The sequence below is a fragment of the Copadichromis virginalis genome, unplaced genomic scaffold, assembly GCF_057382275.1.
Source record: "Copadichromis virginalis isolate Kocher_CV1m ecotype Utaka unplaced genomic scaffold, C_Virginalis_male_GT1.1 unmapped_scaffold_1, whole genome shotgun sequence".
NCBI classification, from domain to species: domain Eukaryota; kingdom Metazoa; phylum Chordata; class Actinopteri; order Cichliformes; family Cichlidae; genus Copadichromis; species Copadichromis virginalis.
The window spans coordinates 5,781,353-5,925,531 of record NW_028188589.1 but is presented as its reverse complement, the minus strand read 5'-3'; the positions used below and the strand labels follow the sequence as shown (position 1 = coordinate 5,925,531).

General features: G+C 43.2%; 3 protein-coding genes across 3 annotated transcripts; 2 read left to right on the top strand and 1 right to left on the bottom strand.

Moving 5' to 3' along the window:
* The first annotated feature begins 43,696 nt into the window (after positions 1 to 43,696).
* On the top strand, positions 43,697 to 44,811 carry LOC146679657 (uncharacterized). Its single transcript, XM_085450101.1, has one exon. It carries the CDS (start codon positions 43,697 to 43,699, stop codon positions 44,783 to 44,785), a length of 1,089 nt encoding a protein of 362 aa, XP_085306227.1. The 3' UTR covers positions 44,786 to 44,811.
* An 18,716-nt stretch (positions 44,812 to 63,527) lies between these two features.
* LOC146679656 (phospholipase D1-like) lies at positions 63,528 to 66,201 on the top strand. Its single transcript, XM_085450119.1, has 3 exons — positions 63,528 to 63,943; positions 64,234 to 64,482; positions 64,900 to 66,201. The coding sequence occupies exons 1-3, from the start codon at positions 63,722 to 63,724 to the stop codon at positions 64,951 to 64,953; spliced, it is 525 nt and encodes a 174-aa protein (XP_085306245.1). The 5' UTR covers positions 63,528 to 63,721; the 3' UTR covers positions 64,954 to 66,201.
* Positions 66,202 to 74,451: 8,250 nt separating this feature from the next.
* Positions 74,452 to 135,103, bottom strand: LOC146679655 (protein NLRC3-like). Its single transcript, XM_085450407.1, has 8 exons — positions 134,899 to 135,103; positions 130,527 to 132,315; positions 96,331 to 96,504; positions 95,961 to 96,134; positions 90,672 to 90,803; positions 86,943 to 86,966; positions 75,183 to 75,229; positions 74,452 to 75,034 (listed from the first exon to the last, which is right to left on the bottom strand). Exons 1-8 carry the CDS (start codon positions 135,095 to 135,097, stop codon positions 74,508 to 74,510), a joined length of 3,066 nt encoding a protein of 1,021 aa, XP_085306533.1. The 5' UTR covers positions 135,098 to 135,103; the 3' UTR covers positions 74,452 to 74,507.
* Between the last annotated feature and the right edge of the window lie 9,076 nt (positions 135,104 to 144,179).

The window sequence follows — 144,179 nt, the reverse complement described above, 5'->3', positions numbered from 1 at the left end:
CTGTAATCATAAAGGTAAAAATTCCACCATCACAAAAAACATTAATTTTAATTGAAAAAAGATATTCCAGTCCAGAAGAGCATCAATGGTTTCTTTAAAATACCAATCTTTCTCTCATTTATACATAATGTTTTGAGAAGCAGCTCACATATGTTCTACACAAAGTAGAAAAAAAGTGGGGGAAAGGGTCCTAATTTTTGTTAGGACAATGTTGGAAAATTCACAATACATCACTTAATAAGACATACTCTGTTGAACAAACTTATCTCCTTGTAGATATCTGCTGTATTATTTGGGCTTAACCAATAGAATAGTCAAGTAAGTGACACTTCACCTAAAACAATGACTAAATGGAAAAATGATTTGGCATTTATGGGCACAGGTTCTTAAACCCACGTCTAAGGTGGCAGGATCCTTATTATAACTTGAGCGTGTGTCCTCAGCAAGAATTAAGGTATGGCACTGTGCTCCCAGCTTCTTAAACTCTGACGGTTACAGCCAGACTAATTAGCCACTGTAGCCATAACTAGCACGAGTAACACAAACACTATTGCGCTCTCTCAGTGACGTTTTAACTTGCTAAGCCATCAAAAAACGTCAGTGCTCTCTGTCACATGCATAAATTCCATATCTGACCGACAACAGCTGCTTTCTCCCGATTATGTGTAAATTGTTACCATTTTTCAGCTCTAGCCACAAAGCTAATACCAACTTTAGCTAGCACTGTAAAAACAACATGTAAATGCGTTACAGACTACTATTTATATAGCATGCACTACAACAATTCTGTGAAAATGTACCCAACTAAAACAAATGTATTTAAATTACTTACCTTCTCGGTAGGGTTGCCAACTCCCTGAAAAATAAATAAGGGACACCTCGTGGCCAGGGCCGGGCAACCCAGTTGTCTTCACCATTCCCAGTGTGGTGAATTTTCTAGCTCTTTTTTTGTGTGTGAAATTATTTTTTTTAACCATTTGACTTGAAGTTGATTTAAGTAGATGCATATTCTATTCTTTGTGATATGAACACATGTGAAACAAATGATCATTTAGCCATTTATTTTTAGCTCAAAATGACAACATTAACACAGTAAAACAGGTCTCTTTCTTAAACAGAAGCCTGTCATGCTTAACTTTTGAGAATATAAGTAAATCTTTCTTTAAAAGAACTCTGTCCTGCTTAACTTAAAATAATAGAAAACAATAGAAAGAAAAATATTCTTGTAACAGTGCACATATAGTGCATTTAGTACAATTGGCTTCAGTTGAGGTATTATTTCAGCTTTTCTAATGGTAATCAGCTGCTCCTGTTTGTAAACCCGCTTGTTCCCATGATTACGCATCTTAACTCATCATCATTATTCATCTATGTATTACTTTTATGTATTGATTACAACAAATAGATGACTATCTATCCTTGCAGTTGTTTATTACACAAAATAAATTATATTATCACACTTCTGGCCACATAGCGCTGATATTCACTGCACATGCCCATATTAACTTTTTCCAGCCAGGTGTTTTCCTTTTCCCATTCTTCCCTTTCTCTGAGGGGAACAAATATTGCTGCTCTAATGCTGGGCTCGCACTGTGCGATTTTTGGCCCATTTTGAGACGATTTTTGAGTCGTGCGACCGATTTGGTGATCAGCCCGATTTTGGCCTTCATCGTGCGTCGTGTAGTATACGTGGGGTAACGAGAAGCGATTAACACCTCACGACCAGCTCCCGATCATCAATCGCTCGTGAGGGTCTCACCACAGCCGCTCACACTGCTCGCGCGCAAACACGTAAACGTTGGTGTAAAAGATGGAGCAGCACGGCTGTGCAGCCTGTGATCTGGACACAAGCGATGGAGGCACAACTTGTAGAACTTTGGATAGCTCATCCGAGCCTTTTCGATGTGGCATCACAAAATGATCACGACCACAACAACCGTGAAAATAGTTGGATTTACACTGCTGCTCAATCACAGCTGCCTGATAAATGTTTTTCATTAGCAATTTAGCAAAGTTGGTGGTGGTGGTGTGTCTGTGTGAGTGAAAGACAGAGCGAGCGAGCGACAGATTTTCTGTTATAACCTTAATTTTATGGAGGCACAGTGTGAGCTCTCAGGTCGCATCAGAGCATCGGGTCGTATAGTGTAAGACCTGCATCATGACCTACCAACTTCTAACCCTGCGAGTCAATCGTGCAGTTTGAGCAGGAGCTGAATATCGTGACTGAAAAAATCGCACAGTGTTTGCCCAGCTTTAGGTGTACTGTCGTCCGAGACTTGCACCGCAGTGTCGGCGTTTGTTTCCCTGTTGGCCATGCTTCTTGTTGTGGTCATCTGTTGTCTTCCGGTATTTTCTCCGCAAGCGACCTTTCCTCGACCAATGAGATGAGCGGTAATCTGAATTGTCATACACTTATTGTCATAAGTGTGCTGTCAGCTCATTGGTCACAAAGCAGGAGAGGGGCTGGGAATTATGTTTTCAAACAAAGCATTAATTCCATTAAACGTTATAGGCCACTTTTGATTCTCACTGTATTACGGGACAAAGTGCGTCCCTTATTAGCTCAATACGGGACGTGTACTTTTGTTTCGAAATACGGGACGATTCCGTATTTTAAGGGACGGTTGGCAACCCTACTTCTCGGTATGCCTGACTCAGTGCCATGTGGTTGCATGTGGCTGAACAGTCTTCCAGAATCTGGCGGTCAATTGCGCTCTCCTTAAATTATGTTGTTGTCTTATTGGATAAGACTAGGTCTTATTATCCAATCATATTTAGTTGTTGTCTTTGAATATATTGCATCATTTCCGGTTGTGGTCAAACACGATTAAAATGGTTTTAGTATTCTAATTTAGTCACTTTAAATCAATGCAAGAAAAATGAGTAGTTTCAGTATTGTTTATAATCAAGTAAATAGTACTTTATTTAATCATGTAAATAAGAGAAACATGAAAGACTTGTGTAGCATTAACTAAATTCATTTGTGCAAATTCAAAAGCCTCCCAATTCCCATTTTTTCAGTGTAGCGCAGCAACTTCCAGCGGATTATAATGAAAAGCTGGCCATCTTCCGCTCCTACTGCAGCAAACACATCGGCGACAAAAACATCCAGCCACATCACAAACATGGACGAGGTGCCGCTCACTTTCGACATCCCAGTGAGTCACACTGTGGAGAAGAAGGGGACCAGCACGGTAGCGATACGCACAACGGGGTATGAAAAGTCTTCTTTCACTGTTGTGCTTGGCTGCCATGCTAATGGACAGAAACTGCCGCCTATGGTGATTTTTAAGCGAAAGACTTTGCCTAAAGAGAAGTTTCCAGCAGGAATCATAATTAAGGCAAATGAAAAGGGCTGGATGGATAAGGAAATGATGAAAGACTGGCTGAGGGAGGTGTATGTAAGGAGACCAGGTGGTTTTTTCCACGCATCACCATCGCTCTTAATCTGTGACTCTATGCGTGCCCACCTCACAGCCGATGTGAAAAAACTAGTGAAACAAATGAACTGTGAGCTTGCTGTCATTCCGGGAGGCCTGACGAAGGAACTCCAACCGCTGGACATCGGTGTGAACCGCCCGTTCAAAGTAAGGCTGCGAGCGGCCTGGGAGCGATGGATGACCGATGGAGACCACAGTTTCACCAAGAGTGGAAGGCAGCGCCGGGCGAGTTACGCCACAATTTGCCAATGGATTGTAGATGCTTGGGCTAACATGTCTGCTGGCACTGTTGTTCGAGCTTTCGCAAAAGCCGGCATCGTTTCCGAGGAGCCGCACGGCACGGAAAGTGACTCTGACAGTGAAGAAAGTGAACCTGGCATGTTTGATGGAGATTTAGCGCAGCTGTTCAATTCAGACACAGAGGATGAGGACTTCGATGGGTTTGATTGATGATAAAAGTGTGAGTACCAAACTTTGTTTTGCTCCTGCTTTATTTTTAAATACGCATACGGTACTTGTATGCGCCCTATGATCCAGTGCGCCTTATGTGTGTGTTAAATACAGTAAAGGCACACATAACTGAGACTGCGCCTTTTAGTACAGTGCGTCTTATGGTCGTGAAAATACGGTAAATCATGGATGATGGTCCTGACATGAAGGAAGAGAAAGTTACAGGTTGCATCCTTTGACTTTGTCTCCGTGCCTTTGGGCGATTTTCAGAAGGACAGATGTTTCTGTTCAATTCTTAAATCAATTTTTTCAAACACAAACACTATTTTAAAGCTTCTAGAGAGTAAAATATTAATGATAATTATAATAACAATAATAAAAACAAAAGCTCTCAGATCCATCAAACCAAGCAGCAGAAAGAACAATAACTGAAGAGAAAACTTTAACCTTGTAGACTTCATTATGTTCCAGCTGCTCTACAGACGCTGTGACCTCGAACTTAAGCAGGTCGTAAAGTATGTGCAGCTCAATAACTTCATAATCAGACCCTGTGGTATTTAGGCAGCAGAACAACTAACGGTGTGTTCACACCGAACGCGATGGACGCGAATAAAACGCCCCAAACGCCCCTAATTTGACGCGTGTACATTCGCGTCTCAACGCGTGTCCAAGAAAAATCCATCGCGCGTCAAAATATGATATTTTGACGCGCGTGAACCGGAAATGTGGGAGGAATGTGGGAGGGAGCTGTGCCAGACCGGTATCTTTGCAAGATGGCAGCTATCGAGCTAGCGCTTGAAGAGAGAGTCTCCCTTCTCTATGTACTGTGGAGAGCAGAGCAGCAGCGTAAAAGACGTCCTCGCCGTACCTGGGTCCATCAGGTCCTCCAGAGGCATGAGCAGTTTGGTGAGTTTCACCACTTGCTCCAGGAGCTGTGCGCCTTTTTCCCTCGCGGTGCAGGTGTCTATTTCCGAATGAGGCTCATAGTTATGGGTGTTTTTGTGCTGTTTTTTCTATTGGACGCGATGGTTATCAAAACCAAACGTGATAAATTTGGCAAGCGCAGGAGATTTGTCAATCAGGCTGCAGAATGCAATGCTGTACTGTGCAATAAAAAATCAGCGAAAAAGCAAAGCAGTGACGGATGAACAGCGGGACCACTGTGTGCTGTTTATTAATAGACAATAAAATATATTCCTAAATGACAACATGCATAAAAGCAGAACGGTATTTGTACGTCAGTGGGAAAATAGCGGTGGCTTGCTAGCTTTTGTGCGGCTTCCCTGGGTCAGTGAAAACTTTCAAAAGAGAAATGAATGAACTTACCAGGTTGCCCGATCTCTTCACATATCTTCCTCCAAGCTCGGTCCTTTTTATTCCTGTCTCGGTACTGAAAGCAGCTGGTGTTGTACAGCTCCGAGTTGTTTGCTACCGCATTGATTAGCCTTCCCCTCCATTGAAGTATGAAAGGCTTTGGCTGGATCTGCCCCTTTGACCTAGGTAACAGCCACGTCACCAGGCTCCTGATTGGTTGTCGCGGCGCGATTTGACGCTGGAGTTCAGATTTTTCCAACTCGAGCGGTAGACGCGAAACGCGCGTATGCACAAAATGCAACACAAAAACTCACGCGCGTGGTTTTATTCGCGAGTCAAACGCGCCAGACGCGCTACACTGACGCGTCAAAGTCTCTTCTTTCATCTTCTGTATCATTCAGTTTGCATTGGTAATGCCCATTATTGTAATGCTTTTTAAAGATGAGCAAAACTTTATTTCACTTTGGGTTAGCTGGGATAAGTGATGGATGGAGGGAATTTTACTTCAGCCACAGAAATCCTAAACAGGAAGGAGGAGCAGAGTTACAGTGGATCACTATCCAGCAGGGAAACAAGGTTTATTTCAATTTCTTGGCCATGAGTGAGATTTACTGAGTGGGCAAATTAGGGAGACGACACCATCAGATCCCGAGCCCTCCATGTGTTAATCAAGAGACGGCTGCTGTGCTACAACCATAAATAATGAATAAATTAGGAGCTAAAGCTGAAAGGACAGTTTATTTGTACCATCTTCACGTGAACACATTCAAGAACATCACAGATGAAGAAACATTAAAAACTTCCACACTACATAAAGCAAGAAAAATAGTTTTTCTTTCAGGTGGTTTCAGAAAAACAGAAACATCAAACATCTCCAAGACTCTCTTTGAAAGAACTAAAAACCTTTGTTCTCATGGTCCAATCATGAGTGAACTCCCCGATGAAGCCTTGTGTGCTAAAACATGTCAGAGTTTTAAAGGTTAAACATGAGTTTCCAAAACGTTTTGCTGGAGAACAATGAACTATTTGACTGAGTTTCAATCATTTACAGACGAGCAAAACCAGGACAGAGAAAAAAGGACAAAACTGACTCAGTAAAACAACAGAAAAGAAGATCCCATGTAGATCTGTATTATGTAGAAGTTCAGCCCAGCAACCAGTTCAGTTCAACACAAGTTTAAATGATTCTATCTGAACTCTGTGGAGCCTGATCTCAAGCTTTTTGAGTCTGACACAGAAACCAGAGGATCTTTCTGTGTCTTCAGATTCACTGTGATCCAGTGATGGGAGTGATTTCAGCCCTGAGTGATCGCGCTGATGTTTGCACAGAGCAGACAATGAGGTGAATGGTTGGGCACATTGGTAACAGTGAAACAGTTTATTAGTAACGTGGGATCGTTTGTGTGCAGAGTATGAACTGAGATTCCTGAAGCTCTTGTCACACTGGTCACAGCTGTAGTTTCCTTCTATGTGTGTTCGTTCATGAATGTTACGATGACCTGACCGTGAGAAGCTTCTCTCACAGTGTCTGCACTTGTGTGGTTTCTCTCCTGTGTGGACTCGTTTGTGTGATTTAAGCTTCCATGCAGTGGTGAAGGATGACCCACACTGATCACAGAGGTGCTTTTTAACCCCACTGTGAATCAGTTCATGTTGTTTTAAGTGATGTGATGTGGTGAAGCTTCTCCCACATTCTTTGCAGTATTTCAGTTTGTCTCCAGTGTGTCTACGTTGATGTGTTTTAAGGGCAGCTTGCCGACTGAAAGTTTTTCCACAGAGGTCACAATGAAAGTCTTTCCCACCACCACAGTGATGACAGGGTTGAGAACTGGATCCATCTGTGTCGCTCTGCTTCTAAACAAAGACACAAAGACAGTGTAAGTCAGTCCTTGTATCCTGAACGTCGCCTGAAATAAAGAGCATCTCTGCAGACGTCCAACTACATTTGACTGTTTCAGTTAACACACTCAGTTTACTGGGCTGCAATAACTACAATACTACCACCATAATACTACAGTAATACTAAAATCATAACTGAAAGGAAAATCTGAATAATCACTCAGAGCTGCTTTTCCATGCAGTAGAATTGCTAACATGCTAACACAGTTTAATGAGCAGAGTTGTTCCAAACAGTCAGGCTAAAATGACAAGATAACAATATAAATACATACCTCACAGTAGCTGCACTTGTAGAGTCTCTTTCTGGTGTGGATCTGTTGGTGTTGTCTCAGGTGATGTGGAGCTTTAAAAGTCTTCTCACACAGGTCACATTGATAAGGTCTCTCCTCAGTGTGGGTAAACATGTGTCGTTGTAAGTGTGCGTCTGTTGTAAACTGATTGCCACACTGTTCACAGCAGTACACATCATGTCTGGTGTGAATGCGTAGGTGTTTATTTCGGTTCCCTCTCTGGCTGAAAGTTTTTCCACAGATGTCACAGCTGTATGCCTTAATTCCAGAGTGGGTAACTAGATGACTCTGTAAGCTGCTACTGCGAGTAAAAGCTCTGCCACACTGATCACAGCTGTACGCTTTAACTCCACTGTGGATGAGTTGGTGTTTTTTTAGGGAACCCTTCAAGGAAAAAGACTTCCCACACAAGTCACAGCTGAACGGTCTCTCTCCAGTGTGGATGACCTGATGCTGTTTTAGTGAAGCCTTCAGAGTAAACTCCATCCCACACTCGTCACAGCTGTATGCCTTAATTCCAGAGTGGGTAACTAGATGACTCTGTAAGCCGCTACTGTGAGTAAAAGCTCTGCCACACTGATCACAGCTGTATGCCTTAATTCCAGAGTGGGTAACTAGATGACTCTGTAAGTGACTACTGCGAGTAAAAGCTCTGCCACACTGATCACAGCTGTACGCTTTAACTCCACTGTGGATGAGTTGGTGTTTTTTTAGGGAACCCTTCAAGGAAAAAGACTTCCCACACAAGTCACAGCTGAACGGTCTCTCTCCAGTGTGGATGACCTGATGCTGTTTTAGTGAAGCCTTCAGAGTAAACTCCATCCCACACTCGTCACAGCTGTATGCCTTAATTCCAGAGTGGGTAACTAGATGCTTCTGTAAGCTGCTACTGTGAGTAAAAGCTCTGCCACACTGATCACAGCTGTACGCTTTAACTCCACTGTGGATGAGTTGGTGTTTTTTTAGGGAACGCTTCAAGGAAAAAGACTTTCCACACAAGTCACAGCTGAACGGTCTCTCTCCAGTGTGGATGACCTGATGCTGTTTTAGTGAAGCCCTCACAGTAAAACCCTTCCCACACAAGTCACAGCTGAACGGTCTCTCTCCAGTGTGGATGACCTGATGCCGTTTTAGTGAAGCCCTCACAGTAAAACCCTTCCCACACTCGTCACAGGTGTGTTTTTTCTCTCCCTTTCTTCTGTGAGGTTTGTCGGCCTCCTGAGAGCGCTGACTTCTGGCTCCATGTTGGTCCTGCAGTGACAGAGATACAAACAGAGGCAGTGAGTGAAATGCAGTCGTGGAACAAACTCAACCTTCAAACTCCATTAACACTAGTTTTAAACCTGAAGGTGGAGCGTGGCACCAAACACCTTAAAGGTCTCTTATCCCCACCTGCTGGTAGTTCTAACACATTACATCCAACCTGCTGTTAAAGATAATTCTCTCACCCCCGTTCTCTGAGGCCTGCTGGAGCGGGGGGGCTAGGAGGAGTTGGCCGTCCGACTGCGGTCTGGAGTGTGGGGCCTCCCTGCTGCTGCGGAGTCGGGGCGGTCTGCCTCTCCCCACCGCAGGGAAAAGGGTAACACCACCTGGGTCTGGGTGCAGTTCCCCCCTCCAGGGGCAAGGGTACCTAGACCCGGTTTGTAGAGTACGCTTGGGGAGTGTGATCGCGTATACAGTGTCTCTTTATATTTGTCTCCACCTCGGTTGAGTGTGAAGTGCACATGAGAGCATGAGGGTGGGAATGGATGTTTGTGTCTGTGTGTGCCTGTATGTTTGTATTTATATGTCAGGTTGGGTATCAGACACCACCTCTCTGGGGACATCTCGGGCCTTCCAAGGTTTGGAGGCCTATCTCCACCCACCACCACTTCCCCTGCCGGTGGCGGACTCCCTCAGGTGTCGGTGCGTTGGTGGTTCTTTGTATCTGGGGGTGGGCGTCCGGGTGCACACCGGCTCACTCCTTGGCGGCTCGCTCGGGCCATTTCAGAGGTGACCGAGCCCCTGGCCTCTCGGCCTGGGGCTCGGTCACTCAGGCACAGCTGGCTGCCGGCGGAGCCCACGGGCGCATCACTGCAACTCCCCCTGGCTTCTGCTCCGCGGCTGCTGAATGAGCCCTCATCTGGGACTCTCCTCAGCTCTTACTGGGACAGTGGCGCAGCTGCCCCTCTGTGGGTCTTCCTTGGTCTCTTGTGTTCTGGGGGCCCCTGGATGTCTGGAGTTTTGATCTCCATACCCGCTTGATACCATAAAGGACAGGGCTGTGGCTCCCCACACTCCCTAGCAGATCATTACATGGAGAAACCTTTGGAATGCAAGCATGCTGATCCACACAGGTATGCACACAGGTGTACACATGGGTATTCACAGACGCGGACTAAAGCTTTCTTGGCTGCTGCCTCAAAGCACACTGTGCGCTGTCTATCTTGCGTGCTGAACAATATCGTCTATTATTTAATAATAACTATTGATATCTATGACTAGCTAGTTTATTGTGATGGTGCTTTTTTTTTCTATTATTATGTTGCTCTTTGTTGTTTGCTGTCTCCTCTGTTTGTTTTTTTGTTTTTTTTCTCCATACAGGTGACCCAGGAGTTTTTTTTGTTGTTTGTTTTTTTTTTCTCTCTTCCCCCCTTCTCACCGTCTCTTCTCCCCTTTGGTTTTCTTTCTTTCTCTCCCTCTCTTTCTTTCATTCTTTCCCCTGTCCTATTAAAAAAAAAAAAAAAGATGACAAAGGATGAACTGAAGCTCCGCCATCACGTGATGTCGCATACTGCTGTTTCTGATGTCACTTAAATAAAAAAAAAAAAAAAGATAATTCATGACTGTTCAAACACTAAAATCATGCCCATCCCTCCTGATTGTACACACACACACACACACACACACGCACACACACACACACACACACACACACACATTATTTTATAATTTAGATTATTTTGTTGTTTCCTATTACATATTTCTATAATTTGTATAGATTTATACAGAATTATTCAGTGATAATAAATCCTATGTTTGTTTATTCTAAAGGAACCCCGTTAGCTTCCACAACAGATGTTGCTCGTCTTCCGTCAAATACTCACATAAAATATTACACAATAAAGTGGATTCAAGATATCCACATAATTTCACTCTTACATCCACAGTGAGGTTTCACAATTGTTCAAATATAAGCAATCAATAATAATAATATCAATAACATTGAGGCACATTACACAAATTTCAAAAACAAATCATGTCTTACAATATTTACAACAACTAAAAGCTCTGTAAATCGGCTTTTAAGTGTTCATTGAAGTTTTGAATAATTCTCTAATTTTTTAAGGCAACTTATTCCACTTAAAAGTTGCTCTAAATGTAACAGTTTTACAAAACGTTACTTTTAACTCGAGCATTAACTAAATTGCAGCTTGTTGAAAACTGTGTAATATGATGATGTATTTCATCTGGATACTGCAGCTGAGCAGAATAAATGTGGTGTGTTTAACAGAATTGCTTTCTTTAGAACTACAAGTAAGCCATAGAATATTTTAGCCTGTACAGGAAGCCAAGAAAGGTTATTATGCATTTTATCAATATTAGTATAGTATGAACATCTTCACACTAATCTGGACGCCTTATTCTGGACTAACTGAAGTCTGTTAAGATCTGTCTTATTAGCTGCTGACCAAATGATTGAACAATACTCCAGATGAGACATTACTAGTGCATTAATGACATCTTTCATAATGAAGAAGTGATACACAAAGAGCATTTCATAGCCATAGCTATGCCTTGTCGGCAGAGTTATGTGACATTAGTGATGTTTGTACTTTCAGCGTTAACTTGGTTTTAAAGCCTTTAAAATATACGCCGTTCAATAGTCGACCTTCATCTGACAGAGAATGTGATGATTTTGTGGATAATTAAAGTCAGTCATATATCCACAAACACAACAAGCTGAAAGTCAGTGATGCTGCTCGGTTTGCAGTCCTGAACATCACGGCACAAGCAGGATTCACTGCACTGTTAATGTTAGCTGTGTTATATTGCTGCCTCTGCTCGGTGGTGTCGAGCCAAACGCACTTTAACGTGTGTTTGAACGAGCTGACGGTTCACTCGTTAAGCTGAAAGAAAGATGCTTTAATCACAGCAGTCACACATGTGTCCACTGCACCATCTGGAACTCTTCTTGTTTACACTCGTAATAACACAAACACTAAATCCTGCTTCTCTGGTGCTGTTGTGTAGCAGTGTGTACACCTGAGACTGTCACCTGTCTGTCTGTCCTGCACTCTCTCTCTGTTTCTTTCTCTCTGATTGTGGAATAAAAGTATGAACATGTGTTTATAAGTTACACTTGTGTTTGAATCCTGCAGCTTATCACACATTTGATTTCCATGTGTGACGACTGCAAGTGTCCAGAGTGAGGACAGACTGAGGGACCCACTGCTGCACATCATCTGTGAGGCTTTGCAGCCCTGATGATCCACCAGGACAAACTCAGCAGTGTGTGAGGAAGAGGAGGAGGAAGAGCCAGCAGCAGCTGACAGATGGAGAGAATAGACAGACTGTTCCCTGTTTGTGAAGGACTGCTAGGAAAGTTTAACATAACTGTCTGTGCTGAATCAGTCTTATTAGGTAATGTTCAAATAATGTGATCATCCCAGTGTTTTCAGTGTGGGAGAAAGTACTCAGGGCCTTCAAGTTACACACTATGAAAGGCAGCAACAAGTTTAATGTTCAGAAACCTAAAGTCTGTATCAGCAGCAGAATGGAGCTAAAAATAAATGTTGGTTTCAGTTCTATGAAGCTTTGAGTATTTTGGATCAGTAGCTGCTGTGTTTGTTGCATCATATTGCTGTAACTGTTTATATGCTTTATATATTCTGAGCTAAGTTGATCTATAGTGTTACATCATATTCTATAAGGATGTTATGTGTTTGTAGACGTTCTGCCCAGTTTGACCCATTTAGCAGACGTCAGCCTGTTTAAGGCTCTGATATCTATTCTGTGTGACTTAAAGCAGTTATGACATGGTCTGATTTTCTCACCCAATAAAGGAATATTTCATATATCAGTCTACTCTTCATTCTATCAGACACAGTTATCACAGCTCCTACATTTGCTTTTTACACATATATGTAAGCATTGAGCCACATTTAGTACCAACATATTAAAAGAACAATATTTGTCTCTTATATATGATACATCTGTATACACACTGTCACAGATACTTGTCTGTGAGTGAAGTGATTAATATAATAACTATAATATTGGCCATATTATATTTACATTACCACAGTGAGATGACTTTAGTCTCATGAACAACATCAGCTAATTGTTATTTACAGCTAATCTTAAACGACTGTTCAGCACAGAAATGAAGCCCAACAATCATGTTTCACAGTCCTGTGGTCTCAGCCTCAGATACTCATCAAATCACACAGAGCTCATGTAGAAACAAATGAACTAAATATGTTCTCCTTCATTTCTGTCAAACAAAGCTGTATGAAACGTTTCCAGCTGTTAGTATCATGGTTGCTAGGCAACCTGGGCAGCGCGACGGAGGCTAGACGTCCCATTTCACGAGCCTACGAGCCTCGCACTTCGGCCTTAGCGGTCTTTGAGTACGCGGCCCTTGAGGACTTTAAAGCTGCAGAACCTGAATCGGGATACAGCCATGATGATCTCCAGCCTCGTGCTCGCCAACATTCTCACCTGAGTTAAGAAGACGATCACTGAAATGGTCTCAGCAGGTCCTTTGATGACAGCAATGAAATGCAGCGGTAAGGCTTTTTGGGGATTAAGTTCGTTTTCATGGCAAAGAAGGACGATTCAGTTCATCTGATCACTCCTCATAACATTCTGGAGTGCAGGCAAAATGCTATTATAAAAACTTAAGCAGCAACTTCTCCAGGTTCCAATATTTATGCAATTCTCAAACCTTTTGGCCACGACTGTATAACCTCTTCTGAAGTTTAGTGGATATTATACATGGTTATGCTCAGGATGTGTCGGCCAGTTTCCACTGGAAACGCCTTTTGGTTAAACTGTCAGCGAGGAATTTGCATTTGCACTGTTACATTTTTATATAACTTTAATGCACATAAACAACAGCTGCTTGTTTCAGTGAAAATACATTGATGGCTTTTTAATAAAGTTGTGCAGCTGTAAAGTATTTTGTCTGCTGTCAATTCTATCGTCAGCTACATCGTTATGGCAAATGTTCAAATGTATATGGTGATAAATATCTTTGGTCATATGGTCCTGCTCTGTCTGTCACCTTCTGTGTTGAGCTCATTGTTTCCTCTGTAGTGGCTGAGCTGAGTCCAAGTAGCTGAAAATGTTCCTCTGCTGCTCCGTCAGACTCTCCTCCTCCTGCTGATCAGCTGGGACACAAAACAGATCTTTGTTAGGCTCCACACTGCACTGAAGAGTCACAGTGTCTCATATGTTCATCTGACAAGTAAAAGAACACATTTTTGTTTCCCGAGGTGGGCAACTTGTTGGAAACAAACACAAAAGGTTTGAGCACTGATACCTGCCATTGCTGGCATTGAAAGATGCAACGCCAGCAATGTGGATTGTCAAGACTCAAACCAATCATCAAGCAAAGACAACAGGGATCAAATGTACCGCATTTTGTTCCGGGACGTACTCTGCATGAAAACAAGCGCTCACTCTTCCTGCTCAACAAATGACACGGGCGGAGCCTTATACCACGTGATACAGAAGCTGTGCCGTGTGATGCTAAAATTAGCAGGGAAACAACAACGGAGAGCACGTCAGGGATGACGAGAAAGTGACAGGAGAAAATCCGTCCCGGTCAACCACCCAAACATCAATAACGGGAACCTTATACAGCGCTTCCCTATACACGTCGAACTCCCGCAGGCACAAAGACATTACGGAGGCTATCACTTATCACCTGACCAAAGATATGGCTCCATCAACACTGTGCAAAACGAGGGATTTAGGAAAACGATCAACACCCTAGACAAACGCTACACAGTGCCGTCCCGCAACTATTTTTCTATTGTTGCACTACCTGCTCTATACATGCAGCGTCGAGCAACGGTGGAGACGGAATTTCAAGCAGGACAACATTTTGCTGCAACAACAAAACGTCAGACATTTGTTGATTTATGTTTATTTATTGTTATGAGAGAATCATGATCTCAATTCTAAGCCAAAAAAATCGTGATTCTCATTTTATGCAAAATCGTGCAGCCCTAACATTAACACAAAACTATTGTTTCACCAGAGAAACACACATGAAGAGAGAGAGAGAGACAATAACAGCTACCAAACAGTCGTCATAATTCGTCACACAATGAGAAAAGGACAAATCAACAAGTAACAATGACTAATTAATATTAAAATCTGTAACATAATGTATTGTTTGGAGTTTAGTCTGATTGGTTCAGGATGAGCTGCCATTATCCAATCACACGTCTGCTTACCTGCATCTTTTCTCTTTTTTCTAACCTGAGCACCTGATGGCTTTGAACTTTTGTTGTCCATCTTCCATTGGATTGAATTTTGCGCTCCAGTACAAACGCAAATCCCCCAACCCGAGGATCAGCACAATTAACCTAACAGCAGGCACGTGCAGGGGGGGGGGGGGTTAGAGGGGCTTGAGCACCCGCCCCTTTCCTGATGGGTGCCCAAGGTGCCCTTTTGTTGAGGCAACTTTTTTTTTTTTAATTTTTTTTTTTTTTTTTAATGTGTGTGTGCGTGCGGAGTCCTGTCTGTGCCCCTCAACAATAATATTTAACTATTAATCACAGTTTCGCTAAATAAAAGGATCTGGCTTGCATCAGTCACATGATCACATTTAACCAATGATCACCCTTGACAGCAGAACGCGGTGGTTACGAGCCGGGAACGAGCTCACAAAGAGCACGCGCATTTGTTGCGGTCCGGAGCTGTAGGAGAAACACAAGTTAACTCAGAGACACAGACTGATGCGACAAAACCAGTAAGTAGGTGTACAGCGCACACTGTAGTGTGTAGCACACAGGAGTATTAGCTTATTACGTACACGTTGGTAAGCTGTCTTGTTGCTACTGACAAACTGAAACAAACGAGCGTGCTGTGTGTGCAACAGCGTGACAAACATTACCTGTCCTTTTATTAACTGCACAGGTTAATAACTCGTACAGCGTAACTAGCATGACGGAGTTTATATACTGCTGGGCGGGTGCTATGAAGTTACTGATAGTAAATTTTATTTTATGCTTAAGGTTAGTTTCTCAAACTTCTCAAAATCTTAACAAATTGTGCCAATCCTTACATGTTGCACCAGGCTGATTTATCATCAAAAGTGGAGAAGTCTGTGACAGAGGAGACAGAAGAGCAGGAGAGAGAGATGGAAGAGCAAGAGAGAGAGATGGAAGAGCAAGAGAGAGAGATGGAGCAAGAGAGAGAGATGGAAGAGCAAGAGAGAGAGATGGAAGAGCAGGAGAGAGAGATGGAAGAGCAAGAGAGAGAGATGGAAGAGCAAGAGAGAGAGAGATGGAAGAGCAAGAGAGAGAGAGATGGAAGAGCAAGAGAGAGAGATGGAAGAGCAAGAGAGAGAGATGGAGCAAGAGAGAGAGATGGAAGAGCAAGAGAGAGAGATGGAGCAAGAGAGAGAGATGGAAGAGCAAGAGAGAGAGATGGAAGAGCAGGAGAGAGAGATGGAAGAGCAAGAGAGAGAGATGGAAGAGCAAGAGAGAGAGATGGAAGAGCAAGAGAGAGAGATGGAAGAGCAAGAGAGAGAGATGGAAGAGCAAGAGAGAGAGAGATGGAAGAGCAAGAGAGAGAGATGGAGCAAGAGAGAGAGATGGAAGAGCAAGAGAGAGAGATGGAAGAGCAAGAGAGAGAGATGGAGCAAGAGAGTGAGATGGAAGAGCAGGAGAGAGAGATGGAAGAGCAAGAGAGAGAGATGGAGCAAGAGAGTGAGATGGAAGAGCAGGAGAGAGAGATGGAAGAGCAAGAGAGAGAGATGGAAGAGCAAGAGAGAGAGATGGAAGAGCAAGAGAGAGAGAGATGGAAGAGCAAGAGAGAGAGATGGAAGAGCAAGAGAGAGAGATGGAAGAGCAAGAGAGAGAGATGGAAGAGCAAGAGAGAGAGATGGAAGAGCAAGAGAGAGAGATGGAAGAGCAGGAGAGAGAGATGGAAGAGCAGGAGAGAGAGATGGAGCAAGAGAGAGAGATGGAGCAAGAGAGAGAGAGCCAGGGCATCGATTACTTTGCTCGCCCTGAACCTGCCATATTACAGGCCTTCTTAGATTACCACCCACAGCAGAACAGTAGCAGTGCAGTTGTGATGAGGGTGTTCAGCTGTAAAGATGGCACCAACAGGAAGTGGCTTACTTATTGCAAAGAACGCCATTTATTGTTCTGCTTTGTGTGTCTGGCATTTGCAAGGCTGACTGACACCAGCACATTTATAACAGGCACGAGTGACTGGCGACATATACATCTGCGCACAGAGGAGCATGAAAAGAGCAACACACACCAGACCTGTGCTGAAGCTTTTTTCTTAAGGTGCTCAAAAGGCAACATCAGGAGCTTGTTTGCTGGCAGTCAGTTGTCAGCTCACAGAGCACAAGTGAAAAAGAGACGGCAAGTTTTAGAGCATATGGTGGATGTGATCAAAGTACTTGGGAAGAGGGGACTCAGCTATAGGCATGTGGAGAATGAGGCTGCATACACTTTAGGTGATAACACCATCGATCATGGTAACTTTCTGGAACTGATTGTGTTATTAGGCAAGTATGATATGTGCCTTGGAGAACATTTGAATGACTGCATTGAAAAAAGCAAGAAGTTGCATCAGACCAGTGGATCAAGAGGTAGAGGATCTCTCATCACCCTACTCTCCAAAACAACTGTCAACTCAGTGATTGATGCACTTGGCCATCTCCTTCAAGAGAGCATCGCCAGTGATGTCCAGAAAGCTGGGATGTTTTCTGTTCAGCTAGACACAACCCAAGACATCACAGGTTATGATCAGTGTTCAGTAATCATCAGGTATGTTACTGAGTCTGTGCAGGAGAGGCTTGTCTCCATAGTGAGGTGCGAAGCATCCACGGGGCAGTACTTTGTAAACTTGCTTTCTGGAGTTTTAGAGCATCTGAATCTAGACAAGGCCATGTGCATTGGGAATGCAACAGATGGTGCTTCAAATATGCAGGGCCAGTACAAAGGCTTTTCAGCACTTATGACTGCCCAGTCTCCAACTCATGTGCATGTGTGGTGCTATGCACACATACTTAATCTTGTGATTGCTGACACAACACAAAGTGTCATTGAAAGTGGATCACTCTTTAATTTACTTAATGACATAGCTGTGTTCATCAAGGAGTCCTATCACAGGGTTAATCTGTGGGAGAAACAAACCGAAAACACAAGACACAGACGCCTCAGTCCAATAGGTGAGACACGGTGGTGGGCCAAGCATGATGCCCTCCAGAAAATCTTTGGACATTTTGGAAAACCAGATGATGGCCTCTTCGTTGATGTAGTGCTGACGATGGAAGCCATTGAAAAGAGGGAAAAAGAAAAGCCAGCTGTTCGTGCCAAAGCACGAGGCTTTAAAGAGTGTCTCTTGAAGCATGAAACTGTGTTAACAGCACAGATATTTCTTAGAGTGTTTGAGCAACAACTACTCTGTCAAAGTACCTCCAGTCAAAGGGGATGGACATTCTCTCTGCCCATCATATGGTGACTGCCACACAAGATGGCCTCAAAAGTATTGCCAGGGACTTTCCAACTGTGAAGACAGCTGCAGACACATTTGTGAAACAGACAAATCAAAAACTAGAGGAGAGGGAGAACAACACAGACATGGAAGTGGAGGCTGAACTACCTAAAAAGAGAGCCAAAAAGAGAAAAGGCATGGCCGGAGAGATGCCTGAAGATGAGTTGCAAATCAATGCTGAGAAATCATATGAGGTGAAAGTGCACAACATCATCCTGGACAGTTATTGAAGCAATCCACAGACGATTTGTCATACATGGCCCTCTTCTTGCCGATTTGGCATGGTTGGACCCCAGGAAGTTTAGCCAGGTCAGAACAGTTTCTCTTCCAAGTAATGCATTTCAGAACCTCAGCGCCTGTCTACTTAAATTTGACAGCAGGGCTACAGTTAATAACCTTCAGTCAGAACTGAAACGTTTTGCTGAACAGTGGGAAAGGCTTAAGACATCACATGTAGATGAGTACACGACCAGAACAGCAAAGGACAGATCTGAAGAATGGGACGAAGAAAGTGAAATTGTGACCGAAAGCTGTGGTTCTTGCAAAAATTGCCCACTGTGCTGCTATCAAATACTCAGGCGGTTCAACATGCTGTCTGATGCCTATCGTCTCCTTGGGCTGGCATACAAGTACCTGCTGACCCTCTCCCTCACTCAGGTTGCCTGTGAAAGAACGTTCTCTACACTCAACTTCATTAAAAGCAGACTCCGAAGCAGCCTGTCTGCAAACAAGCTGGAGATGTTTATGCTGATGGCCACTGAAAAGGACATTCTCATGTCATTGGACTCTGACATGGTCATTGACAGGGTAGCTGAGAAGAGTGACCTGCTGAGAAAGCTCCTTTTGTAACCTGGTGAGGTGAAATAAAAATGAGCAAAACATTCCTAATTATCTATTGTTAATATTAAATTCAGCTTTATTGTTATTGCCTAAACGAATACGTTTAGTATCTACCTTCACTTCAAACAAGTCAAGTGATTGGTAAATGCTTAGAATTTGTCCATCTTAATAGATAGAATAAATATGAGATTGGAGTATTAGGCATTTATAAACATATATTCTTACAGTCTTAATCTGTCATTGTTTCATTTCAGATGCTGTCAGTCATTTTAGGAGGACTGAAGTGTGTTCATTTTAAGTAAGTACTATATGGAATATGATTCAACCATTTTTCTAGAGTAAGCATACCAGTACTGTCATCGTCTGAAAAAATCTATTAAGTACAATTCTTTCTCAACCTTCACTGTCTGTCCTTTCACTTCATAAAGGTTTCCATGTCTTAAGATATGTTCAGTGTTGCTGCTGTGGAAGTGTTGTAGGTGACCTTTTATTGATGAGTGAATAGTCTTTGGTGATACAATTCAATCATAATCTGTCCTTTATAGATTTTAATATTCATCTAATCTTTATTCCTTTCTGTCCTGTTTGTCAGGGTCTGATCATACATTGTTTGTTTAAGAGGTTCGAGACCATTCAACTTTTTAAGTTCATCAACGTAAGTACTAGTGTATATGATTTCTCTAATTCCTTTCTGGAATAAAGATGCCAGTACTGTGATCATCTGAGCAAGTCCATCAATTGCCATTCACAGTTCTTTGTCCTTTCACTTGTGTCCTGTTTTTCAGGGTCCCATATAATTTCTTCAGAAGTAAGTACTGTATATGATGCCAGTATTTTCCCATATTTTCTAGATACTGTATTAGTACTGTGTGTAAAATGCCATCAAAAACTCAATTAAGTGTTATTCTTATTCTTCTTTCTCACCTTTCTTTCTCTGTCTCCTTTCATATTTAAAGGTTGCTGTGTTAGCAAAATATATTGTGCTACCATGCTGTTTTCTATTGTTTTGGTAAATAAATACTTTATGAAAATATCCCTAAATCTGTCATTTGTTAATTTTAATATTAATTAATGATCATGTCTCACCTCTAGTGTTCTTGGTCTTAATTTCAGGTTTCTACCATGTGTTGTAGATAGTTCAGGAGGTTAACTCTACCAAGCAGTCTTTTTGTTTCCGCTATGTACTGTTTAAAATCCCGAATAGGGAGAATGGTGTAGGTTTAACTTTATTAGATTGATACATATATACCAACAAGGCAGTGTACATCAAAGCAGTTGTTTTCATGCAAAGGCTTTATGGTTTTTCCTATAGCGATTGACAGACCACGTGACTTTGCGCATTGCATGCCGGGAACTCCTGGCAAAACAATCCAAGTACCGCATCAAATACAAGCATTTGCAATTGCAGCACCGCAAAACGTTCATTCTCCGGTTCCAATACCTTCTTGTTTTTTCTTTGCCGCACAAAAAAGGTATGTACAAAACGACGGAGAACAATGCCGGTCCGTACAAAGACAGACTCGACGAAAAGACAAAGAAAAGATACGAGGAAAAATCAAAGGAGTGAAAGGGTCAGACCCTTACGAGCACACAGAGGGACAAAAGACGTTAGCGTGCTGCCCAACTTTCACCACGCTCAGATTTATAATTATACGCTTCTTGGAGTGAGTGCATACACTCATGAAGTTTAGTAACTTCAGCTCACTGCAACAAGCCCAGGTACAGTTTACCGACGGATGGGTACAGGACCTTGAAATGCACCGAAAGACCATCGTACGAACAAAGGTAAGTTTACCTTTGTTCGTCTCACAAATCGTCGTCATAAATACACATTCGTTAACCGTGTATTAATATAACCTTTGAGCTCAACGGTAATTAATTAGTAGTTGAAAAATAATTGTAATATTTGAGCCATTTCTGCTGTCCAACTACTTCTTACAAAATACATTTTTAATGTTAATTAGATTTTTTTTACGGCATAAATAAAGGTTATATAAAAGTCACTGCCACAGACTGATTGCGGCTTCTACCTTGTTACACTAATGTTGTTTGTAGCTCAGTATGACTTTATGTCATCCATGAGGGATGCATTTGACATATGTTTCACATATTATAGCCCAACAAGTTACTTATAGCAATTTAAATACGAGCAATCAGTTTCTTTGCAAATACCGGAAATCAGTTTTTGGCAGACAATCACTTTTTGGCACAACACCGGCTATTGCAGTTAATAATACAGCAGCTTCTTGCCATTTTTTGTGTTTCTTTTTATCGCTGTGTAACTGAGTTCAATTGAAAGCCTGCATGCGCTAGTACCGCTTGCCAAAAGTTCCCAGAATCCTTTGCGGTTTTATCCATGAATGACGTCACATTTTTGGTGGGCCGGTCTCCAGTCAAAATGCCCGGGCCGATTTTTTGTCCCAGTCCAGCCCTGCCTGCCCTCCAGCACTATCTACAGCAACCCCTCAACAGCAACATTGTACCCATCAGGTAAAGCATCGGCTACGTTTGCTTTGCCTTGTTGCCCATATTAGACTCTTGATGAAAGTGTGTTGTTGTTATTCAGCCTGGTTCAATGTGCCCCTTTTTAACTTTGAGCACCCGCCCCTTTAAACCTCTCTGCACGGCCCTGCCTAACAGACCTACACCTTAGTTCACAGATTCACTTTGTCTAAGGTTGATTTCTGGGATTTCACACAACCCAGGATTCAGATCGTGAATCCATGATGGGCTTGGATTTACATCATTATAAATGAAATGTGCTCTACTTGGAAGCAGCCGGCCCCGCCCCTTTTGACGGGTTGTGTGAGACTTTAAATCATCAAACTGTAAATTATAAATTTAAATTGTTATTGATCCTTTACCCCGAGTCCTAAAGTGTAGATTTATTTTCTTACTCTTCTTATATTTATTGTTTGTTTACTTGCACCGCTGTAACTGCAGCCTCGTCGTCTCGTCTCTCTATATGCTGGACTGTCTGTAGCGGAGATGACAATAAAGTTTACTTTGACTTCAGCAGCGCGCAGGCGCACCGAGGGCTCTCGCGCTCACTTTATAGAATGTAGAAAAAACATGGGTGCAGATTATAAGTCTGTATCATAATATCTGTTTGTTGTTTTTATTTTGTTTTGCGAGTTGGTTATTAGATGCCGCTCCAGCCAGCCAGAGACTCCCCGCCGCCCCGCCCTCTCCTCCCTGTGCCGCCAGCAGCAGGCGCACCTCGCAAACGGAGGGCGCCCTTACTCCCAGCAAATGGCTGATAGAAAACCGATCGGTGCCTACGAATTTCCCAGTATGCGCTGGCATGACGTCGGGGAAGCATGGGTACGACCGATTATTTTATTTTTTTCTTGCCCGTGATGCCCCCCCCACCACGATGCATTCTATTGGTTTGCACACTTACACACACCCAGCTGTGGTTTCCTGTTTTGCTGGACTCTGGAGAGCCCCGCCTTTAACGCTCTTCTCTCACAGAGAGCAACAGAAAACTTGGAAAAACTCCAGATTGACTGAACTCAGTTCAAAGTTACCTTGACACCTTTAGATGTGAGACGTAGTGATGGTCCGCTTGAAGCTGACGCTCCGGTGCGTGTGTCAGAAAGATCAACGCGCTGCTTCAGAAGCACCGTGTCGAGGCTTGATTCGTTTGGCCAGAGTCACGTGATCAGTGACGTCTGAAGCTTCGTTTAGAACGTACCTTTTTTTAAATCGAACTTTATTGAAACACAATGAGTATACAACATACAAACAGATGAAGTTTACAAAAGAACAGAACATGAACATACAGAACCAGGAGTAAAAAAATGATGATATGAGTAGGCGAAAAAAATCAACATATAAATATTGTTCTGAGAGGCTTTTTGTTGGTTGAGTCTGAAATTGATTGTATGTACAATTCATATCCTTATAAAAAGGCAGAAATATGGTGTTTTATTAATAAACTTACATTTATGGATATAAAATAGCTAAAAGTATTAACAATTTTTTATAAAAAACATTTATCATTCTTCCTGGGGAACTTAAAGAAACAGAATAAAACATTTTCCATCGTAAAGAAAACTCCCTTAAAATATGGACAATAACAAAACTGCTAAATTCTTCCAGAATCTCTGTGTAGAGGAACCAAAAGAGATGTGCCACAGTTTCTGGATGATCCCCACAGAAAGTTCAATTAGTATTTATGTCTCTTTTAAATGTTACCATATAGTGACTGGCTGGGTAACATTTATGAAGAATTTTATATGAGATTTCCTTCACCTTGTTCACAATTAGATATTTATGGGACCATCCAGACTGTCTTCCAGGTGATATCTGGAACATGTCGGTTCCAGTAAGATATTCTATATATGGGAGAGACATGATATCTTCTTGGAATAAACTACGTATTCTCTTATTGCTGTTACCAAGTTCCTGTGAAAAGCAGATTTTTCCCACTGCTGACTCAGCTGGATCAGGGAGAGTGACTGAGGCAGATATTGAGCTGTCAGTGTTTTTATATAACATTAAAGTCCCTGAGGGTATGGCACCAAGCACCATTGAGAATTCCCCAACACTGACGGGAAAATGATATAGTGTAAGGAATTCATTGTAAGTAAGTAGTACTCCCTCGTTAAATTTTAAAACTTAGTAGCGGCCGCCATTGTTGGCAGCTGAAATTTGGCTGGGCCGCGCTATGAATTCTGGGATATGGTGGGCCACGAAGGACACACCCGACCCATCCTTCAAACTCGGGGGAATGAAGGACGCATTTGAAGGAGTCGAGGAATCGGGACAGCCTTCGTCGCCTGGCTGTGACGTCATCGGCCTTCAAATGCGGCCTCCGGAGGATGCAGCCGACGTTTTGGGACACAGCTTGTGTGTCTTTGTTGGTCATGTGACCTCCCAGGGACTACACATGGAAACGAGCAGTTTAGCTCAAATCTGGCAGGTTTCCATCGTCTGTTTTTGTCCTGATGTCCATGAACATGAACACTGTCCCTGTCAAACACGTCCAGATAATCTGATCCAGTGTTGTTCTTCTTCTGTGGTGTTTGTGATGGAGCTGCTGATCCTGATGTCCTCCACCAAGGGGGCAGCAAATTCAGCTGACTGTCATCATTTATTAAAAAGATGTAACAATGTGACATAATGCAATATAATAGTGTCAGTTACACATTGTGGGTTGCACTGTGGCCAGAATGGACATTACCTCCTGCCTAATGGAAGCTGTCAGCCATCCTGCAACCATGAATTAGATAAGCAGAAGTGAAGGGATTGTTAACAACAATTTAATAATAAAATGTAATGTGATAGTTGCACTTTATTAGCTCCCCACAATCGTATGAATAATAACCATGAATGCATTGCATGCTCATAGCAAGTTCTTTAGGTTTAAAGTGAGATCCTGCTTTAAAGGGCGCTTCATCTGCTGGGAATGACATGTTTCTTCTAGTATGTAAGGCTCAGCCCATCTTACTGGGACTTACTTTTGTAGATCCACATGCTCTAAACCTGCTGCTCCATGATTGGTGCAGAAGCTTTAAGCTACTATTAACAAATAATAACCATGGACTTAGTTGTTACTACAATAACTTATCATTGAGCAACTTTTAATTTTACTTGTAAAACTATGCAAGTAGAATTGAATGGGGCACAGTGAGCTGAGCACAGGCCCACTCTGTGACACTCAGAGGTTTGTGGATATCATACTGAGAGTATTGGACACAGTGCAGCCAGCCTGCAGCCACTTTCCCACCACTTTAGCACAATGTTTACATGAGACTCAGCCACGCTAATGTTCCTGGGCAGACATGTGGTGCAGCATGGCTGATGGCACTGTACCTGCAGCTGTCATGGACAAGAACCACTCAATACCTCACCCAAGCCAAGCCTGTGCTGATGTTGTGATCTGAGACCGAGACACTAACCCAGGATCATGATATGATGTTGTGAGAGTTTCACTAAGAATTAGCTCTGATTACAAGATTTCAATCTATCGTAACTCTAATTTGTATTTACTTCAGTTTGTTCATCTTGGAGCTGTGTGCAGCTGAGGACAGTCTTATTATTACCAGGTGAGGATATGTAACAGCCACAGTCTGTAGAGATGATGTCACCATGGAGTGGTGATGTCACTGGAGCTGCCAATATGTGCTCCAGCCAAAGCTACACCAGAGGGTTGTGCTGTGTAACAGGTTGGTGCAGGTGGTGTTATCTACATTTGAACATTAGGCAACAGTCTCATGAAGACACTTTCTATTGTTCACTAAAGACCAACAATAACAGAGACAAAGGGAGAGCAGCAGAACTAGTGCTAACAATTAGCACTGCTAGCCTGCCCACCAACACCAGCTAATGTTCTAAAAACGATGATCAATGATTTTGCTGTAACGGCTCCAGCTGTCTGTGTCAGGGACACGTTGGAGATGAAGTGAGTGATCCAGTGACAAAGGTTTGGAAAGCTGCAGTCAGCTGAGACTAAAGGAGTCACCTGACCGAGAGACCAAATGTTTCACTGAGAACGTCCAGATGAACAGAATCAACCTTTGGGATAATCTGTTCCACACATCCATGTTTCACTTACTGCATTATATTTCCTCATTGCTGTGCACACAGGCCTGTGGCTTATAACCAACTCCAAGTTCAGACTCAGAGGCTGCTGAAGCTGTTTTCTGGAACAGAGACGTGTTGGATATAAAAGCAACTCTTCTTTATGTGTCAGCACTGAGGAAAGGAGCAGCTTCGTTTCTAAGTGTATGAAGGACTGTAGCAGTGTGTGTGTGAGCTTTATTTCACAGACAGAACCATGTCAAAAACACAACTTCAGGTAAAAACAATACAAAATCAAAGAGTCTGATCAGAAGGATTAAACAGAGGAGTGTGGGACTGTTTTTAACAGACAGCAGGTTAAGCCAGGCTGGAGGAGTAAACTGAGCCTCGGTGTGAGCAGCAGTGTGTTTGACAGGAAGCTGAGATAAACAGTCTGGAGCCCATTTAGTGCTTCATATGAAAGTGTGAGGATTTGAAAGCAAATCTAAAATCAAGCAGGAGTCAGTGTGAGAATGATTTGTGCTTTTCCTCAGTCAGATGCTGGGAGTTTCAGTTCATCCATGTTCAGCGTGCTGTGCTTTGTGTAACAGGAGAATATGACAGTATAAATCAAGTCTTCATGTCACTGAAAGCCTCCACAGTCTGCTATGGAGGTGCATCAGTTTGGATTTACAAGAAGAACATTTCTTAAACCTGCCACAAGATGGCGCTCCAACAGAAGGGATGTCCACAGTGTAACACAGACACACACATACTGTGTGAATGTGTGAGTGAATGGGCTTTCAACACAAGGCTTCTGCTGCTACCTTTAATGACATAATTAGCTAACAAGAACAAACTGTTAATTACCACCAAAGAACGGCTCCAGATTTTAGCTGCTGACCATTTTGTGAAACGTTGATTACATCAGCTTATTGTTGATTTTTCAACCTTAATATCAGCTGCTTTAAAGGAGCCTCGTTCTCTGGCAGTAACACTTTTCTTCACTAGATGCAGTGCAGGCACAGTCTGTGTTTCTAAACTACACACTAATGTTCATTGTTGTGCAGCTAAATCCTCCCTCTGGATGGGAAGAATCCCTGTCAGGCTTCAAACACCTGGCTTGGTGTTCTGGAGCTAATGTGTCACCTGTGAGGACTCTGAGATGAACACACAGCAGACACTTCAGTTCTCCGTCTGTGTGTCCTCAGTTTCCCAGCATGCCTTGGCTGTGGTGGTGGAGGTGAATGAGGGGGAACATGCTGCTCTGTCAGCACTCAGGTTTCATACCTGGTGATCTCAGAGGACAAAGCGGCGTTACAGCAGCGCACGTTGATGAGACCTGATGCTCTGAACAGTTCAGACTTCAGCCTCACTCTGAGAAAACAAACGACTGACTGTCAGCAGCAACTACACCTGCTCCATCAGTGACGGAGAGAAGAACTGAGACTGAGAGACATACAGCTGCAGGTCAAAGGTCAGAAACGCCCGCTCTTTGTACGGGTCAGGAGTTAGTACTGCAGAGGTCAGAGGTCAGCTTGCTGACAAACCATTTGAAACAGTTTGGAGCTAAAAGCACAACAGCAGAGGAAAGAAGAGACACTGCAGAGATGATGCAAAATATTGTGTTTTGTTCTCAGCTGTCAAAAAGTGTAACACACGTGTTCCAGCACAGCCTTTGTGTACTTTCACTTCTCCATACTGTCCATTGGAAATCCTGTTTGTTACTTTTTGATTTCAGTCCATGTGTCCAAAGCAAACTTCTGTCCCACACTTTCTCTGCTGACTCTTCACCGATGCTCAGATGATCTCAGATGATTTCACCAGAACTCATCAAAATTCGGGCTCCACAGAAACCCAGACGTCACTAAACAAGCGTAACAAGCAAAGTGAAAACTGGTCGTTCAGCTTTATTGACCAAAGATAAGCTCACATGTCACCTCATGACACAGACACTTATTTCCACAGCATGCACGAGGACTGACAATAAGTGTCTATAAAGCCACTTCTATCTGCCACACCTGTGCTTCTGTCATGGTTGCTCTCCTCTCACTCTGTCATTTATCCACAGTCTGCCTCCCTCTGCTCCGTCAGCTGACGTCCTCTCTACACCACCTGCTGTGTTTTATCCTGCAAAAACACATTTAAGAAGCGTTGCACCGAGTAACGGGAGGAACTGCTATAAAATCCATTTAAAGGAGGTGGTGCTGAGTGCTGTGACTGGGGTCCCACCACTGACATCACGGGTGGAGGACATGTTGGAAAACTGCTACAAAGTGCTGTGCAGCCAGCAGAGCTTACAGTCTGTCCTGTGTGTCATACAGGCTCTCACACTTAGTGTTTCTGTGACACATTGAAGAGAAGTTTGTGTTGTTCACAGTTGTGCTTGTACTGAGTGACAGCTGACATGACCTAACAGGAATAATGTGTCTGTGCTGAATGAGAAGTAACACACAATGAAGTCTTGATGCATCTCAATCATCCAGGAAAGTGAGTCTGTTGCTTCTGTTCATCTGGACGCAGCGTTTTGTGGGAGAAACGTGTCGTCATCATCAGGTGACGTCTTCAGTCTCAGCTGCAGGTTTCAGTCTTACAAACAGGACATTTGCATAAAGACTGAAAGCAGCTGCAGGAACGATGGGCTGGGAGCTCCGTTCCTTCATCTTAATTATGCAGATTCTCAGGACCATTGATCAACAACCACTGATCCATGTCCATGAGTCCCATTCACAGAGATGTGGGAATGGCTGCAGTCACAGCATGTAAGATGGAAATAAATGAGAAGTATTTAGCTGAAGTGGATTTGATTTATGTTACTTCTTTTTTAACTTGTAGTTCTACATTGGAAGATTATTGTGATATTGAAATAGAAAAATACATTTATATTCTATTATTTTCTCAAAATAAGCGTCACACTCGTGGAAGCCGGTGTAGCCGCCGAAACGCCTGCATTTATGGAGACTTTCAGCCCCAGGTAGGCCAGTTATGGATCTTGGATCCACATTATGTCAGCAGCTGTTCTCCACCGTGAACTGTGTTCAAACAAACACGCTCACGCCTCACAGACGACAGCTTACAGTCCTGTAGAGATAAAGTGACTTCGTACAGCCCCGTCTTCAGTCTTGTGGAGATGATCTCGACGCTTTGGTGGATGTTACTAGCTCCTGTGCAGTATTTTGTAAAGACATGATTATACCCCGTAAGCGCGTTAAAATTTACGCTAACAATAAGCCATGGGTCACTAAAAGTGTCAAATCCTGTTTAAGGAAAAAGAGACAGGCCTTTAAAGAGGGGCTGTTACCGATTTTCAGACAGCTACCAAGGAAATGAAAATCGAGATGTTGAAAGCAAAACAGACAAAAACCTTCTTGAAAGCAAATTTGCTGCAAAAACTTTTGGGTCTGCCTGGACTTGTATGAAAACCATAGCAGGGTTTCAAAATCCCCAGAGCAGCAGTCAGGTCATTTTAGATGTTTTAATTCAGACAGAGATTTTCAAATGCTTTAAACATGTTTTATGCTCGTTTTAGTTCTTCTGATTTCAGCGAGGATATTTGGGAAGTGAAACAGAAACTGAGAGATACTCAGCACTTTATCATTGAACTCAGCGATGTTAAAAAGGCCTTTCATACAGTCAATGTGAACAAGAGCCAGGTCCTGATAATATTAGTGGCCGCCTAATTAAACCTTGTGCTGATGAACTCAGGCCTATATTTCAGGTTATTTTTAACAAATCCTTGCAAACACAACATGTGCCCTCTCTTTGCAAAGAAGCAGTCGTGGTTCCTGTCCCTAAATCTAAACGACTTCAGGCCTGTTGCCTCACTTCAGTTGTAATGAAAGTCTTTGAAAAAATCCTCAGAAATGTGATTATGAAGAGACTGAAGGTCAGCTGGATCCAATGCAGTTTGCATACAGGCCCAACAGAGGAGTGGAGGACGCACTTTTGACTTTACTAAATCTGATTCTTAAACATGTAGAGAGTAAAGGGACTTTTGCAAGACTTCTTTTCATTGATTTTTCTTCGGCTTTTAATACAACACAGCCCCATATTTTAATTAAGAGACTTTTAGAACAGTTTGAAATCAGGAAAAACCTGCTGGGCTGGATTTTAGATTTTCTAACTGACAGGTCACAAAGAGTGAGAATAAATGGGGTTCTGTCTGACCCAGTGTTCTCCTCCACAGGTTCTCCTCAAGGCTGCGTCCTATCGCCCTTATTATTCACTCTCTATACAAACATGTGTCAGGGCAGACATGAAAACAGGGTCATTGTTAAATATGCAGATGACTCTGTTATTGTCAGCTTACTGAAAGAGGGTGAAACTAACCACGGCCCAGTCATTGATGACTTTGTTCAGTGGTGGGAGGAGTCTTATCTCCAGCTGAACATATCTAAAACAAAAGACATGATTGTTGATTTTAGGAAACAACAAAATGGGCACGGAGTCACTTTAATTAAAGGTCAGAAAATAGAGCAAGTACAATCATATAAATATCTTGGGACCATAATCAATGAAAAACTGAACTTTGATCAAAATTGCAAATCAGTTTGTAAAAAGGGTCACCAGCACCTTTATTGCCTTAGGAAACTTGTTCATTTCCACATTGACCAAAAAATTTTATCTTTGTTTTATCGTTCTTTTATTGAGTCTGTTTTATCCTTTTGTTTGGTGGCATGGTTCGTCAGACCTCTGTCACAGAGAAAAACTCTCTGAATCAGATAGTGAGACGGTCCAGCCGTCTGATAGCTGAGCCACAGTCTTGTTTAGCCTCCCTGTACTCTGAGCAGGTACAGAGGATGGCTTTATCAATCCTTAAAAATGGTTCCCATCCTCTAAGGGGTGAATTTCAGCTTCTTCCCTCAGGACGGAGGTTTCTATTTCTGAGATGCAGGACAAAGCGTTATAAAAACAGCTTTGTCCCCGTTGCTGTCACTGAATTAAATAAGAACTGTTTTTGATTCGAAATATTAAAGTATGTGTCACAGTGAGTTTTATATATTTACTAGGTATGTGTGTTTTTAAAGGGATGTCAAATGCTGTCATTTGTCTGTAAAGCAAATTTACCTTGCCTTTGGGTATAAATAAAGTTACCTTACCTGCAGACGCTGTGCGCAGAGGTTCAGGAGCAGAAGTCCCGTTGTAAACATATCACGGCAGACCCGACGATGTTTGCATGAACGCGCTTTTTTTAAAAGTCAGGTCAAGGCTCCAAAAGCCCAAAGGCGATATAACAGTTTGTGTTTGCTACATGGATCATTGTAGTTCAGCTTTCCTTTGTTATATTTCTTTAAGAGCTCAAAATGTGTTCATTACATAAATCAAATGTAATTTTCTCTGTAGCACTTCATGGATTTCATAAGCAACACACTGTAGTTGTTCACACAAAGCATAAAGGTAAAAACAATATACACAGTGTTATCTTCATTTTAGATGTCACAAAGTATTTGCGGCTCCCAGTGTTTTCCCGAACCCTGACCCTTTGCGTGGAAACCGGGTCCAAAAGGCTCTTTGGGTGTTAAAGGTTGCTGACCCCTGCACTAGGCGCAACTGACACATATTTTTGATTCCAAATACAAAAAATAATGTGTAACCTGCTGGAAGAATGTAGGAGGTTGAGACAGGATCTCAACACTTGGTGTCTGCAACAAAAGACAACAATATGTGGGCCGATCGTGGCTCAAGAGTTGGCAGCTCGTCTTGTAATCGGAAGGTTGCCGGTTCGAGCCCTGGCTTGGACAGTCTCGGTCGTTGTGTCCTTGGGCAAAAAAGCACTTTGGGGTCCTTAGGGACGAGTAAAGCGCTCTACAAATACAGGCCATGTAATGGCAGAAACATTCTCTAGTGTAAATCCTGACTAGTTCATTAACTACAGATCAGTTTCAGTGAACATTATTCACAGAGGGATCTGAGTTCCTTATACCAGACTCTACAGAAACTGTAACACTGTACAGCTCTGCGACTCAACAATATGACAACAATGTAACACACACTAGAATCATCAAATAAAGCCCCACTAACCACTAGAACTAGCACTGGACACTTGCATATTAGAGATTTCTACCACCATAGGAGGCGAGATATCATCCTTGAACCAGAGCATCCAGCCCTCAATTTCGGACATAAAAAGCGACGTGGCCAGGCATGATAACACTTTGACTGAACTGCAGGACTGTGCCTCGAACCACTCTGACACCATCGCCACTCTCCAGGCCACTGTGGAGCGTTTGTCTGCGGAGGTAAAGAAGTTAGATGAGAGATGTGGAGCTCTTGAGGCACTCCAGGAGGAATAATTTAAGAACTGCAGGAATACCAGAAGGCACAGAGGGACCCAAGATGACTGAGTTGGTTCACACCTGTTGGCGGAGGCGCTATCTCTCGAGGAGAAGCCACTCATCGATCGAGCACATAGAGTGAATCGCCAGCGTCCCAAACAAAGTCATCTTCCTCGGCCCATCATCTTGAGATTGCACTACTACCACATTGGTGAGGAAATTCTGCTGAAAGCTGCAGAGAACAAGAACCTGATGTATAAGGGTTTTTAAAATAAACATCCTCCCAGATTTCCCTCCCTCTGTTGGAAACGCAGAGCCGCATTTGCAAATATGAGAGGAAGACTACGTGGGATGACCGGCGTCAGGTACAGACTGCTATACCCTGCAAAGCTGTTAGTGACCCATGGTGATGTGAGGAAAAGCTTTAGCGATCCCAAAGAGACCGTAGACTACGCAGAGAAGCACCTCTCCCACCCACCTTCAAATGTATTAAAAGCAAGGATATATCTATATGTCTAACGCTGACACAGCACTGTGTTTCTTCTTTTCCCTTTATATTCCATGTAAAGGTGAATATGGAGCGTTTATGGAGCTCGTTTATTGACCAGCTGTCAGTTAGAAGGTAAGAGTTACTAGGTTAACAGAGGTTAGCAGTAACAGTACGGGGAAGTATATTGTGTTGTTCTTTTGTTGGTTTTTATTTTATCCTACTTTACTTTGTTATTTTGATTTTACCTGTTGTGAGTGCTTCCCGTAATTCTCCTTTTTCTTGCGCCGCTGCGGCCAGAGTTCACAACATTACATATTTTTGTATCTATAAACAGGAAGCTGACACTCTCCAGACTTTATCAAAGGTGTGAGCGTCACAGCAGAGGCCTTTGTGTCAACGTAGCTGAAGACAAAACACAGAAACACATGAAGGAGATTTTCCTGGCCTGGATTTTATACAAATATTCTGCAGTACATCAAAAATGAAAGAAAACCATTAGTCAACATATGAACATCACCTCTGAAGTTACAGAGCTTTGATTGGAGACACAGCTGAGCGTTTTGCATTTTGCATAATTAATTACATAATTAATTATGTAACCATAATTAAATGGTTACATCATCTTTAAAGTCCCCAGAGATCAGGAAAAGGGCCTGAGGGTGCTGTGTTTGGAGTCTGCTGGTTACAGTGTGCAGGACCTCACAGGCTGCTGCAGCGTTAGCAGAGGGCGGGACATACACAGCTATCATAATCACGTGTGTAAACTCTCGTGGTAGATAGTACGGTCTCATGCTAACCGCTAGCAGCTCAATGTCCTTACAGCATAGCGTCTCTTTGATAGAGAAATGCCCAGAGTTACACCATCTATCGTTCACAAACACAGCCAGACCCCCTCCTCCCTTCTTACCACTCTCCGCTGTTCTGTCATAAGAGGCTCAGCAGCTAAAGCAGCACACCTGGGTCTCCCAGCCTATTAAAAGCAGCCCTTTGCTTCACCTGCTTCACTAAACATTATTATTTTAAGCAGAGTGGTGTGATTTATGTAGGCATTGCTGTGTGACAGGATGACTTTTCTTGCACACCCACCAAATGAGGGCGCACATGCTTCCACGCCCACTGGTGACTGCACACATCCTTTCAAGGAAGCATTTCATTCATCCCTAACAAATGGAACAAAACACTGTGCAGCGTGTTCAGGTTTGAACGTGGCCCTGGCCTCTCTCTGCATCCACCTGGCACATGCAACACACATCCACTCCCTGCTGAGCTGCTTGTATTTGATGTGTTGAAGTTTTGGTAAAGTTTGAATAAATTCCACTTTATTTATAGGAACATTTCATCTGTGGACTCCTGCTTCCCCTCTCCTTGAGCCAGTTTGTGACGGGAACATGACATAAGAAAAGTAATTTATCCCTTTTTGATTCTGTGTATCTGGCGCTCATCCAGTGAGTTCACACTTGGCAGAAACAGACTGAATTTGTCTGGAGAACTTTGGCTTCAGCCAAGTTAGATAAACACACTGTGTCTCTGTCAAAACAGCAGTGTAGTTGTGGCACCCCTGTGAGGGAATGACCACATGAATATTATTTTGTGTAAAACACTCATGTAACGGGACATTTTTCATTGCTATATGTATTTATTTTCAGTTTCTTTAAGAGGATAGAAAATCCATGTAACAGGGATTCATTTTATGTTAGAAAGCAGTGAGGGCGGAACTTTGGTGCTTGCTCCGGGGTTTCGGGGAGCAGTAAGTGGAGCCCACCTTCCGCTGCTTCCTCAGACACGTTCTGGAGGAAAGCAGAGACGCATCGTGTCTTCCTTACTCTGCTCTTCACCTGCTTTTACAGGTCGGTACACGGTGCTCGCACCGAAAATGTTGTTTATTGTCACCATGGTTACCCACGTTAATGTGAATGGGAGAGTTAAGGCGGTCCGCCAAAGTTATTTATATGTAAACACGGGAGAAAACCAGAGGAGTGTCCCGCGCGACCGCACCGCGAGCCCGCTCGTTAGGTGGAGCGCTCGTGAAGCAGAGTCAGTGCGCTCCTATGCTCTGTGCAAACGTGTTGTAATGCTCCAATCAAATCAGTTCTGTGAGATGTGAATGTTAATAGTTCTGTTAAAGTGACTGAGTAGATTAGCTAGTGTAACACAAGCACTCTGAGCAACTCTGTGTAGCTAACAGAGGCATTCATGGGTTGATTCAACAAGCTGTGTTTCATGATGCACTAAATAGTGATTTTGCCAGTAAATTACTGGAGGGAACAAATGTAATGTATTTACCAATGCTGTTATTGAATAGAACTGTTTAGCCAGTAAGACACTGCAGAAGACAATGTGATGTGTTTATTGATATGATAAAAGGATGTAGCTGTTATGGAAAGAAGTGTGAACTTGAGAAACTGAACCAGTTAAAAAGAGTATATTTCACTGATGTTGTGAAATAAGTAAATGTAATTGATGTGAATGAGGAACCAGCTGAACAGTATATTGAAAGCTCATGTTTAGTGTTTTATAGCATTTATTTGTGTGAAATAAATCAGACTCAGACACGTTCTGGAGGAAAGCAGAGACGCATCGTGTCTTCCTTACTCTGCTCTTCACCTGCTTTTACAGGTAACATATTTGTCATCGAGGTCTTCATCCTTGGGACCCGTAACATAGTAACTTCTTCATTGTTATACTTCTATAGTTTTCCCATTTTGTGAGCTGTGGATGTGGAAAGTGTCTCAGTGACACATCCACATGAAAACGGCGTTACCTTCGTTCATTTGCACGTCAAATGAACGAGCTGTTTGGACTTTAACGTCACAGCTGATGCTTCGATACTCGAACTCAAGAGTTCAGCTTCCACTCAGAGGTACAAGTACACACAGCAAAGATAAACGTGTACACAAGGTGGAACCCACAAGTGCACAGCTCCAACCAGAGATGGGCAGTAATCTGATTACTTTTTTCAAGAAATGAGTAAAGTGAGGGATTACTATTGCAAAAAAGGTAATTAGATTACTGTTACTTTCCCGTAAGCACGCTGCGTTACTGCGTTACTAAAACCGCAGCTGTGTGCAGATGAACAATGGATAATCTATCGAGTGTGGAGAGAGTGTGAGCGTGCAGCGTTTAAAGCGTGGAAGCACTGACCTTACTTTGAGTTTGACTCTGTAAAAAGTGACAAAAACATTAGCATCCGCTGTTCACTGCGTGGGAAGACAACATGCTCACTCACTATGTGTTAATGGGCATGCTTATTTATAACTTTGATAAAATGTCATAAAAATAATTCCATGCCAGCTCACCATTGGTGATCAGGTAGTTTCTGTTCCAGTTCCAGTCCCATAAATCATGAAGCTTGCTGCCAGAAAAGCTTCAAATCTCCTTTGAAAGCTGTTTGTGGTCTTGATTGTGGGAGCTTCAGTTGTCTGACTCCAGCTGCCACACAGTGCTCACTGATATCATTTGCAAAAACCCCAGTGTGACAATATTTATCAGTGAAGCAGAAATCAGGAAGTGACGACTTTTCTTTGAACATTTGCTAAGGCTAAGCTGTGCTTTCTACCACAGTTGGGAATTTCCTGGTTTACAACAAATTATTGTGTCAACACCGCATAAGATTTCAAACTACAGGAAAATCACTGGAGTTATAAGAGGCAGACAACGACACACACACCACATGCATGCTGTTGCTATTTATTGTGGATTAACCTGTCAAGGGCAAGAACAAAAGAATTCTGCCTCAAATACAGGAAATCATAGCTTTCCTGTATTTCCTCCATTGTTGGCATGCTGGTTAGTGCTGTTGCTCCACAGTAAGAAGGTCCTGGGCTAAATTATCCATGAATGTAAACGGCTGTGTGTTTCTATCTGATAGACTGGTGAGCTGTCCAGGGTGTACCCTGCCTGGTAACCTATCACTTCAGGGTTATTTCCCAGCCCTGCTGCAACCAGGATAGAGATAGGAGGATGGTAGTTGTTGTAGACCCATTCAATTTCAATTGAAGGATTAAAATGTTCCAGGAGCTCAACTTACTCCATCTGAACATGTTTCAATCGTGTTTTATGAACACAACATGCAGGTTTACTGAATATGAAAAGGTTGTGTTGATTTAACTCAGTTGTTTAAGTTTCTGCCAAAGCAAAACCTTTGTGTGCAACCAGTGTCCACTATTGAATCAAGTAAATCCAACATGTTTTTGTCAGTGCAAAAGGAGTTACGGTGCCTGTATTCCTGCACAATATTGTCCCGGGAGGGAGAAAAACTTTCTGGTGAAGTTTTGGTTGATTTTTGGGTTTTGCTTGACACTAGGTTGATTTTATCAGTGAGGTTTGGATTGTTTTCTTTCTCTAAGAGAGAGAAAGATGGTTTTATGCTTGGACATGTTTGCAATGGGCCCCAGTATTTGTTACTTTATTAGTATTTTATTGGTTGCGTTTGTTTGTGCTTTTGTTACAGTGCACTGAGATAAGAACATCTGAGAGGTGTGATCCACCGGTGGTGATATTTTGGTATTTTGTGAGTTCCCGATTTAACAAATCAGCTCTTTAATCCAGACCTGAGAGGTTGAACTTTAAAGCTCTATAAAATATTCTTACTGGAAACAGTGGCAAAGTGTTTTTCTCCATGATTATAATGGGCTTGGGAGAAATTCACTGATATGTGACATTGATCACATGAGAAGTCCTGAGCCTAAAAGGATTGCAGCGAGTCAATCCAGTCCAAAAACAAGGAGCTGTTTTCCTTTAAAATGATGACGTCATCTTGCTGGTGATGGAGGCTCGAATAGGCTGCGCGTGAGACTCCATTATCAGCAATATCTGGTATGAATGTGTGTGGATGTATGCATGTGACTGGACTGTGACGGACTGACGACTAAAAATTTAACTGACTTGACACTGAGACAAAAACGGTGCCGACTTTAGGATTAGTGAATGTCCACAACAATTCACCCAGCCTGTAGAAGAAGGGTGGAGGTTTTGTCTTGCTTTGTTTTGTTGTTGCAGGAGCAGAAGGATGACAGAGACTAAAGGGGGAGGCTGTAGCTTCACATGAGTGTGAGCTGCAGACTGAACCCTTTGGTTGCTAATGTTGAGTCACTGATGTTTGCATTAAGAAAATTGTGTTTTAGTAGCTGTGTTTTAATTAAGGTATCACATTATATTGTTGGGAATGTTAAATGCTAAAGTGAAGAAAAGCTTTGATTTCACTCATGACTGAACATGTTATTATTAACCATAGCAGGCCACTGTAAAGAGTCAATTAACTGTTATAGAGGAAAAAAGGCCAAAAACTCTGTTAATACCTATGAATAACAGGCAATGATAGACTTGTCACATTCAAAATAGAGATATGTAATAACAAACACGGGTCCGTGTCATTTAGGTTCTCCATTGAAATAGTCAATCATTTAGAAAAGTAGAATATATATATATATACAGTGGGGCAAAAAAGTATTTAGTCAGCCACCGATTGTGCAAGTTCCCCCACCTAAAATGATGACAGAGGTCAGTAATTTGCACCAGAGGTACACTTCAACTGTGAGAGACAGAATGTGAAAAAAAAATCCATGAATTCACATGGTAGGATTTGTAAAGAATTTATTCGTAAATCAGGGTGGAAAATAAGTATTTGGTCAATAACAAAAATACAACTCAATACTTTGTAACATAACCTTTGTTGGCAATAACAGAGGTCAAACGTTTACTATAGGTCTTTACCAGGTTTGCACACACAGTAGCTGGTATTTTGGCCCATTCCTCCATGCAGATCTTCTCGAGAGCAGTGATGTTTTGGGGCTGTCGCCGAGCAACACGGACTATCAACTCCCGCCACAGATTTTCTATGGGGTTGAGGTCTGGAGACTGGCTAGGCCACTCCAGGGCTTTCAAATGCTTCTTACGGAGCCACTCCTTTGTTGCCCGGGCGGTGTGTTTTGGATCATTGTCATGTTGGAAGACCCAGCCTCGTTTCATCTTCAAAGTTCTCACTGATGGAAGGAGGTTTTGGCTCAAAATCTCACGATACATGGCCCCATTCATTCTGTCCTTAACACGGATCAGTCGTCCTGTCCCCTTGGCAGAAAAACAGCCCCATAGCATGATGTTTCCACCCCCATGCTTCACAGTAGGTATGGTGTTCTTGGGATGCAACTCAGTATTCTTCGTCCTCCAAACACGACGAGTTGAGTTTATACCAAAAAGTTCTACTTTGGTTTCATCTGACCACATGACATTCTCCCAATCCTCTGCTGTATCATCCATGTGCTCTCTGGCAAACTTCAGACGGGCCTGGACATGCACTGGCTTCAGCAGCGGAACACGTCTGGCACTGCGGGATTTGATTCCCTGCCGTTGTAGTGTGTTACTGATGGTGACCTTTGTTACTTTGGTCCCAGCTCTCTGCAGGTCATTCACCAGGTCCCCCCGTGTGGTTCTGGGATCTTTGCTCACTGTTCTCATGATCATTTTGACCCCACGGGATGAGATCTTGCGTAGAGCCCCAGATCGAGGGAGATTATCAGTGGTCTTGTATGTCTTCCATTTTCTGATGATTGCTCCCACAGTTGATTTTTTCACACCAAGCTGCTTGCCTATTGTAGATTCACTCTTCCCAGTCTGGTGCAGGTCTACAATACTTTTCCTGGTGTCCTTCGAAAGCTCTTTGGTCTTGGCCATGGCGGAGTTTGGAGTCTGACTGTTTGAGGCTGTGGACAGGTGTCTTTTATACAGATGATGAGTTCAAACAGGTGCCATTCATACAGGTAACGAGTGGGGGACAGAAAAGCTTCTTACAGAAGACGTTACAGGTCTGTGAGAGCCAGAGATTTTCCTTGTTTGAGGTGACCAAATACTTATTTTCCACCCTGATTTACGAATAAATTCTTTACAAATCCTACCATGTGAATTCATGGATTTTTTTTTCACATTCTGTCTCTCACAGTTGAAGTGTACCTCTGGTGCAAATTACTGACCTCTGTCATCATTCTAGGTGGGGGAACTTGCACAATCGGTGGCTGACTAAATACTTTTTTGCCCCACTGTGTGTATGTATATGTATATATATATATATATATATATATATATATATATATATATATATATATATATTAGGGGTGCAACGATATTCGTATCGATATTGAACCGTTCGATACAGTGCTTTCGGTTCGGTACGCATATGTATCGAACAATACAAAATTTGTAATTTATTTTATCAACTTTCCTTCTGACGATGCTGTCTGTGTTGAGCGCTCAGTGAATCTGCGTTCGACTACTCCGCCTCGGCTCGAGAGTACAGCCTAGGCGGAGTAGTCGAACGCAGATTCACTGAGCGCTCAACACAGACAGCATGGTCAGAAGGAAGAGCGCAGGGCAAGCTAGCGAGACAGAAGTGGACCTCCCCCACCCTCATTCAGATCTGGCGTTTGGAATTATTTTGGTTTTCATGTGACGTATGACCCTGAAGGTAAGCGAGTCATGGACTCAGGTAAAACAGTATGTTGGATGTGCCATGCAATGTTCAATTACATTGGTGTGAACTAGTGTGTTAGCGCAGTTAGCTGGTTAACGTGTTGGCCGTCTAGCCCCATGCACGGGACGATCGGCGGTAGCTCGTTAACGGAGATTTGCCGTGTTGTGGCTTTAAGGTTATTTCAACGAGATTAATCTGAAAGCACTAGTGGGAACACAACGAATATGACTGCACATTTACGCCGACATCATCCTAGTGCAAAGACAAAAACAACAAGCATGCATGCTACAAACTTTAGCCGAGTCATTTAGACAGCTGTTAGCACATGATTCTCCTTATGGAGACCTGATATGTTTAATATGCTGCTGAGAATATAGCCCAGAAGAAGCGGATAGTATAGCTTTTATTTTGGAAAGAGACATTTTTCTGTAATAAACTCTCTTTTCCAAGATGAGTGATTCCTCAATCAGATACAGGGCTCGCAATATCGCTAGCCCGACGTCCCGGGGCTAGCGATTTTTTTCAGTCGGGGTACCAAAATCTATCTCTGCCCTGCCCGTCGGGCTATTGTAGGAAAAATATATGTCAATGCTTTTGCATTCTTTCAGAAATGTAGCTGGGTAATTATGTCATTGGCATCGGTGAGCCACTGTCAATATGTGACATATTGAAATCGCGTTTGAATTTGCGCTTGTTTTTTTGCTTTCACTTTGCAATCGTGCGAACTGTGTATAGAGAGCGACAGAACTGATCTGTGAGTGATGATAATTTGTGCACCAATTCCTCTGACATCGTCTTATTAATCGTTAGCTTACTATGCAAACATGACAAGTGAAATCTCCCGCAGCTTAAACATGTGAGAGGTTGATCGCGCAGAGAATCGCTGAGTGCGTGTGTAAAAGCAGCAGGATATATGATATATATTTTATATTATTTTAGTTCTGCTGAGCCAAATAAGACAGGTCAGGGTGAAGAAGTGACAGCCAAAGAAAAGCTTACCACAAAACGGAGAAGTTATGACAAATCAGACTATAAGGCAAAAAGAAAGTGCAGCTTTATGGTTTCATGGACAAAAGAATTTCTGTGGCTGCAATATGACGAGCTATATAACCAGGGCTGCACATAAGTGGTCCGCAGGTGCGTATTCGTTGTCAAAATAAAAAACACGCACAAGGGTTAGGGTTAAATTTAAAAACTGTACTTTTGAGTTAAAATATATATTTATAATTTTAATAAATGACAAATTAAAAATGCATGAACATTTTTTTGTATCGAAAAAATATCGAACCGTGACACCAAAGTATCGAACCGAACCGTGAATTTTGTGTATCGTTGCACCCCTAATGTATATATGTCTCAACGCTGTTTCTCAATAATATTAAAAACCTAAAAACTATTGTTGTGGAAGATAGAAGTCACTGTGACAGCCCTCTGACTGTGGAGGACGTTTGTAATCCTATTTCTGCACTTAAGGCCAACAAATCTCCCGGCACAGATGGTTTAACTGCAGAGTTTTATGAATCATTTTCTAATCTCCTGGCGCCGTTCTTACTGCAGCTTTTCATAGGAAGTGTAGAGAATAACATCCTCCCTCCTACTCTTACTCAGGGTCTCATAACACTTATTCCAAAGCCAAACAAAGACTTACTTCTTATTGATAATTGGAGACCCATCTGTCTGCTCAATGATGACTATGAGATTATGGCTTTAGTACTTGCTAACAGAATGAAAGAGTTCTTGGACACAATTATCGATGAGACACAATCAGGCTTTATGAGAAACAGACACCTTTCTAAGAACATGAGACTGGTTTTAGATCTACTTGATTACTCTGATTTGGTATCTGACTATAGCTTCATTCTCTTCCTGGATTTTTAAAAGGCTTTTGATACAATTGAACATCAATTTATTTTCCACTCTTTGGAAAAATTTGGCATTTTTCTGTAAAGCTATCAAAACCTTGTACACGAATGGCAATAGCTCAATTAAAACGATTAAGACTCCACCCCGAGATTTGACCTGTTATACAAGGAATCAGCACAGCTGATAAGGAGCTCATCATCAGCCAGCTAGCTGATGACACCACACTCTTCTTGAAGAATGCAAATCAAATCCGTCCAGCCCTTAGTGTTATTAGTGATTTCTCTGAGGCATCTGCTTTATGTCGAAATCTAAAAAAATTTGAATTACTAGCAATTAAAAGCTGCACTGCAAATGCTCTCTGTAACATTTCTGTTAAACAAGAAGTCACATGCCCAGGACTGTTAATATCCAAAGACCAAAAGTCAAGATGCTCGTCAAACTTGTCAAACAGTGTTGGGGAATTCTCAATGGTGCTTGGTGCCATACCCTCAGGGACTTTAATGTTATATAAAAACACTGACAGCTCAATATCTGCCTCAGTCACTCTCCCTGATCCAGCTGAGTCAGCAGTGGGAAAAATCTGCTTTTCACAGGAACTTGGTAACAGCAATAAGAGAATACGTAGTTTATTCCAAGAAGATATCATGTCTCTCCCATATATAGAATATCTTACTGGAACCGACATGTTCCAGATATCACCTGGAAGACAGTCTGGATGATCCCATAAATATCTAATTGTGAACAAGGTGAAGGAAATCTCATATAAAATTCTTCATAAATGTTACCCAGCCAGTCACTATATGGTAACATTTAAAAGAGACATAAATACTAATTGAACTTTCTGTGGGGATCATCCAGAAACTGTGGCACATCTCTTTTGGTTCCTCTACACAGAGATTCTGGAAGAATTTAGCAGTTTTGTTATTGTCTATAGTTTAAGGGAGTTTTCTTTACGATGGGAAAATGTTTTATTCTTTTTCTTTAAGTTCCCCAGGAAGAATGATAAATGTTTCTTTATAAAAAAAATTGTTAATACTTTTAGCTATTTTATATCCATAAATGTAAGTTTATTAATAAAACACCATATTTCTGCCTTTTTATAAGGATATGAATTGTACATACAATCAATTTCAGACTCAACCAACAAAAAGCCTCTCAGAACAATATTTATATTGTAACAGTTGCTATTGTAATGCAGTGTATCACCACATGGCGGCGCCTCCTGTCTCACAACTGGTGTCACCCCCTTTTTGTTCTTCTTCGCACTCCTCCTGTAATGGATGCTCCCGTGTGTACGCGGACTAGTGTCCTCTTTAGTAATGTGTGGTAGAGGTAGCACTTTTATTTTTGATATTGTAAATAAATGAGTACTTTTTGGAAAGTCAGAAGCTGTTGCTCATTCGCTATCCATCTGCACACCTCCGCGGCTGGCTTCATCTCCACTGCACGTTACAACTGGCGCCCGAACTTTTTCCCCTTGGACTTCAGACGATTTTTGCATCCCGCCGAGGATTCTTCTCTTCTAGCACGTGAACTGTCTCGGAAATCCCCCCAGTTTTGCGGACACTCGGACGTTTTCTCCAGCCATGGCCGCAGCCTCAGCTCAGGTGGGACCCGACTAATTTCTGGATACCGTGGTGTGCTGCTGCTCCGCTTGGGAGAAAGAAAAAGAGAGAAGCTGACTCCGCGACGCGAATGGACTCCGTGGATTTGTTATTTGTTGTTGGTTTTGTCTTCTAAGGATTAATTCTTCTGTGGAGAGCCTGGACATGAACATTTCTGCTGGCTTTTCATTCCCCTTTACCTCTGCTGAGACTGACTGTAGCACATGTAAGTGATAGCTTGGCTGACTACAACCGTTGGTGCTGGTCTTCGGCTCAGTATAACAAAACGACTTAAAACTAATCTTGCATTGAGCTCTAGTGTTGCAGACATGCTATTGTAATAACATGGTTCTGATCACTCCAGTCTAATTTCAGTTGTTGGGCGAAATTTTATATGTGGTTTTTCTAAATTTAATCTTGAACGCATTTTTGCAGTTTTGTCTTTCTAGTCTGACCTAACTGACTCTTTTACTGCTATATCAATAACTGTACTGTGCCCTGGAGCGGCTTAATTTTTTTGAAATCGCAATGGCACATTGCCCAGACGACTCTGACTCAGACATGGAACTTACCTCGTTACCTATGTGCCAGATAGTTGAAAATGTGACTCCTAGCCTTAGCCAACAAGTGGTGGAGTTAAGAACTGAGGTGAATAAGCTTAGTGATTGTTTACGTGACTCACTGAACATACAGCAGAGTTTACTAAGGCAGTGGGACCAACTCACAACAGGGAACTCTCCCCCTCCTGCAGTCCCACAGTCTCCTGTTTTCCCAATGGCCACATCGACACCTCATGTTCATGTGATGGACAAAACTGAACCCACCAACAGTACCAATCCGTTCCTGCCCAGCAACCCATTTCAACCTACAAATCCTTTCCTCCCATCTCACTCACTTGAACTCAGCAGCACTTCCAGAGTGATTGCGGCAGCTTTACATCACGCAAAGCTGGAGCCTCCTGTGTATGCTGGGGACGGAAAAGTGCAACCTGAGGAATGGTTAAATGCAGTTGGCACATACAAAGCCTCATTGAACCTAACTGATGGGCAATTGCTAAACGAACTGCCACACTTTCTTGCAAAAGAGCCCGGGAAATGGTTCAAGGCACTGAGCTCCCACATCACATCATGGGCTCAATTCTGTCAACTGTTTAAGACAGTTTTTCTGCCCTCCGACAACCAAGAACGCATCCTGAGAGGAATTTTGGATCGTGTTCAGGCTCAGGACGAGCCGCTCCCAACCTTTGTCGCCCACATGTTGAGTGAGTTTGACAAACTGAAGAGCCCCCCACCTGAAAAAGACAGAATTGACCTAATTAGTAAACATGCTCTCGAAAAATACAGAGTTGCCCTGTATGGCGCTAATGTCACTTCTGTAATGGACCTGCTGCTACGCGCTCATGAGCTTCACTCAGTGCTTGGACCACAAAGACCACAGCCTGCTTTATGTAGCAAAGACAACTATAAGCCTGAACCTTACTGCTTCAAATGCTCTCAGCCAGGGTTCACTACACGCACCTGCCCAAACTGTAACACCCAACCTCATTTGCCACAACGAGCCTCGAACACCGCTAGGCATGGCCCAGTCCAGCCATTGCCAGCACTCTGGCCCCTCTGATCCTGGCCATGAAAAGGTCAGCACCACATCCCAGCCACAATACAGGCAGTCGGGAAACTACAGGGGGGGGAGGACATTTCACAGAGGCCAACCTTCCCCCAGTTACTAACGGAGCCTCACACGCCCGATTCACTACAGGGTGGACACAGTCTTGGACACTTGGAAGACAATTTTTCACAAGTCCACTGGAATACCCCACTAAGAACGAAAGTGAACTTCAATGCTTCATCTGTGGATGCTACCCTCGACACGGGTGCTTCCCTCTCGGCTGTACGAACAGATCTCATTCAAGTAAATGACTCTTACCCTAGAAACACAAGTGAGTGGAATGGTCCTGCAGTTAACCTCGCCAATAATGCTCCCTGTATCCCTGTTGGTGTTATTTGTCTCAATATTGGATTCATGAACAAGAACTTTTACCAGCGTTTTGCCATAATACCAGATTTGTCCTCTCCTTTCATTCTGGGAATGGATTTTATGGCAAGAGCTTCTGTTTCTATTCACATTCCCACTAGAACAGTCTACATTGAGGACATCCCCTGCCCACTTGCAGACAATGAAGAGGACCTTCAAAATGATTACTCACATTCACCTGGAACACTGATGTCTTTGGACTTGGTTCGCTCAGACTTAACAGCCAAACTGTCTGAAGCAAGTCTCTCAGAGAACAACAAGGATGCTTTACTAAATCTGCTCAGCAAGTTTAGCTCCTTGTTTGATGGTCAACTTGGTCGAATGGCTCTCACTGAGCACGCCATAGAGACTGGCAATGCAACACCTGTCAAACTCCCACCCTATCGCACGTCACCTGCTAAGAAACGTGTGATTGAAGAACAGGTGCAACAAATGTTGAAGGACAACATCATTGAACCTTCCACAAGCCCTTGGGCAGCTCCTGTAGTCATTGTAAATAGAGCGGCCACGGAACCAAGGTTTTGTGTGGACTTTCGAGGGCTCAACCAAGTTACCCGAAAAGACTCTTATCCCCTGCCTCGTGTAGATGAGTCTTTGGACTTTCTGTTAAGAGGAAAGTTTGTCTCGACATTGGACTTAGCGCGAGGCTATTGGCAGGTTGCTGTAGCAGAGGACTCGAAGCCTAAAACTGCCTTCATCTCTCACTGCGGTCTCTTCCAGTTTCGGGTGCTGCCCTTTGGGCTCTGCAACGCACCTGCAACTTTTCAGAGACTCATGAACTCTGTGCTTGCTGGCCTCATTTACAAAACGCGCGCAGTCTACCTGGATGACATTGTTATCACCTCACCTACCTTTGAACAGCACTTAGTGGATCTTGAGGAGGTGCTGGGAAGACTCCAGGCTGCTGGCTTGTCATTGAAGCTCAAAAAGTGCCAATTCTGCCTCGATGAATTCACCTTTCTCGGAAACCGCATCACATCATCAGGTGTTAAGCCCGATCCGGACAAAGTAAAGGCGGTTAAGGAGTTTGATACCCCAACCTCAGTGAAACACGTCCGTCAGTTCCTTGGCTTGACTGGCTATTATCGACGCTTCATTCAGAACTATCCCCGCCATGCCGAACCTCTTCACGCCATCACCAGAAAGGACAATGCTTTCCACTGGGACGACAGCTGTCGAAGGGCCATGGACACTTTGAAGGATCATGTCACATCAGCCCCGATCCTGTCATTTCCAGACTTCAACCGTCCCTTTTCCATTCATGCCGATGCATGTGACATTGGTCTTGGGGCAGTGTTGATGCAAAAGGATGACAAGGGTCGTGAGTACGTTGTGGCTTTTGCTAGTCGCTCCCTTCACAAAGCTGAACTCCCCTACTGCACTTCAGAGAAGGAGTACCTCGCTGTGATATGGGCTCTGGAACACTTCCGCCCATATGTTGAAGGTGTTCATGTTACTATCTTCACTGACCACAACAGTCTCAGGTGGCTCATGTCTCGTCAAAACCCAACGGGCCGACTCGCCCGCTGGTCACTTCGTTTGCAGGACTTTGATTTCACAATAGTGCACAAACCTGGTGCACAGAACAAAGTTCCCGACGCACTGTCACGCAACCCTTTGCCTCTGACCTGTGACAGGCCGACTGATCTTTTACCAGATCATGCTGTTATGGGCAGCCTGGACATTCGTACTCTGCCCCCCGTCATTCTGGCTGACCGTTCACAATTGAGACAGCTGCAGTTAGACGATCATGTCACAGGTCCACTCCTCAGAGACATTGAAGCAGACTCTCTGAACAGCTCGGACAATGCCACCTTGTTACAGTATGTTGTGTATGACTCTTTTGTATCACAGAGAACCCAAGTTCACATGTGCTTTGCACCCTTTGAAAGAGCTGAAACTGTTTGCCCCTACTTCCATGAGAGGCACCTTGCTGGACTATTACCATGACCACCCCACAGCAGGTCACTTGGGTGTTTCTAAGACATTGGCTAGACTGCGTTTTAGGTTTTTCTGGCCCAAAATGGCAGCTGATGTGAAACGCTATGTGATTTCATGCTCAGTGTGCCAACTCACCAAGCCAAGTCAGAAAAAAGCAGCCGGTCTTATGGTTCCCATTGTCCCCCAGAACTCCTGGGAGTATGTGGGTGTGGATTTTGTTGGGCCACTTCCCCGCACCCCCACTGGTAATGCTTATTTGATCGTGTTTGTTGACTATTTGACTAAATGGGTTGAAGCCAGTGCTGTCAAAGAAGCTACATCTCAGGTAGCAGCTGGTAAATTCGTCACTGACATTTTTGCTAGGCGTGGTACACCCACTTACCTCATTTCTGACAGAGGGTCTCCTTTTGTGAGTGAGCTTTTTGAACATGTTGTTTCTGCCTTAGGCTCGGTGCACAGACTCACTACGGCATATCACCCTCAGACAAATGCTACTGAACGCGTCAACCGGATTCTGAAAACTGCAATCCGCGCTTATGTAGGTGATAAGCACACATCATGGGACAAGTTTCTCCCTCAGATTTGCTTTGCTCTGCGCACCGCCCCCCATGACAGTACAGGTATGACTCCTGCCATGATGCTTTATAGTCGTGAGTTAGACACCCCGCTTGACCTTATCACTCAGCCTTCTACAGCAGGTGTTGATGAACCGGGTGTGCCTTACCCTGAGACTTTGAGAGCCTCCCTGCAGGAAGCTCACAACCACGCCAAAGCAGCTTTGGACTATAGCCATGACAGACAAAAACATTACTATGACTTGAGACATCGACATGCCACGTTTCGTGTTGGTGACCTTGTGAGAGTTAAGACGCACCCCAGGTCAGACGCTCAGTCTAACTTTACTGCTAAACTTGCACCACTGTTTCAGGGACCATTGTGTGTATCTCAGAGACTCAGTGATGTTAATTACAGGCTCACTTGGGTGGACGCCGGTGTGGATGCAGGTGTTTATCATGTTGTGAACATGCAACCGTTCCATACCTGGGACTCTCTCACTTCCAAAGAACATTCTGTTTCATTGCCTGCTGAGAGAGAGACCGCAGAGGGTCGGAACTCTGACTCTCAGGCCCACCCTGGCCCCCCTGCAGACACTGACATTGACTCTAAGCCATTCCCCTTTGATTTACCGGACATTGACTCTTCTTCTGGTGTGGGCGCTGTTCCAGAGAGTGTTTCACCCAGATCTGTCCAGCACCCAGCTGCTGGTGGACATTACAATCTCAGGCCCAGACGTTGCCCCAGAGTTACGTCTGGCTGGAGCAACAAAAGATGGACTAATGATTTTCACACAACCAGGCTTGATCTGAAGTGAAATGTTTTGGTTAAACCTGTTTGATGCTGTCTTGTTGCATTGCTACTTTGAGTCATGATATGTAGATGTTTCTGTTTGCTCTACTTAATCCAGTTTTATAGATCTTTCGTGCGTTAAGGTTCATTCTTGGCATTTACTTAGAAAAAAAAGAACAAAAGAAAAAAGTGAAAAAAACTAAGAAAACTGATTTTCCACTGTACATATTCGTCTTATTTTCACCAATTTCATTTTTAAATGGTCTTTTGCCCTGTGTGTGTGCACCAATCTTAGCTGTAACCTCTATGTATAGGGTACTGTTAGGTGTGGTGTGTGCTTTTTCAGCTGTGTACGGCTGAGGACAGCCTTTTTCTCACCAGGGGGGGACTATGTAACAGTTGCTATTGTAATGCAGTGTATCACCACATGGCGGCGCCTCCTGTCTCACGACTGGTGTCACCCCCTTTTTGTTCTTCTTCGCACTCCTCCTGTAATGGATGCTCCCGTGTGTACGCAGACTAGTGTGCTCTTTAGTAATGTGTGGTAGAGGTAGCACTTTTATTTTTGATATTGTAAATAAATGAGTACTTTTTGGAAAGTCAGAAGCTGTTGCTCATTCGCTATCCACCTTCACACCTCCGCGGCTGGCTTCATCTCCACTGCACGTTACAATATGTTGATTTTTTTCGCCTACTCATATCATCATTTTTTTACTCCTGGTTCTGTATATTCATGTTCTGTTCTTTTGTAAACTTCATCTGTTTGTATGTTGTATACTCATTGTGTTTCAATAAAGTTCGATTTAAAAAAAGGTACGTTCTAAACGAAGCTTCATACGTCACTGATCACGTGACTCTGGCCAAACGAATCAAGCCTCGACACGGTGCTTCTGAAGCAGCGCGTTGATCTTTCTGACACACGCACCGGAGCGTCAGCTTCAAGCGTACCATCACTACGTCTCACATGTAAAGGTGTCAAGGTAACTTTGAACTGAGTTCAGTCAATCTGGAGTTTTTCCAAGTTTTCTGTTGCTCTCTGTGAGAGAAGAGCGTTAAAGGCGGGGCTCTCCAGAGTCCAGCAAAACAGGAAACCACAGCTGGGTGTGTGTAAGTGTGCAAACCAATAGAATGCATCGTGGTGGGGGGGGCATCACGGGCAAGAAAAAAATAAAAGAATCGGTCGTACCCATGCTTCCCCGACGTCATGCCAGCGCATACTGGGAAATTCGTAGGCACCGATCGGTTTTCTATCAGCCATTTGCTGGGAGTAAGGGCGCCCTCCGTTTGCGAGGTGCGCCTGCTGCTGGCGGCACAGGGAGGAGAGGGCGGGGCGGCGGGGAGTCTCTGGCTGGCTGGAGCGGCATCTAATAACCAACTCGCAAAACAAAATAAAAACAACACAACAAACAGATATTATGATACAGACTTATAATCTGCACCGATGTTTTTTCTAAATTCTATAAAGTGAGCGCGAGAGCGCTCGGTGCGCCTGCGCACTGCTGAAGTCAAAGTAAACTTTATTGTCATCTCCGCTACAGACAGTCCAGCATATAGAGAGACGAGACGACGAGGCTGCAGTTACAGCGGTGCAAGTAAACAAACAATAAATATAAGAAGAGTAAGAAAATAAATCTACACTTTAGGACTCGGGGTAAAGGATCAATAACAATTTAATTTATAATTTACAGTTTGATGATTTAAAGTCTCACACAACCCGTCAAAAGGGGCGGGGCCGGCTGCTTCCAAGTAGAGCACATTTCATTTATAATGATGTAAATCCAAGCCCATCATGGATTCACGATCTGAATCCTGGGTTGTGTGAAATCCCAGAAATCAACCTTAGACAAAGTGAATCTGTGAACTAAGGTGTAGGTCTGTTAGGTTAATTGTGCTGATCCTCGGGTTGGGGGATTTGTGTTTGTACTGGAGCGCAAAATTCAAACCAATGGAAGATGGACAACAAAAGTTCAAAGCCATCAGGTGCTCAGGTTAGAAAAAAGAGAAAAGATGCAGGTAAGCAGACGTGTGATTGGATAATGGCAGCTCATCCTGAACCAATCAGACTAAACCCCAAACAATACATTATGTTACAGATTTTAATATTAATTAGTCATTGTTACTTGTTGATTTGTCCTTTTCTCATTGTGTGACGAATTATGACGACTGTTTGGTAGCTGTTATTGTCTCTCTCTCTCTCTTCATGTGTGTTTCTCTGGTGAAACAATAGTTTTGTGTTAATGTTAGGGCTGCACGATTTTGCATAAAATGAGAATCACGATTTTTTGGCTTAGAATTGAGATCATGATTCTCTCATAGCAATAAATAAACATAAAACAACAAATGTCTCACGTTTTGTTGTTGCAGCAAAATGTTGTCCTGCTTGAAATTCCGTCTCCACCGTTGCTCGACGCTGCGTGTACAGAGCAGGTAGTGCAACAATAGAAAAATAGTTGCGGGACGGCACTGTGTAGCGTTTGTCTAGGGTGTTGATCGTTTTCCTAAATCCCTCGTTTTGCACAGTGTTAATGGAGCCATATCTTTGGTCAGGTGATAAGTGATAGCCTCCGTAATGTCTTTGTGCCTGCGGGAGTTCGACGTGTATAGGGAAGCGCTGTATAAGGTTCCCGTTATTGATGTTTGGGTGGTTGACCGGGACGGATTTTCTCCTGTCACTTTCTCGTCATCCCTGACGTGCTCTCCGTTGTTGTTTCCCTGCTAATTTTAGCATCACACGGCACAGCTTCTGTATCACGTGGTATAAGGCTCCGCCCTTGTCATTTGTTGAGCAGGAAGAGTGAGCGCTTGTTTTCATGCAGAGTACGTCCCGGATCAAAATGTGAAGTTTTACAAATCACCACTTCTTTAGTGAATATCATTTCAGTCTCAGACAATCTCGTTTCTCTTACAGAGGTTGAATGCACCTTCTGCGGATGGCGGTACCACACAGTGTGCGTGGACTTCCCCTGCACAGAAGGCAACTACAAATGCTGTGAATGCTAAATAAACGGAAACAAATGATCCCTGTTGTCTTTGCTTGATGATTGGTTTGAGTCTTGACAATCCACATTGCTGGCGTTGCATCTTTCAATGGCAGCAATGGCAGGTATCAGTGCTCAAACCTTTTGTGTTTGTTTCCAACAAGTTGCCCACCTCGGGAAACAAAAATGTGTTCTTTTACTTGTCAGATGAACATATGAGACACTTTGACTCTTCAGTGCAGTGTGGAGCCTAACAAAGATCTGTTTTGTGTCCCAGCTGATCAGCAGGAGGAGGAGAGTCTGACGGAGCAGCAGAGGAACATTTTCAGCTACTTGGACTCAGCTCAGCCACTACAGAGGAAACAATGAGCTCAACACAGAAGGTGACAGACAGAGCAGGACCATATGACCAAAGATATTTATCACCATATACATTTGAACATTTGCCATAACGATGTAGCTGACGATAGAATTGACAGCAGACAAAATACTTTACAGCTGCACAACTTTATTAAAAACCCATCAATGTATTTTCACTGAAACAAGCAGCTGTTGTTTATGTGCATTAAAGTTATATAAAAATGTAACAGTGCAAATGCAAATTCCTCGCTGACAGTTTAACCAAAAGGCGTTTCCAGTGGAAACTGGCCGACACATCCTGAGCATAACCATGTATAATATCCACTAAACTTCAGAAGAGGTTATACAGTCGTGGCCAAAAGGTTTGAGAATTGCATAAATATTGGAACCTGGAGAAGTTGCTGCTTAAGTTTTTATAATAGCATTTTGCCTGCACTCCAGAATGTTATGAGGAGTGATCAGATGAACTGCATCGTCCTTCTTTGCCATGAAAACGAACTTAATCCCCAAAAAGCCTTACCACTGCATTTCATTGCTGTCATCAAAGGACCTGCTGAGACCATTTCAGTGATCGTCTTCTTAACTCAGGTGAGAATGTTGGCGAGCACGAGGCTGGAGATCATCATGGCTGTATCCCGATTCAGGTTCTGCAGCTTTAAAGTCCTCAAGGGCCGCGTACTCAAAGACCGCTAAGGCCGAAGTGCGAGGCTCGTAGGCTCGTGAAATGGGACGTCTAGCCTCCGTCGCGCTGCCCAGGTTGCCTAGCAACCATGATACTAACAGCTGGAAACGTTTCATACAGCTGTGTTTGACAGAAATGAAGGAGAACATATTTAGTTCATTTGTTTCTACATGAGCTCTGTGTGATTTGATGAGTATCTGAGGCTGAGACCACAGGACTGTGAAACATGATTGTTGGGCTTCATTTCTGTGCTGAACAGTCGTTTAAGATTAGCTGTAAATAACAATTAGCTGATGTTGTTCATGAGACTAAAGTCATCTCACTGTGGTAATGTAAATATAATATGTTCAATATTATAGTTATTATATTGTTGGCATTACTAAATTTGGCTCAGTGCTTACATACATGTGTAAAAAGCAAATGTACGAGCTGTGATGTTACACCCCGGCCTAGGCAACCGGAGTGCAACACGAAAAAAGTAAAAATAAAGAAAAAAAAAAAACACACACAAAAAAACCCCACTAAAGCTCACCACCAAAATCCCGAAATGAAAGTATCGACAAATCTATTTACAACAAACTATTTATTTACAACAAAACACCAAACTATTTACAACACGGGGGAGATCGCGACCATGACACACTGAAACACAAGGCTTAAATACATAGGAGCAATCAGGGGATGGACCACAGGAGGGAAACACAGCTGGGGCAAATTAGACCTGACGAGACAAGGAAAAGTAAACTGAACACACTAAGATAACACAGACTTTCAAAGTAAAGCAGGAAACACATAACAGTCACGCCAAAAACAACACACTGACAACACCGAAACGTAACAGTTCCCCCCACCCAAAAATCAAACATTTAACACCAAGTGAAAAGTTTGATCCAGACAGACGAAGCCGATGAAGGCTGGAGCGGTCCCACTGACCCTCCAGCAGACGACGAAGGCTGGAGCGGTCCCTCGGACCCTCCAGCGAAGGCGGATGAAGGCTGGAGCGGTCCCTCGGACCCTCCAGCGGAGACGGACAGCTGAAGCGAAGGCAGACGAAGATGATGAAGGCTGGAGCGGTCCCACTGACCCTCCAGCAAAGGCGGATGAAGGCTGGAGCGGTCCCACGGACCCTCCAGCGACGACAAAGGCTGGGGCGGTCCCCGGACCCCCCAGCGAAGGCAATCCCGGACGAGCCCCCATATGTTACACCCCGGCCTAGGCAACCGGAGTGCAACACGAAAAAAGTAAAAATAAAGAAAAAAAAAAAACACACACAAAAAAACCCCACTAAAGCTCACCACCAAAATCCCGAAACGAAAGTATCGACAAATCTATTTACAACAAACTATTTATTTACAACAAAACACCAAACTATTTACAACACGGGGGAGATCGCGACCATGACACACTGAAACACAAGGCTTAAATACATAGAAGGAGCAATCAGGGGATGGACCACAGGAGGGAAACACAGCTGGGGCAAATTAGACCTGACAAGACAAGGAAAAGTAAACTGAACACCCTAAGATAACACAGACTTTCAAAGTAAAGCAGGAAACACATAACAGTCACGCCAAAAACAACACACTGACAACACCGAAACGTAACATGTGATAACTGTGTCTGATAGAATGAAGAGTAGACTGATATATGAAATATTCCTTTATTGGGTGAGAAAATCAGACCATGTCATACCTGGTTTAAGTCACACAGAATAGATATCAGAGCCTTAAACAGGCTGACTTCTGCTAAATGGGTCAAACTGGGCAGAAAGTCTACAAACACATAACATCCTTATAGAATATGATGTAACACTATAGATCAACTTAGCTCAGAATATATAAAGCATATAAACAGTTACAGCAATATGATGCAACAAACACAGCAGCTACTGATCCAAAATACTCAAAGCTTCATAGAACTGAAACCAACATTTATTTTTAGCTCCATTCTGCTGCTGATACAGACTTTAGGTTTCTGAACATTAAACTTGTTGCTGCCTTTCATAGTGTGTAACTTGAAGGCCCTGAGTACTTTCTCCCACACTGAAAACACTGGGATGATCACATTATTTGAACATTACCTAATAAGACTGATTCAGCACAGACAGTTATGTTAAACTTTCCTAGCAGTCCTTCACAAACAGGGAACAGTCTGTCTATTCTCTCCATCTGTCAGCTGCTGCTGGCTCTTCCTCCTCCTCTTCCTCACACACTGCTGAGTTTGTCCTGGTGGATCATCAGGGCTGCAAAGCCTCACAGATGATGTGCAGCAGTGGGTCCCTCAGTCTGTCCTCACTCTGGACACTTGCAGTCGTCACACATGGAAATCAAATGCGTGATAAGCTGCAGGATTCAAACACAAGTGTAACTTATAAACACATGTTCATACTTTTATTCCACAATCAGAGAGAAAGAAACAGAGAGAGAGTGCAGGACAGACAGACAGGTGACAGTCTCAGGTGTACACACTGCTACACAACAGCACCAGAGAAGCAGGATTTAGTGTTTGTGTTATTACGAGTGTAAACAAGAAGAGTTCCAGATGGTGCAGTGGACACATGTGTGACTGCTGTGATTAAAGCATCTTTCTTTCAGCTTAACGAGTGAACCGTCAGCTCGTTCAAACACACGTTAAAGTGCGCCGAACAGAGGCAGCAATATAACACAGCTAACATTAACAGTGCAGTGGATCCTGCTTGTGCCGTGATGTTCAGGACTGCAAACCGAGCAGCATCACTGACTTTCAGCTTGTTGTGTTTGTGGATATATGACTGACTTTAATTATCCACAAAATCATCACATTCTCTGTCAGATGAAGGTCGACTATTGAACGGCGTATATTTTAAAGGCTTTAAAACCAAGTTAACGCTGAAAGTACAAACATCACTAATGTCACATAACTCTGCCGACAAGGCATAGCTATGGCTATGAAATGCTCTTTGTGTATCACTTCTTCATTATGAAAGATGTCATTAATGCACTAGTAATGTCTCATCTGGAGTATTGTTCAATCATTTGGTCAGCAGCTAATAAGGCAGATCTTAACAGACTTCAGTTAGTCCAGAATAAGGCGTCCAGATTAGTGTGAAGATGTTCATACTATACTAATATTGATAAAATGCATAATAACCTTTCTTGGCTTCCTGTACAGGCTAAAATATTCTATGGCTTACTTGTAGTTCTAAAGAAAGCAATTCTGTTAAACACACCACATTTATTCTGCTCAGCTGCAGTATCCAGATGAAATACATCATCATATTACACAGTTTTCAACAAACTGCAACTTAGTAAATGCTCGAGTTAAAAGTAACGTTTTGTAAAACTGTTACATTTAGAGCAACTTTTAAGTGGAATAAGTTGCCTTAAAAAATTAGAGAATTATTCAAAACTTCAATGAACACTTAAAAGCCGATTTACAGAGCTTTTAGTTGTTGTAAATATTGTAAGACATGATTTGTTTTTGAAATTTGTGTAATGTGCCTCAATGTTATTGATATTATTATTATTATTATTATTATTATTGATTGCTTATATTTGAACAATTGTGAAACCTCACTGTGGATGTAAGAGTGAAATTATGTGGATATCTTGAATCCACTTTATTGTGTAATATTTTATGTGAGTATTTGACGGACAGTGTTGGGAAGGTTACTTTTAAAATGTATTCCATTACAGAATACAGATTACATGCCCCAAAATGTATTCCGTTACGTTACTCAATGACAGTAACGTATTCTGAATACTTTGGATTACTTAATATATTATCATGCTTTTTACAACAACGTGAATGTACTATTGCTGTGTGATTTATTACTATTACTGAAGGTCCGCGACTCCGAACTGTAGTAAAGGGACCTCTGACTAATACGGCGGGGTCCCTGTCGGCTCGTAGCCGAAAAATAGCTTTACTTTGTTGTGTGGGTCAACTTTTCTTGCGAGAGACAGAGAGAGGCGTTGAAAGACTGCTCCAACGGAACTTATTGTTTCGGAGGAAAACACGAACACGGTTTACAGTCGAGTCTTAATAGCTTACTTACAGCTGGGCTCGTCAGGCACTCTTCTTGGCTGCAGTGGTTATTATTATATTTACATGCCTCCAGCTCCCATTTTTCCTCAATGACAACTCGTACCTTTCCACTCCCCTTTTTCTCCCTCCTCGCTCACAGACCCATAACGTGTATGGCAGTCCATTCTCCCTGCAACACGGACTACACTGCCCATGATGCTACATTCTTTAGAGCTATGCTTGTAGCATTCTGCCTTTTAGCTTAGCACAACAACAACAACAACGAAAAGGTGCTCTCTCACCCAGGAAACACACAGTCGCAGAGAGAGAGAGCGTTGCCCTGTAACCATGGCAACCGTAACGCTGCCGCCTGGAACAACAGCTGTCAAACAAAACCCAAACAGTCCTGACCCGCGACAAAATGAAACAGGAAAGTACCGCAGTGTAATCAATTTATTTCAACCATGTAACTGTATTCTGAATACCACCTTTTTAATCGGTAACTGTAATGGAATACAGTTACTCATATTTTGTATTTTAAATACGTAACGGCGGTACATGTATTCCGTTACTCCCCAACACTGTTGACGGAAGACGAGCAACATCTGTTGTGGAAGCTAACGGGGTTCCTTTAGAATAAACAAACATAGGATTTATTATCACTGAATAATTCTGTATAAATCTATACAAATTATAGAAATATGTAATAGGAAACAACAAAATAATCTAAATTATAAAATTGTGTGTGTGTGTGTGTGTGTGTGTGTGTGCATGATTTTAGTGTTTGAACAGTCATGAATTATCTTTAACAGCAGGTTGGATGTAATGTGTTAGAACTACCAGCAGGTGGGGATAAGAGACCTTTAAGGTGTTTGGTGCCACGCTCCACCTTCAGGTTTAAAACTAGTGTTAATGGAGTTTGAAGGTTGAGTTTGTTCCACGACTGCATTTCACTCACTGCCTCTGTTTGTATCTCTGTCACTGCAGGACCAACATGGAGCCAGAAGTCAGCGCTCTCAGGAGGCCGACAAACCTCACAGAAGAAAGGGAGAGAAAAAACACACCTGTGACGAGTGTGGGAAGGGTTTTACTGTGAGGGCTTCACTAAAACAGCATCAGGTCATCCACACTGGAGAGAGACCGTTCAGCTGTGACTTGTGTGGAAAGTCTTTTTCCATGAAGGGTTCCCTAAAAACACACCAACTCATCCACAGTGGAGTTAAAGCGTACAGCTGTGATCAGTGTGGCAGAGCTTTTACTCAAAGTAGCCACTTACAGAGTCATCTAGTTACCCACTCTGGAATTAAGGCATACAGCTGTGACGAGTGTGGGATGGAGTTTACTGTGAAGGCTTCACTAAAACAGCATCAGGTCATCCACACTGGAGAGAGCCCGTTCAGCTGTGACTTGTGTGGAAAGTCTTTTTCCATGAAGGATTCCCTAAAAAAACACCAACTCATCCACAGTGGAGTTAAAGCGTACAGCTGTGATCAGTGTGGCAGAGCTTTTACTCACAGTAGCAACTTACAGAGGCATCTAGTTACCCACTCTGGAATTAAGCCATACAGCTGTGATCAGTGTGGCAGAGCTTTTACTCGCAGTAGCCACTTACAGAGTCATCTAGTTACCCACTCTGGAATTAAGCCATACAGCTGTGATCAGTGTGGCAGAGCTTTTACTCAAAGTAGCAGCTTACAGAGGCATCTAGTTACCCACTCTGGAATTAAGCCATACAGCTGTGATCAGTGTGGCAGAGTTTTTACTCAAAGTAGCAGCTTACAGAGTCATCTAGTTACCCACTCTGGAATTAAGGCATACAGCTGTGACGAGTGTGGGATGGAGTTTACTCTGAAGGCTTCACTAAAACAGCATCAGGTCATCCACACTGGAGAGAGACCGTTCAGCTGTGACTTGTGTGGAAAGTCTTTTTCCTTCAAGGTTTCCCTAAAAAAACACCAACTCATCCACAGTGGAGTTAAAGCGTACAGCTGTGATCAGTGTGGCAGAGCTTTTACTCAAAGTAGCCACTTACAGAGTCATCTAGTTACCCACTCTGGAATTAAGGCATACAGCTGTGATCAGTGTGGCAGAGCTTTTCCTCACAGTAGCAGCTTACAGAGGCATCTAGTTACCCACTCTGGAATTAAGCCATACAGCTGTGACATCTGTGGAAAAAGTTTCAGCCAGAGAGGGCACCGAAATGAACACCTACGCATTCACACCAGACATGATGTGTACTGCTGTGAACAGTGTGGCAAATACTTTACAACAGACGCAGACTTACAACGACACATGTTTACCCACACTGAGGAGAGACTTTATCAATGTGACCTGTGTGAGAAGACTTTTAAAGCTCCACATCACCTGAGACGACACCAACAGATCCACACCAGAAAGAGACTCTACAAGTGCAGCTACTGTGAGGTATGTATTTATATTGTTATCTTGTCATTTTAGCCTGACTGTTTGGAACAACTCTGCTCATTAAACTGTGTTAGCATGTTAGCAATTCTACTGCATGGAAAAGCAGCTCTGAGTGATTATTCAGATTTTCCTTTCAGTTATGATTTTAGTATTACTGTAGTATTATGGTGGTAGTATTGTAGTTATTGCAGCCAGTAAACTGAGTGTGTTAACTGAAACAGTCAAATGTAGTTGGACGTCTGCAGAGATGCTCTTTATTTCAGGCGACGTTCAGGATACAAATGTTGAAGGACTGACTTACACTGTCTTTGTGTCTTTGTTTAGAAGCAGAGCGACACAGATGGATCCAGTTCTCAACCCTGTCATCACTGTGGTGGTGGGAAAGACTTTCATTGTGACCTCTGTGGAAAAACTTTCAGTCGGCAAAAGACCCTAAAACTACATCAACGTAGACACACTGGAGACCAACGGAAATACTGCAAAGAATGTGGGAGAAGCTTCACCACATCAAGTGAGTTAAAACGACATGAACTGATTCACAGTGGGGTTAAAAAGCACCTCTGTGATCAGTGTGGGTCATCCTTCACCACTGAAGGTCAGCTTAAAACACACAAACGAGTCCACACAGGAGAGAAACCACACAAGTGCAGACACTGTGAGAGAAGCTTCTCACATTCAAGTACTTGTAACAGGCATGAACGTGCACACATGGAAGGAAACTACAGCTGTGACCAGTGTGACAAGAGCTTCAGGAATCTCAGTTCATACTCTGCACACAAACGATCCCACGTTACTAATAAACTGTTTCACTGTTACCAATGTGCCCAAACATTCACCTCATTGTCTGCTCTGTGCAAACATCAGCGCGATCACTCAGGGCTGAAATCACTCCCATCACTGGATCACAGTGAATCTGAAGACACAGAAAGATCCTCTGGTTTCTGTGTCAGACTCAAAAAGCTTGAGATCAGGCTCCACAGAGTTCAGATAGAATCATTTAAACTTGTGTTGAACTGAACTGGTTGCTGGGCTGAACTTCTACATAATACAGATCTACATGGGATCTTCTTTTCTGTTGTTTTACTGAGTCAGTTTTGTCCTTTTTTCTCTGTCCTGGTTTTGCTCATCTGTAAATGATTGAAACTCAGTCAAATAGTTCATTGTTCTCCAGCAAAACGTTTTGGAAACTCATGTTTAACCTTTGAAACTCTGACATGTTTTAGCACACAAGGCTTCATCGGGGAGTTCACTCATGATTGGACCATGAGAACAAAGGTTTTTAGTTCTTTCAAAGAGAGTCTTGGAGATGTTTGATGTTTCTGTTTTTCTGAAACCACCTGAAAGAAAAACTATTTTTCTTGCTTTATGTATGTTGTGAATTTTAGCACTACGGTTAGCATTTACAGGATATTGTTTTTGATGATATTATACAAAGGACCCTGTTTCTGCAATGCCCTTTGTTTTAAACTTCATTCCCTCTTCTTGTGACCCCACGGCAACTTCCTTTGGCCTGCTAGTCTGGAAAATCCAACAGTTCATCTATATGTAAAGAAGGCACTTAAACTGGAACAGGCATAGCTGCATTGATCCTGCCGTGGGACAGTGCATTCTTCAGTGCAGCCTGCTAAAAGATCACACACCATTGATTACGTGCCTTTAGGTATATATGGTTAAACATTTCCTAATGCAAATAACTACATGTAGTATTCTACCATGTGCAAACTTATATCACTAAAGGATTCTAACTGTCTAGTGTTTAATGGACCTGTCAAAAGTATGTTGAGATTATAGAAGGCCCCTTTCAGAGCTAGGGGGAACTTCCTTATATGGTTGTAACTTGTAACTTGAAACTTGCTGACACACGAACCCTTCTGCCTATAAAACTGTTGCACAGAGAATAAACTTTGAGTCAGTTTGGAATGACAACCTAGAACAGTCTCCGCGTCTTCTTGTTCTTCCAAACTGCTCCCGGTACTCCGGCCGGTACCGTGATTAACCGTTGATCATGCATGAGAATATTTTAATTTTGTTATATGTTAAAGGATGAACTCTGCTTATTGGTGCCCACTTTCCTTCAATGTAGTGTGGAAGTTTTTAATGTTTCTTCATCTGTGATGTTCTTGAATGTGTTCACGTGAAGATGGTACAAATAAACTGTCCTTTCAGCTTTAGCTCCTAATTTATTCATTATTTATGGATGTAGCACAGCAGCCGTCTCTTGATTAACACATGGAGGGCTCGGGATCTGATGGTGTCGTCTCCCTAATTTGCCCACTCAGTAAATCTCACTCATGGCCAAGAAATTGAAATAAACCTTGTTTCCCTGCTGGATAGTGATCCACTGTAACTCTGCTCCTCCTTCCTGTTTAGGATTTCTGTGGCTGAAGTAAAATTCCCTCCATCCATCACTTATCCCAGCTAACCCAAAGTGAAATAAAGTTTTGCTGGTCTTAAAAAAGCATTACAATAATGGGCATTACCAATGCAAACTGAATGATACAGAAGATGAAAGAAGAGACTTTGATCAGTTAATAAAGCTCATGATCTGGATTCATTGTGGCTGCTACACAGATACTTCTGGGTCACTTCTCTCAGTTAGGAACCTTCCTCACCAAACTGACTGTTGGACCACACCCCTGGTTTCATGAGAAAATGTTTCAGCCATGATTTCTCTTCCTGTATTTCAGAGTAAAGACTGAAGTGACAAATGGAAGCATGTTTAAAAACACAATGTGAGAGAGACGTTGAGGTCCTTAGAAGTTACCCTGGGTTTTTCTGTCACCCTGCTAGATGTTACACACCTTGTTATTGGACTGATTTCTACTGCTGGACTACTCCTGTGGAGAGTAACAATACTCTTACTAATTAGCTCTCTTTCACACCTTTGGGGATATTTATTTTTGTGTTTGCAGCGCTGTGAGCCAGAACAGCGAGAGAAAAATCTGCAACAGCGACGAGCCGAATGCTTACGTGAATCGCAGCAGCTGCACATGTGCTACGCTGAATTAGAGGATATCTTTGCTCTGGATTTCTATTTCTACTTTTTCATTTCTATATGATTCTTCTTGCATCTAAACAAAGATGATTCAATTTGCTAAATGTTGATGGCTCTTCGTGCTCAGGTGTAAATGAGACGTAATATTTGCTCTTGGTTTGGTTCTCCTGTACAGAACCTTGCAGTACAACAGAAACCTAAAAACATTATTTGTAGTTGTTATTCTTAGTTGTTCTGCTGCCTAAATACCACAGGGTCTGATTATGAAGTTATTGAGCTGCACATACGTTACGACCTGCTTAAGTTCGAGGTCACAGCGTCTGTAGAGCAGCTGGAACATAATGAAGTCTACAAGGTTAAAGTTTTCTCTTCAGTTATTGTTCTTTCTGCTGCTTGGTTTGATGGATCTGAGAGCTTTTGTTTTTATTATTGTTATTATAATTATCATTAATATTTTACTCTCTAGAAGCTTTAAAATAGTGTTTGTGTTTGAAAAAATTGATTTAAGAATTGAACAGAAACATCTGTCCTTCTGAAAATCGCCCAAAGGCACGGAGACAAAGTCAAAGGATGCAACCTGTAACTTTCTCTTCCTTCATGTCAGGACCATCATCCATGATTTATATAAAATGCATATAGCAACAGTAGCACTTTAGTTTGGACTTTATGATTTCTGTAACTGGAAAATATTATTTTGTTTAAAGACAGAAGTGACCGCATAGTTGCAACATCAAAGGGAAATATTAATTAATTAGCATCAAGTATATTTGTTGCTTAAGCGTTTGCACTATAACTTAAGTAGGATTATAACTTTTAAGGAAGGAAAGATTTCAGATATTTAGTTCACTGTTTCAGTTATTTTATATGAAATTAAAACATTTACGTTGGTCAAATATGATGCTCTAAATCAAATAAAAGTTTGAAAATAAATGATGTATTTTTAAATGCTGCAACAAATGTTCACAAAAAGTAACTATAATTAAAACCAGTTAAACAAAATCAAATGTTTGAATCATGCTTAACCAAATGCCAGGCTGGAGAGCTGAACCTAAAGTATACGTAGAAAGATTTCAACATCTGAGCAGTTTTTAATGTTTTTATCACATATAAATGTCACAGCAGTGGGTCCTGGCCCAATGCTTTGTGTTTTTGGTTTTCTTTGACTCTTGTTTTTCTTGGTTTTTGTTCTTCTTATTTATCAGGCTCTCGGTAATCTTAGTTCTCCCTCCCTCAGTGTTCATTTCAGCCTGTGTTTAGTTTCTGTTCCCGTGTCCCACGTTTCATCGTTTCATGTCGAGTCAGCCCTGTCTCTCTGTTTCCTGTGTCTCCCCAGTCAGCCCCGCCTCCCTCGGGCACTCATGTGTGATACAGAGTAATAAACCTGACTACATTTGCTACACTCTTTATTACCTGTTACTTTAAAATTCATACACTAATTATGTCTGCCCATCTCTCTAATGTGAAGGTCAAAGGTCAACATCCCAGTGACATAAGAATAATCCCAAAGGGGCAAAGGCAGCGGTTAATTTAGCACATTTAGCATTAAGGGTACAGCAAGGATATACTTTTACTTATTGTGGCAGGGGTGTGGTCTCTGGCCTGCTGCAGTGGAGGCTGGTGGCGGGACGTTGGACGGCACAGGTGAGGGTGATGGAGCTCATGACTCTCCCCTTTATAGTGACGGAGGAGACTGGCGTGGGGGAAGCGTGTAGTGGAGGAAGCCGAGGAGAGAGCTGGTTTCTGGCTACAAAGACGGCGTCAAACCAGAAAAGATTGCTCGTGGTCAAATAATGTGTCAATCAGCTGTGAATCAAACTGTGTGTGGCTCAGTTCATGTCACAGTGTTGTTTAGTATATCTTCACTTGTCTCACTCTCCTTCTGTTCTGTCCATCAGGACGATCCTCAGCGCTTACACAGATCCTCCATCGATGTTTTGGATCCAATCAGTGATCAGTTCTACGAGGAGGCCTGGATGTTCACCAGCGCTCGCTACACCTCCATCTACCAGAAGGTGAGTGTACTCCTTTGTACTCAGATTAACATTTTACTTCTTAAAATACATTTTCATATATGAGCTTTCTATTATTTCATGGGCCATTTAATCAATATTAAAATTACAAGCATATCAACAAAGGTGAAGCTGGTTTTTTCCACTTGCTGTCACACAGTCATGGAGGAATACAATAAATACATAATCAGTCATAGATCCTGAACAATGACATTAAAAGAAAGTCTGTGGCTCTAAAAACTAAACAGTATAAAGACATGCTCCAAGCTGCTGTTTCTCTCCTACTCCTCTAGGTTTTCCACTGTCGGCCATCCAGCGATGCTGGAGGGCTACCTGGCCAATGCTGGCCTACACAAAGAGGTCCCGGCTCGGAGGAGCTGAAGAAGATCCTTGCCTTCCTCGTCAGTTTCCTCTTCAGTTCCTATCCCAACAAAACCTTCTTGCACCTATTAGCTCCAAAGAGGCTATGGTGCCCGTGGAGGTCTGGACCTGAGGCCTGTGCTCATCACGTGGATAGAAAACACTCTGACACCATTCTGGAGGTCTGATGGGACTCTGACCAAAACACAGATGAAATAAAACTTGTGGCTGGAGCTTTTAAAATGACTTTTTCACCTCATAGATTAATGCTCATGATTGCATGTTAGCCAGACAGCATCTCCCCAAGGTGAAACTCTCAGGAGACATTTACTCTTAAACTGTAATCTGGTTGAGACTACTTGAGGAGATCTTAGTAGCGAGTATGTGGATTTAGTCTCTTCACCAACAGCAGACAGACCCATGCCAAGAAAGCAGACATGTTCTCAAAGAAAGCCGAGAGCAGAGATTGGAAAAAGCTAAAAAGCTGCAGCTTCAGACGACTATCTGCCTGTAAGGCTGAAAAAGTCCAGTTACGCTCTATTTTGGAAAAGCTCCCAGTTTTGGTGACCTGGACTTTTATTTCCCCTCTTCTGCTACAGATGTTGACTGTGACCTCAGAGGCCAACTGGACCACACAGCTGCAGCAGGAGTGAGGGAGAGGAGTCTTCATCCAGCTTCAAAGAAAACATCCAGGTAAAGTGACGTGGATCAGCGGATAAAGCCGTCTCCACTTTCAAAGGAGATCCTCTGAGAGAGAGACTCTCTGAGCCATTTTAGCCTCAAATTATAGGACTTTATAGTACAGCAACACTTTTAAAGGACAAAAATAACATAAACTGTGACTGTAATACAAACAAAGTATTGCATGTGTTTTTAAAAGTGTTCCTCCGATGGGCAGGATATCACTATTAGACTGTCCCACCAGCCAACTTCAACAAGAGACCACAGCAGCATTCAGTGATCAGCACAGATGTTCCTCTAACACTCAGCATCTGATCCCTGTTGGTCTGTGTGCTTCTGCTTTTGCTCAGTTAGAAACCCTGCAGCAACCCGACCCAAAACTGTGTCTTCTTGTTGGCCTCAACGTTGAAGTGTCAAACGTCCAACATCTGGAAAGGAAACCACGCCAGTGTACTGTGATGTTTCACCAACATGTGGCAGACGCTGGTCCTGCCTTTCATGCTGACATCAGCAGAGAGCCCCGCCTACCTCAAAGCCTCCCCTGTCATGTATTGATCAGGATGATTATGAAGATGAGCGAGTGCAAATAAGACTGTAAAAGTCCACGAGCAGAATGTTTGGATGCTTTCTAATGATTCATGAATATCATGAGAGTGTTTGTGTGTTTTGTCTTTTCTTTGCTGACGTTTGTTACTAACAAAGACAATTTACGCTCTGTGTGTGTTTTCATCCTTACCAGCCGCACTCTAACTGCAATGAAGGAAACAAACTGTAGAAATGGTCGACTCAGTGACTTCATAAAATATTGAAGTGGTTCAGGTAGAGCCAGTTTTTAAATGACCATGAACACTGAGCGTATTGTATCTGTACAGCATGTTTTTCTATTAGACAGATTTGTAACAGAGGCCTTGCTCTCAGTAAGTTTGAAATCCTTTTCTGATTTCTTTTGTAATCTCTGATCTTTGTGTATCCTGCTCAGTTTGCATGCTGCCTGTAGGAGTTTCTGTCTTTGTATTTGAAGAGAATTCATTGAATATACTCAGCTGCTTCCCTTTGGTGCCTCACACATCACTGAAGTTTTTCAGTGTCCAGTTATTTGTTTTTAATAGCTGTTTGAATTCTCTGTATGTTTGACCCTGTAGACTGTTTAATGGACTGCTCGTCTTCCTGTTTGTAACCACTGCCTGTTTAGGACTAAAGATTTGGATTTTTGACTTGAACACAGCCTCTGCGTGTTGTCCCTTTGTGTCCTCGTCCTCTGTGAATGTGTCACAGATGTTTCCATGATAATAACACAGCTTTCCCACAGTGGCTTGCAGCAGCATTTATTCACAGCACATTTGAGAAAGGTTCAGATTAACTCGATGAGTTTATATTCAGAATGATTCTGACAGTGGGCCACTGTGAATTGTGATCTTTCATCAGGTCAATGTTTAAGTTCAGTATTTCAAAGCAGGAGCTATGAACAGTCATCATGTTGGCATTAGAATTATTATTATTATTAATCATTATTAATAATGTCGTTACTCATGTATAACTTTGATTAGTATACATGAATTTTATCAATAGTAAAAATAATGAATAATTCATGTATAACTTTTATTGTGTTTTGTATATTAATTATATTTAAATAGAGATGTTGACCCTGTCTCTACAGTAGCATCAGTGTAACATACATTATTGGTCCAAGCTGTCATAAATGGGGAGCCTGATCCTTTATTATGAAAACATGACGAGTATTTTTCTTGTCAGTTGGGAAGAAGTTGGTCTTTTTTTCCTTCTTTTTGCTCAGTTTGTCTTTTCTTTGATAATTGAAACTCTGATCAAACCTACTCATGTTCACAGCATGTAAAAGCAGCTGACAGTCCGTGGCATTGTTGTTTGTAGAGGTGCAGTGTAGTGGGAGCATAGATCAAAAGAAAACAGTAACATTTATGTAATAAAACATCTGAATGAAAATGAACAGGCCCTTTATGAACTTCAAAGGGATCTGAAAACAACACTTTTTAAAAGAGTATCTTGGGGTGTAGGTGGTCAAAATAGAAAACTGAGCTGAGACTCTAAGTTCAATCCATCCATTGGTTTTTACTTAGGAGGAAGAAATGTCAGGCTGGTGCAGGCTGGTTAGGTGCATGTGGTTATCTTTACCTAAATGAGTTCACTTTGTGGCTGCCAGGTTGGGCAGAAGTACCTGTCCCCTGTTAGGCTTAGCAAGGTTCTCCAGGAGTTTCTCCATGGGTAGAGCTTCTAGCTCCTCCAGCACATCTGTGGCCGTGCAGGCTGCCACTTTCTTGGTTGCTCTTTTTACCCCACTGGTGGATGAGCTGCAATGGTCTCCATTTGTCCCATATGTGTTTACTTCTTCTTCTTTTGCATATTAAACACATTATTCTGTTTCTATGTATTTGCTATGATTTGCTATTTGTTAAGTAACATTGCTTCACTCACTATGCCGGGATTGTGTGTGGAAGCATTCAGTTGCTGGCAAATCAAACATTCTGCAAATGAAGCTGAATACTCAGTTACATGTTTCTTTACATTTTATTATGTTACAGATTAAGTCATTTGTTCTTACTTTGTTTGTCTTTTCAGTCTTCATGAGGGTCAGGTGTGGGGAAACGCCCGCCCGGCATTTCCTCATTTTAAAGTCCTGCTGATGTCACACATGACATCAGCAGGTCAAACCAAGTGGAGGGGTTTGTTTGTCCATAGAGATGCTTCCTTTTGTTTGTTTTAAGGTTTAAATGGATTTGTTGAATGTGTTTCTTTTCATCAATACTGCCATTTAGTTGTGTAAATGTGCATGTTAGAAGTGTGAAGAGGTTTTGTGTTTAGAAATGTATAGAAACCAATCCTTTACTGACAGCATGTCTGATGGAAATAAGTGCAGATTATGTATGAAGTCTAACTGCACACAGTAACTGTGTAACAATAAGGACTTAACAGCGCCCTCTGCTGGAGTGTTTCAGTACTGCGTTAACTAGAATACACCACCTCCTCCTCACACCACCTGCTACAGCTCTACTCTTCTATGACTACAGTCATCCACAGCACTGATGTGAGGTCACATGGTTCATATGTAAGGAGCACAGCTGACCTCAGGTCAGTTTAATGACTGTGAGCAGCAGCTGTGTTATTGTCACTGTGACAGGGAGACACTCTCAGACACAGCGCTCATGTCAGCTTGTTCTCATGCAGGAGGATCAGGAGCTCCATGTTTGTCTTTCTGTTTGAATCATGATGTGTTTGTGCCATCAGAGTCTGTCATGAGTACTCAGGGTTTCACAGCAGCTCTTCTGGATGCTGACGAGGACTCCAACCTCATGTTTCACCTCTCTGAGCTTCTGATGTCTGTGAACACTCGTGTTTCTTCTCTGGGCTCATCTGGACAAAAACACCTTTCTGTGTTTGGCTGCAGCCTCATTCTGACTGACAGGAAGTGTGTTATCCATGAGCTGCACTTCTGTGAGGAAGTTTCCTGCTGTGTTTCCTGTCTGTGGACAAACACGAGTGTTCCAGCTGAGGACTTGGTTCCTTCCACCTGTCCATACAGGACATCACGCTGTCTGCAGCTCTGTAAATGCAGCTCCAGGTCCTTCCACGTGCTGCTCTGTATTTGTGCAGTTTGTAGTGTGTCCTGGGAAACGTAGCACACATGGTGTTCTTCTGCTGTTTCCTCCTTTCACTGAGTGTGAAACACTGACGCTGTGCTGTTGTTCACAGAGGGGAGCTGATTCTAGCTGCAGCTGGACTCTGTCATCTAACTGAATGTGTTGGTGCTGATCACGGGGCTCTGAGGGGGGAGCAGCAGGAGGACTCTGGATGCTGACGTCAGTGTATCTGTGGAAGCTCCCACAGCGTGTCTGTCATTCAATATTGTGCTGTATATTGTATCTATGCAAAGATGAACAGACTGTGTGTTCACTGGTCTCTGTGCTGCAGCTCTGATGTCATCATCACTCCCTCCTCCACCCTCAGCAGTCCCAGCATGCTGCTGTGGTGCACCCCACCCTCACTCTACACCTGAGCCACAGACCACACCCTCCACCTCAATATACACCACAGTTTTCTCTGCTGTGGAAATGAGATCAGGAGGAAATCATCATTATTATTATTTAATAAACGCTCACATTAATGTGGGCTTATTTGTTTCATATTAGAAACATTAGTTGAGTGTTTTTAGTATAAAATGGTCAAAGTCCCTCTTTTTGCTCCTCCCCTCACCTGTGGATGGGCGGTGCTGTTACCGTGGTGACAGCTTGGATGTGTTTCAGTCCTGCCTGGTTATCACTGCAGGAATCTTTCACATTTATTACAGGTAATAACTCTGATTTTTCTGTGTATTATGAACCAAATGTATCCTGATACACACAGAGATGGATGAGCAGAGGTCACATGATGAAAGAACAAACATGGAGTCTTTGATTTATTTAGATATTTATTGATGAATGCAAACAAACCTGACACTGAACCATCGTCCAGCAGAACAAACCTGATCACATGACCTGCTGACCCAAACAGTGCAAAGCTCCATGGCAACAACAACAAACAGCCTCACATATGTTAACAGAGGCTGTTAGAAGCACAGAGTCTTTACAGTCTTTCTCCTTTTTGGACACAGATCTCTGCACATCTTCATCACAGTTACTCACAGACGTGCAGAGTGTGTGGATATCAAAGCTAAGTTTCCACCATGTTTGTAGTCTGTACTGGGACTCATGGAGCATCTCTCTATGAGCACTCAGTGCTTTAAACAGTGAGTCCCAGTTTAACCAGCAGCCTTCACACCACACATCACACAGACATGGAAACTTCAAACCTCAGACTGAAGACACCATCAGAAATAAACAGATTGTGATGAAGATGAAGAACTGGACCAGTTTGCTGTGGTTTCTTCTGTTCCTGTCAGAAATAAGAGTCTGGCAGCACTTTGCTCTCCTTCCACATGTTTAAGGAGGAAGTGAAGAAGAGCGAGTGAGTCGTCTTCCTCTGTGGGCCCAACATCAGGCAGCAGCCACGTATTTTTAAAAACCCAGCACACTGCTTCAGAAACACTGAGTCCAGGTGACCAGAGTCATGTGATCAGTGAGGTCTTCACTCAGGACGTCACTGCTTCAGGACCTGATTCAGAGGTTTATAAGGACGTGGATCATTGGTGCTGATGTTGTGTGAGAGCTGGTGAACCATGGGGAACATAAATAACAACCAGGCCATCAGCAGTTCTACCCCCAGCTCTAAAACCTACATAATACACTATACATATAGTTATTGTTAAGGTTCAAGAAGAGCTTGGTCAAACAATTGATTTTAATGAACACACGCGTGGGGGGACCAGCGCCGTACGCAGACAGCGCTGATCTCCGACTAATCAAAGCATAAACAGATATTTTATACCATCGGGGTTTGAATTTAATGACGCCCCTTCAACGTCACACAGATACATACATACATACGTCAAATCAAAACCACAATGACTTTTAACACAGTTTGAAAAGAACATTATCTCTATCTTCATGGCAGATGTTTCCTGTCAACCTTTTGACTGCCGCTTCTCCAAAACCACAGACCATGCTCTGCAGTAAGATACCACTTCTGCACGCCCGCAGTTGCAAGCAAACATGATTAACCTCTCACCTATAACTGAATGTATCTACTATGTGTGTGTGTGTGTGTCACGACCTCACTTGGCACTCTGTGTCACCTCTCACCTACTAACGCTCGCAGTCACAGAGGCCACTCTCACATGTGTTAGCAGTTTACTAAAACTATATATGTAGTATATTGAATAAATGTTTTAATCAAGAACCTCTACTAGAAGCTTAATAAAAGAATATAAAAGTATAAAAGATAATAATGAACAACCTGGTTATTCAAATAGCATCATCCAAACAGCTCCTCAGAATCAGCTGCACTTACACTCTGCTTTTAGTTTCACTTTTGCAAAAGCACGCTCTGCAAACCTGCAGTTTCCTGTCAAGACTTTGCACAGAGTGGACTCAGAATCAACAGAATCAGCCCATACACACTTAAGATTATAACAAGCATTCAAAAGCATTTAAGATCATAGATTCAACTCAACAGTTTAAAGTGGTTATAACTGCACCTGTAGTAAAGGCTAATTGGGTACCAAAATGTTTAAACATCTGAATGCAATATCAATGCTGTAGATTATATTATTAATGCAATGGTAATGATGATGATTACTAACAGTAGCAACAAAATAATTTCCCTGATCTCCACATTATATAGGTTATAGTATGTTATATATAAACGTAGCTGAAGCAGTTTCATTTGTAGCTTCACGCTGCACTTCACATGTTTGTCCACCAGATGGCAGCACAGAGGCCTGTGTTGGAAAGCTTTGAGTAATGAAGCGTTTTCAATCCAAGCTTCAGAAAGCTTCATGTGGTCATCAAGGAAGCAACCAGGAAATATCTGCTGTGTGTAAAAACAGCAACACAAGAATCCAGGATGAAGACAAGAAACTCAAAGCTCACAAAACAGGTGGAGCTAATTTTGTGACGTGTTTCTGTAAAAACACCACAGAAGTGAATCATCAAAGTTTCCATGTGAGCTGATGATGCTGCTGCAGAGTTTCTGTGAACCTCCTGTGACCCCGCCTCCTCATACAGAGACATCTGATTGCTCTTCAAACTGCATCACGTGGACACATGTGATTGTGTGTTGTAGTATTGATCCCAATGCTGGTATCAGTCCTGGATCAATAACACTGGATGGATGCGTTCAGCATGGAGCCCCTGAGCTGTGTTACAGACAAACATGGAAACTGACAGGTCTGTGTCATTCACAGTCTGTAACACTTCTAAACAACAGAGGCTGACCCAAGTGCCTCAGAGCCAGGCACGCTCACATCACAGCTCTCTAAATAAGCCAGTTTCAAAATAAGAGCTGAAAGCTGTGTTTGCTTGTGTTAGCTTATTATTGTGGAGACTAACATTCAGTGATCATGTGTTCAGACTCATAATGATTACGCCCAGAAATCCTGATCTTTGTATTTACTGTGTGTTGGATCAATAACTGAGATTCATGGTATCACACAGCTGTGCTGCTGCTGATGTCAGCACATCTGGAACAATACGAGGTATCTGCTACCAGACTGAGCAGGACGTGAGACCTGTGGACTGTTTAAAGCTGTCCCTCCACAGCTCACTCAGACCTGATCCACACCTCAGTGATATTCTCTGACTTCCTCAGTAGAGACAGAAACCATTCAGATCTGGGACCATCAGCTGACTGATGATGTCACACAGACTGTGTTTTTCAGGAACAGTGATTCTGATGTGAGCCTGCTAGCTGACAGCAGACCTGATGAAAGCACATGTTCACATCTGTGAGGACAGACTGGACTCTTTGACTGCACCTTGGTTCTCCTCAGAGGTCTGTACAGGAGCATGTCCACCCCCACTGAAGATCTCAGTCACTGTGAAACATAGAAAGCTGCTTGTGTGGCCTCTGCCTCACATGTAGATACAGCTACAGGTTTCTCTGTCAGTCAGACTGAAACAGTGTCCTGATGCTGCATCATTCAGCTCTGTGCCCCAGTCAGCATCACTGGGAGCTACCAGTGTTTCTGCCCTTTTCCTGTAACACTACACTCAGCACAGGCTCAGCTGGTATCCAGTGTTGGACTTTGGCTTCAGCTGCTGTGATAGATCCTCTAACATAGATCAGCTCTGCTACATGTTGTTAGATAAGTGCAGCTGCTGTCATGTCCTGATGTTTCTCTGGCTCAGCAGCTTCTCCATCAGAGGTTCACATGGAGCTGATCCAGTATCTCCAGTAACTGTGTTCTGTGCCTCACTGGTTCATCCTTCTGTCTGTGTGACGTCAGTCAGATGTTGAAGTTAAACTCTGTAATCTTCACTGTGTCACAGAGTTCAGTGAGTCCCGTTATTCACAGTATCAATCAGATCATCAGAGAACAGCTGACCAGCAATCAGTGGTGCAAACATCAACTGATTGAATCCATGAATCTGAAAACGTGTTTGTGAGTGAAATCAGAATCAGAATCAGAATACTTTATTAATCCCGAAGGAAATTAGTGTTACAGCAGGCAGCACGCTAATGGCGCATGCGCACTTACAAAGGAACCTTCTGACCAACTTTACAGAAACATCACATTAGGGAGACATGTCAGAGAGGTAGGCTGATAGGAAAAAAACAACGAAAATACATAACATGAGGTAAGAGGAGGAGAGAAAAAAAACTCCACTCAGACTGAGCTCCTAGTGGGAGAACATTTTGATAACAGAAAAAAAAACACCTCAGCACAAAAATCACATGACTATCAATACACCATAGAAACACAAGACAAGCAACAGGGGCAGGTAAAGGGTAAGAGAGAGCCGGTGTAGACAGCGCATCCGGTCCTGCAGCATCTGTGCTGGTCCAGTCGACCGCCATCTTCCCCGGTAGGGCACAAGCATCGAAGGCGTTTGGAAAGGGAGGGGGGATCAGTGTGTGCATATCAGTGTATGTGTGTGTGTGTGTGTGTGTGTCCAGAGTTCAGCTGAGACAGTGTCCTTCGCCCCGCCAGGCAAAGTAAACAGTCTTCCAGCCAACCCAGGTGGCCTTGCATGGAATGGGGGGGAACAGTCTAAACACAGTCGTTATCAGGGTGTTTTGTTCAGCTCCAGCCTTGAGGCCGCAGCTGGCGCCAAAGGGGTATCCGCATGAAGTGATTGTGGTTTTTACTTTAGTGCGAACAACTCATATGAATTTCAAAGCTGTTCTAACAGTCCAACACTGGTCTCTCAATCTCCCGTTGGAGAGCCGTGAGCTTTCTATGATGTTATCCAAACTTATGTTCCGTGATGTTGTCGTTCTTTTTGCTCAAAGAGCCGATTCTGAGAACTCACGACCACAGTGCACTTCCCCAAGATGTGGTCGAATTTGCGCTCAAAGGTGTTATTCGAGCTAGCTAGATGCAATCCAGTTTTTCACTCAGAGGTCTTGTTCTGAGTATTTACAGCAGCTGTAGCCTCTCCAAGATCTTCTCCGTGCTGCACTCAATGAGCCCATATTAAGAAACTCACGCCTCGTTCCATCATTTCAATCCCAGCGGGCAGCCTTGTGGGGGTTCCGCTTTCTTAATTCTTCGATAAGCCAGGGCCAAGCCAGCTCCGATCAGCAAGAACCCTGTTACAATGGTTCTGAATAGGTAGATATCTTCAGCAGTCAGGCTCACCCGAGCCCAGACTTCTCGTTGACAAGGGGTGTCAATTGCATTCAGAGACCAGTTGAACAAATCCATAATTCCTATTTTAGGTTTTAGAGAACAGACTGTGAGAGAGTGTTCCAGGGAAAAGTAAGTAAAAACACAAGACAAGACAAGGACATAAGAAGCTAAGCAGGGAAGTTAAGGGCAGGAGAGGAGAAAAGTGCGACCGTCTTAGCTGAGAACCAAGAGACAAAAAAAAAAAAAAGAGACAGACATGTACAGACTGAACTATCTGTTCAACAGTCAGAGTGTTTATCTAACAGGAGGACACTCTTTACACTCCACTCAGCACAGGGACACTGAGGAACCTCGGTAGACTGTAAACCCAGGATAAAGAGTTTGAGTGAATGTGGTGTTGAAGGTGTGGAGGTGGATTAGAGTGTCAGAGGAGACTCTGTAGAAGGACAGAGTGCCAGCAGGACAGTCCACATACACTGCTGCTCTGTTAGAGACAGAGGAGGAGGAGGAGGAGATGGATGTTTGTCTTTTATTATGCCAGACATAGCAAAGACCATCATCAGAGAACTCAAGACTCCAGGACTGATCATTGAGTCCAAACACACAGTCACTGCCTCCTTTCCTTCTGATGCTTCTGTAACTCACTGATATACAAATGTCTCCTCTCCACTCGACCTCCCAGTAACAGCGACCAGTCAGACCATTTCTACACAGCAGCTGAGGATGAAAACCAAATCTGTCTGGATGATCAGGATATGACTGAACCTCCTCCATATATGTCACCTTTGTGTTGTTGTCAGACAGTTGGAGGTTTGTGTTCACTGTGTTTGTGTCGATTGTGAGTTGACAGGAATCTGATGGAGAGAACAAACACAATCCAGCTGCAGTTATTGATCCATCATCTGTTCATTGATTGACACTTTGATGATGACTCCTGACATGATGAAGATGGTTGAATGTGTGCTGCTTTGTTTTCATGAATCCCATTAAAAACACACTTACACTTCCTCAGACTTGGTCTCAACCATCGGACTCCAGCAGGCTCCACCCTGAAAGGAGGAGGGGTCAGAGCAGCACAGTCAGCATGCACACATGGACATTACATGGCTCTCATACACACACTGTTACACACTGATAAAGGAACAGGCCAATATTCTCACAATTTCACTTGAATCCGTATGTAGATCAAACTGCTCATGACTGATCCTGGATCTGTCAGCACACTCCATTGAATGAAATATGTCTTGATGAATGCTCAATCATCCAGGTAAATAGATCCCAAAAGGCTGATTCTGTTCATCTTGACGTAACATTTTCAGTAACAGTTGAGTAACGAGTAACAGTTTTGTCACTCATCCAAAGTGACTTCTTCAGTCTCAGCTGACTGCAGGTTTCCCCAATCTTATAAACAGTACATTTGCACAATAATTGAAACCAACCCAATGAATGAACAATGGACTGTGAGGTCAGTTCCTTTATAATTAATATAAAAATTGTCATGACCATTGATCAACAACTACTGAACAAACCACACTGATTAATTCAATTCAATTTATTTATATAGCGCCAAATCACAACAAAAGTCACCTCAAGGCGCTTCATAGATACAGAGAAAAACCCAACAATCATATGACCCCCTATGAGCAGCACTTTGGCATCAGTGGGAAGGAAAAACTCCCTTTTAACAGGAAGAAACCTCAGACAGAACCAGGCGAAGAGAGGGGCGGGGCCATCTGCAGTGATTGGTTGGGGTGAGAGAAGGAAGACAGGATAAAGACATGCTGTGGAAGAGAGACAGAGGTTAATAACAGATATGATTCAATGCAGAGAGGTCTATTAATACATAGTGAGTGAGAAAGGTGACTGGAAAGGAAAAACTCAATGCATCATGGGAATCCCCGGCAGCCTACGTCTATTGCAGCATAACTAAGGGAGGATTCAGGGTCACCTGGTCCAGCCCTAACTATATGCTTTAGCAAAAAGGAAAGTTTGAAGCCTAATCTTACAAGTAGAGATAGTGTCTGTCTCCCGAATCCAAACTGGAAGCTGGTTCCACAGAAGAGGGGCCTGAAAACTGAAGACTCTTCCTGCCATTCTACTTTTAAATACTCTAGGAACAACAAGTAGGCCTGCAGTGTGAGAGCGAAGTGCTCTAATAGGGTGATATGGTACTACAAGGTCATTAAGATAAGATGGGGCCTGATTATTTAAGACCTTGTATGTGAGGAGCAGGATTTTGAATTCAATTCTGGATTTAACAGGAAGCCAATGAAGGGAAGCCAAAACAGGAGAAATATGCTCTCTCTTTCTAGTCCCTGTCAGGACTCTTGCTGCAGAATTTTGGATTAGCTGAAGGCTTGTCAGTGAGTTTTTTGGACATTCTGACAATAATGAATTACAGTAGTCCAGCCTGGGAGTAATAAATGCATGAACTAGTTTTTCAGCGTCACTCTGAGACAGGATATTTCTAACTTTAGAGATGTTGCGCAAATGGAAGAACGCAGTCTTTCATACACTCAACAAAAATATAAACGCAACACCTTTGTTACTGCTCCCATTCCCCATGGGATGGACGTAGAGACCTAAAATTCATTCCAGATACACAATATAACCATCCCTCCCAAACAGTGGTCACAAATCAGTCCAAATGTGTGGTAGTGGGCACATCTGCCATATTGAGATAATCCATCCCACCTCACAGGTGTGCCACATCAGGATGCTGATCTGACATCATGAGCAGTGCACAGGTGTACCTCAGACTGCCCACCACAAAAGGCCACCCTGGAATGTCAGTTTTGCCTCACAGGAAAATGCCACAGATGCCACAAGCAATGAGGGAGCGTGCAATTGGCATGCTGACAGCAGGAATGTCAACCAGATCTGTCGCCCGTGCATTGAATGTTCATTTCTCAACCATAAGCCGTCTCCACAGGCGTTTCAGAGAATATGGCAGCACATCCAACCGGCCTCACAACCGCAGACCTCGTGTAACCACACCAGCCCAGGACCTCCACATCCAGCAGGTTCACCTCCAAGATCGTCTGAGACCAGCCACCCAGACAGCTGCTGGAACAATTGGTTTGCACAACCAAACAATTTCTGCACAAACTGTCAGAAACCGTCTCAGGGACGCTCAACTGCATGCCCGTCGTCCTCATCGGGGTCTTGACCTGACTCCAGCTCGTCGCCGTAACAGACTTGTGTGGGCAAATGCTCACATTCGATGGTGTCTGGCACATTGGAGAGGTGTGCGCTTCACAGATGAATCATGGTTCACATTGTTCAGGGCAGATGGCAGCTGAGAATGTCCCAGTTCTTGCATGGCCAGCATACTCACCGGACATGTCACCCATTGAGCATGTTCGGGATGTGCTTGACCGGCGTATACGACAGCGTGTACCAGTTCCCACAAATATCCAACAACCTCGCACAGCCATTGAAGTGGAGTGGACCAACATTCCACAGGCCACAATTGACAATCTGATAGACTCCATGCGACGATGTGTTGCACTGCATGAGGAAAATGGTGGTCACACCAGATACTGACCGGTTCTGGGTCCCCAGACCCCCAATAGCGCAAAAAACTGCACATTCCAGGGTGGCCTTTTGTTGTGGGCAGTCTGAGGTACACCTGTGCACTACTCATGATGTCAGATCAGCATCCTGATGTGGCACACCTGTGAGGTGGAATGGATTATCTCAATATAGCAGATGTGCCCACTATCACACATTTGGACTGATTTGTGACCACTGTTTGGGAGGGATGGTTATATTGTGTATCTGGAATGAACTTTAGGTCTCTACGTCCATCCCATGGGGAATGGGAGCAGTAACAAAGGTGTTGCGTTTATATTTTTGTTCAGTGTATTTGCTTAATATGTGCGTTGAAGGACATGTCCTGGTCAAAAATGTCTCCAAGGTTCCTCACAGTGTTACTGGAGGCCAAGGTAATGCCATCCAGAGTAAGAATCTGGTTAGATACCATATTTCCAAGATTTTCAGGGCCGAGTACAATAACCTCAGTTTTATCTGAATTAAGAAGCAGAAAGTTAGCGGCCATCCAGGTCTTTATGTCTTTAAGACATTCCTGCAGTTTAACTCATTGGTGTGTGTTATCTGGCTTCATGGACAGATAGAGCTGGGTGTCATCAGCATAGCAGTGTAAATGTATGCTGTGTCTTCTATTGATGCTGCCTAAGGGAAGCATGTATAATGTAAACAGAATTGGTCCTAGCACTGAACCCTGTGGAACTCCATAATTAACCTCAGTGTGCTGCACTAAGGTCTAGAAGGACAAGCACAGAGATGAGTCCACTGTCAGAGGCCATAAGAAGATCATTTGTAACCTTCACTAAAGCTGTTTCTGTGCTGTGATGAGCTCTGAAACCTGACTGAAACTCTCCAAATAAGCCATTCCTCTGCAGATGATCAGTTAGCTGTTTGATAACTACTCTTGATATGATATGAAAGGAAGGTTGGAGATTGGCCTATAATTAGCTAACACTGCTGGGTCTCGAGATGCTTTTTGAGTAAAGGTTTAACTACAGCCAGCTTGAAGGCCTGTGGTACATAGCTGATTATTAGAGATAGGTTGATCATATTTAAGATTGAAGAATTAATTAATGGCAGGACTTCTTTGAGCAGTTTTGTAGGAATGGGGTCTAAAAGACACGTTGATGGTTTGGAGGAAGTAATTATTGAAGTTAACTCAGAAAGATCAATTGGAGAAAAAGAGTCTAACTTAACATCAATGGTACTAAGAGTAGCTGTAGATAATATTACATCTGTGGGATGATTATTGGTAATTTTTTCTATAATGATTAAAATTTTATTTGTGAAGAAGTTCATGAAATCATTACTAGTTAACGTTAAAGGGATGGTTGGCTCAACAGAGCTCTGACTGTTTGTCAGCTTGGCTACAGAGCTGAAGAGAAACCTGGGGTTGTTCTTGTTTTCGTCAATCAGTGACAAATAGTAAGATGTTCTGGCTTTGCGGAGGGCTTTCTTATAAAGCAACAAACGATTTCTCCAGGCTAAATGATGATCTTCTAAATTTGTGACACGCCATTTCCTCTCCAGATTACGAGTCATCTGCTTTAGGCTACGTGTTTGAGAATTATACCACGGAGTCAGGTACTTCTGATTTGAGACCTTAGTTTTCACTGGAGCTACAGTATCCAGAGTTCAATTCAATTCAATTCAATTCAATTTTATTTATATAGCGCCAAATCACAACAAAAGTCGCCTCAAGGCGCTTCATAGATACAGAGAAAAACCCAACAATCATATGACCCCCTATGAGCAAGCACTTTGGCGACAGTGGGAAGGAAAAACTCCCTTTTAACAGGAAGAAACCTCCGGCAGAACCAGGCTCAGGGAGGGGCGGCCATCTGCTGCGACCGGTTGGGGTGAGAGAAGGAAGACAGGATAAAGACATGCTGTGGAAGAGAGACAGAGGTTAATAACAGATATGATTCAATGCAGAGAGGTCTATTAATACATAGTGAGTGAGAAAGGTGACTGGAAAGGAAAAACTCAATGCATCATGGGAATCCCCCGGCAGCCTACATCTATTGCAGCATAACAAAGGGAGGATTCAGGGTCACCTGGTCCAGCCCTAACTATATGCTTTAGAAAAAAGGAAAGTTTTAAGCCTAATCTTAAAAGTAGAGATAGTGTCTGTCTCCCGAATCCAAACTGGAAGCTGGTTCCACAGAAGAGGGGCCTGAAAACTGAAGGCTCTCCCTCCCATTCTACTTTTAAATACTCTAGGAACAACAAGTAGGCCTGCAGAGCGAGAGCGGAGCGCTCTAATAGGGTGATATGGTACTACAAGGTCATTAAGATAAGATGGGGCCTGATTATTTAAGACCTTGTATGTGAGGAGCAGGATTTTGAATTCAATTCTGGATTTAACAGGAAGCCAATGAAGGGAAGCCAAAACAGGAGAAATATGCTCTCTCTTTCTAGTCCCTGTCAGGACTCTTGCTGCAGCATTTTGGATTAGCTGAAGGCTTTTCAGTGAGTTTTTTGGACATCCTGATAATAATGAATTACAGTAGTCCAGCCTGGAAGTAATAAATGCATGAACTAGTTTTTCAGCGTCACTCTGAGACAGGATATTTCTAATTTTAGAGATGTTGCGCAAATGGAAGAAAGCAGTCTTACATATTTGTTTAATATGTGCGTTGAAGGACATGTCCTGGTCAAAAATGACTCCAAGGTTCCTCACCGCGTTACTGGAGGCCAAGGTAATGCCATCCAGAGTAAGAATCTGATTAGATACCATATTTCTAAGATTTTCAGGGCCGAGTACAATAACCTCAGTTTTATCTGAATTAAGAAGCAGAAAGTTAGCGGCCATCCAGGTCTTTATGTCTTTAAGACATTCCTGCAGTTTAACTAATTGGTGTGTGTTATCTGGCTTCATGGACAGATAGAGCTGGGTGTCATCTGCATAGCAGTGAAAATGTATGCTATGTCTTCTAATGATACTGCCTAAGGGAAGCATGTATAATGTAAACAGAATTGGTCCTAGCACTGAACCCTGTGGAACTCCATAATTAACCTCAGTGTGTGAAGAGGACTCTCCATTTACATGCACGAATTGGAGTCTATTAGATAGATATGATACAAACCACTGCAGCGCAGTACTTGTAATACCTACAGCATGTTCTAATCGCTCTAATAGGATATTATGATCAACAGTATCGAACGCTGCACTGAGGTCTAGCAGGACAAGCACAGAGATGAGTCCACTGTCAGAGGCCATAAGAAGATCATTTGTAACCTTCACTAAAGCTGTTTCTGTGCTGTGCTGAGCTCTGAAACCTGACTGAAACTCTTCAAATAAACCATTCCTCTGCAGATGATCTGTTAGCTGTTTGACAACTACTCTTTCAAGGATTTTTGATATGAAAGGAAGGTTGGAGATTGGCCTATAATTAGCTAAGACTGCTGGGTCTAGAGATGGCTTTTTGAGTAAAGGTTTAACTACAGCCAGCTTGAAGGCCTGTGGTACATAGCCGATTATTAGAGATAGGTTGATCATATTTAAGATCGAAGAATTAATTAATGGCAGGACTTCTTTGAGCAGTTTTGTAGGAATGGGGTCTAAAAGACACGTTGATGGTTTGGAGGAAGTAATTATTGAAGTTAACTCAGAAAGATCAATTGGAGAAAAAGAGTCTAACTTAATATCAATGGTACTAAGAGTAGCTGTAGATAATATTACATCTGTGGGATGATTATTGGTAATTTTTTCTCTAATGATAAAAATTTTATTTGTGAAGAAGTTCATGAAGTCATTACTAGTTAACGTTAAAGGGATGGTTGGCTCAAAAGAGCTCTGACTTTTTGTCAGCCTGGCTACAGTGCTGAAGAGAAACCTAGGGTTGTTCTTATTTTCTTCAATCAGTGATGAATAGTAAGATGTTCTGGCTTTGCGGAGGGCTTTCTTATAAAGCAGCAAACTATTTCTCCAGGCTGAATGATGATCCTCTAGATTTGTGACACGCCATTTCCTCTCCAGATTACGAGTCATCTGCTTTAGGGTACGTGTTTCAGAATTATACCACGGAGTCAGGTACTTCTGATTTGAGGCCTTAGTTTTCACAGGAGCTACAGTATCCAGAGTCGTACGTAGTGAGGAGGTGAAATTATTAACAAGATAATCGACCTCTGTTGGGGTAGCGTTCAGATAGCTGCTTTGCTCTGTGTTGGTACAGGGCATTGGAGATGATAACAGTGGGTGGATTATATTCTTAAACTTAGTTACAGTGCTTTCAGAAAGACATCTACTTTGATAAAGTCTACTCTTCACCGCTGTGTAATCAATTATTGTAAAAGTAAATGTTATCAGGAAATGATCAGACAGGAGAGGGTTTTCAGGAAACACTGTTAAATGTTCAGGTTCGATGCCATATGTTAAAACAAGATCTAGAGTGTGATTAAAGTGGTGGGTGGGTTCTTTTACATTTTGAGAGAAACCAATTGAGTCTAATAACAGATTAAATGCCATGTTGAGGCTGTCATTTTTAGCATCTACATGGATGTTAAAATCACCCACAATAATTATTTTATCTGAGCTCAGAACTAAATTAGATATAAAGTCTGAGAAATCAGACAGAAACTCTGTGTAAGGCCCAGGTGGACGATAGATGATAACAAGTAAGACTGGTTTCTGAGTTTCACAGCTGGGGTGGACAATGTTAAGCATCAGGCTTTCAAATGAATTAAAAGTCTGTCTTGGTCTTTCATTAATTAATAGGCTGGTGTGAAAAATTGCTGCCACACCGCCTCCTCGGCCTGTGCTTCGAGATTTCTGGTAGTTAGAATGGCTCGGGGGTGTTGATTCATTTAAACTAACATAATCATCCTGCTGCAACCAGGTTTCTGTAAGGCAGAGTAAATCAATTTGTTGATCAATTATTAAGTCATGTACTAACAGAGACTTGGAGGAGAGAGACCTAATATTTAATAATCCACATTTCACTGTTTTACTCTTTGGTTCAGATGTGGATACTGTATTGTTCTTTCTTTGTGATTGTTTATGTTTAAGTTGTTTGTTGCTGGTTTTTAGTTTGTTTTTTGTCTTTTTGGAAGCTGACACAGTCTCTATGGAGATGGGTTTTTGGGGGGGTAGCAGGAGGAGAGAAGCTGCAGAGAAGCGTGTAAGACTGCAACTCTGCTTCCTGGTCCCAACTCTGGATAGTCATATTTTGGGGGGTTTAATAAATTTGTCCATATTTCTAGAAATGAGAGCTGCTCCATCCAAAGTGGGATGGATGCCGTCTCTCCTAACAAGACCAGGTTTCCTCCAGAAGGTTTGCCAATTATCTATGAAGCCCACATCGTTTCTGGGACACCACTCAGACAGCCAGCAATTTAAGGAGAACATGCGGCTAAACATGTCACTCCTGGTCTGATTGGGGAGGGGACCAGAGAAAACTACAGAGTCCGACATTGTTTTGGCAAAGTTGCACACCGATTCAATATTGATTTTAGTGACCTCCGATTGGCGTAACCGGGTGTCATTACTGCCGACGTGAATTATGATTTTACTGAATTTACGTTTACCCTTAGCCAGCAGTTTTAAATTTCCTTCAATGTCGCCTGCTCTGGCCCCTGGAAGACAATTGACTATGGTTGCCGGTGTCTCTAGCTTCACATGTCTGAGAACAGAATCGCCAATTACCAGAGTTTGACCCCCGGCGGGTGTGTCGCCGAGTGGGGAAAAACGGTTAGACACATGAACGGGTTGGTGGTGTACCTGGGGCTTCTGTTTAGGACTATGCTTCCTCCTCACCGTGACCCAGCCGCCCTGATTCCCCAGCTGCTTGGGACCTGCCGGGGAACAGCTAGCGGGGCCTACGCTATTTTCGGCTGCACCAGCTACAGGGGCCTGGCTAGCTGCGGGTGAATGAAGGGTGCGAAGCCGAGTCTCCAATTCAGTAATCCTGGCCTCCAGCGCTGCAAATATGCTACATTTGTTACAGATATCATTACTGCTAAAGGAGGCCGAGGAGTAACTAAACATCTGACACAATGAGCAAGAAAGTGCAGGAGGGACAGGTGAAGTAGCCATGGTGCTAATGAGTCGGCTACGAGCTAAGCTAGGCTAGCGAGACAGTACAGAGACAGTGAGTGAATACTTTGGCTATAAATTAGGTAGTGAGTACACAGAAAGTGTGCTTCGGAGGAAGCACGTGAAGATTATACTATGAAAGAAGAATGTATTTAAAAGTTGTTAATTAAATCGCTAAGCAAATAAGCTACTCAGAAACACCACTGTGTTTGAACAGGAACAGGAAGTGATACTCTACCACAGAGCGAGCGAACACCAAGTGACAGCGCCACCAAGAGAGTAATTTTACCTCCTGTACGTAGTGAGGAGGTAAAATTATTATTAACAAGATGATCGACCTTGTGAAGTAGCATAACATAAGCAGCATGAAAGGTGATAGGAAGACAGCATCTGCAGACCGTTCAAGTTTCTTTTAAGTGTTCTTTATTTTCTGGCGTCGCCCTTCAACAATTATCTCACAAAACATAAGAAACCGTGAGTCAAAATCTCACCTGCTTTATATAGAATTCCACTCACACCTGGATCTCATTAACCTCTACCATTGGGAAAACAGGGTAGACTAAATAACACAGTCTAGACAAAGAAACAGGAATAAAATCATTTTCCCACTTAACAAACTCATTCACCCAACTAAACAGTTTGAAAAGTCAATCTCTTCACCTAATCTGACTCATGAGGTTATTTTAAATGAAATAAACAATTTTACACAAAATAAACACCCCTTCATTTGGTTACACCCAATTGACATGATCAGTGACATCATATCCTATAAAATCAGGAAGTACTGGGGCGGCTCTTCCCACATACCTGTTTTACACATAGGACCTGTCCAAAGGAACACACAATGGTAAGTATAACCAAGCTACATAAACAAATGAAAGATTCAAATCAATTAATGACGAAGTGACATTTAGCTTTAAGTACATTTGCACAGATGGCATAAATATAACCAATGCTACCACAAACAGACCCGGGATAGTATGTAGAGCTAAGGTTACATGTGCTGTGTTTACATTAAAGCATTATGATAGACTATAGGATAACAGAACACAGAATAACAATTTATGCAAGTGACAAATGGCAAATGAATTCTGTCCTAGCCACTTTGTCACAGACCTCTGTTGGAGTAGCGTTCAGATAGCTGCTCTGCTCTGTGTTGGTACAGGGCATTGAAGATGATAACAGTGGGTGGATTGTATTCTTAAACTTAGTTACAGCACTCTCAGAAAGACATCTACTTTGATAAAGTCCACTCTCCACTGCTGTGTAATCAATTATTGTAAATGTAAATGTTGTCAGGAAATGATCAGACAGGAAAGGGTTTTCAGGAAACACTGTTAAATGTTCAGTTTCTATGCCATATGTTAAAACAAGATCTAGATTGTGATTAAAGTGGTGGGTGGGTTCTTTTACATTTTGAGAGAAGCCAATTGAGTCTAATAACAGATTAAATGCCATGTTGAGGCCTTCATTTTTAGCATCTAGATGGATGTTAAAATCACCCACAATAATTATTTTATCTGAGCTGAGAACTAAATCAGACTTAGAAATCAGAGAGAAACTCTGTGTAAGGCCCAGGTGGACGGTAGATGATAAAAAGTAAGGCTGGTTTCTGAGTTTTACAGCTGGGGTGGAGAAGGCTAAGCATCAGGCTTTCAAATGAATTAAAAGTCTGTCTTGGTCTTTTGTTAATGTGAGGCTGGTGTGAAAAATTGCTGCCAAAAGCATGGATAAGTTTCTCAAGGTTCTTGCGTGGTATGTGATGCTTGGCCTTGGAGATTTGACGCAGTTGGTAGATAGATATTAACTAGATATTTAACTAGAGAGGATACTGGTTTGTCGAACTTAAAGGAGCTGTCAAAAATATACCAAAGTTGTTAACAGTGCCAGGAAGAAAGGCGGCAAGGGGTCCAAGAGTGTCAGCAAATTGGCCCCGGGGAATACGGTTTTCAAACAACACGATTTCCATTTTCTTGTCATTTAATAAACAGCGTACTGACGGTGAAATATCATTATTCAGCTGAAAGTACATTTTTATATCATCAGCATAATAGTGAAAGGAGATATTATGCTTTTTGAAGATAGAGTCTAGGGGTAGCTTATACAATGAAAACAACATAGGGCCCAACACAGTTCCCTGGGGCACACCACACACTGTTCCAAAAAATAGTAATGCCAAAGTATTTTACTGTGTAGTTTACAGTTGTGTACTGTTTTTCTAGAATATCATTACATTTACATAAGTAGACTGTGATCTGACACGTCAAATGTAAAATAACATAACATCACTGTAAATGTAATAAAACACAATTTACTTGTTTGTTAAATATATTTTGTTGTACATATGCATATTTAGATCGTAAAAATACATCCAGGAATGTCTCCCATCATGCCTTGGGACATGTGCTGCTGTTTAGATGTTCTTGTTCTATTGTTTATGGTTACGTTACTTTTAACTGTTATCTCAACAGTTGTTGAGATAACAGTTAAAAGTTGTGTTTACGCCGTGGTGCAGCGTCACTGACACTTGTTGTTTTGTAGAGAGAGTGTTGTACCATGAGTGACTTCTGTTGTGCTGTTGTTGAACCTTGAGGCACATTGTAGCACACTCAATAAGGAGCTCCCCCTATCAGCTTGGGGTTAAATAACAAGCTCAATCTCTCTCTGTGAGCTTATTTGTTAAGATTTCTCTGCATGCCACAATGTAAAACATTGCACGGACACGCTGTGCTAATTCTATATTTTGAAAAAGAAATTTAGAGGTAGGAATTGCAATTAATATAAATAACATGACGCTAAGCATCGGCCAATGAATGTGAACTAACAACAAGGTCGTGGGTATGGCTGCGACCGTAGGAAAAAACCCCTAATATGAAGGTATTTTACTGTGCATTTTACAGTAATGTTCTGTTCTTCTAGAATATCATTAAAGTTACGTAAATAGACTTTGACTTCACATTTTGAATGTAAATTAACGTTAAATCACTGTAATGTAATACAACATAACTGTCATGATTATTAAATGTATCTGTCTGTACATATGCATATTTAGATTGTTAAAATACATTCACAAATGTATCATGATTTCACAAATATCTGTCCGTTATTTGAAAGATCGAATTCAAATGTAATGCTATGGAAAAGTATATAACATGATCCCTATAAGCTTGTGTTACATCAGATAAGTATTATTATCGCTGCTAGTTAGGCCGTTCGTGGCTCAAGAGTTAGCAGTTCGCCTTGTGATCAGAGAGTGTTCGAGCCCCGGCTCGGACACTCTCCGTCGTTGTGTCCGTGGTCAGGACTCTTCACCTACCGCCTACTAGTGATGGCCAAAGGGGCCAATGGTGCAATATGGCAGCCTCGCCTCTGTCAGTCTGTCCCACGGCATGCAATCAATTATTATTCAAATCAACTGTTAACTGTATATTTCTGTACATTTACGTATTATGATTCATATTTCCACATTCAGTGACCTTGTTTATAGGTAATTTCATTGTTTGATTGCGTAAAAATGTACCTAATTTAATGTCTAAAAGCACTTGGAAAAGGCAGAATCCCATGTCAAATTAGCGCAACAAACTCTATTTTCATTACTGAAAATAACCATATTTTTATGGGACAGTTATTTTCTGTTATTTCACGGTCGTATTATGGCACCCCAGCTGCCGGAAGATTACCATTGTTTTACGATGTTTTTTGTAACAGTGCAGTAGAAGGAAGCAAGAAAAGATGAGAAGCCACCAATGGTGACGGAGTATGACCTATTCGAAACATACCATCTAAACCAGTTAAAGGCACTACCCCTTATGCCAAGTGTATCTTCAAGCCTCGTTAAGAGCATATTATGGTCCACCATATCAAAAGAAGAAGCCAAGTCCAATAGAACTAAATCTGTAGAGCACCGAGTCGGCAAATAAAAAAAGGTCATTAAGGACTCTCAGCAGCGCTGATTCAGTGCTAGGGCATGGTTTAAAGCCAGACTGGAATTTATTGCAGATATTATTTGCATCCAAATAGGCCTGCATCTGCAAGAGGACTATCTTCTCCAATGTTTTGACAAGAATGGAAGTTTGGAAATCGGCCTACAATTTGCAAGGTTCTTAATATCAAGGTTACTTTTTTTAGGATGGGCTGTAATACCGCTTGAAGCCAGCCAGAAGACAGTGATAAATTCATTAAGGATAAGATACTGGGCCCAATTACATCAAAACCATCCTTGACAAAGTGAGATGGGAGGATATCAAATGATTTTTCAGTTGATCAATTATTTGCTTAAGAGTGGGAATTAACACCAGCACAAACTGATGAAAAGTTGATGGGCACCCTAAGACTACGTCCACACTAGCCCAGACAGATTTTAAAATACCGTTTTTGTCTGAAAATGCTCCACGTCCCCACCAGCGTTTTCAGTCGTTTTCACAGAGTTGTGCGTCCACATTGAAATGGCCAAAAAAATTACGTTCCAGTACTGCGCATGTGTGAAATCCAAGATTTGACCTGCCTCATTTCTGTCTGCCGTTTATTTACTTTGCGGCTCATTGAAATGTCGCGGCAAAAGGTCGAGGAAGCACCCCAAGTTTTTTTAATGGACTAACAATGAGGTGGAGTTGTTGCTGCAAGTAACACAAATGTACAAAGTTGCCAAAGCAAGTGAGAATTAAATAATTTGAAGAAAATCTTTCCAGAGCATGTACAAACTGATATTAATCTTTAATAGGGCTGTCAGAATTGAGAGCAAACAAAACAACTGCTGTATAATCCCCTTCGCTATCTTTGTTTAATTGGTCGCATGATTGCATCATATGACTAAAATGTGTCATCGTTTAAGAAAGTCTCCGTTTTCACTGTCCACACTGTGATGCAAATGCGTCTTCAAATGTATTCATTTTCGAGAGCGTTTTCAAAACACTGCGTTTCTCTTTTGGCAAAACGCCGTCTCAGTGTGGGCGGGAGGCCAAAACGGTGAGAAAACGATGCACTTTCGTTTGAAACCGCATTAGTGTGGACATAGCCTAAGATAGGGGCAGGGCTCCTCACTAAGTAGTGTATGGCTTTTAAAGATCTAATTTTGTCTGCGAAGTAATTTAAAAATTCTATACAGAGGGCTGGAGGGGACGCCCACAGGACTTCGGGACAGGGATTGACCAATGAATTAAATATGTTAAATAACATTCGGGGGATGTGAATGGCAACAATAATATCCAATAGAAAAGCCGCTTTAGCCATTTTAGCAGCATTTTGAAATTCCAAGGGGCTCATACGTAGTATATCAAGGGAAAACTGGAGCCTATCTTTCTTCCATCTCCTCTCAGCTTGGCGGCAAGCCTGACGTAAGACACATTTAGTGTCATTTGACCAAATTTGGGAGTGAGTTCTGGGACGTTTCCCTTTAACTGGGGCAACAGCATCAAGGATATGAGAGCATGTGGATATCAAAGAATTTGTGTAATCATCAGCCGTAAGAGATATAGAACAATCAGTAACAGATAATGCAGAGTAAATAAATGTTACAGAGAATTTAGCAACAGTTTCTGGGTTGATTATACGCGCCAGGTGTCGGGGGCAATCTGAATGCTGATTTAATTTGCATCACATGGAAAATTGTCAGAAATCCCAGTATTGTCAATATTCTTAATGCAAAATTCCAGGCCACATGAAATAAAGAAGTCAAGAGTATGGAATTTATAATGGGTAGGTACATTTGCCCACTGAGACAGGCTAAAAGAATCCATAAGAGCGAGAAAATCCTTGGCTAACAGATCATTTTTGGAGCAGATATGAATATTAAAATCACCAGTAATAAGAGCACAGTCGTAGTTTAACAGAGATCCTAAAAGATCAGAACTTCAAAACTGGGCTAGGTAAGGGAGGGCAGTTGCCGCACTCTAAATTTATGTTTAATGACCTCTACCTCTACAATTTGCCCTGGGTGAAAAAAAAAGACACATATGTTCGTGAAGGTTCTCAGTCATCCAGGTCATCATAGTCTATGGAGCTTGGAAATAAAAGCGTCTGGACTTCTTTAAGTTGCTTGAAGATGTTTCACCTCTCATCCGAGAAGCTTCTTCAGTTCTAGCGTCAAATGGTGGAGAGTCCCAGATGTCAATTTCAATTCTATTTCAATTTTGCCATTTCTCCTCAACAGTTGCCCATAGTGGACCTCATCACAGCAACAGAAACCGGCATATGGATCAATTAATTATCACAAACAGAAGCAGAGCAAATCAGGATGAAAGTTACAGTCACCCTCTTCAGTGCCAAAGTCCCCCCGTCTAACCTCACAATACAAGAAAAGAAGGCTGTCGCTTTCCTGAGCAAAGACCACAACATCACTGTATTACCAGCTGACAAAAGAAGGTGCACAGTGGTTCTAAACACAACAGATTACCAGACAAAGATCACTACTCTCCTCAGTGACAACAATACATGTGAAGCCTTAAAGTGAGACGCCACAAGCAGCTACAAAAAGAAAGTTATAGCTGGTCTTCAAAACCTTGAAAAGGACAAAATCATTGACCGCCCTTCTTAGACAAAAAATAAACATAGTCCGGAGGGAGTAGCTCGGAGAAGGAGAATGCCTTTCATGCCTTAAGATGAATAAAAATACTGAAGAAAAAAAATCCTGATTGAGGTTATTATAATTCATGCATGAAAGGGTTAATGTTCCTGCAACTAGACTCCTTGGAGACCCCTACATAAATGTCCATGTACTATCCAGTTAGACTACTGTGTCTGTCCCTGAAAATGTTCCTGCATGTGTGATTGTTTATGTATCATCTGCAGGAAACAAACAGGAAGTGAGTGAAAGACACAGGAAATGTTTCCAGCTCTTCCTCCTCTATCAGACATTCTCTCCATACCTGAGAGTGTCCAGTCTCCAGCCTGGATCCGTCAGTCCAGACGACAGCAGCTTCATTCCTGAGTCACCTGGATGATTGTAGCTCAGGTCCAGCTCTCTCAGATGGGAGGGGTTGAAGCTCAGAGCTGAGGCCAGAGAAGTACAACCTTCCTCTGTGATCAGACAGCCTGACAGACTGCAGACACACAAAACAACAATCCATCTGTCAACAATCATTTTCTCTTTGTCACAATAACATCTATCCATTTACATCCATTCAATGTAACTTTATTTACATTGAATGGACAAAAAAATGACAATTCCCAACAGACAACAACAGTCATCTGAAGCTGTTTAACAGTGTAAGGTAACAGCCTCCAATATTAGAGAGAAAGCCCCAAACATCAGACAATCCACTGTGAGCAGCACTTGGTGATGGTGGGAAGAAGAACTCCCTTTGACACAAAGATCCTCCCAGTGAAAACAGGCTCCAGGAGGAGCATCTACCATGACTGGTTGCAGGGTGAGGGGAAAGAGAAGAGATGAGCTCAGAGAGACAAGAACAAAACACAAACTAAGGGGAGAGAAGACAAAAGTTAAGCACATGCAGTAGTGACATCAGGAGTGAAAAGAGGGGAGAAGAAAGCAGAGCATCATGGGAAGTCCACCAACAGCCTGAGCCTATAGCAGCGTAACTAAGGGATGGTTCGGGGTCACCTGATCCAGCACCAATTTTAAGCTTTATCAAAAAGGAAAGTTAAAGGATGATCTTCAAAGTAGAGAGGGTGTCGGTCTCCTGAACTCACACTGGGAGCTGCTTCCACACCAAGTCCAGCATAGCCAGGCATTCTTTGTGTTAGCTGGTTTGACAAAATGAGCTAACACAAAGAAAGCTGGTTTCATATACTAAAGATAAAAAGCGTAGACAAGCAAAGCAGAAGAAGGTTTTGGAATCCAAGGTAAAACACACAGAAGGAGATAATCTTAAAAAAAAAAAACATACTACACTCTACATTCAGCATTAGATTGTCTACTGACAAAAGATACAATAACTAAAATTAGATTTGCTAGGCAAAGGGTCTATGAACATGGTGACAAACCTGGGAAATACTTAGAATACTTGACTGAGAAGAAATTAGACTTTTAGAACATCACTTCAATTAAAGATGTAAATGGAAAACAGTTTTTTGACAACAGCAGTAGTAATATTATATTTAGAAAGTTCTATGCATCACAGATTCAGACAAATACAGCAGACCCATTGGATGTATTTTTCACCCCTCTTAACCTTCCCAAGTTGTCTGAAGACCAGAACCTCAAACTGGACTCTCCTATATCAAAACAGGAGGTATTAGATGCCATCACATAGCTGAAGGTTAGCAACATAGTGGGACCGGACTGCCAATTTTTATAAAGAATTTGGAGAAATTTTAGCTGGCCCCCTGTTGAACAATTACAATGACTCTTTTAACCCCTTCAAGACCTACCTTAAAACCAAGACCGCCAGAGCTTATCTTTCTATTTTTACGTGCTGCAGTGCTTTTTTTGGGAGCATTTCCAGTTGCTATACATCAGTACATCAAAACTGGATTAAGTTACTTTATAACAATCCCTGCGCCGCAGTTTTCACAAATGGGGTGCGGTACTCGAGATACTGAAGGGAACCAGACAAGACTGTCCCTCTTTGCATAGAGCCACTGGCAGAGGCAGTACAAGCTCAGGCAGACACAAATGGTCTGTCCATAGGACAAAGATAGCATGAGATTACTCTGAATGCTGATGATTTACCTGTTGTGTTGACTCAGCCGAAAATGTCAATCCCCTCTCTGGTTGAAACTATTAACCTTTTAAGACCTACCATAGAACCAAGTCCGCCAGAGCTTATATTATACTTTTACATGTTGTAGTGCCATTTTTGGGAGAATTTCAAGTTGCTATTCATCAATACAACCATTATAGCCCAAATTTTAATAATATGTCTGCATTAAGTGAATGGTAATTACATAAATTGCAAAAAAGTGCAATAAACTACAAAAAATTGAAAATCATTTTTGTATTTTTAATATATATATTTCTAGTTAGAGAAATTTAAGAGGCTTATCCCTCAAAACTGTAAATACAAAAACGTTGCACAAAATAGTTTCCCACCACAGGAAATCTGTTTTGAGTGTCTTCACAGTTTTATTTTTGAATAAAAAATAATAATTACAAATTTGCAAAAAACAGCATGTGCATTAAAATAAACTATTTCCAGCAGTGCAATTTGAGTTCTAAGCATCCCAGAAACAATACAGAAATTCATAAAATCCAACATAACTTTTAAAAACACCAGTATAGGCTTATAAGGCCTCGAAGGTAAAAGAAAACCAAAACATTTCAGCGAAAATTATGTCACTTCCGGTTTTGGGCACGTAATGGCGGATATAAGGAGGTATCAGCTGAGCCCATATGGGTATAGTTGCCAATTGGGTACAACAGCACGCTCCTGTCTGGTTGGATATTGAGAGCTCTATGTCCAATTTCCGTTTGAAAAATTTGCTTTTTGTGGGAAAAGTTAAGACCTTAAAGATGTTCTGTAACAACCCACTCACATTATCTACTTTCAGAGTTTGGCGAATGATTCAAAAACTAGAAGGAAGGTCTCACTTAACATCTCTTTTTACTCCCTCATCTGATTATCCTCCTTTTTTGACTGGGACCACTGACCCTGGCTTTCGGAACTGTGCTGCGAATCGTATTTCTATCTTTTCTGACTTAATTGACAGGGCCAACCTTATATCTTTTGACCAGCTAATTAATAAATAAAACATTGATAGGTGCGAATTCTTTAGATATTTACAAGTAAGGGACCATAACCAAAGAGCTACAAAAATACTTAATAAACAAACGGTCTTTAACTATGAAAAGCAGATATTTCAGCCAAATCTTAGAACGTCTATGAAAATTTGTTGTGGCCTGTTAAAAGAATTTGGGCTCAAGGACACAACTTATTTAAAGAGGACTTGAGAAAAGGAATTACATATAGAGATTAGTGACGAGGCATGGAATGAAGTCTGAGAGAATGCTAAATCTCTGAGTGTCTGTAATAAAGTAAACTGTGCCCTAAATGTAAAATAGAAATGGGCAACCTCATGCACTGTCTATGGTCCTGCCGGAAAATGCAACAATTTTGGTTTGTCATAAAGCAGGGGTGGCCAACTCCAGGCCTCAAGAGCTGGCATCCTGCAGGTTTTTGATCTCACCCTGGATAAACACACTTGAATCAAATGATTAGTTCATTACCAGGCCTCTGGAGAACTTCAAGACATGTTGAGGAGATCATTTAGCCATTTGAATCAGCTGTGTTGGATCAAGGACACATCTAAAACCTAAAGGACACCGGCTGTCGAGGCCTGGAGTTGGCCACCCCTGTCATAAACTGTGAACTGGATAAGATCTTCACCACTGACACTGAATGCAATCCATTGCGCATGCTACTTGGATTGGCAAATGACAAAATCGGGTGGTAGTTTGGAACGCAGCTCTATGTACTGTTAATGTTCTTTGCAAGAAAAGGTGTCCTTTTGAACTAGATCAAGAACACGGCCCCATCTAAGACTAAATTGCACCGGACAGTACTGAAATATGTGTCACTAATTTGCTAAAATGCAAGTTACATAGTAGGGACAAAAAGTTTCATAAAATATGGGGCCAATTTATGCCGGTTTGGATATTTCTGCTATTTTCTTACAGGCCCTGGTATAATACAAGCACGTCACTGCTATTTTACATACGTGTATCGTTAATTGTATCTCATAATCAAAGTGTCTGGATTTTCTATTCATTTATCTGTATTCTTGAGCCAGGTTGTTTGCTTTGTCTGCTTTGTTCTGTTCTGTTGGTTTTGTTTTGTTTAATGATGGTGTCCGTGTAAAATATAAAACTCAATAAATACATGGAAGAAAAAAAAAAAACGTACCAATACTAATGAGACCTGAAGGGACATCTTCCATGGAGGAAGCAGAGTCTGGTGATGAGGGGAATGATTCATCTCCGGGGGCGACTATGTGGACCATGCTTGGTCCACATAGTCGCCATTTTCAGTGGATGATGTTCAAGATGTTTATATTAAGTTACTGTTTATACAGTGATTAGGATTGGGTTTGAAATTGTCATCAGTGGACAAACGTAAATCCTGACCTGAGAGTTTCCATTTTACAGTGTAGACTCTTGACTCCAGCAGACAGAAACTTCACTGAAACCTCCAGATCACAGTTACTCAGGTCCAGCTGTCTCAGACTACATGAGTGGGAGCTGAGAACTGAGAACAGAGTGTCATAGCCTCTCTCTGAGAACTTGCAGTGACTAAGTCTGAAAATGAAAGATAAACATTAAACAAACATTGTTGCTGAAGTGAACTGAGGGTGCACTGAATAGTTATTACATGTAACAATACTTAATTCTGTCTTTTCAGGAATCATTCATACCTTACTAAGATACAAGAAAAAATTAGGTTTATTAGCTAAAATACACTGCTAAAAAAAGAAAAATATACACTTATCAAGATGGTATTCAGTACAGTGGTGGCTCAATTCTGGTAGTTTATGGCAAATGCAAATTGGATTTCACATGCCAGGCAGTGAGGGGCGGGACCACTAAAGGATATCAGGCCCTCATACCACCATGATGAAGTCTTTTTTATGATTGTTTGCTCAGACTCATTAACACCAGTAGTCTGGTGGAAGTTATTTTGTAGCTCTGGTAATGCTCATTCTTGTTTGTAGAAAAGAGAAGATCAGTTTAAGCTGGTTTTGTCCAAATAAAATTAGCAGGTGCCTTGCCCAAAACAGGGATGGTTTTATGGGTGGAAACCAGTTACGTTTTTCCCCTCCTTTCTGACTTTGTTAGTCCCGCTGATTGCTTAAGGATGGTCTACAGCCCTGTCCAACTCCCTGTCTCCCAGAATCTCCTACATGCTCTTGAGAATGTGCTGGGAGACACAGTAAACCTTCTGTCAATGCCACATATTGATGTGTCATCCTGGATGAGTTGGACCAACAGTGCAATGTCCGTGGTGTCCGGGTAGCCTTAGGCTACCAGTATTGACATGGACCCTAATAAACAAATAAAAACAAAAGTCAGAAAGTGTGTGTGTGTGTGTGTGTGTGTGTGTGTGTGTGTGTGTGTGTGTGTGTGTGTGTGTGTGTGTGTGTGTGTGTGTGTGTGTGTGTTTGGAGGGGGAGGCACCAGAAAATCCCCTCCTGCTTTGGGTGTTATTTCATTGCTGCCCATCTAAGGTATATGTTAGTAGCATAGTATATTCTTATTGGTTAAATCTGCCAACTGATGAAAACACAATATCCTTTGATCTGACCTCAAAGTATTCACTTTACAGTGTGGAGCCCTAAATCCAGCAGTCAGTAGCTTTACTGCTGAATCATGCAGGTTGTTGTTACTCAGGTCCAGCTCTATCAGACTGGAAGATTGGGAGCTGAGAATTGAGGACAGAGCTTCATCGCTTCTCTCTGAGAGGTTACAGAGATGCAGTCTGTGGAAAAAGAAGACATTTAAGAGTCTTTTTTGTCATATATTAAAGAGATGTTGCAACATGCTGTAAATTTGTCACACTAACAATGAAAAATATTCGAATACAACAACAAATCAAAAAAGATTACCTTGATTTTCTTAGAATTTTAATTGACTGTGTTTATTCTTAAAGAGTTCTGAATATTGCTTAAACTTACCTGAGCATTTCCAGTGTACACCATGGACTTTCCACTGCAGCAGAGAGAAGCTTCATTCCTGAAGCTTGCAGGTCATTGAAACTCAGGTCTAGTTCTCTCAGACTTGAGGAGTGGCAGCTGAGAACTAAGGACAGAGCTTCACAGCCTCTCTCTGAGAGATCAGGAATACTCAGTCTAGAAAAAGAAAAGAAAAATATATTTTTCATATGTTGCACCTCTTACAATTAAATCAAATGTCTGACCTGCTGGCAGAGGCTTACAGTGCTCTTTGTCATTTTCCCAATTTAAATAGCTACGATAATTCAAAATAATTCTTACTAGTGATGGTAATTTTGATTCGTTTTACTGAATCGAGTTTTAATAAGTCACTCACCAAAGTGAATCGGGTTTTTTGTGTCATTTGCGTCACTGAGTCAGTTGACCAGAGAGTGCAAAAAATGTAGTTTCACTCAAACTTAATTTGCTTCTCTTTTCATGTATATCCTACTGCTAAGATGAGTGATTCTAAAAGAAAACAACTATTTTATGAAGAAAAAAAAGTAGCAAAAAACAATTTCTAAAGGGAACATTTTTTTGTTTATTTTTGTATTATTTTTATATTATTAGAATTTTCCCTAAATGTGTCAAATATCTATTTTCTCATCTAAATGTCCACTAAGCTGTTAGCCAGGGGGTGGTAATGTGCCTTAACATTGGTTACCAACCAAGAAGAAGAAGAAGCTGTGAACCAGGAGGGAGTGGGTGAGCGCGTGAGGGATTCGTTCGCGCTATGATTCAGCACAGGAAAGGAGGGGGTGAGTAGCTCAATGTGCTGTTAGCATGTTAGCAAAGCGATGCTACTGTCTAGCTATTCTAGCTATTGTCTTGATGTGAGCTCCTACTCAGGGTTTTTTTTCTTCCAGTTCAGAGCAGAAATGTTTTTGTTAAGATACTGGCTGTTGTGTTTTTCTCCACAATTTTTATTATAAGCTAAATATATCTCTACTAATGAAATTAGTTTGCTAACAGCAACAGGGACAAGTGAGTGAGTCAGTTGGGCTTTTGAATCATGATTCATGAGTCAGTAAAGTGATTCTCGAGTAGTGAACGATTCGTTCATGATTCGCGCATCACTAATTCTTACTGAATTCTTACTGCTCACATACTGGACCTTACTGCAGCCTCTCACAGTTCATCCATTTCATGTGCTCCTCACATACAAGGTCTTAAACAATCAGGGTCCATCTATTCAATTCAATTCAATTTTATTTATAGAAATCACAACAAATGTCACCTCAAGGCGCTTCATAGATACAGAGAAAAACCAGTGGCGACAGTGGGAAGGAAAAACTCCCTTTTAACAGGAAGAAACCTCCGGCAGAACCAGGCTCAGGGAGGGGCGGCCATCTGCTGCGACTGGTTGGGGTGAGAGAAGGAAAACAGGATAAAGATCTTAATGATCTTAAGTTCCATTTCACCCCATTCCCACATAGCAAAATTGGTATGGCCCAGATCTGGCCCACACAATGTTCTTACACATGGCCCACATACCACAAAGAATGACGGCCCTTTGGTGTACCAGTTCGGGTTTGCCAGAGGTGGCCCACACATGGGCGAGCATAAGGCCAGTTGCAGACCTGCTGGTGGTCCTTTGCTGGCCCATGTGTGGATTACCTCTGGCACACCCGATCTGGGCCACCAAAGGGCCGTCAATCTTTTTACTCTCCCAGATTACTCAAAGTGCTCTATACAATTCACCCTATTGGGTGTCACATTCACCCAAACACACTTTCACTAAACTAAGTACTTCCTAATTACATTCTAGTGACGAGATTTCCGGCTCTTTCGGCTCGGCTCACTAAAAAGAGCCAGCTCTTTCAGCTCCCAACTGGCTCTTCAGATTGTTTTGTTGATTTGTTTATTATTAACAATAATACAAAATTATTCACAAAAGGAATTACTGATGTAAAAACAAAGTGGTTTTATTTATATAAATATATGAGTGTTAGGATGCCTGGGTTGTCGACCCAGGGGTTTTGAGTTTATTATATTATTTATACTTTCTAGTTTTTGGTTTCTTTGAGTTCTGTCTTATGGCTTATGTCTCTGTCTTCTTTAGTTGCTCTGTCTCCCCTTGTCTAGTTCACGTATATATGTATCTTAAGTTCCTATATCCCCGTGTTCAGTCAGTGTTTGTGTCTGCCCTGTTCCCACGTCTCTGTTCCCTTTGTTATAGTGCCTGCCCGTGAGTCTGTGTTATGTTTCCTGTTTTACTTTGAAAATCCATGTCTGATGTTAATGTGTCTGGTTTTGCTTCCCCTTGTCTCGTTAGGCCTGATTTGCCCCAGCTGTGTTTCCCTCCTGTTACCCATTCCCTGATTGCTCCCTCTGTGTATTTAAGCCCTGTGTTTCTTAGTGTCTGGGTCGCGATCTACCGTTTACTTTGCTGTGTGTTTTGCCTGTCCACTGGTGTAAGTTTATTTTGAGTTTTTCTAGTTATGTCATGTTACGTTCAGCATTAAAGCTGTTTTTGTTTAAGTTCTGTCTCCGGAGTCTGCACCCTGGGTCCTATTCCTGTCTGCACACAGCCCCACCTAACAGAAGATCGCGACCAGAACATGGACCCAGCAGACTTTGAACTCCAGGAGCGACGCCGAGCAGCCTTTGCCCAGCTGGAGGAGGAACTCCGCTGGAAGCCATGGCTCACCCCTGACGTCGGGCGCATTTTCCATGGCACTCGGCTGGCTCTCGGCGGTCCCCGGAGCTGCCAGAAGTCTCCACCTGTTGCTCCGCGAGCACGCAAGATGCGGCCGTTTCAGTTGGGAGTCCTCCGCTTGGCTTCAGGCACTCACGCTCCGGCCTCAGCGTCACCATTCTGTGCACCGGAGGCTCAGTTGCTCACGCCGCCAGCTACCTCTGCCCGAAGGAAACGGCGCTCACGTCGCCGTCATATGGACACGTCTGAGCAACCTCCGGTGGTGAGTCAAAAGGACTACACTTTCCAAACTCCACCTGAGCCGTTGAACAGTAAAGACTATGAACTCACCTCAGACACTTTTGGGATTTCTTTTCTCGACGAGGATTTGGATTGGGAGGCCAGATTTGGTTTGAATCTTCCCACGCTAGTTCATCACAATAAGCATTCGTCTGAGATTTTTAGTTTGAGGTCTGCTCGTTGGGGTGGGAACAAATTAAAACCTGAGTTTGCCGAGTCTGTTTTTTCTGAGACTGTGAACACTGCTAAACCTAAGACTGTAAAGACTGTTAGACGTGGTGGTGGTAGGAAGTTAGAAAACATTTTAGAGGAGTCTGTATTTGCTGAGCCTGCTCCTTTGCACCATTGTGTTCCTGCTCCCAGGGCAGCTCGGGCCCAGCATTCCCCTGCACCTGTTTCAGTGCTTCAGGTGAGGGAGGCTGAGGTCCAGCTGGTCCCTGCTCAGGTGTCTAGGCTGGCTGAGCCTCTGCCTGTCGCTGCACCTGTATCAGCTCCTCGGGTGGAGACAGCAGCTGCCCAGCCGTTGACTGTGCCTGTCCCGGCTCCCAGGGTGAGGATGACCGGGAACCAGTTAGCTCCTGCACCCGTACCTTCTCCTCGGGTGGGAGTGGCTGGTGTCCGGCAGGTACCTGCACCTGTTTCTGACCTCGCTGGAGGCTCAGGTGAGCCCGTCCAGCAGTTTTCTGTAGAATCCATAGGCTCAGACAACCTAGCCCAACCATATGCTAATCCACCACCTCACGCACCATTACTACCATCTTTACAACAGTCGATACATATTAGACTTCTCTCCATAGCTCAGACATTAGCTCACCTATCGGCTCAGTCACCTGCTCAGTTTCCGCCTCAGTTGTTTGCTCAGTCACCTGTCTCCGCTGGAGGGTCCGAGGGGCCCGTTCAGCCTCCTGTCTCCGCTGGAGGGTCCGAGGAATCGCTTCAGCCGTCTTTTCACGCTGGAGGATCCGAGGGGCCCGTTCAGCCACCTGTCTCTGCTGGAGGGTCCGAGGGGCCCGTTCAGCCACCTGTCTCTGCTGGAGGATCCGAGGGGCCCGTTCAGCCACCTGTCTCTGCTGGAGGGTCCGAGGGGCCCGTTCAGCCACCTGTCTCCACTGGAGGGTCCGAGGAATTGCTTCAGCCACCTGTCTCCGCTGGAGGGTCCGAGGAATTGCTTCAGCCACCTGTCTCCGCTGGAGGGTCCGAGGAACCGCTTCAGCCACCTGTCTCCGCTGGAGGGTCCGAGGAACCGCTTCAGCCACCTGTCTCCGCTGGAGGGTCCGAGGAACCGCTTCAGCCACCTGTCTCCGCTGGAGGGTCCGAGGAATCGCTTCAGCCGTCTCTTCCTGCTGGAGGGCCCGAGGAGCCCGTTCAGCCGCCATTAGCTTCGGCCTCCGAGTCTGCAGTTCCGTCTGGTCCTGACTCTGCAGCTCTGCCTGGTCCAGCCTCCGAGTGTTCAGCTTTGTCTGCTCCGGAGGTCTCCCTGCTGTCTGTTCCTGCTCGTCCCGTCCGGCCTGCTCGTCCCGTCCGGCCTGCCCGTCCCGTCCGGCCTGCCCGTCCCGCACGTCCTGCCCGTCCCGCACGTCCTGCCCGTCCCGCACATCCTGCCCGGCCCGCTCGTCCTGTCCGGCCTGCTCGTCCTGCACGGCCTGCACGTCCTGTCCGGCCTGCTCGTCTCGTCTGTCCTGCACGGCCTGCACGTCCTGTCCGGCCTGCACGGCCTGCACGTCCTGTCCGGCCTGCACGTCCTGTCCGGCCTGCTTGTCCTGTCCGGCCGATGACTGGACGTCGTTGCCGTCATGGACAGCCCTCTGAACTACGCTGCCGTCATGGACGGCCCCCTGAACTACTCCGCCACCAGTGCCTCCCGCCCGGCCGGCCTCCTGACCTGCTCGGTCGCCGTCGCTGCCTCCCGCCCGGCCGGCCTCCTGATCTTCTCCGTCGCCACCGGTGCCTTCTGCCTGGCCGGCCTCCTGAACTGTTTTCTGGGCTCTTGGACCATCAGCCTCCGGGCTGCCCCCCTGAACTGCCCGGGATTGGACTATCGTGCTCTCAGCCTCCGGGCCGGCCCCCCTGAACTTTTTTGAGACTATTGCCTGGGCCTCTACGCCTTTCGTGAGCTCTTTTGTTTGTTTGCTTTTGGACTTTGCTTGGGCCTTGGTGCTGTTGTTTTGGACTTTGTTTCTATGTTTTGTTCTGTTGCTTTCCAGGCTCCAGTGTTTGCACTTTTTTTTTGTTTGCACTTTTTTTTTGTTTTGTTGTTTCTGGCTCCTTGTTTGGTTTGTTTCGAGCCCTCCATCCTGTTTCCCCCGCCGCCCACCCAGGTTGGGTTGTTTTTGTTTTTTTGGTTTTGATGTTTTGGTTTGGGCTGTCTGGAAGCCCTTAAGGGGGAGGTACTGTTAGGATGCCTGGGTTGTCGACCCAGGGGTTTTGAGTTTATTATATTATTTATACTTTCTAGTTTTTGGTTTCTTTGAGTTCTGTCTTATGGCTTATGTCTCTGTCTTCTTTAGTTGCTCTGTCTCCCCTTGTCTAGTTCGCGTATATATGTATCTTAAGTTCCTATATCCCCGTGTTCAGTCAGTGTTTGTGTCTGCCCTGTTCCCACGTCTCTGTTCCCTTTGTTATAGTGCCTGCCCGTGAGTCTGTGTTATGTTTCCTGTTTTACTTTGAAAATCCATGTCTGATGTTAATGTGTCTGGTTTTGCTTCCCCTTGTCTCGTTAGGCCTGATTTGCCCCAGCTGTGTTTCCCTCCTGTTACCCATTCCCTGATTGCTCCCTCTGTGTATTTAAGCCCTGTGTTTCTTAGTGTCTGGGTTGCGATCTACCGTTTACTTTGCTGTGTGTTTTGCCTGTCCACTGGTGTAAGTTTATTTTGAGTTTTTCTAGTTATGTCATGTTACGTTCAGCATTAAAGCTGTTTTTGTTTAAGTTCTGTCTCCGGAGTCTGCACCTTGGGTCCTATTCCTGTCTGCACACAGCCACACCTAACAATGAGGTGGTCCCTAGAGACAAAGCACATAGAAACTCCAAAAAGCACGTACGAATTCCAAAGCACATTTCTAGCGTTAACTGAACTTCCGAAACATAGCTAACTAGATCACTTAAATTACACAATTGAAAGCATATGTGTACTGTTTGCGTATTTATACACAAGCACTCATCCATCCATCCATCTTCATCCGCTTTATCCGAGGCCGGGTTGCGGGGGCAGCAGCCTAAGCAAAGAGGCCCAGACCTCCCTCTACCCAGCCACCTCCTCCAGCTTATCCGGGGGAACTCCAAGGCGTTCCCAGGCCAGCCGAGAGATATAATCTCTCCAGCGTGTCCTGGGTCTGCCCCGGGGCCTCCTCCCGATGGGACATGCCTGGAACACCTCACCCAGGAGGCGCCCAGGGGGCATCCTTGTCAGATGCCCGAACCACCTCAACTGGCTCCTTTCGATGTGGAGCAGCAGCAGCTCTACTCTGAGCCCCTCCCGGATGGCCGAACTTCTCACCCTATATTTAAGGGAGAAGCCAGCCACCCTTCGGAGGAAGCTCATTTCTGCCGCTTGTACCCACAGCTCGTGGCCATAGGTGAGGGTAGGGACGTAGATCGACCGGTAAATTGAGAGCTTCGCTTTTACACTCAGCTCCCTCTTCACCACAATGGATCGATGCAGCGTCTGCATTACTGCAGCTGCAGCCCCAATCCGTCTGTCGATCTCCGGCTCCCTTCTCCCATCACTCGCGAACAAGACCCCGAGATACTTGAACTCCTCCACTTGGGGCAGGAACTCATCCCGACCCGGAGTGGGCACTCCACCCTTTTCTGGCTGAGAACCAGGGCCTCAGATTTGGAGGTGCTGATCCTCATTCCCACTGCTTCACACTGGGCTGCTAACCGTTCCAGTGCGAGCGGGAGGCCCTCACCCGATGAAGCCAACAGAACCACATCATCCGCAAAAATCAGAGATGAGATTCTGAGGCCACCAAAGCGAAAGCCCTCCGCCACTTGGTTGCGCCGAGAAATCCTGTCCATAAAAATTATGAACAGAACCGGAGACAAAGGGCAGCCCTGGCGGAGCCCAACACCCACCGGGAATGAGTCCGACTTATTGCCGGCAATGCGAACCAAGCTCTTGCAATGGTTGTATAGGGATCGAATGGCCCGTAGCAATGGGCCAGACACCCCATACTCCCGCAACACCTCCCACAGGACACCCCGAGGGACACGGTCGAATGCCTTCTCCAAGTCCACAAAACACATGTAGACTGGTTGGGCAAACTCCCATGCACCCTCAAGTATCCTCGAGAGGATAAAGAGCTGGTCCAGTGTTCCGTGACCAGGATGAAAACCGCATTGTTCCTCCTGTATCCGAGGTTCGACTAGCGGACGAACTCTCCTTTCCAGCACCCTGGCATAGACTTTCCCAGGGAGGCTGAGGAGTGTAATCCCCCTGTAGTTTGAACACACCCTCCGGTCCCCCTTCTTAAAGATGGGGACCACCACCCCGATCTGCAGTCCACAGGTACTGCCCCTGATCTCCACGCAACATTGCAGAGGCGTGTCAACCAGGACAGCCCTACAATGTCCAGAGCCTTCAGGAACTCAGGGCGGACCTCATCAACACCAGGGGCTCTGCCACCAAGGAGTTGTTTAACTGCCTCAGTGACCTCACCCCCGCAAATTGGCAGGTCATTCCCCTCATCCCCAGACTCTGCTTCCTCCTCGGAAGACGCGTCAGTGGGATTAAGGAGGTCCTCGAAGTATTCCTTCCACCGCCTGACAATTTTCTCAGTCGACGTCAGCAGCGCTCAGCCAGCACTATACACAGTGCAGGTAGAGCACCGCTTTCCCCTCCTGAGACGCCTGACGGTTTGCCAGAATCTCTTCGAGGCAGTCCGAAAGTCTTTTTCCATGGCCTCTCCGAACTCCTCCCACACCCGAGTTTTTGCTTCAGCCACTGCCCGAGCCGCATTCCGCTTGGCCTGTCGATACCTGTCGGCTGCCTCCGGAGTCCCACAGGCTAACCAAGCCCGGTAGAACTCCTTCTTCAGTCTGGTGGCTCCCTTCACCTCTGGTGTCCACCATTTGGTTCGGGGATTACCACCACGGCAGGCACCAACCACCTTGCGGCCGCAGCTCAATGCAGCAGCTTCGGCAATGGAGACGCTGAACATGGTCCATTCGGACTCAATGTCCCCAGTCTCCCTCGGAATGCTGTTGAAGCTCTGCCGGAGGTGTGCGTTGAAGATCTCGCGGACTGGGGCCTCTGCTAGACGTTCCCAGCACACCCTCACTACGCGTTTAGGTGCACCAGGTCTGTCCAGCGTCCTGCCCCGCCACCTGATCCAACTCACCACCAGGTGGTGATCAGTTGACAGCTCAGCCCCTCTCTTTACCCGAGTGTCCAGAACATATGGTCGCAGGTCTGGTGATACAATTACAAAATCGATCATCGACCTACGGCCTAGAGCGTCCTGGTGCCACGTGCACTTATGGACACTCTTATGTTCGAACAGGGTGTTCGTTATGGCCAAACTGTGATTAGCACAGAAGTCCAATAACAAAGCACCGCTCGGGTTCAGATCAGGGAGACCGTTCCTCCCAATCATGCCCCTCCAGGTCTCGCTGTCGTTACCCACGTGAACATTGAAGTCCCCAAGCAGGACAACAGAGTCTCCAGGTGGAGCACCTTCCAGCACCCCCCCCCCCCCCCCCAGGGACTCTAGGAAGGCTGGGTACTCCGAACTGCCACTCGGCGCATAAGCACAGATGACAGTCAGGACCCGTTCCCAGACCCCAAGGTGCAGGGAACAAACCCTCTCATCCACCGGGAAAAACCCCAACGTACCGGCAGCAAGCCGAGCGGATATTAGAATACCCACCCCAGCCCGCCACCTCTTACCAGGGGCAACTCCAGACTGAGACTGGTTCCAGAGCCCAAGCCATGCGTAGAGGTGAGCCCGACTATATCTAGCCGGTACCTCTCAACCTCATGCACTAACTCAGGCTCCTTCCCCACCAGAGAGGTGACATTCCATGTCCCTATTGCCAGTCTTGGCAGCCGGGGGTCAGTCCGCCAGGGCCTCCGCTCCTTGCCGCCACCCGACACACAATGCACCCGACCCCTATGGCACCTCCTGCGGGTGGTGGGCCTGCGGGAGGATGGGCCCATGTCTCCTCTTCGGGCTGTGCCCGGCCGGGCCCCATAGACTAAGGCCCGGCCACCAGACACTCGCCCTCGGGCACCCTCCCCGGGCCTGGCTCCAGGGCGGGGCCCCGGTAACCCTATCCCGGGCAGGGTAAACTGTTCCCTCGGTGTTCTTTTCATAAGGGTCTTCTGAATTGCTCTTTGTCTGGTCACTCACCCAGGACCAATTTGCCATGGGAGACCCTACCAGGGGGCGAAAGCCCCCAGACAACATAGCCCCTGGGATCCCTGGGACACACAAACCCCTCCATCACGATAAGGTAGCGATTCAAGGAGGAGCACAAGCACTCATATATATTCAAATCAAAGGGCGATCGTGGCTCAAGAGTTGGCAGTTTGTCTTATGATCGGAAGGTTGCCAGTTCGAGCCCCGGTTCGAACAGTCCCGGTCGTTGTATCCTTGGGCAAGACACTTCACCTCCCACCTACTGGTATTGGCCAGAGGGGCCGATGGCGCGATATAGTAGCCTTGCTTCTGTCAGTCTGCCCCAGAGCAGCTGTAGCATGCCTCCACCAGTGTGCGAATGTGAGCGTGAATGAATAGTGGTGCTGTAAAGTGCTTTGAGGTTCTTGAAAAGTGCTATATAAATGCAATCCATTTTTATTAATTTTTTTTTTTAAAGTTCATTTACCTGTTACTACCACTCACCAAATCCGGTTGTTGGTACCTTGTGTAGCCACTAGGTAACAAAAGCCCAACACTGCACCTAGCATCCTGGAACACTTCTGTTGTGTTTTTACGTGTTTTGGAGTTTGTGCGCGCTTCTGGGTTTGTACGTGCTTCGGAGTTTGTACGTGTTTGGAGTTTGTACGTGTTTTGGAGTTTGTACATGCTTTGTCTCTAGCGGTCACCGGAAATATACTTTTATTCATTCAGTCCACATAAAATGTAATAAATAAATCATCCATCCATCCATCCATCCATCCATCTTCATTCGCTTTATCCGAGGCCGGGTCGCGGGGGCAGCAGCCTAAGCAAAGAGGCCCAGACCTCCCTCTCCCCAGCCACCTCCTCCAGCTTGTCCGGGGGAACACCAAGGCGTTCCCAGGCCAGCCGAGAGATATAATCTCTCCAGCGTGTCCTGGGTCTGCCCCGGGGCCTCCTCCCGGTGGGACATGCCTGGAACACCTCGCACAGGAGGCGCCCAGGGGGCATCCTTGTCAGATGCCCGAACCACCTCAGCTGGCTCCTTTCGATGTGGAGCAGCAGCTGCTCTACTCTGAGCCCCTCCCGGATGGCCGAATAAATCATATAATACAAAAACCAACTATTCACATTTCAACTTTTAACTATTTAAACGTTCAGCTTTTTCCTTTTAAACAAATTTAAAGTGAAACAACACAAAACCCTGCAAACCACAACACAATTAAATATACATTTAAATATGAAAACAAAAAGAAGATGCATATTCTCTGTCATTTAGGCCTGCATTATTAAACTTTCTTAATCCTTTATTTTCTGCAACTGAAAATAGTTGTGGATGATTACTATACCTTTCTATACCTTACTATACCTTATGAGGACATTCAAGATGGCGCCGAGGACGGCAGCCTCGGTACTGCGCTCTCTCGCACCTTTCTTGTTTCTGTTTATTTTCTGTGCTTTTGGTCACTCAGACCACATCACTTTCTCCAGAGATAAACTGCTAAGTTTATCTCTGCTAAGTGACGGAAGAGGCAGGTAAGTAACGGAAGTGACGGACAAGGTAAGCGACCCATGTTGTAGGTGACGTCAGACGCCGGAGATTTTGGTGGAGAAAAAAAAAGTAAATGGTAGCATAGAGTTTAACAAAGGTTTTTCAAGCTTCAGTATTACCAAATATACTAATCAATTGTCATATGTCATGACCCTGTGCCTTCTCGGCTGACTCTGTATGGCTACAAGTGTTTTTGTTGTGCTGCATCTCCCTCTCTCCCCTCCCGCGCACTGCGCTCTACCGGGGTGGAGTCATGACGGCTCCAGCCCCTGGCTCGGACACCTGCAAACAATCATCTCACTCACTTCTTAAGACGGCTGCTGAGAGTGCTTCCTCGCTGGATTATTGTGTAACACTCATTTCTCGCCAGCCTGAGGACCGCCGTTCGGTGAGCTAAAGACCGGAGCCCGAGCTACCTGAGCTTCAGTGGATTGTGTATATAGCCGTTCCCTTCCCGTGCCTGTGTTCCCCGGAGACCCTCTTCCTGTGCCCCCTCACTTGTATATACCCGCACCTGGTGTCTATGTGTAAATAAAATTGTGAACCTTAGTGACGGTCTGCCTCCGAGTCTCTCCTGAGCCTGACATCATATAACTAACATCATCTGTCCTATCACCTTTAACACCCTGGAGGACAACGGGGAGAGTTTAGATGCTCTCCAAGATTACATCGACCGCTGTTTTCAAGATTTAGTAATGAAGAAGGCTCAGGGTGCATCTTCCCCGGCCAAAACTGAGACGCCGTCATCGAAGAGATGTCGCCCGGCAGACTCCCCCGGTACAACATCGCCTGCCGGCAAAGACATCGCAGACATCCTGGAGTCAATCGACAAGCGATTGTCCAGTTTCGATGCGAGGCTGTCCCTGGTGGAGATTTTACACCGGGAATTTAAATCTCTGAGAGAATCCCTGGAATTCAGCCAGCAGCAGGTGGAAACGCTTGCCGCTGAAAATGACACGGTACGGGAGTCGGTCAAATCTCTCACCGATAACGTGACCCAGCTAAACATTGAAAATAAAAAAATTAAAGAATCCATTATCGATCTACAAGCCCGTAGCATGAGAGATAATCTTGTGTTTTCTGGTATTCCAGAATCTGCCGGAGAGGACGCAGAGGCAACGGTGAAAAGCTTCATTAAAATCCACCTGAAGCTGCCGGAGGACACCGTAAAGAACATCGATTTCGATAGAGTGCATCGCTTGGGGGGCGTGCGGTCGCGGACCGGGAGACCACGGCCTATTGTGGCCAAATTCGGTCAATTCAAACAGAAGGAACAGGTGAAGAGTCGCGGCAGAGAGCTGAAAGGAACGGACTTCAGCATGAACGACCAGTTCCCCAAAGAGATCCTGGAATGACGCAAGGTCCTGTTCCCAGTTCGACGTAGCTTTATCCAGAAAGGCTCCCATGCTGTCATCGGCGTGGACCGGCTCTACGTGGACGGACAGCTCTACTGCGACCCCAGCACCACACCGTGGTTATATTGACTGCACTCCAGATAAGAACCCGCTACACTCTTTTCTTATTAATTCACACTCTCTCCTTTAACATGGGTTTAACCTAGTAATATCAATATGATGTCATAGCAGATATAACACCGTCACCCTCCGTCATTGCTTTAATTGGAATGTTTCCGTTTCGTTTCTTTTTTTTTTTGTTGTTGCTCACAGTTCATGTGGTTTCTTTCTTTCTCTTGTCTTTCACTGCTGTGATCACCTACTTCCCCACTCACCTACAAACAACACCCTCTATTTCTCCATATTTTCACACCACGATCATGCAAACACATCCGCTCAACGGCAGCACATTCACAACAGCCTCACAGCACGCACAGACTTGCAGGACACATAAGCAAGCCACGCTTGTTCATATTAGTGAATATTCACACACATAGTCAGACTTATGGAGCCTCTCACCACACTTCTTTTTCTCTTTCTATTTACAAACAAGTGATGTTCCCACATCCTCTCCACCTGTCTAAACGAAACACCCAGCGTACATCATTAGACATACACACACAATTATGGGCATGCTGAGGTTTGTCACATGGAATGTAAATGGAGCTGGCTCCAGAGGAAAGAGGTTAAAGATATTTAACCAGCTTAAAAAACTACAGGCAGATGTTGTTTTATTACAAGAAACTCACAGACCTGTCACAGGTTTAAACGAACTTAAAACACCTGAGTTTCCTAACGTGTTTGCAGCCGGTTATAATTCTAGACAACGGGGAGTAGCAATTTTAATACATAAAAATGTTAATTTTACAGTACTCGATACAGTTATAGATCCAGAGGGTAGATTTCAGCTGTGAGACGGGCGCTGCTCTTGTGGCGACCTGCAGCAGGTTATTGGCATTTTATTTCTCTTTTTGTTTTTAACTTTGTTTTAACTCTGTTCTTAACTGTGGTTTTAACTTTTTGCCAAGATGGATCTTCTACACCTTAGTTTTATTGTTGTTGGCGATATTCACCTGGAGTCATTCACTCTCACTGACAATCACTTATACACGCGAGGAACTACTTGGATTACGGTGGTCCTGTTTGTCTATGTACGACTCTTCTAATGCTCGGACAGATGTGATTCTTGGTGAGGATTTATTTCCCCGGTCAAAGACTAATTTTGGAAAGCCCCGCCGCTTGAGAAAACGCGGAAAGAAAGGCGGCGTGCTTCAATTCAATTCAATTCAGTTTTATTTATATAGCGCCAAATCACAACAAAAGTCGCCTCAAGGCGCTTCATATATACAGAGAAAAACCCAACAATCATATGACCCCCTATGAGCAAGCACTTTGGCGACAGTGGGAAGGAAAAACTCCCTTTTAACAGGAAGAAACCTCCGGCAGAACCAGGCTCAGGGAGGGGCGGCCATCTGCTGCGACCGGTTGGGGTGAGAGAAGGAAGACAGGATAAAGACATGCTGTGGAAGAGAGACAGAGGTTAATAACAGATATGATTCAATGCAGAGAGGTCTATTAATACATAGTGAGTGAGAAAGGTGACTGGAAAGGAAAAACTCGATGCATCATGGGAATCCCCCGGCAGCCTACATCTATTGCAGCATAACTAAGGAGGATCCAGGGTCACCTGGTCCAGCCCTAACTATATGCTTTAGCAAAAAGGAAAGTTTTAAGCCTAATCTTAAAAGTAGAGATAGTGTCTGTCTCCCGAATCCAAACTGGAAGCTGGTTCCACAGAAGAGGGGCCTGAAAACTGAAGGCTCTCCCTCCCATTCTACTTTTAAATATTCTAGGAACAACAAGTAGGCCTGCAGAGCAAGAGCGGAGCACTCTAATAGGGTGATATGGTACTACAAGGTAATTAAGATAAGATGGGGCCTGATTATTTAAGACCTTGTATGTGAGGAGCAGGATTTTGAATTCAATTCTGGATTTAACAGGAAGCCAATGAAGGGAAGCCAAAACAGGAGAAATATGCTCTCTCTTTCTAGTCCCTGTCAGGACTCTTGCTGCAGCATTTTGGATTAGCTGAAGGCTTTTCAGTGAGTTTTTTGGACATCCTGATAATAATGAATTACAGTAGTCCAGCCTGGAAGTAATAAATGCATGAACTAGTCTTTCAGCGTCACTCTGAGACAGGATATTTCTAATTTTAGAGATGTTGCGCAAATGGAAGAAAGCAGTCTTACATATTTGTTTAATATGTGCGTTGAAGGACATGTCCTGGTCAAAAATGACTCCAAGGTTCCTCACCGTGTTACTGGAGGCCAAGGTAATGCCATCCAGAGTAAGAATCTGGTTAGATACCATATTTCTAAGATTTTCAGGGCCGAGTACAATAACCTCAGTTTTATCTGAATTAAGAAGCAGAAAGTTAGCGGCCATCCAGGTCTTTATGTCTTTAAGACATTCCTGCAGTTTAACTAATTGGTGTGTGTTATCTGGCTTCATGGACAGATAGAGCTGGGTGTCATCTGCATAGCAGTGAAAATGTATGCTATGTCTTCTAATGATACTGCCTAAGGGAAGCATGTATAATGTAAACAGAATTGGTCCTAGCACTGAACCCTGTGGAACTCCATAATTAACCTCAGTGTGTGAAGAGGACTCTCCATTTACATGCACAAATTGGAGTCTATTAGATAGATATGATACAAACCACTGCAGCGCAGTACCTGTAATACCTACAGCATGTTCTAATCGCTCTAATAGGATATTATGGTCAACAGTATCGAACGCTGCACTGAGGTCTAGCAGGACAAGCACAGAGATGAGTCCACTGTCAGAGGCCATAAGAAGATCATTTGTAACCTTCACTAAAGCTGTTTCTGTGCTGTGCTGAGCTCTGAAACCTGACTGAAACTCTTCAAGCGTGTAAGAAAACTTCGGAGGAAGAATCGTGTTCCTCTGCCTTCTATGATTCTGGCCAATGTCCAATCTCTTAGGAACAAAACGGATGAATTACAAGGGAATGTGCTTCATCTACGGGAATACAGGGAGGCTTGTCTGATGGCGTTTACCAAGACATGGCTGACCGATATGGACAGTGACACTTCACTGCGAATCAGCGGCTTTAGGACCCCTGTCAGACTGGATCGGAACTGTGGAGTAACACGCAAATCTCACGGAGGAGGGGTTTGTTTATATATCAACCAGGGCTGGTGCAATAATTTTACTGTGCGGTTGTGTCTTTCTGACATCGAGCTCCTTTCAGTATCTGTCAGGCCTTTTTACTTACCGAGGGAGTTCCCTCAAATTTTTGTCACTGTTGTTTACATTTATCCTAAGGTTGACGTTAAAGTTGCTGCCGATGCCATTTTTAAAGTGGTACACAATCTGCAGACTCTCTCACCGGATGCTCCTAATTTTATTCTCGGTGATTTTAACAATTGTAATCTTAAGAAATCACTGAACAATTTCTTTCAATATGTCACTTGTCCTACAAGGAATAACAAAACGCTGGATTTGTGTTATGGACCAATTAAGGGGGCATACAAGTCTGTGGCCGGACCTGCGCTAGGTTCTTCGGATCACAATGTTATTCACCTCCTCCCTGCTTACAGATCTGTGATTAGGAGGGAGAAGGCCTGTGTGAAGCGGACTAATGTCTGGACAAAAGACAGTTGTGTTGCCCTTCAGGGGTGTTTTGATTGCACTGACTGGTCCTTGTTTCAAGAGAGCACTTCTGATTTGGATGAACTCACCGATGTGGTGTGTAGCTACATCTCTTTTTGCAAAGACTCTGTGGTTCCAGTCAGAGAATTTAAGACTTTCCCTAATAACAAACCGTGGCTCTCTAAAGATATTAAGGATCTGATTCTTAAAAGGAAAATTGCTTTTAACGAGGGAGACGTTCCCACTGTGAGAATATTGAGGAAGGAGGTGAGGGCTGCAATAAAGATTGCCAAGATGAGGTATAGAAATAAGATTGAGGCAGAACTCAGCAGTAACAACCTCAAAAAATCTTGGCTTGGTATGAAAACAATGGCAGGGCTACAGACGAAAGGTAAAAGCAGCATTACCCTAGAAGGGTTTACCTCTGACAAACATCTGGCAGACGATTTTAACAGTTTTTACCTTCGTTTTGAGAACTATGACTGCTCTAGGCAGACCAGCACACTGAGGGAAAGGACTATCACTCCCCCATCTATTTGTATTGATGAGACAGGGGTAGCTAATCTTTTCAGACACACCAAAAGCAAGAGTCCTGGACCTGATAACATCTGTGGACAGGTACTGAGAACTTGTGCTGATCAGCTGAGTGGGGTTTTTCACTATATCTTCTCACTTTCTTTAGAGCTACAGACAGTACCTAAGATTTGGAAACATGCGATCATTGTTCCTGTTGCTAAGGGCAGTTCTCCTAAGGCACTGAATGATTTTAGGCCTGTGGCTCTGACTTCTTTAGTGATGAAGACATTTGAGAAGATAATTAAGAAGGAGATTTTAATGCAGGTTGAACACCATCTTGACCCCTTCCAGTTTGCTTATAGAGCAGGGAGAGGTGTGGAGGATGCTGCTGTCACACTCCTGCATCTTTTGTATAAGCATCTTGAGGCCCCCCACACCCATGCAAGATTATTATTTGCTGACTTTTCATCTGCATTTAATACAATTCAACCCTTCTTACTTGCTGACAGGCTTTACAATCATTTTAAGCTTGACACTAGTCTGGTCGGCTGGGTGACAGACTTTCTGACTAATAGGTCACAATGTGTGAGGGTGAATCATGTCTTTTCTGATGTGCTCTCCTCCTCTACTGGATCTCCCCAGGGTTGCTGCCTCTCCCCCCTTCTGTTCATTCTGTACACAAATGAGTGTCGCAGCAATTTCACAAACAGACACATCCTGAAGTTTGCTGACGACACAGTAATCGTCAGTCTTCTAGTGGGGGACGAGTCAGGCCATGGACAGGTTGTAGATGATTTTGTGAATTGGTGTGATGAGTCCTTCCTCTCACTTAATGTGTCAAAAACTAAAGACATGATTATTGATTTTAGGAAGTCCTCTTATAGCTCATCACCCACTATCATTAAAACTGCTGATATTGGGATCGTTGAGAGTTATAAATATCTAGGTGTGGTACTTGACCATAAACTGTGTTTTGAATCTCATGCTGATGCCACTACTAAAAAAGTTCAACAAAGACTGTTCTTTTTAAGGAAAATGAGATCTTTTAATGTCTCATCTGAGATGTTGTCTTTGTTTTATATAAGTTTTATCGAATCTGTGATGTCTTTTTGTATCGCTGCCTGCTTTGGTAACCTGACGGTGAAGAATAAGAATCGGTTGGGACTTCTGGTAAAAACCGCTAGCAAAATTTCAGGGCGCTGGCAAGATGGACTTTTTGCCATTTACAATAGAAACGTGCTTAGAAAGGCTCATTCTATTATTAATTGTGTGAACCATCCACTTCACAGTGAGTTTGAGTTGTTGCCTTCCAGCCGCCGTTTTAGAGTACCTCAGAGGAGGACTAAAAGACTCCAGGTCTCTTTTATCCCTACTGCGTCTTGTCTCCTTAATGGCAAATAATTGTCCTTGAATTTTCTATCATTATTATTGTTATTATTGTTTTATAGTATTGTTCTGTTGTTCTTATCCTCCTGCTGCTAAACTAATTTCCCCTTGTGGGACAATAAAGAAAATTGAATTGAATTGAATAATTATTAAACTATCAATATTGAACAAAAAACTATGTATTGTAAGTATATATGGTCCAAATGTTGATGAACCCTCATTCTTCCACGGATTTTTTAGTGCACTCTCTGAACACCTCGATTGCGCACTCATTCTTGGCGGTGACCTCAACCTTGGACTAAATGAAGACATGGATAGGCTCAACACAACAGGAACTCAGCGCAATTGGCAGTCCACAAATATAATCAATCAGCGACCGTGGCTCAGGGGGTTGGGAATCGCATCTGTAACCGTAAGGTCGCCGGTTCGATCCCTGGGCTCTCTGTCCTGGTCGTTATGTCCCTGGGCAAGACACTTTACCCTACTTGCCTACTGGTGTTGGCCAGAGGGGCCGATGGCGCGATATGGCAGCCTCGCTTCTGTCAGTCTGCCCCAGGGCAGCTGTGGCTACAACTGTAGCTTGCCTCCACCAGTGTATGAATGTGAGAGTGAATGAATAGTGGTATTGTAAAGCGCTGTGGGTGCCTTGAAAAGCGCTATATAAATCCAATCCATTATTATTAGTATATGAGCGACTTTGGTCTTTGCGATGCATGGCGCTCTCTTCACCCCACCAGTAAGGAATATACTTTTTTCTCGCATGTTCATCACTCTTACTCTCGTCTGGATTATTTTTTGATCAGCAGCTCACTGCTGTGTGACATTTATGACACTGAGATTCATCCTATAGCTGTCAGCGATCATGCTCCTGTATCTTTAACACTAATGCACAAGAATAACACTACGCCAAGAAAAACTGGAGATTTAATATATCACTACTTAAAGATGAAGACTTTATTAAATATCTTAAAAAGGAATGGACTTCATATTTAGACTTTAATGACACTCCCGGAATATCTGCTTCTGTTCTATGGGAAGCAGGGAAAGCTGTGATGAGAGGTAAAATAATTTCTTTCTCATCACACAAAAAGAAAGAAGAAAACAAAAATATTCAGGAATTAGAAAAAAACCATCAAATCACTAGAAGAAGCCTACGCGTGCAACCAAGATCAGGAAACATTGAACAAAATATGCAAAACAAAACTAGAATTAAATGAAATTATTAATAAAAAAACACAATTCCTTATACAAAGACTATGCTTGCAGAATTTTGAACACAGTAACAAATCAGGTCGATTTCTAGCTAACCAGCTAAAAATAAATAAAGAAAAAACAACTATATGTGCTGCTAAAGATTTATCGGGGAACACAATATATGATCCTGGAAGAATAAACAACATCTTTAGGGATTTCTATGAAACTTTATACTCACCACAAATAAACCCATCTAAAAATGAAATTGATCTGTTTCTTGACAATAGAATAGAATAGAATAGAAATCAACTTTATTGTCATTGCACATGCACAGGTACAGGGCAACGGAATGCAGTTTGCATCCATCCAGAAGTTCAGTTCAGTTCAGTTCAGTTCATTTTTATTTCAAACATTTCAAACATGTGCCTTCTCCTCGGAGATGTGGACTCCCAGGAACTTGAAGCTGCTCACACGCTCCACAGCCGTCCCCTTAATGTGGATGGGTGGATGTGGGTCAGCATTCCTCCTGTAGTCCACGATGAGCTCCTTGGTCTTCTCGGTGTTAAGCAGCAGGTTGTTTGTGTCGCACCACTCAGCCAGACGATCCACCTCCTCCCTGTAGGCGGCCTCATCGTTGTCACTGATGAGGCCAATCACCGTGGTGTCATCTGCAAACTTAATGATGGTGTTGGAACCATCAGCAGGTCTGCAGTCGTGGGTGAAGAGGGAGTAGAGGAAAGGGCTCATAACACAGCCTTGTGGTACACCGGTGTTCATTGTGATGAGCAGTGGTTATCCAGCCGGACATGTTGGGGGCAGTTGGTCAGGAAGTCCAGTAACCATTTGCAGATGAGGGAACTGATGCCCAGGTCTGTCAGTTTCCTGATGAGTTGTGAGGGGTGGATTGTATTGAATGCTGAACTGAAGTCTATAAACAGCATTCTGGCGTAGGTGTTGTTGTTGTCCAGGTGTGAGAGGACAGAGTGCAGTGCGATGGAGACTGCATCCTCTGTGCTCCTGTTTTGGCGGTATGCGAATTGGTGAGGGTCCAGGGTGGGGGGGAGACAGGATTTGAAGTGTGCTAGGACCAGCTGCTCTAAGCACTTAGTGATGATGGGGGTGAGTGCTACTGGGCGGTAGTCATTGAGGCAAGATGGGTTGGAGTTTTTGGGTATCGGGACGATGGAGGTGGATTTGAAGCAGGCCGGTACCACAGCGTGGGCCAAGGACAGATTGAATATGTCTGTGAGCACTCCTGCAAGCTCCCCAGAACACGCTCTGAGAACACGCCCGGGGATGCCATCAGGACCTGCAGCGAGGTCCTGATGGCACCAAGCTACAGAAGCAAAAGGGTCAAGTTATAAGGAGAAGATGCAGGCAGCTGCAACAACGGATGAAAACAGACCCAAAGAGGAGGGGAGGACCCCAGGGCATGCTTCAGGCCGCTGGTTTACCTACACTACAGAACAGGAAGGTGATGAACACAAACATACACCAACACACAAACACACACTTCTGCATGCGCCGACTTAGAATGAAGAGAAACACACACATGAACACTTATGCACTCGTTGAGGGAGTGAAAACTGATACATACCTATGCACCAAAATCAAAATGTTGATTTAATTCACAAAGAAGTGACACACAATGCTCCAGCTGCTGCAATGAAGAATGCTTTACTGACAAAGGCTCAATGCTGCACACAACAAATTCAAATATAGAATCTGTTACAATAATAAGCCCAGAGGGCATTTGTGTGGTCTGGGGAGCAGAGTCCGGAGAGGTTTGGTTATGAAAACGATGCCTGTGCGAGATATCTGGGGCTTAAGGCCTCGACTCAATTGTTTACTGTACACTAAAAAGAAAAGAAAACAGCCTGAGCAGTGGTGCAGAGTGAAAACGATGAATTAACAGTGTGAGTCTTATTTCAGAGCGCCACATCATTGTGATGGAGACTTAATAAAAGGAGGAACACACGGACAAAGAAGAAGAGAAAGGGGGGGCAGCCCTTGAGCACGATTGCCTGAGGTATTAAAGTTCTGTACTAAATTCTGGTTTCCAGTGTGAGAAAAGTCACGCAGTGCCAGTAGTAGAGCTAGGTTGAGTGATGATTCTAAATTACTGTAAGTAAATCATCGTACACCCGTTCAAGTTTCATGATAACGGGGATCTAGACTTTGTTGAACTCTAGGCAATTTGAACAGCTAAGATTTGAGTGACCAAGTAGCAGTTGAATAAAAGTCAATAAAAGTGTTGAAATAAACAGGCAGAATTAAGAGAATTAAAACATTTCAAGAGCTCAAATTACTTAATATGGAAACGGTTCTATTTTGTTTCACGAACGCAAAACATATAGGTTTAGGAATAGGAAAAGGTTGAGGTGGTGTTGATTTGTTATCTTTTATTTTATTTTGTTTTATATTTTGAACAGTGCACTGATTTTTGTTTGTGAATCTTTTCTTTAAGCAGATCTGCACATCGGAAATTACAAGCATTACACGTCGGCGAGAAAATTGTTGCAAGTGAGTTTCTCCACATTAAAATGGGCTCAGGAGAAAGCCACTTATCTGGGACAATTAGAAAGTAAGTTCCTGTCCAAAAAGGATTCAGCGATGTAATCCAAGCTAAAGTTCTTCGTTTTCTTTTTGAAATGACGTCATTTTGCTGAGTGTGGAAACTAAATGCGACGACAGGTTTCACTATCAGCAAAGAAAGAAAGAAATGGATGAATGGATGAATGGATGAAAGACTGGAAATAAAAACAAACGGACTGACTGGTAAAAGATGACAAGACTAGACCATGACTCAAGGTTAACCACCTCCACCTAGATAGGATAAAAGGGTGGATGAATTTATGTGTGTTTCTTTTTACAGGAGTAGAAGGATGACAAAATATTCGAGGATGAGTGAACCTGTAAATGCCATTTTTGTGTCTTGTGTTGTTTACAGAGGTAACTGCGCAGCGTTACCATTTACATTTTCTTCCCTACAGGGTTACAGTTTTTAATGTTTTTCTATTACAGGATTTCTGGGCGGATGTGTGAAGAAACGGTGTTTATGGGTTAGGAGTTGGTGATGCTATTACACTGTATTCTGGTGAGAGTGTTGGGGGAGACACACCCTGTCTTGAAAACTGTGATTCTTTTACAGGAAATGTTTTATAGCACCTATGGGATGTGGATGCCTGACTGCGGTCAATGTGCTGCTAATGTTTGCTTTGCTTTGTTAAGAATGCGTGAGAAGGGTGCAGATATTTTATTTTGTATTCTTATGATCACAGTTATAATCAGAAGTATCAATCATTAATCATTTACCATTGTTGAACCAGTTGACAGAATAATCTTTGTTTTATATCTATGGTAATCTGAGTAAAGATTAATGTATGCAGGTTATCATCATTGTAAACAAGTCTCAAATGGTATCCACAGCATTGTATTCACCCTCCATAACTGGAGGGTCCAGCAGGACCTTGTTCTAATTCATTTGCAGGCCTACATCAGAACATGCACATAGAGAGTTATGTAAACACGCACGTTCACCCTTATTTACACAGGGAGGTCATGTCAGGACATTCTCTAGTTGGACACACAGGCTCACAGAACTGCACAACATGACATGTCACACACTTCTTTTTCTCTAAAGTATCATCTGATGTTTGTATAAGGAGAACTTTGGACTATGGGGAGACTGTTATCATCCCCAGTAAGGTCTAACTGTGTGATGTCATCATGGGTTATATAAGGATGGGGAACGGTCCACTCTTTGGAGATCTGTGGCTGTACGCTTGTCTTCCCATGCTTCTGTCTTAGAAGCATGTAATAAAATCACTATTTTTGTCACCTACACGGACTCGGCTGTTTTTCCTTCTTACCCAAACTGAACCAGACGTAACCACAACCATTTCTACACTTCTGTGTCTTCCACGCAGCACAATAGGCAGAAAAACACAGATTACTCACAGTCTATTGAATTTATACTTAACATCACAACAAAAGAAAAACCTGCTCTTTTCACAACTCTCACAGCTAAAGTCACCAACTCCAAAACCACAGAATTAAATCAATATAGTCAAAACTCTTACCCAGAGCCTCTGAAATAATAAAAAAATCACCAAACACTCAGTTACTCTTTTTCACTCACTCCTTCTCACTCCCTTCTTCCTCATACAGCATACACGCTCGCTCCCGCGGACCCGCTCGGCCCCGCGGGCTCACTCGGCCCCCACCTTTTTTCTCTCACAGAGACATAGAGAGAGAGACCCTTTTCCTTTTTTCTCCAGCACACATACACACACAGAATCCCAACTGAGAGAGAGAGGGAGAGAAAAGAAAAGAGTTTGTAGAGAGGAAGTTTTTAGCAGGAGTTTCAGATTTAACAGATTTATAGAACTTATTTACACACACAGGTAATTTATAATCTATATACACACGGGCCCGCATAGACGTCATATGCCAGAAGAGGTTACACCTAACTTTTTGACTAATTTAAAAGCACCTATAGCCCAGGCCTAGCCTTGCTGATCAATTACACGTTTCAAGTACGCCGCCTTGAAAACGGTCAGATTACTAAATTCTAATTACTTTATAACCGTTTCCCGCAGCTGGAAAGGAGCTCCACCTCTGGCGCTAGTATCAAACCCACGCCTTCAGCTTTACTTAAAACTCTCAGGCCAACGACGTTGTGTGGTCCCGGCCGAGTCCAACTCTGTCGATCAATCAATGCAGTAGAAGGCAATCACTCGTAGATTACCTGGCCAATTAACCGGGAATCCCAAGTCCCCAGCGGGAGGCCAAACCGGGCTAAAACCTAACCACGCGTCCGCGATTAGGGGTCAGTGCCACCTGCTGAACAACTGCATTCTTAGAGAGCCTAGCTCTCAGTCCTAAACGAATTTACTTGTTTTAAAAGCCTCACTGTTGGACCCCTGCCATCCAGTTTCATTTATCTGAAGCCCGAGACCCAGTCTCTGCTAATCGATTGGATCAAATCCCCTACACTACCCAGGTGACTGCTGGCATCCAGCCACCCACATCGGTTTCCACACACCTTAAACCGTATTATTTTAACCTCATATAACCTCTTAAACCTCTTAAAATTCGCTCCCACAATGAACAGCAATAAATGTTATCAGTCAAATGTTCCCCAAACTTTAAACACAAATTACCCAAAAAAATCACTATGGACAAACACCAGAAACCCAGACTGAGTGAATATTATTTAATTAAATTTAGTTTTAACTTCCAATATAGCGCCTTTGGATAAAAATCAACAGGTGGCACTCACCTTTCTTATGTCGCCTGGCGTCACTCAGATAGGCTGCTGGCCTTCGCCCCTGTTTGTCACCCACACGATAGCTGCAAGCTCCCTTCCTCCCCAACCGGAGTTTCGGCACCAAGCTGCAGAGAGTCAGAGGTTGGTGGTCTGGCGTCATGTCTGCTTTGGTTGTGGGGTTCCCTCGCTCAAAACGAGCATAAAAGTTGTTGAGCTCGTTGAGGAAGGAGACATCAGAGGATGCGGGGGAGGGTTTGGTGGTCCTGTAGTCTGTAATGGTCTGGAGTCCTTGCCACATGCGTCGGGGGTTGGAGTTGGAGAAGTGTTCTTCTACCTTCTTTTTGTAATGGTGTTTGGCTTTTTTGATGCCCTTCTTTAGATTAGCCCTGGCTGTGCTGTAGGCGTGTGCATCTCCTGACCTAAAGGCGGTGTTGCGGGCCTTCAGGAGGAGACAAACATCCCGGTTCATCCAAGGCTTCTGGTTGGGGTACAATGTAACTCTTCCAAAATTACTAGACAGTCAAGCAATGGAACTGGATTCGCCACTGACGCCAAGTGAACTCCAGGAAGCCCTGATAAGTATGCCCAATAATAAGGCTCCAGGTCCAGACGGCTTCCCTGCAGAATTCTACAAAGAATTCTGGACAATTTTGGCACCAGTATTCCACGGCATGTTGCAGGAAATCGAGGAAAATGGCAGACTACCACCAAATATGAACTCTGCCAACATTAGTCTCCTGCTAAAACCAGGCAAAGACCCTTTATTTCCCTCAAGCTATCGTCCAATTTCTCTTTTAAATGTAGACCTTAAAATAATCTGCAAAGCTCTCTCAAAGAGATTAGAGAAAATGACCCCCCTCTTAATTCATCCTGACCAAACTGGTTTCATAAAAGGTCGGCACTCCTCAACAAACACTCGTAGATTACTTAATTTAATAGACTACTCATACGATAAAAACATCGAAACCATAATATTATCTCTAGATGCAGAAAAAGCATTTGACAGAGTTAACTGGAAATTTTTATTCGCAACTTTACACAAATTTGGTTTTGGAAACTCTTTCATAAACTGGATAAGAATATTATACAATTCCCCAACAGCTCGTATCAGAACAAATGACCAGACATCCTCCAGCTTCTGGAGGATGTCTTATTTTTGATGATCCCTAACAAACCATCACAAGATTGGTTCAGATCTCTGGATTCATATATTTCCAAATTCCTTTGGAAAGATAAACCCCCGCGTATCAGCTTAAAAACGCTACAAAGAACCAAGGATAGAGGAGGATTAGATCTGCCTAATTTTTACCAATACTGTTTAGCCAACAGGCTTCAGTTCATCTCAGAATGGTTAAAACATACCTTCTTAGTTGAGCCCTGGCTAGATGTTGAACAGGCACTATGCAAGGATCTAGAGATTTCAGACCTACCATTTATTAGCTCAAACATCAAAAGACATGAATGCTTTAAAAGTATCAACATCAGCTTTTCTCTAACAGCATGGTGGGAGTTTCTAAAAATAACGGAGTCTTCATTAATCCCATGCAAACGTACACCTATCTGGAATAACCCTGACATATTACAAAACAATAATATGATTAATTTCGCAGAATGGAGTTGTAAAGGAATTAAATACTTAGAACATATATTAGAGGGAACAGAATTTATTTCATTTGACAGACTAGTTGCACAATATGGGATCAACAAGAAAAGATTTTTAGAATATCAACAAATTAAATCCATAATAAAAAAGAAATTTAACCTCAGTCAAGTTGAATTACAAACACCACTAAGTGCGGCACATTTTCTTACTCTTAAATCCCCCAAATTATTATCTAAAATATACAGAACACTTTCTAAATTAGATGAATCAATATCACTTCCTATTGCAAAGTGGGAAGCAGATTTATCAGTCAGCTTAGACCAAAACTTCTGGTCTCAGATTTGCTTAAAAACCTTTAAATTAATTAAAAATCCCAGTCTGCAATTAATACAATACAAAATATTACATAGAGTGCACTATACAGGTCATCGGATGTTCAAGATGGGCTTTACATCTTCCAACAACTGCTCACACTGTCAAGGCAATACACCAGACAATTACATCCACGCTCTTTGGTTCTGTCCACCAGTGCAAAAGTTTTGGCGCGAGATATGTGAAGACTTATCAAAGTGTCTGAAATGTAACTTTCCAACTTCCCCCTTAGTGTGTTTACTGGGAAGCTTAGATAATGTCACTTCAGAAAAGAATATAGCCCATATGATTTTCACTGCCCTATGCATAGCCAAGAAAACTGTCCTCATGAACTGGAAAAATAAAAATAATCTTAATTCTAATCAATATAGAAATTATCTATTAGATTACATTAGTCTTGATACAGCCTCTGCCACCAAATCAGATCAGTTGCTCTGGGCTCCTTTTATCAGCTCCATCACCTAGTGGGGGTGGGGGGTCATAGTTTGGTTCCGCCTTCACTGTTGTGATTGGTGTGGGGGTAGGGACAGGCTTAGGGCGTCGGAGGGTTCCCCGGAGGCATCTTCCTTGGGGGGCTCAACCCGGGGTAGCGGTCATGTCCGGTTGGGGGCTCTGTTGGCTCTCAGGTGACTGTTTCCTCGCGGCTGCGTGCAGCGGGGCTAGGGGAGGGTCTGTGCTGACGGACGTGGGTTACTGACCTGGTAGCCTGGCTGCCCCTGGGTGGGTCCGGGATGGGCGTGAGGTTCTGGGGGCGCTCCGTCTCTGGGCTGGGGCCCGAGCCGGGCCTCAGGGGCTTGGGTCCTGGTTGGTGTGTTGCCGGGGTTGTGGGCGGGTGGGTGCATGGGGGCCCAGCCCTGGAGCAGGGTGCCGCCGGTGCGTTGAGCCACCTGGGGGGCTCTTCAACTGGTGGGGGAGATGGTCACATCTTGCAGGAGCTTTCCTCTCTTCAGGGACTCTCTCTGCATGAGTGGGAGATACAGGAGAGGTGGAGGAAGATCTCAGCCTGGGCGTTTACTGTCTTATGTAGTCTGGAAGATGAGTGGATGGTGGGGTGGGTGCAGTTTTCTCTGTGGTGGGGTTGGGTGAACTGTCCCGGGCTCTGTGGGGCCGAGAGGCGCTGCTGCACTGGGCCCCGGTCTGGATGGGCCTGGGCCCCCTTTCCCTGGCGGGTCGCGGAGTGTGGGAGTGCCTACTGGGGTCAGCGGGGGAGCTGGCCCCAGGGAGGGGTTACCTGCCCCTTCCTTCCTTCCCTCCCCATCTCCAGCTGCCTCCCTCTTCCCTCTTCCCGCTCCACCACAACCACCCACACATGCAGGGCCTTGGAGTAGGGGTATGTCACCAGGGTGCAGAGGAGGCTACCCCCCCCCCCCCTCTGTCCCCTTCCGGCTGCCTCTGCCTCAATTTTATCCCACAACTTAGACATTCACATTATTCACACTCTCATATTACACATACATATAGGATCTTGGGGTGGGCACAATCACGGAGTCCAAATTACCATCAGGTGTACACCTCACCCCTGGCGTCGTTGCCCACCTCTCAATTTTAAATACATTTAGACATTGAGGGCTATCAGGAGGGACTATGCGCTTACCTGCTGCTCTCTGGCAGGTAACTCCATGCCGTCCTGGGTTTTAATTGCACCTTAGAACACACATGCATCAACACTACAATGAGCGGGTGGAGGGAGGTTTGGAGTCTTCTCCCACCCCCATTCTCTGCGGCCTGCTGGAGCGGGAGGGCTAGGAGGAGTTGGCCGTCCGACTGCGGTCTGGAGTGTGGGGCCTCCCTGCTGCTACGGAGTCGGGGTGGTCTGCCTCTCCCCACCGCAGGGAAAAGGGTAACACCACCTGGGTCTGGGTGCAGCTCCCCCCTCCAGGGGCAAGGGTACCTAGACCCAGTTTGTAGAGTACGCTTGGGGAGTGTGATCGTGTGTACAGCGTCTCTTTATGTCTGTCTTCACATTGGTTGAGTGTGGAGTGAGTGCATATGAGAGCATGAGGGTGGGAATGGATGTTTGTTTCTGTGTGTGCCTGTATGTCTGTGTCTATATGTCAGGTTGGGTATCAGACACCACCTCTCTGGGGACACCTCAGGCCCTCCAAGGTTTGGAGGCCTATCTCCACCCACCACCACTTCCCCTGCCAGTGGCGGACTCCCTCAGGTGCCGGTGCGTTGGTGGTTCTTTGTATCTGGGGGTGGGCGTCCAGGTACACACCGGCTCACTCCTTGGCGGCCACTTATCGGGGCCTGGAACCTGGGGCTCGCTCGGACCACTTCGGAGGTGGGGTGCCCCCGGCCTCTTGGCCTGGGGCTCAGTCACTCAGGTACAGCTGGCTGCCGGCGGAGCTCACGGGCGCGTCACTGCAACTCCCCCTGGCTTCTGCTCCGCGGCTGCTGAGTGAACCCTCATCTGGGACTCTTCTCAGCTCTTTCTGGGACAGTGGTGCGGCTGCCCCTCTGTGGGTCTTCCATGGTCTCTTGTGTTCTGGGGGCCTCTGGATGTCTGGAGTTTTGATCTCCTCCATACCTGCTTCATACCCTGGAGGACGGGGCTGTGGCCCCCCCACACTCCTTAGCAGATCGTTACATGGAGAAACCTTTGGAATACAAGCGCGCTGATCCAAACAGGTATGCACACGGGTGTTCACTGCTCGTAGACTTAAATTACACCTTTCTTGGCTGCTACTTCGAAGCACATCTGTCCTGCGTGCTGCACAACAACATTGAATATTTAGTATTTACTGCTGTTTACACTAAGCTAGATTAATGTGATGGTGTTGTGTTTAGTATGTTGCTTTGTTTTTTTTGTTTTTTTGCTTGTTTTCTATTCTTCTCCCAACAGGTGATCCAGGAGATTTTTATTTTTTTTCTCCCCCCCTTTCTCACTGTCCCTCTCCCCTTCTGTTTTTCCTTTCCTTCCTCTTTCTTTCTCCCTTTCCTATCCCTCACTCATGTCTGTCCCGTCTGTAACATCTGAAAATAAAATATAATAAATAATAAAAACAAAGATCGACCAAATGGACCAATACGGCAATGCCACGATGATCCATTTGGCAAAGTAAATCCATTGGGTATCCTTGTTGGTCTTCAGACAACAATTCTGATGGCTAAAGAACCAAATGGGACAGGCAAAAAAAAAAAAAACTGCTAAGTTTTTTGGAGATTTTATTTGGAGGCGCAGCAGCTCTCTGTGGCTCCTGGAGGAGACGTAGATTGGGGACTCGCACTGGTGCGCTGGTGAAACTACATCGGCGAGGATTCCGCACGGCACTCCCCTCCATTCACCTCGCAAATCTCCGCCCTCTTCCAAACAAAGTCGACAAATTACTGCTCTTAAACCGGACTAACAAGGACTTTGCACGCTCTGCTGCCCTCTGCTTCACTGAAACCTGGCTCAGTGTGCGAGTCCCAAACGCTGTCTTAAATCTGCCGGGCTTCCAACTTCACCGGGCGGACCGCGAAATGGAGCTCTCAGGGAAAACAAAAGGTGGTGGAGTCTGCTTCAACGTTAATGAAGGTTGGTGTACTAATGTCACAATGTTACAGAAACACTGCAGCCCACACTTGCAAAGTCTTTTCATCAATTGTAAACCGTTTTATTCACCGTGGTAGTTTTCTTCCTTCATGCTGGTCAGAGTTTACATCTCTCCTCAGGCCAACGCGAACAACGCACTGTGCGAGCTGGCTGACCAGATCACCACCCTGGAAAGAAAATTCCTGGATTCCTTTACAATTATCCTTGAGGATTTTAACAGAGCAAACCTCAAGCACGAACTCCCTAAATACAGACAGCATATAGACTGCCCCACCAGGGACAACATCATACTGGATCACTGTTACACCACTCTAAAAGATGCCTATCGCTATGTGCCCCGGGCAGCTTTGGGACATTCTGATCTCTGCATGGTCCCTCTTATTCCAGTTTATAGGCAAAAACTCAAACATGCCAAGCCTGTAGTCAAAACTGTGAAGAAGTGGACTAACGCAGCAAAGCAGGAACTGCAGGACTGTTTTGACTGCACTGATTGGACTTTTTTTGAAGCTGCATCTGATAACCTGGATGAGCTGACGGACAGTGTGACATCATACATCAGTGATGACGTGTGTGTGCCAACAAAGACCTTTTGCACATACAACAACAATAAACCATGGTTCACTTCTAAACTCCAACATCTTTGTAAGGCCAAGGAGGACGCCTACAGAAGTGGTGACAGGGCCTAACCCTGTACAAGCAAGCCAGGAACACACTGACCAAGGAGATCAAAGCAGCTAAAAGGATCTACTCCCAGAAGCTGGAAGAACAGCTCTCAGCCAACGACCCTGCGTCAGTGTGGAGGGGCCAGCAGGAAATCACCAGCTACAGATGCCCTCCACCCACTGTTGAAGCAAACAAAGACCTGGTCAATGAGTTAAACACATTCTAACTAATTTCCCCTTGTGAGACAATAAAGAAAATTGAATTGAATTGAATTGAATCTACTGCAAGTTTGAGACGGACAGACTCCCACGCCTCACCCTCCCCTCCCCAGAGACATTGCTTCAGACACTGACCCCCAACACACCTTCCACCTCTCCCCCCTTCACCCTCACCCTCCCCAATCCAGTCTCAACGACCACCCCAACCCTCCCCAATCCAGACCCAACGACCACCACCACCCTCTCCAATCCAGACTCAACGACCTCCATCACACCTCTGACCCTCCTGCCTCAAAACCTGTGCTGAACAGCTGGCTCCCATCTTTACTCGTATCTTCAACAGATCCCTGGAGCTGTGTGAAGTTCCATCCTGCTTCAAACGCTCCACCATCATCCCTGTTCCCAAGAAACCCACCATCACAGGACTGAATGACTACAGACCTGTCGCCTTGACGTCTGTGGTCATGAAATCCTTCGAACGACTGGTGTTAGCCCATCTGAAAGACATTACAGGCCACCAGCTGGACCCTCTGCAGTTTGCCTACCGGGCAAACAGGTCGGTGGATGATGCAGTGAATATGGGGCTGCACTACATCCTGCAACACCTCGACCGCCCGGGAACTTATGCCAGGGTCCTGTTTGTGGACTTAAGTTCGGCTTTTAACACCATCGTGCCTGAACTTCTCTCTTCCAAACTCTCCCAGCTCAGCGTGTCACCAGCCACCTGTCAGTGGATCACCAGCTTCCTGACAGACAGAAAGCAACAAGTGAGGCTGGGGGAGAGCACCTCTGAAACCCGGTCCCTCAGTATTGGTGCCCCTCAAGGATGTGTCCTCTCACCACTACTGTTCTCCCTCTACACTAACGACTGCACCTCCAAGAACTCGGCTGTTAAACTCCTAAAGTTTGCAGATGACACCACTGTCATTGGCCTCATTCAGGATGGTGACGTCTCTGCATACCGGCAGGAAGTTGAGCGGCTGGTACTCTGGTGCAGTCAGCACAATCTGGAGCTGAACACTCTTGAAACTGTAGAGATGACAGTGTACTTCAGGAGACATCCCTCAACTCTGCTCCCCCTCACCATATCAGACAGCCCTGTGTCAACTGTGAAGATCTTCAAGTTCCTGGGTACAACCATCTCCCAGGACCTGAAGTGGGAGATCAATATCAACTCCATCCTCAAAAAGACCCAGAAGAGGATGTACTTCCTGAGACAACTGGGGAAGTACAGTCTTCCACAGGAGCTGCTGATCCAGTTCTACACTGCGGTCATTGAGTCTGTCCTGTGCTCCTCCATCACAGTCTGGTATGGAGCAGCCACTAAACAGGACAGGAGCGGACTGCCCTCCATCCAGGATCTGTACCTCTCAAGAACCAGGAAACAGGCAGGGAAAATCATCGCAGACCCCTCACACCCTGCACACAGACTTTTTGATCTGCTGCCCTCTGGCAGACGGTACAGAAGCCTGCAGACCAGGACCACCCGACACAGGAACAGTTTCTTTCCCCTCGCCATCTCCCTTCTTAACAGTTGACCTGTCACACTGCTCCCACTGCCAGACTGCAACTGCACCTTATGTACATTCTGTAGTATTCATTCCACTTCATTCATTTCTGTGTTTTATGTATATAAGTTTAGATTCGTTATTTATAGTTGGTTTACACAGCTTTGCGTATGCATGTGTAATGTATATATAGACACGTGTGTGTGTGTGTGTGTGTGTGTGTGTGTGTGTGTGTGTGTGATTTACATTGCTGTGCTTGAGAGCCACCATCTACCGGAACCAAATTCCTTGTATGTGTCTGCACATATACTTGGCCAATAAACACGATTCTGATTCTGATTTCTAATGTGACATTGTTGTCCCTGGCTCTCTTTCTCTGTCTCTCCCTCCCGCTCTGTTCCTGTGCTACTGTGCCCCTCCCCCCTCTTCCCAGCGCAAGCACAAGGCTCGTGTGCGGAGTGAAGTGGAAAAAAGTGCGAGAGAGAGGGTGAGAGAAAGAAAAAAAAAAAAACCCACGGCTCCCAAAAAGGAGCCGGCTCATGTCGTTCACTTCAAAGATTCAGCTCTACGAGCCATTTCGTTCGCGACCAACACATCACTATTACATTCATACACATTAACACTCTTGACATGCAGAAAAGAGAAGCTATGGATTGAACCACTAACCTTCCGATCAGTAGGTTACCTGCTCTACCTCCTGAGCTACAGCGACTCAGTGGCAAACATGAGTAAACCCTCACTAGGTGTTGGATAAAGCATTCACTGATAAACCTGTCAAACCTACATTTGAAACGTTGGCTACCATAGCAGTATAGTATTGGATTCCTATGATGGGTGTTCCTTCTTTAGTCACCTTTTTCACTCAACATGTTTCAATAGGCCTCTCTACATTGAGTCATACTTGTTATTAATCTCTGGCTCTCTTTAACAGCATGTCTTTCATCCTGTCTTCCTTCTCTCACCCCAACTGGTTGAGGCAGATGGCCACCCCTCCCTGAGCCTAGTTCTGCTGGCAGTTTCTTCCTGTTAAAAGGGAGTTTTTCCTTCCCACTGTTTTTCGGGGTGCATGCTCATAGGGGTCATATAATTGTTGCATTTTTCAACCATCCCATATTTGCATCTTATGGTGTTTTGCCTAATATTTTAATAGTTTTCAAGATGCATTAACTATTTTCTGAAAATAGTCCATCAACCTGCATATTATTTTCGAAACAGGAGTGTTCCCGGGTTCAAATCCATGATCATGCAAGCTTCATCTCAGAATCCAAAGACATGCAATTAATGAGGTTAGAAAAATCGATAGATCTCAAAAGGGAATTTTTTTGTGTTGAACCAGAAAAGTTTTCATGGAAATCATTTCTGCAAAAGTAGATATAGTGATTAGTCATGTCCTTACATAAAAGTCCTCCACAAAGCAGTGAGAAGAAGTCAAAGATCTCATGCCTCTTTCTCCACAGTGTAAATGTCAGGGTCCCCTGACATTTGCTTACTAGCAATTGCATTCTGTCACATTTTTAAAGGTTCTGAGACTGTGTAAATTCAAACACTAAGAGCACGACATACAAGAGAGTGACAAAAATGCATAACGAAGATATGGCAAGAGGAAGAAACACGAGAAATATGATTGAATCTGCAAGCAGCTGCAGAACTGTACTAGTGAGGCTGAAATGAACTCATGCAGAGCAATAAGCTCACAGGACATGTCACATGTCACAGATTTTTATTTTCATTGTTTTTGTATTTACTTTGAAAGGAGTTGATGGTGGACCTCTGGGTACATCACAGGATGATTCTAGATGGTTCTTTGATAAAAGGTGACACCCAGAAATGTTTAATACACTCTGACATTTACTGCTGCTATTAAACACTAAATGTGATATACTTTAGTTAGTGCTGATAATCATTTTGTTATTATTTGAAGTTTTATAATTTGTAAAAAGGTTTTACATTTTAATCTTTTATAAATAAAAGACTGATCACACATTTACTTACACAGCTTTGTTGGAGGCTTTGACCACTGGTAGCAGCCTCAGAAGAGCCTCCTCTGAAGCAAAATATTTCTTCAGGTCAAACACATCCAGATCTTCTTCTGATGACAGTAAGATGAAAACCAGAGCTGACCACTGAACAGCAGACAGTGAGGAGAATAGTCCTGACCTCAGTGACCGTTGGATCTCCTCCACTAGAGAACGATCATTCAGTTCATTCAGACAGTGGAACAGATTGATGTTTTTCTCTGCAGACAAATTCTCACTGAGCTTCTCCTTGATGTACTGAACGGTCTCCTGATTTGACTGTGAGCTACTTCCTGTCTGCGTCAGCAGACCTCGTAGGAGAGTCTGATTGGTCTGCAGTGAAAGACCCAGGAGGAAGCGGAGGAACAAGTCCAGGTGTCCATTTGGACTCTGTAAGGCCTTGTTCACAGCACTCTGGCAGAAGTGTTTCTCTGCAGATTCTCTTGTTTCAGACTTCTTGGAGGTTGTTTGTTGTTCTTCCAGCAGATTGAGTCCAGAGTTGATGAAAGTCAGATGGACATGAAGAGCAGCCAGCAACTCCTGAACACTCAGATGGATGAAGCAGAACACCTTGTCCTGGTACAGTCCTCTCTCCTCTTTAAAGATCTGTGTGAACACTCCTGAGTACACTGAGGCTGCTCTGATATCGATGCCACACTCTGTCAGGTCTGATTCATAGAAGATCAGGTTTCCTTTCTGCAGCTGATCAAAAGCCAGTTTTCCCAGAGACTCCATCATCTTCCTGCTCTCTGGACTCCAGTGTGGATCTGTCTCAGCTCCTCCATCATACTTGACCTTCTTCACTTTGGCCTGAACCACCAGGAAGTGGATGTACATCTCAGTCAGGGTCTTGGGCAGCTGTCCTCCCTCTCTGGTTTCCAGCACATCCTCCAGAACTGTAGCAGTGATCCAGCAGAAGACTGGGATGTGGCACATGATGTGGAGGCTTCGTGATGTCTTGATGTGGGAGATGATCCTGCTGGCCTGCTCCTCATCTCTGAATCTCTTCCTGAAGTACTCCTCCTTCTGTGGGTCAGTAAACCCTCTTATCTCTGTTACCTTGGCAACACATTGTGGAGGGATCTGATTGGCTGCTGCAGGTCGTGTGGTTATCCAGAGGCGAGCAGAGGGAAGCAGTTTCCTCCTGATGAGGTTTATCAGCAGCACATCCACTGAGGTGGACTTTCTAGGGTCAGTTAGGATTGTAGTTTTGTGGAAGTCCAGAGGAAGTCGACACTCATCCAGACCATCAAAGATGAACACAACCTGGAAGTCTTCAAAGCTGCAGATTCCTGCTTCTTTGGTTTCAGTAAAGAAACGATGAACAAGTCCCACCAAGCTGAACTTTTCCTCGTTCAGCACATTCAGCTCTCTGAAAGTGAATGGAAATATGAACTGGATGTGCTGGTTGGCTTTGTCTTCAGCCCAGTCCAGGCTGTATTTCTGTGTTAAGACTGTTTTCCCAATGCCAGCCACTCCCTTTGTCAGCACTGTTCTGATTGGTTTATTTCCTCCAGGTGAGGCTTTAAAGATGTCTTCTTGTCTGATGGTTGTTTCTGGTCTGTCTGGTTTCCTGGATGCTGTTTCAATCTGTCTGACCTCATGTTCATCATTGACCTCTGCAGTCCCTCCCTCTGTGATGTAGAGCTCTGTGTAGATCTGATTCAGAAGGGTTGGGTTTCCTGCTTTAGCGATGCCCTCAAACACACACTGGAACTTCTCTTTCATGTTATACTTGAGTTTAAGCTGACATTGTCGAAGAGCATCTGAATTTAAAAGAGGAGATTAGATGATTAGTCTATTGCGGTTTTTGTGGTGCGAAGATCTATATGTATTCACTTGTTTGCCTCTTGATGACTTTTCTAATACCTCACCACCTCCGATTTCCATAAAAAAGCTTGTCACAAAGCCTGGACAGGTTTGAAATTTTAGATATATCAAATACTTTCAAAAAGGATTTTCTGAAAAGCCCTATTAGAGCACTTTAATCTCACACTGCAGGCCTGCTTGTTGTTACTAGAGTATTTAAAAGTAGAATGGCAGGCCAAAAATTACCCCAGGGGTTGCTTTTCTTCAAAATCTTTAAAATGCAAAGTTGTAATATATTCATATTCCAGGTATTCCCCATAAAATATGTTTGTAACATGAGGCCATTTGCATTTTATTTATTTTTTCATTAATTTTAAGAAAATGCAGTTTTTGTATCACTACCCCACTCTTCCATAAGTGGGGTCATAAATGACCCCAAGCAGTTGCTGTGGAATCTTCCATGAAACTTTCATTCTTAGCAACTCTAACTGACCCACTTACACTTCTGATAGATCAAGAATTAATTTATACACAGTAACATACACGATTTATAGTCAGGGCTGCACATAAGTGGTCCGCAGATGTGCATTCGGTGTCAAAATAAAAGTATTCCCGGAAATTCAGAGAATACACGCTTCTTTTGTGGTGGAGGAACACCAAAGTAATTGCTTACGGAGCTTGCTTCTTCGACATCTTTAAGAGTTCTGAACAAATGTCTGTCCTCCTCCAGAACATCTAATGTACGCAAACGAGCGTTCCAACTTCTTATCTAGTATGCGTCTTTTATTTTGACAGCAAATGCGCACCTGCGGACCATTTATGTGCAGCCCTGTTTATAGTTTTCTGTGCATTTCAAACATTGTCCTTTCTGATGGTTTTTTTAAAAAAATATTTAAAGTAACATGGCTGCTATGAGGCCAGCTAGGATCCCTGTGGACCTTGCCCTACAAATTATCCAGGACGGATGGGATGAAGAGCCCATTGGAGGCACTGACTCAGTATCTGACATCTAAGATATTAAGATATAGAGGACCCAGACTATTGTCTCCCCACTGAACAAGGCCAGTCAGATACAGAGGAGTCCTCTGATGAGTCTGAAGAGGAAATGGATACTGAATCTAACAGAATGAGCCCCTCTTACTGCTCTAGCCACAATATTCTGAATTAGTCGGCCAGGGCTTGCACCTGGGTTTAGTACTGTCTCCCCAGTAAATGCATGGAAGATGTTCATGTCTGACAATACAATAGAAGAGGTGCTGACATGCACAAACATGGAGGCACGAAGAGTAGCCACAGACAGGGGAAAAGAGTGGAAAAATGTAATCAAACTTAAGCTCCTGGCCTTTATTTGATTGACCATTCTTGCAGGAAGTGAGAAGAACTGGGATGTACCAGTCGGTGTGTTTTTTGGGAGTCCTCTGCATAACCCATTGTACAAGGCCACTATGTCAATTCAAAGATTTAAAGATATTCGCCGTTTCTTGCACTTTGAGGACAAGAGGACCAGAGCCTACCGACTGAAAACAAACCACATGGCAGCTTTCTGCTACATATGGGGCCTGTTCCTGGTCAACTGCAGGCAGAAATTCATCCTCAGTGTTACAGTGGATGAACAACTTGTGCCTTTCAGAGGGAAGACCCAGCTTCTGCAGTATAGGCCGAGCGAGCATACAAAAGTGATACAAAAACTGCGATTTCTTAAAATTAATGAAAAAATAAATAAAAATGCAAAGGGCTTCATGTCACAAACATGTTTTATGAGGAACAACTCAAATATGAAAACATTACAACTCTTTGTTTTAAAGATTTTGAAGAATAACAACCAAGTTTGTAGCAAAATGCATTGTTTCTATTTGGGGTCATTTTTGACCCCACTCGTGGAAGAGTGTGGGTACTGGTAGGTTGTGCATCCAAGGGTTAAAGCATGACTATTTCTGATTCCAAACATGTTAGGTGGTTTTCTAGTTTGTTTTTTAGGATCTGCTATGAACCATCCTTACATCTCATGTAAAGCTCTGTTGTCTTCTGTTTTAACTAGATGTGCTTCCAAAGCCTAAATATCAGGCTGTTATAGCCAGTGAACTGAAGTTAGATAATATTAAAATGATCAGCCATTCACGCATTAGAGCTCTGACCGCTGCGCTATGCTGAGGCAACAGAGATATCATATGAAAAAGCGTTCACATTGGTCAGCTCAGGTATGTGTTTCTGCCGTATCTATCTCTCTTCAGACAAACTGATGACGACTGATTCCTACCTTCTGATGTAATCGATGAAGCTTTCTTGACTGAGGGACTTCCTGTTGGAGTAAAATGTGACTTGAATCATGAACTGGTCTTTTTAAAACTGAAAACGTGCATGATTTCAAAATAATGTAAATATAATATTTGTATTCAAACATACTTTGAGGAGTAAAAACACTGAATTAAAAGGTAAGCCCATAACATCCTCAGTTTACATACATTTCATAATATAAATTTTGACAATTTTGTGTCTGCATATTGCTCTGAGTGTTTAATGTCTGTTTTTCTCTGACTGACCTTCATTCATCCTCTCTATAATCGACCTCGCCACCTCCATAACTCGGTCTGAATATGCCTGCACCATCAGATCTACTGTTTTTAGTCTGTCTGCATTCTCCAGCTGGGACTTGTAGATTGTGGGTAAATCACCTCCAGGTTCATACTGCAGGTAAAAGTGGAAATGCTTCACCTCCTCGTCTCCCAAGTTCTTCAACATTTCCAGCAGCTGCACTGGTAAGGCCTTCTCCATCCCTGATCTGTAAAACATGAGAGCACATGAATCATAGACAGTCCTACATCTCCTATTTACTTGTGTAGGGCATTGCACAACAGATTGCAACTTACATGTTTTAATCTGGACTAAGGTTTTTTGGGGGGGGGTTGTACTGTAATGGGAATACTATTACATGTCAAAGGAATCAGTAATAATTGTCATAGGTGTCCTGGAAATGAGGACCTAAATGCAGACACTCAAACTGAAGAAGCTAATAAAAAAAATAGGAAACTGAAAACTTCTGTTTGAGGTTACTGAAACCTAAAACTGAGAACACACACTAGGGTGAGAGAGCACTGTGGGAACCAAACACAAATGGGAACATAACTTCCCTGTTCATTTTCCTGATGTTGCTGTCATTCGGAACTGCTACATCTATCACTATGGCTTGTTTGTCTACTACCATTACATATATATATCGTTAGTCTTCACCATTTTATTTATCTGGAAGTCCCACAGGATCTTAGCTCAGCCAATCTCCACCACCCTTGAGGGTGTCTCCCATTTTGACCTGCCCTCTTACCTGGTGTGATAGACCCCAGCCTCTTTGGATCTTGTGCTCAGAACTTGTTCTTGTGCTGCCATGATTAGTGCCTCTGTGCTGTCTTTCAGTCCAGCTTTGTCCAGCCACTGGTAGGATTTCTGGATGTCAGCCACTTCCTCTATCTGCTGGTGGTAAATAACGTGCAGGTCCTTCACTGAGTACACAACTACTTTTTAAGTAAAGGTTTAATTACAGCCAGCTTAAAGGCCTTTGGTACATAACCGATCATTAGAGATAGGTCATATAGATCATATTTAAGATTGAAGCATTAATTAATGGCAGGACTTCTTTCAGCAGTTTTGTATGGGGTCTAAAAGACACGTTGATGGTTTGGAGGAAGTAATTATTGAAGTTAACTCAGAAAGGTCCATCAGAGAAAGAATCTAAACAATTATCTACTGTATTCAAAGTAGCTGCACGTGATTATATGTCTGTGACATGGTTTTAAATAATTTTCTCTAATGGTTAAAATTCAATTTTGAAAAAAATTTGTGCATTTATTACAGCTTTGATTGACAGAGCTCTGCCACTGTCAGTCTGGTTACAGTTTTAAAAAAGGGTGTAAAGTCCTTACTGTATGCGACTCTGAATACTGTAGCTCCTGTGAAAAAGAAAGCCTCAAATGAGAAGATATAACTCTCAAACACACACCTTAAAGCAGATAACGTGAAATGTGGAGAGGAAATTGTTTCTCAGTAATTTAGATAATCAAAATCCTGTGCTGTGGGAGTAGTTATTATTTTACTGATCGGTTTCTTTTTTCTTCCTTATTTACTTCCTTATTTACTCACTTTCAAGGTACCTTATAACCTCACTTCTCCATATTTATCTGATCTTCTCCAAACATACTCACCACATCGCACACTCCGCTCTTCTTAAGCTTCCCTTCTGTCTATTCCACCTGCTCGCCTGACTACCTTGGGACTCTAAGTGGTTCTGCCCCGAGACTTTGGATGCACTTCAACCAGATCTATTCAGAATTGCATACACCTGATTTGTCTTAGTCCATTTTTACCTTGCTCAGCTTTTATACTTGTGTTTTGTTTTTTTTACCCTATTTCTAAATTTTATTTTTCCATGTTTATTATATTTTATTGCTGCTATTGTTCTTGTGTTATTGTGAGGTGACCTTCAGGGTCTTAAAGGCATCTATAAATAAAATGTATTATTATTATATTATTATTATTTATTTATCAAATGAATTTTGATTTGATTCTAAGCAGAGGGACGTTCATTAGCTTAGATGTTTTTTATTTATGTAACTAGCATCTTTCTTCCTGTACTATCACCTGGTGCAGCTGTTATGATGGGCTGATAGAGAAGACAAAGACAAAGTCCCACATAAAGAGGTCAGTCCTGCCTGACAGTCAGTCAGATACTCTGAACTCCTTCACTTATGTGGGCTTAAAAAGAGCTGATGTGCTGCAGAAGGCAGAAGTCATCAAGTAATGCATATTAATATACCATAGGTGCCAATTTCCTCATTCAGTTGAGAGCCCGTTGTTCTGTTTTTGAGATAATTTTATATGAAATATTGATGTTTTCACTACTGATTGAGTGGCTCTTCTCTTTTGAGAGATATTAGTATTGTTGAGATTGATTACATCCCCGTGTCCACAAGAAGAAAACATGAGACTGAGAATATTAGGCAAGTTAAATTCATTTAAAAAGATATAACACAATCATTAGGCTTTAATTTCCAGACATGTTTAGGTGAAATTCCTAATTATTCTATAAATGTTACACTGACTGCAGCAATAAATAATAAATGAAGTTTTCATAGTCTGTGGGCCCACTGTGGGTCCTGAATAATTTCCATGAAATATTAAAAAAAAACATCAAAAACATGACAAAGCACCAACTGTATGATATATGTTTAACATGTCTGCTGGAATAAAATGTTTCTTTCTTCTTCGAGCTTTTGAGCTGTTTTTCAGCAGCTCTGATGTCACTTTGTGTTCAAACTGAAACACTGAAACAAAGATCCCGTGAGTCCTCATTATGACAGGATTTAGTGTCAATGTGTGTGATTGGAGCCTGAGCCTTAGACTTTTAACTCGTAATAAGGTGACAAAACATTTCAGGTCATCTTGTATATTAACACAAAACTGATGCAGTGATTAGTGGAACAAAATTATTTCCTTAAGGAGCAAATGATTCCTGTTATGTAATGAATAATGTTTAACACATTAATTTCGACGAAATTTCACTATTGCTTGCAGCTCACTTTGCCTTGATTTCCTTTTGTTTCCACATTCAGATCAATCATGGGAGTCACTCTTAAATTTTGATTTCTGTAGATAACTGACCTGTTCAAATGAATTAAGGCTTAATAAGGCCAGAGTTTTGCAGCCTACCAGCCAGTGGGAGTTAATGGTAGCATTTTATGAGACCCAAAAGTGCAACGAGTAACGCTGTAAAAACAACAATTAGTAACTGTTAAAGTTAGGACAAGTTTTCAATGTACCTGACTCAGAAATAAAAATCTGCCACTTGCTACAAGCAAAAGCTTGCCAGCCCAACAAACTCCACCCTGTAGTTTCTGTGATACATGTTTTCAAGCTGTTTAAAACCGACTAAAAAATAATCCCTGAGGAAAGCTGCAGATAATAGTAAAGTGCATGTGAGCTTTCTTGTGAGTGTTGTACTTGTCTGGGCAACACCCAGCAGAAACTGACTGTTAGTCAAACATGAGTGATTATACAAGTTTGAACTGGTCTAGTTCACTGTGGTTAGTGTCCGTGTGAAACTCAAGTCTATGGATTCACTTCGAAACACACTTTAATTTGTAGTTCACATGCCTTCTTTGCCTTTGGACATTAAATCTGTTGCAATAATTTGTACAGAGCTGTACAAGATATCAGAAATGTAACAGTTCTCCAAAATCACATTTTACGCCTCCATTACTGGGCAACAGTTTGTGTTGACTCCTCAGTTTTTCTTTAGAGAGAAGAAGTAACAAGAAAAAACAATCTTTTTATCTCAGGCCTGATTAAAAACCTGCAAAGAACACAGCTATCATTTGGATAACATGCTTCAATGACTCATTAACAGCTCCAAGTATCACAATACGAGAAGATGGAACCATGACAGGATACTGCAAATGTTTCCTTTTCAGAGTAATTGAAAACCATGTGCACCCCACATAAACTGTTGTTTTCAGGGATTCATTTAATTTATGTTTTACTCAACAAGAATTTCTGTGTTTCTTGACATTAGCAATAAATGCCATTGAAGCAGGGATGTTATAGATTTTCTACTGTGGGTTTTCCTGAAATTTGGATCATGACTTTTGAGTTCTCTGAATTTTTGGGTTACTTTTTTATTAATCCTTCCTGCCTGTGAGTTCACATTTGGCTTATGGGCAGAACTTTGTACCATCAGAAACTGAATTTAAATGAGTTAAATTCAAATTCAAATGGCTCAGATTGAATCTCAATCTCAATTCACTTTTTGGTGACTTGTTATTATATGCCGATATGATGTTAAGACAACTGTGTATTTATCCTTCAATTGTTGAAGTGATTGACAGACTGATTCATGAGATATTAGCATGATATATTTTGTCAGTCTAATCCTGTCAGAGTAACAAATATTTACTTCCTGTTGTAGAAATTTCATTAGTTTGTGAAGCAGTATTTTGAATCAGAAGCCTACATGTTTAAAATTTATCTGAACTCCATCTACAGAAAAAAAATCCACTGTGATCTGTGAGTCCAGCAGTGTTAATATAAAGACCCGGAGCTGAGAGTCTCTCCAACGGTTCTCTGGTCAGGCCACATTCAGTGCGTCAGTGAGTGGGAGAGCAGCCCCTCCTCTCTACCACACTGACTTTGATGGAGAAATTATTATTTTCTTCTTCAAAATAAAAAATATCAAACGTCATCTATTCATTAAACAATTTGATTCCAGTCATCAATAAACTATAATATATGAAAGATATAAGTTTTAAAAAAAAGAGCGACTTACAGTTTGTTCAAACAGAGCAGAAGATGAAGAATCCCCAGTCCACACCCGAGGTTTGTCTCAACTTGTGCTGTCTGGCTCCAAATGCTCATTCGCTTTGCTTGTTTTTCATCTTTGTTTGTTTTCTCCACCCATTTGATTAAGGGTGCATTGGGAATATAAAATACCATACAGGCACAAGTAAGCCACATAGAAAAATAAATAAATAAAAAACAGCACAGAGTGAGGAAAACCTTTACATCTACTTTTTACATCTCTCTTTGAATGTCTCAGTGTGAGATTCTATTCAGAAGGAGGAAAACATGAGACTGAGAATATGGCGCACATGATTTCATTTAAAATTGTTTTAAATGATCTTAATTTTTTTAGATTAGATTCATAATTATTCTACAAATGTCACCCTGACTCCAGAAAATAATAATAATGATAAATGCTTCATAGTGGGAAAAGGGCATTAAAGCGAGGGCAGGAGGTAGACTGTCCAACTAAGAGCATGTCAGCACAAAGGCGTGACCACGGCAACCAAGAAAACAAAGGTTAAGTTTCAAGGTGGTGTCGGAGAGGCGGATGCTGTCCAAGATAAAGACAATGTTGGATAACACCTCCCACCCACTCCATGACATGCTGGTCAGTCACAGGAGCACGCTCAGTGAGAGACTGAGATTACCGAAAAGCACCACTGAACGACACAGGAAATCTTTCCTACCTGTGGCCATCTCCCTGTACAACGCATCCACTTAACACACTGTTTGCTGCTACAGCTACACATGTTTCTTTTCCAACTATTTATTTATGAGTGACTTATGTATGTATGTATGTATGTATGTATATGTATATATTGTACTATTCTTAGTTAGTGTATTGTCTGTCTTGTCTTAATGTTGGTTAATAATGGAGCACTGTAACAAAAAAAATAATTTCCCCCAGGGATCAATAAAGTATTCTGATTCTGAACCTGAGACTTGTTTGTGCAACAAGGATTTCTGCTTCTTTGAGATGGAAACAAACTGAAGCTGGAATTTAAAAGTTATACCTCACAGGAAAATGAGCTGAAAATTGAAGTTCCTTGTTCCAAATATGTCAATCGTAGTAAGGTTAATAAATTCTAGAGGTCTATCATGTTGAACCCGCACTATGCAGAAGACGGAATAAAATTCAGCATCTTAATTCACCATTAACTGCTCTGACTGTTATTTTCTGCAGGTCATTTAAACCAGATGATCCTGTGAAAAATGCAACTTAATCATAAAGGTGGACTTTTAAAGAAAAAGGATTAGAATTTGAATTACAAAGTCTGTGACACAAAATTTTGTGAGATGTGTGCAATCAGCACTTTGCCTGGATGTGTTATTAATTAACGGAATGATGGACCCACTCGCAAGAAACTGAGAAGAGGTAGGGTGTCCAAAGGCACACACACAGAGCTCCAGAAACATGAAGAGGTCTTCACAGAAAGAGGCAGAAATTGACATAAAACATGACATGACTGAGACCTGACACATTACCCGATGACGCTGAAATCAGTGTGATGAGCTGACAGATGAGTAACAGACAAGAAGGTGGAGAAACCTGAGCCATCTCTGCGGGAAGGAAAACAGAAACACCCACATATCCACACACCCACTGACAGGGGAGAGAAAGAGAAAAAAGGCAAGCAAGCACAAGAGGACTCAGGGATGACAGAATCGCTCAAAGCTGTAATTGCAGTGTGAAAACTTTGGTTTTGTCCTAAAACTCTACACTCAGTGTGAAGAATTTTAGCACTGGATTTAATAAAATGCTGACTCTAAAAGAACAACACAGATGTGTCTGTCCCAACAAAAGAGCATTAACCAGGAAAGTCTTTACACAACCTTCTGCTGTTTGGTTTATAGATGCTGGATTTACGAGGTGGGCCTAAAGGCACCTGTAACCCAGTTCCTAAAATCATCATTATAAAAGAAAGAGTCAAACATGTCACGTTCATTGTTTCTGCTCTTACTCTCTTTCTTTAATGACAGTGAAACATAATCAATATATTTATTTAAACTTGAAACTGACACAGATTTATATATGATGTGTGTTTCGGTTAAACAAGAATTAAGTGTTTTTTCCAAGTGTTGATGAGCTCTGCTGAGAGCGTATTATTTTATTCCACTGCTCTTGTGTCTGTCACGACCGAGGCCGTCTCAAAAGGAAAAGGACTCAATTGCTGGGCGCTGAACAGCACGTAAGTAGTTTCAGTGACAACTTTTATTTTCACAACAAGTGTTCACAACTGGAATGTGAGTTTCACAAATGCTAAATACAACAACAAAACTTAAGGGGTTTCTGCAGCCTGAGCTAAGTCAGCAATCTGGTCATTCGTCAGTGGAAAACAGCTGCTCCGAGGATTGGGCTGGAGGGAGAGTCAACCTGGGTCCGGGGAAAGGGTCAGAGTCACTGAAAATAGAGTATAGACATTCAGGTAGGGTTTGGGAGGAATATGGGCAAGCTGTGTGTTCTGAATCTTCCTGAATACTGCTTACTTGCCACGGGTGGTCTGTAAGGCAAGGCAAGGCAAGGCAAGGCAAGGCAAATTTATTTGTATAGCACAATTCAACAACAAGGTGATTCAAAGTGCTTTACAGAGACATTAGAAACAAAAACAAATAAAAAGCATGATTTAAAATGATTAAAACAAGCAAACAAACAAACTAACTAAACACACACATTTCACACCTGTTCGCGCGATCTGAACCCTTATCGTAAGGGGAGCTACCAGTCCTTCTGTGGACGAGCTACTTTCTATTTTAAATTCCCTGAATTTAAAACACTCTCTAGACCCAGTCTAGACCCAGTTGGGGAGCTACCCAGAGCTCTAATCCCACACCTGTTCGCGCGATCTGAACCCTTATCGTAAGGGGAGCTACCAGTCCTTCTGTGGACGAGCTACTTTCTATTTTAAATTCCCTGAATTTAAAATACTCTCTAGACCCAGCTGGGGAGCTACCCAGAGCTCTAAACCCACTTAACAAACAAACAAACAAACAAACAAACAAACAAACAAACAAACAAACAAACAAACAAACAAACAAACAAACAAACAAACAAACAAACAAACAAACAAACAAACAAAACAGTATATAAGATCAAAACAGATAAAATAAGAAATAGATAAGATCAGTAGTTAATGTAAGTTTTGAAATTTAAGCTTAAAAGTGTGGATTTGGTGCTTTATTCAAATGCAGCTGAGAACAGGTGAGTCTTCAACCTGGATTTAAATAAACTGAGTGTTTCAGCTGATCTGAGGCTTTCTGGGAGTTTGTTCCAGATATAAGGAGCATAAAAGCTGAATGCAGCTTCTCCGTGTCTGGTTCTGACTCTGGGAATTGATAAAAGACCGGATCCAGATGACCTGAGGGATCTGGAAGGTTCATACTGGGTTAGGAGGTCTCTGATGTATTTTGGTCCTAAACCATTCAGAGCTTTATAGGCCAGCATCAGAACTTTAAAGTCTATCCTCTGACGGACAGGCAGCCAGTGTAAAGACCTCAGAGCTGGACTGATGTGGTCCACTTTTTTGGTCTTAGTGAGGACTCGAGCAGCAGAGTTCTGAATGAGCTGTAGTTGTCTGACTGATTTTTTAGGTAGACCTGTAAAGATGCTGTTACAGTAATCAAGCCTACTAAAGATGAAAAAGATGAATGCATGGACTAGTTTTTCCAGGTCCTGTTGAGACATCAGATCTTTTATCCTTGAAATATTCTTGAGGTGATAGTAAGCTGATTTTGTTATTGTCTTAATGTGTTTTTCTAAGTTTAGGTCTGCATCCATCACTACACCCAAATTTCTCGCTGTATAGATGTATAGATTGAAGTTCTCTGGTGACCTGTAATCGTTTTTCTTTGGCGCCAAAGACTATTACTTCAGTTTTGTTTTTGTTTAGTTGGAGAAAATTGTGGCATAACCAGTCATTAATTTCCTCAATGCATTTACCAAGAGCCTGTACAGGGCCTCGGTCTCCTGGTGACATTGTGATATATATTTGTGTGTCATCTGCATAGCTGTGGTAGTTTATTTTGTTGTTCTTTATAATCTGTGCCAGTGGGAGCATGTAAATGTTAAACAGAGGGGGTCCCAAGATGGAACCTTGGGGAACTCCACATGTGATACTTGTCTGCTCAGATGTGAAGTTACCTATTGATACAAAGTATTTCCTGTTTTCTAAGTATGTTTTGAACCAGTTTAGTACAGTTCCTGAAAGACCTGCCCAGTTCTCCAGTCGTTTGAGTAATATGTTGTGGTCAACTGTATCAAATGCTGCACTGAGATCCAGTAAAACTAAGACTGACATTTTTCCACTGTCTGTATTCAGACATATGTCATTAAACACTTTTGTCAGAGCGGTTTCAGTGCTGTGGTTCTGTCTAAAACCTGACTGGAAGGCATCGTAGCAGTTATTCTGTTTTAAGAAGTAATTGAGCTGTTGAGAAACTGCTTTTTCAATGATCTTACTTAAAAATGGGAGATTTGAGATCGGCCTGTAGTTTTTCA

Excerpts from the sequence above, each read along its gene's own strand:
- LOC146679656 (XM_085450119.1), top strand. The coding sequence starts at position 63,722 with ATGTGTCAATCAGCTGTGAATCAAACTGTGTGTGGCTCAGTTCATGTC. Across the intron at positions 63,944-64,233 it reads ACACCTCCATCTACCAGAAG|GTTTTCCACTGTCGGCCATC; the intron begins GTGAGTGTACTC and ends CTACTCCTCTAG. Across the intron at positions 64,483-64,899 it reads ACTCTGACACCATTCTGGAG|ATGTTGACTGTGACCTCAGA; the intron begins GTCTGATGGGAC and ends CTTCTGCTACAG.
- LOC146679655 (XM_085450407.1), bottom strand. The coding sequence starts at position 135,097 with ATGTTGAAGAACTTGGGAGACGAGGAGGTGAAGCATTTCCACTTTTAC. Across the intron at positions 96,135-96,330 it reads TGTACACTGGAAATGCTCAG|ACTGCATCTCTGTAACCTCT; the intron begins GTAAGTTTAAGC and ends CTTTTTCCACAG. Across the intron at positions 75,035-75,182 it reads GAGACCAAGTCTGAGGAAGT|ATTCCTGTCAACTCACAATC; the intron begins GTAAGTGTGTTT and ends TCTCTCCATCAG.
- LOC146679657 (XM_085450101.1), top strand. The coding sequence starts at position 43,697 with ATGGCACATTGCCCAGACGACTCTGACTCAGACATGGAACTTACCTCG.